General features: G+C 42.6%; 2 protein-coding genes and 1 pseudogene across 2 annotated transcripts in view; 2 read left to right on the top strand and 1 right to left on the bottom strand.

Moving 5' to 3' along the window:
* The first annotated feature begins 24,611 nt into the window (after positions 1-24,611).
* On the top strand, positions 24,612-134,352 carry ROCK2 (Rho associated coiled-coil containing protein kinase 2). Its single transcript, XM_090280914.1, has 35 exons — positions 24,612-25,203; positions 72,825-72,906; positions 73,722-73,822; positions 88,869-89,006; positions 97,052-97,312; positions 97,627-97,771; positions 99,344-99,482; positions 101,979-102,070; positions 102,866-103,025; positions 104,209-104,269; positions 104,826-104,837; positions 106,117-106,196; positions 106,351-106,399; positions 106,965-107,100; positions 107,192-107,283; positions 107,523-107,769; positions 108,191-108,297; positions 110,507-110,666; positions 113,240-113,400; positions 113,777-113,961; positions 115,587-115,656; positions 116,223-116,326; positions 116,486-116,672; positions 117,794-117,887; positions 117,982-118,076; positions 118,812-118,991; positions 119,168-119,336; positions 119,669-119,851; positions 121,482-121,552; positions 122,510-122,598; positions 122,857-122,935; positions 124,185-124,446; positions 124,535-124,748; positions 132,393-132,496; positions 133,741-134,352. The coding sequence occupies exons 1-34, from the start codon at positions 25,063-25,065 to the stop codon at positions 132,481-132,483; spliced, it is 4,437 nt and encodes a 1,478-aa protein (XP_090137040.1). The 5' UTR covers positions 24,612-25,062; the 3' UTR covers positions 132,484-132,496; positions 133,741-134,352.
* LOC150005619 (large ribosomal subunit protein uL30 pseudogene) lies at positions 93,390-95,703 on the bottom strand (annotated as a pseudogene).
* A 4,263-nt stretch (positions 134,353-138,615) lies between the features above and the next one.
* Positions 138,616-144,179, top strand: part of SLC66A3 (solute carrier family 66 member 3) — an 11,716-nt gene continuing 6,152 nt past the window's right edge. Inside the window, exons 1-4 of the mRNA XM_090280912.1 lie at positions 138,616-138,815; positions 141,044-141,126; positions 141,199-141,268; positions 142,612-142,669. Coding sequence (XP_090137038.1) covers positions 138,673-138,815; positions 141,044-141,126; positions 141,199-141,268; positions 142,612-142,669 — 354 coding nt within the window. The 5' untranslated portion in view covers positions 138,616-138,672. The remainder of the gene's footprint in view (positions 138,816-141,043; positions 141,127-141,198; positions 141,269-142,611; positions 142,670-144,179) is intronic.

Genomic DNA, 144,179 nt, shown 5'->3' with positions numbered 1-144,179 from the left:
AGGGCTGATCTCGGGTGGATTCCGTCTGCTTAATAGGCAAACGAATAATAAAAACTGGGGGTGGGGGGGAGCATTTCAACGCCTGCCACGTCACACGCCCCACCCCTGAGATGGCACCGCTAGGAGCCCTTTCTGGGTGGCTTTGAGCGCTGAGTGTCGTGAACTGTGTCATCAATGTTTGTCACCTGGAGGGGAACATATCGTTCCCCAGGGAAGCTGGTCACCATTCCTCCCAATCTGAAAGCAAGTGTAGTTTCTCCAGGCCAAGGATCCATTTTTTACCAAATTTTCTGATTTCTTTAAATATTTCTTTTCAAATAATTCTAAGCTCGGGCAACAATCGTTCATTCAGTAAATATTACCTGGCATCTGCCAGGGGAGAGTGGGGACAGAAGTCAACCTAGGGGGTCAGAGAATGAGGTGAGGCTTGGCCTGGGGTCTGAAAGGCCAGGCATCCCCACGATGTCCTGCCTGCTCTTGGTACCTAGGGACTCAGTGACTCGACCTTTGTTTTCTAAAGGTCTGTTTTATGATATTCTTTTAGCACAAGTATCCTACGACATCCAGCCAGCCACAGTTGGCATCGATTTATGTATTTCTCCCCAAATGGTCTGGTGTCAGAGGAAGTCATCAGAGGTTAGGGGGCAGGGCGGGCAGGGAGGGGTCTGAGAGGTAGGGGACATTTAGGATGGCTGCTGGGGGAGGCTTCTTTCAACTCCCCTGGTTTCCTCTGCAAGTCACTCCCAGCCGTGGCTCCCCCTGAGCGTCCTCACAGCTCTGTGAACAGAGACAGGAGACCCAGAACAAAAGCAGAGGCTTTCTGTGGAGAAAGCATGGGCCTCTGAGAAAAACATTGGACCTAATTTTACTGAAGTTTCTTGTTTCTCTTTCTCAGCTCATGTACCACGTTTTAAAAAATAGTTATATTGAGATATAATTCACGTGCCATAGAATGTGCTACTCTGAAGCGTGTAATCCGGGGGCTTCAGTCTCATCAAAGAGGTATGGCCGTCACCACTGTCTACTGCCAGAAGGTCTTCACGGCCCCAACAGGAAATCCCATTCCTTCCCTGGCCTGTGTGGCTCTGTGGATTGAGCACCAACTTGTGAACCAAAAGGTCGCCGGTTCGATTCCCAGTCAGGGCACAGGCCTGGGTTGTGGACCAGGTCCCTGAGTGGGGGTGTATGAGAGGCAACCACACACTGATGTTTCTCTCCCTCTCTTTCTCCCTCCCTTCCCCTCTCTCTACAAATAAGTTAAAATATATTTTTTTAAAAAAGAAAGAAATCCATTTCTATTAGCAATCAGCGCCCATCTCCCACTCCCCGGACCATCTTTGTGAAGGAAGCAGTTGATTCCTCTGCAGATCAAAATCAGGGGACCCTGTGTTTTAAAAAGAAGTAAACAGAGTCCCGACAGGGTGGGCACTTGGACTGTGGTCCTCTTCAGTCCCCAGCTCTGAACTGCAGAGACATGGGGGTTCCCGAAGGTTCCAGGAATCCTGTTGAAATGGGCAGGGGGCTCCCAGGGTGGAGGGCAGATGCTGCACCCCCTTTGAGAACAAGGGCTTTGAGCCATTTGGCAGCTGTCTCCCGGGAGGAAAGGCCTCCGGACCAAAGTCACTCCAGTTTGGCTCCCCCACCTCACCGCCCCCGTTTGTGCCGTGGACCAGGTTCTTCTGATCAGAGACAAAATCTTTGTTTAAGCAGCAAAGACGATGTTATTGGCAGGGCAGCTGGGGCTTGCCCCGCAGAGCCTGAAGCCGGTTCTCAGACGGCTCACGGGCCGGGGGCAGCCCGGTGCGTCCTCTTCTGTGTCCACAGCGGCCCGTGTGCTCGGGCAGGGACAGGGCCAGGGCCGGAAGGGCTGCGAGCGCCCAGGCTGCGGCCCTCCCTTCGGTGCCTGGGTGCTCTCAGGAGTCAGGAGGGGGCCCCGTCTTTCTCACCGATGCCGTAGCTATTTTCCAGTCTTGCTGTCCTTCTGACACCGGCTTGGGCTGGGACACCTTAGATTACCTCTGTCGCCTTCCCCATCCCGGATATTGGAAGAAGGGGCCCTTTCCTGGCCAGACTTTCCTGGGTCATTCTGCCCACTCTGCAGACCACCCCGGGGGGTCTGGCTTTGCCCAGCCAGAGCCGAGTGAGGCCACTGAGCACCGTCCTCACAGTGACCTTGGTATCTTTGTCTCTCTAGATAACAGCTGCTAGATTTTTTCCATTTACATTTAAAAAAAATTCGAACAGGTCATCGTGTTACATAAATGTAAGCCCTAACAGAACATTCTGTTACAAAAAGATACAAGGCTGTTTCAGGGAACCAAAGGGCCTCCAGAGTGGCTGCAGGCAGAAACAGGGAAGCTGTCAGAGCTGTGACACTGGGGTCCTGGGGGTCATCGCCTGACAGTTTCATCGTTAGTCCTGAGCTTCCTCGGCTCCATTTGCACGTGATCGGAGTGGCTGCCCTGGGCCTGCCGGGACGGGCCTCCCCATCCAAGGGCCTAGCAGAGGGTGAGCAGCACCAAGCTCTGAAGCCAGAATCGAAACTGCACGAGAACAGCTGGCTGGCCCTGCTTGGGTCCCTTGTCTGTCTCTGGTCCCGCTCGCTAAAGCTTATGTGAGACGAGATCACACTGCATGAGCCCGGCTGCAGGTGGGGTGTGTTCTCAAAGTAAAAGCGGGGGTGGGGGGGCAGGGCTGGAGGCAGATGCCGCAGAGGTTGTCTAGAGAAGTCTGTCATCTGACACAAAAGCGGGGTGTCGGAGCCATCGCTGTGCTATATGGGCTGGAGAGTGACACCAGCGTCTCTGAGCTTTGGGAGCAGAGAATTGGTTGTTGTTTTTTTTTGCATATGCAAGCGTGCTGTCGACGTCAGGGGCTGTCTGGAGGCTGGTGACCAGCCTTGATAGGAATGTCGCCATTGCCAGCCTGGCACCGGCCCGCAAAGCCAGCCGTGAGCTCAGTGCTCTGTGCCGGTGAGGAGGAGCAGTGGGGGGGGGGGCGGTGGGGGAGCTCAGTGGCCCTGCCAGTGGGAGCGGCCGGGGTCCCGTGCCAGGGGGTGCCAGCTCCCGTTCGTTGCCTTCGAGGGGTGCCAGGCCATTCACAGGCTGTCCCCGGAACACCAACAGTTTCAGTCCTCAGCACTGAGAGGCTCTCCTCGGGGGCCCGGCCCGTCTAAATGGGCCTCTTGATTCCTCTGCCTTCCCGCGAAGGAGCGAGAACAGCAGGACTGGGGAAGACGGACATTCCAGAAATGCCACAGGGAGACCTCAAAACTGCCCTGAGCCGCGCCGGCTAAAGGAAGTCCTTCATGAGAGACGCAGGGGCTGCTGAAAGAGGGACAGGCCAGCGCGGACGGGAGGGGGGCTCGGCCAGGCTCACAGAGGGCCCCCGAGAGCCAGGGCTGGGGCAGGCCTCCGGTCCCAGGCCAGTTTGCTCTCGGACGTCACGTTTCTCTCATTTCAAACAGAGGAGTTTTGCCCTGGTGTGTCCTGCTGAGTGGATTCCAAAGATACGTGGTGGCGCAAGGATCTCTGGGGCAAGGGGCTGGTGTTAGTCTTAAACAGAATCATTGTCAGACAAATGGGGTCTCTATCCACATACGTTTATCTAGAACAAAGCCCTGCTTCTCACTGTGGACTTAGGTCCTAGGGCGTGCATGGGGCCGCCCAGCAGTAAGGAGGAAAGAGAGGTCCCTCCTCCTAGGCCTCCCCCTTGAGTGGGCGGTGGCCAGGTCCCCCCAGCTGATTGGCATCTGGGGTGCTCTCTTTTGGTCTGGGAAAGGAAAGGTGAAGACTCTGCCAATAGACTTTTTTCTTAATATGGACAAACTACACACAGGTGCCCACGCACAGCCCACCCCCACGCTAAGTTGTAGTGAGTTGCATGTTTTCAGCCTGTTTCTCACTAAATAACTGACCTGTTCATCTGCGCCCACTGACGTAATTTGGGTACAAGGCTTAGTTGGGGACAGCTGTTCCAGTGCCACTGCTTTGCTCGTTTTCAGCCACAGAACGCAGGGCCGGAAGTTTGGGTTTCTTGTCACGAGGCGGAGGAAGGAGACCACAGCAGCTCTTGTGGGCCTGTGGGGCCCGTTTTAGGAGTGGGACTTTGGAGTCACCCTCTAAATTAGACGCGGGTGTTCTTGGCAGCCCGGAGAGCGGAGCTCCATCGCTGAGGGCCCTGTCCCTCTGGCTCTACTGTTTGACGGTCCCAGAGATGACGGGAACTCAAGACGGTCGGGACTGGGATGAGGAGCGCACAGGTGCTCTTTGAGATTGGTCACCCCCAAGGGCCCTCTTGGTAAGGACCGAGTTGTGGTCATTCTGTGCCAAGGTCTGGTTTCAAATCCTGGTCCCGGAAGCTCCTACTCTCTGATCTATAGGGTGGCTTACTTATCTCACGTTTTTAGCCTATAAAATAGCACTAACTCCCACCTCGTAAGGTCAAGATACAAACACAAGATGGTGACTATTAAGTGCCCCACACGTCGTAGGTGCTTGACGAGGGGTACCTGCCGAGAATGTCATGGATTCTTGCCTTGCCCTGTGTGTTCGCTCTGTCTTCCATCCCTCAGGCCCTCAAGCTAGGCTTTCGGAGGGCAAGTACTTGGTTTACTCATTTTTGAAAGCCTTGAAGGACAGGTAGGCATGTAGGAGGTGATCAGCAAGTCATCGTGGGTTAAGTCACCAGCACCGGGACTTCCATGGCCTCCCCAACCCCGTTGTGACATACACCCCTATGGACTGTATTTTCAGATGCCCCTCACACATCACGGTGATGACCAGCAGAGGAAGAGACAGGCAGACAGAAAGAAGCAGGCCCCTAGAAAAGCACAGCATATTTCGATTTAGGTGTCAAAGGTGACAAGCAAGGGACCAGCCTGGGGATGACAAAATTTCCAGGGAGGGGTCAGGGGAGAGCCGTGGAGGCTCTGGTGCTGAGCGGGCAGTCTCCCCATGCAAGGCCAGCGTGGGCCATGGGGCTCTGGGCGCAAGTGTGGCTGAGGGTGTGGACGGTAATATCACTCCCATTCATTCAGTACCGTGAGGACCTACTATGTGCTGAGCACTGGCTAGGTGCTGCAGGTGCGATGGAGAACGAGACAGAGTCCAGTGGGGATTTAGACAAAAAAGCATTTGTTACAAAAGTCTCTGGGGCTCTAGGAGTCAGAGAAAAACACTCTTGAGAACCACGGGACGTTAGGGAAGGGTGCTGGGGAGGCAGTAGCCCAGCTGGGATCTGAAGGTCAAGTGGGAGTCTGGCCAGAGGAGGAAGGACATTCCTAGTGAAGAGAACAGCACTTGGGAGACTGGGGGCCTTTGGCTGGAATGTGGGGGTGGATGCTTTCAGGAGCCCGGGGTTGTCAGGGATCCAGTACAAGGTGCCTGAGGGGGTCTCTGGGTGGGAGTCAGTGCGAGCAGGGAACCCTCACACGGCCAGGAGTGGAGGAGGCGACTGAGAAACGCCCCGAGAAGGAGAGCAGGGACCCCTGAAGGGACAGCTTCATCCATGACAGATTCACCGACAGCCCCGACTCTGCCTCTTCTTCTGGAACTTTGGGCTGACGAAGGAAGGAGAGCCTCTGGCTGTCCCCTTGGCACATGGAGGCCAGACACCCCGGACAGGCAGAGCAGACGACGTGTCTGAGGTTAATTGCATGAGCACAGGGCTGGCGCTCGGTTTCGATTCAGGATCAGACTCCAGCAGTGGTTGGAAAAACCCTCATTCCTCTGGGCATTTGTCTGCCATCCCGAGCCTTAAAACATCACCGATGCCTCCATGGGGCCCAGCTCAGTGCGGGCAGAAGACCACACACAGTAGGGGTTTGCACTTGAACGTGAACGGGGAGCAGAGAGTAAGCACCCACCTCTCTGCCCCTGTCCTCTCCTGGGGCCTCCTCTTGGTCAGAACACGCCGTGGGCCATGATGGAGGGAGAACCCAAGTGGGGTCAGGATTCCCAGGTCTGGACACCGACCGATTATCTGCAAGACCCTTGAGCATGTCAGTCTCTCCTACGGTCTCAGTTTCATCTCTGAAGTAGCATGGTCTGTCTCTGCCTGTCTAGCTTACAAAGTTACACGTGATGGTCAGTGGAGAGATGACAGATAGGTATGGACTTTGTAACTAGAGCCCAATAAAGGGACGATTTGCTCTGTTTAAAGACTTCCACATATCTACTTTGTTCAGGATGATGGCCATTGCCATTACTGTGACCAGGTGGGCAAGAGCAGACAGCTGTCTTCCCAAAGAGAAGCAGAGCATGTCCTGCCAGCTGACCAAGAAGCTGCCACAGGCGCCAGTGAGCATCACAGGGCAGTGCCGGTCTCGGGTCCACCAATGGCCCTGTGCTCCTCTGCCTGAGCAGGAACCAGACAGGCCACACATGGCCACTACACTGAGGGTGGGGTTCCCTGGGGTCAAAGTCAGACAGAAACCCTGGGATACTAGCGCTGGGAGGGACTTTGCATCGGATCCAGCAAACATTTGTTCACTGCCCCCAGCCTGCACTGGGCGCTAGGCCAGGTGACTTGCACACAGTAATTAATCTTCACGCCGCCCTGGGCCGGGCCACAGCGCTTCTCACCGTTTCCTGAGTGCAGGTGGCTGTGTGGCCAGCCCAGGAGCGCGGCCCGTTTGGACCCTCCCACTGCGTCGGTCCCATCCTAAGGGTCACCCCCTCGTGAAGGCCCCCCATGCTCCTCCTCCCACGTGGCCCCCCCGACACTTTACGTTATGCGGTGATCTTGCAGTCACGTGCCTCATTGTGCACACCTTATTTAACGGCTGCTTCTCCAACTAGACTGTAAACCAGAGAGCCAGAGGCCTCTCTGTTTTGTTCCCACCCTTCTCCTTGTGCATCAGCGGCATTCAGGAAAACACCTGCTGCCCAAACTACAGAAATAGATAGGGAGGACTTGAACATACATTATCTGATTAGTTTCTATTCTCCATCCTTTTTCATTGCTCTTCTTTATAGATATGAGATGAGAAATAATGTTTTGGGTGGGACTTTTCAATAAGGCCACAGAAGTTCCCAGAATCTTTCTCGTCTTGAAACTATTGAGCACCCGGCTGAGAAGCGAGACCGAGGCCCACAGCAATGGGCTGACCCACAATCCTCTCTTCCCATCACATGATGTACACAGCCCCTAAGCCTTGCAGGTACTCAAGGAATCCATCATGACTGGAGGAGGCCAGACCTGCTCCTTGCCCATTTAATACATGCAGACTGTGTCTGTACATCATCTATACAAACATCCACCTTGTTCGAGTCAGCCATAGCTCAGACTAAGCCGTCATTACTAGCACTAGTGCGCATTAATGTTAACCGAGCCATTTTCCTGCTAGAAATACCCTCTTCTCTCCTCTCCTTTAACCCCAATCCTGGGAATTACCAGAAATAACCAGCCAAAGCTCTTACACTACTGCTGGCACATAGTAGGCACTTAATGACTACTGTCCCCCTTCCTTTCCCCACCTGTTAAGGATGGGCCCTGGCCCCCAGGGATGACCCCTCTCTAGACTACATCACTTCCCCTTCCCCTTGCCATTGGCTGGTAACCCGGCAAACGTTGAACTGAGCCATTTCACCTCTGAGCATGTGGGTCTCCAAAGCCAGACTGTGAGCTCCTTGAAGATAAGGACTCAGCCTAATACTTCATGGTGTTGCCATTCTTGCCCCAGCAGCATTGATTTCAGGCCAGGACTCGCACGCAGTGGGTCTCCCATAAATAAGGACCAGGCCTTGGAGCCCGTTCAAGACCAGGGCGTAATGGATGCAGACCAGGCTGGGAAAGAAAGTGGGCGTTTAAGGGTGAATCGGCTCCTCTCTTTCCTCCTTCTCTGGGAAGAGGGCGCTTACAGCGGGAAAATGGCATAATTAACACTAACGCACATTAATGACGTTAATGACGGCATGGTGCATGCTCTGGCTGAATCTCTTCAAGTTGGATGTTCCTGCAGACAAAGTATACTTCCCGGCCACGGCCGAAACAGCCACAGGCTGCATGTATTCAACAGGTAGGGAGCAAGGTTGCTTGGTCTACTCCACAGTCCGTGGTGAAGCCCAGTTCTACCCGGGGCTCTGTGACCCCATCACTGAACGCAATCCCTCTGCCCAGGGGACAGCCCGGAGGATGCGTAGAGTTTCAGGGCCTAAGTTGGATCACAGTGGGAATTTCTACAGTATGTAAGCAAAAGCCGAAGGAGGGGGTGATAAAGGTCAAACCAGGAGGGCAGAATTCTGTCCAAGAGCTTCTCATGGAACCTCAAATGTGTTTGAAAGCCGGACAAGGTGAAATCAGGTCCTCACGGAAATGGGGGCCAGACAGAAAGTGAGGGGGCATGAGGGACAGGCAGACAGTGCCTGAGAGACTGGTGGAGCTGAAGCTTCTTTGATGGGTGTGGACCTGGCCCAGCCCGGTTCAATAACTAAGCTCCCTGGACACCACCCAGGCCTCCCCACCTGCCCTTGGCTCGCTGCTGCCCAGACAGAAAGGGAACAAAGCGGTAGATGAACAGAGGTTCCTGTTTCCCGTTTCATGAAAGCTGCGTGTGTGCCTTTGCGCTCCCAGAGTCTCTGGGACACTGTGGGCTCAGACTGTGTCCCCGGCCCAACCCCTGGCGCTCGGCCAACCTGCGAGAGTCCATTGCAGTCCGGAGTTTGAAATCTGTTGACGTTTTGGTCAACTGGCCGAGCAGCATTCGCACCTAGAACGCCCCACTTTGCACACTGCCCTCTCTTCACAAGGCGCAGCCTCCCAGGGAGAGGGCAGCTGACGACAACGAGGACCCTCACACCAGAAATCGCCTCGTGTCCCCTCACAGCCGCTGCCCTGGCAAGGGAGGCCGAAGACACAGGAACACGCTCATTAATCTCATCCAGAGGCTGCAAACTGGTTCCTTGTTCACAACAGGGAACCGTGGTAATGAGCCCTCTTTTTCTTTTTCAGATCAGATATACAAATAAGCTGAGAACAAAAAAATACAAAATACAAAACAAGAATGTCCAATTAAGGGAGCAAAGCCTTTGGCTTCTGAGTTCCTCCCTCATGGAGGAAATGGATTTGAAATGGGAAGGAGGAAGCGGGGAGGTAAACTTTCATGTCTATTTTAGTTTTCCAGTGAAGTCCTCGTTTCCTTTTGACTTTGTATAAACAAAGGAAGGACAGTTGTTAGTTTCGTGATTACACACAAACCATATCTCTAAAGCAAATGTGTTTATCCAAATGGAGATGTCATACATGACTGCACTTTTCCAAAATGTCACTCCTTAGCTAATAATCAGAATGATAGTGATATCATTTTATTGAGTAATTACTACGCACGAGGCACTACCTAAGCACTTAGCGTACATTAGAAATATTGTTGACTGGTTCTGTCTGTTCACCCAGAAATCCTGTTCCTGAAAATCTGTTCCCAAAAAAGAAAACTCTACATAACAAAGGGGTGTGTGTGTGTGTGTGTGTGTGTGTGTGTGTGTTGTAACATTGTTCACAGTGGCAAATGCCAGAGATGAAGTGAATATCCGTAAACACAGGAACAGATGAATAAAGTATGTCAGTTCTGCATCGTGATATATGCAGCCATTAAAATCAGAGCTTTACCAGATGACTGACTAGGAATGATTTCCAGAAAGTTTTGTTGAGTGAGAATAGCAGGATGTGTCCAATTGTGTGTAATATGATCTCTTTTTACAAATGACCAGAAAACCTTTTATGTGATGATGTATCTTCCCTTCCATGTATAAACTGTAGGGTTTTATTATTGTGGCATCACGGAGAAAAATATGGAAGGTACATCCTTAGTTGTCGGCCTGGTTATGTGGGATGTGCCGCCCGCCTGGGTCTGGCAAGGAGCTGTGGTATGAGCAGAGCAGATAAAGGGGGAGGGAGGTCTTTAGAAATATTTGGGGAATATCTTGGAGACAAAGTCTTTCTTCTAATCTGGATTGGAGCGGGGGGTGGTCCTGGGCCTTACGATTTGAATATTCAGGAAGGATGACTTTATTTTAAATACCAAACTGGTGAGGTAGGAAATGTCAGTTACATGGATATAGATATACATATCCAAATTACAAATTTTTCAGGCCACTGCCCTGCTTCAGCCCACCAGTGGCTTCCCTTGGGATGAAGCCCAACGTCCTTACCATAGACCCCAGGCCCTGAGCGCTCTGGCTGCGTCTCTCTTGCGTACTCTACCGCAGACACACTGACGTCTTCCAGAACCTTCCTCGGTCTCCACGTCTTCACACACACTTCTGCTTCTGGTGGGAACACTTCCCGTTCCCGTCACCTAGATGATTTCTATTCATCCTTAGACATAAAATGTCACCTCTCCTGAGGAAGTCTTGCTAGGCTGATCTTCATCCCAGGTTAGGCGAAGCATCCTGCTCAGTATTCCTGGCACCCAGGCACTTCAATGATGTGTTTTTTTGAGTAGGAGTTCTGTGCTACTTGCTACGGCATTCTCAGTATTTCACATGTAGTTAGCATGTCTCACCATCTGCATGTTCTGTAACGTTCCTGTCCACATTCAGCCATGCTATGCGTCTGTCCCGAGTGCGGCCTTCAAGTGCTTTACCATCGGATCCTCATCAGCTTGACACTATCTGTGCATAGTAAATGCTTATTAAACCACCCATGGGAAAGCTTCCTGGGTCTGGCTGTTCTTTCCCTGCTTTATGACATGCCTCCCTCCTGCCCCTGCCTGGCTGATTCCCACCGGTCTGCCCAGGTCCCACCAAAATGCATCCCTGTACGCGGTGTCTCTGTCTCCTCCAGACAGAACAGTCAGGCCTCACTCTGTCGTCCCTGCATCTCCCTCCTGTCTCCTCATGGCTCCCGGTGTATATGACAATGATGTGTTTATAACACTGGCCCTCCGACTCAACTTGGATCATCAGTGGTCCAGGCCTACTGCCTCCTTCCATCTGTTGTCCCCAGCATCTAGGACGGCCTCTGCCACGTAACTTTCTTTAGCAGGTGCTCGTGGAAGGAATGAACGAGAGAGAGAACGAATGAATGAGTGAATAAATGAATGAAGAATGTCTACATTTCACTCTTAGAGAACTACCAGGTAAGGCTGCAAAAAGGATTGGAACCCATCCCAATGTACTGTGACAGGCCTACAGACCTGTTACTTTTCATCAGAATCAGGGATACCATCCCAGCATGCTGGAATTAGGTAAAACCCTTTTGGAAACTTGATGAACTTGAGGTTCTAAAGGGGCAGGCCACACAGAAGTAACATAATTGTGAAGGTGGCTTAGATACTGAGGCAGGTTCCCATGCCATTAGTTATCAGGACCCGATGTTACCTCTGTTTCCGGTGACATGTAATACACGTTTTACTTCTCAACAAAATAATGGGGATTCCATAAAATTGTATAGCACTTTATAGTTTATGGAGCCCTGTTTAAAAAAAACAAAAACGCAGAGCGAGGTATTTGTGGTTAAGGACCCTGCCAAGCGCACTGGGCTTCCCAGCCAGGGCTCCGCACGGGTCCCCGGCTCTCCATTCGGTGCCCTTTCCAGGATGCGACGTCTGCCTCCAGACCTCAGCCGTCACAGCAAACAGTGGTTAAATATTGATTCTAGGCTCACTCGTAGAAAGCGCTAGGACTTCTAATCAATATCATCACTTCCTACTTCGAAGAATTTTCTGAAGGAGACCGAGCGCAGACTTGTCCGAGCGTGACAGAGAGAGCGGATAAGATCAAAGGCAGGCGCAGGAGGAACCAGAACGCTCTGCGTTCGCACACACCCCAGGCGTGTCAGGGAGACTCTGCGTGTGCAGGGTTTGGTGTTCTGGGCGCTTAAAGGAGCGAGGGTACCGAGGATAAGCAAATCCCTGATGCACAGTGTCTGGCCTTAATGCATATGTACCCGTGGATTCATGTGCCTTACGTTAAAAAATGCTCATATCGTGTTTCTGCATTTAGCTGATATTTCCAGAGTATGACTGTTGAAAATTTAAATATGTTTTCTAAGCAATTAAATCCATTCCTTCGTGCTTTCATTCAATAAAGAACAAATGCCGCCCTGGCCGCAGTGGCTCGGTTGGAGTGTCATTACCGGTTCGAGTCCCAGTCAGGGCTGGTACCTACATTGCTGGTTCGATCCCCAGTCTAGGTGCGGGCGAGCGGGAACCCTGGTCCGGACACGTATGATCCCCAGTCTGGTCGCTGATCCCTGGTCGGGGCACACACGGGAGGCAACCAATCCACGCTCCTCCCTCAGCTCTGTGTTCTGTATCTGCTCTCCTTGCTCCCTTTCACTGTCTCTAAAAACGATGAAAAAAAAAGCTGCAAGTGAGGATAAAAAATAACAATAAATAACAGTAAAGAATGAATGGCTACTAGGTACTAGGCACACAGTGCCCACCCTACAGCAGCGAACAGAACCAACCCCTAACCTGGTGACACTCACATCCCTATGGGTAGGAGAGAAGGGCAACGCCCAAACAACAAGTGATCTATGACATTAGGTGACAACTGCTATGAAGAAAAAGATGGTAAGAAAGGAAGCTACGGGGTGTCAGGGGTGAGGGGGGCTGCGAATCAGGGTGTTCAGGAAGCTGGTGTTTGCGCAAAGACCGGGGAACAGAGGAATGACCTGGGAGGACATCTTGGGGAAGATCTCAATCTTCTGAGCAAACCCTTATACTTCTAAGGAGAAAAATTTCCCCAATAGCTTATGCGTCTTCACTGCCTTGTAAGGGGGGTTACAGCAGGTGGTCTAACATTTCCCTGATAATTTGGGCACCTCTGTGGCTATCAGTGCTGGACAGCAGCGTCCACAGAAGCGGAGGCCGTTGACATCAGTGGGCGACTTGCCCCTCCACCCGGGGGCCCAGATCTCTTTTTCTTTTGCCCGGATTCTCTGTCACCCAGTCAGCCACGGCATCCCGCTGACTCAGGCAGCGTCTCTGCGTCACCTCCCACACCTCTCACCTGCTGCTGCCAACAGGCCATTGTTCTGTTAGGGTCACCTCTGGGAGAGAAGGGCTTGCGGGACAGCCTCACCTTCAAGGCCGGGGCTTTGGGAGGCCTGTTCTGCCCGCTCTCAATTTCCTTCCTGTTTGAAATGATCAGTCCTCCTAATCTGGGAAATAGTGCTCATTAATGCTTCATTTTCTTTTCTTTTAGGGTTCAGAGCCACGTTCTTTCTGATTTCAACAGGTGTTCTCACTACGCGGCATGTTAATGCATAAGGTCCCCCAATGTGGCTGAGACAGACTCAGATGGAGGGATGCCCGCGGAGAAGTTCCCAAGAGGTGATCCGAGGGGCTTTCGGATGTGGGGAGGGGACTGAGAAACACAGGGAACAGGGGCTGTCTTTATTGCTTTAACCAGTGTACCTCCTGTACCTGCTACCTAAGCCTGGCACAGAGGGGTGCCCGTAATGACAGCTCTTAGACAGAACTGCCAGGGGAAGCAGAATAAAAAGCACTTCAGTAGAAGTTCATGAAAAGTGTCAGGAGAACACAGAAGAATGAGTAACAAATTCTCAGGACAGGATTTGGGGACGGTCTGCAGAAGAGGGGGCATTTTGAGTAAAGCTTCAAAAGATGAATGGGCTTTTCTTGGGTAAAATAAGGGGAAGGCTTTCCAGACAGAGGGAACAGCATGAACAAAGCCCGGAGGGGGAAAATACGCAGTTTATTGGGGGGGAAAAACGGGAGAATATTTAGTATAATTTAACTTTTCAAGTGCTTCTGAACTGAAACCTAGGATCCTTAGGTAATATTTTTGCTTAAGACCCTGTTTTCCTTTTCTTTCTCCTAGTTTATATTTTTGCAACATTCACACACACGAATCATCAACTGCCGACTAATACGCAATGGCCCTGGACTTCAGGGTGCGCGGAGGAGTAGTGGAAAGTGGGGCCGAGCGTATCAGAGGCCAGGCTGAGGCGGACGCACCTAAATACTAGGATGGGGGATTTCATCCCAGCAAGCGGTGCTCCTCTTCCCCAAAGCATATGGCTGGGGGTTGCAGTCCCTTGCCCTTGGGTGAAATGTCAGTATATATTTTTTGAAATACACTGGGTCCGATGGGCCTGAATGAGTCCCTTGCCTCTAGGACTCTGCAGCGCAGAAGGGGACCGAGCAAGCTGCATTCTCCAAACCCAAGTGACATGGTCTGGTTTCTGAGGAGCGTCTCCCAGGACAGGTGTCCCTGGGGGACCCTGCTGTGGCTCAACAAGGGGGTGTCGCCAACATTTCTGAGCTGGAGAATAAACACCACCAAAAACAGAGGAGCACTTTAGAATGAGTGCTCTTCAAGCTGCGTGGAGTGTGGCTCAGTGGTCAGGGGGCCACCCTGATGAACACCCCCCAGAGGTGACGAGTCCTGACTCCGGTGGCGGCAGTGAGGCTGGCTTGTGTCTGACGGCCCCTTCACAGAGGCCTAGTCTGACGGCAGGCTGCTGGCGCCGACTCCTCTTCGTCTCTGGCCGAAGCCACACAGAGTGCCTGAGCTGAGCAGCGAGGGGCCACGCAGGCGCCAGAGGGCAAGCCAGCCCAACTCAAAGGTGCGCACATTCTCCTGTCCCCTTCCAGGACTGTTGTGTCCGACAGAGGACAGAGGGCAGCGGAATGGGAGCTGCAGGCTCTGCCCGGGCAGGAGAGGCTTCTAGAGCCCCACCTTGCATCTAACTCCTCTATTTGACATATGGGGAAACTGAGGCCCGGGAATACAGGGATGTGCCTAAGCTCACACAGCTCATCGCATTTTCAAATAATTCCATGCACCTTACAGTAGCTTTGCATTATTATTCTTACTGATAGTTTTTATAATTTTTCCAAGTGTTTGGACTCAATACCTAGGATCCTTCTTGCTTAAGGCCCAGTAATTTTTTTTTTCTGTATTTACATTATTGCAATGATTTTTTTTAAAAATCACTTTCTTTTGATTATCTTGCCTTTGACTTTCATGCAAACTGACAAATTTTTAAATGGAAGTAAGATAACGACAGGAACAAGTACTTTTGCCAAGATTTGAACAGTGCCAAAAATATCTCTTTCCAAATGGTTTCCTCACCCAATAAATTTTCCCTCGTCCCTAATTCGACAAGTGACCTTCAAAGAAAGGAATCACAAGAGGGGCAGGGCAGCTGCCATCAGGAGATGAAGGCAGGGACCCTGGTGGCGATTCAGAGGGTGGAGCGGGTGGAGCCTTGGGAGCTATCATTGTAGTTCTCGGGTGGCTTCCGGGGCCCTGAGGATGTCAGATGTCTTCCTCTTACAGTGCTGCTTCCTCACCCTGACGTTCAAGACCCGTCAGTCCCCACAGGCGACTTCTGTTCCAAGAAGATGTTTATTCTTATCCACCAGAATTGACTGACCTCCCGCCTCCTTATTCCCTCTGGTCTCTGCTCCCTGGAATGTCCTTCTGTGGCTCCAGCTCTGACCACGGTGTTCACATCCCGCCTCTGCCCTGGGCGCTTCCCTAAGTCCTCCGGCTCCAACTGCTGTTTCTCTGGAACGCTTGGTGCCCGTCCAGGCTGGATGGCTGCTTAGAGATTATTAACGCCAACTCTTTTGTCTTCTAGGAGAAAAAATAGAGGCACAGAATGGGAAGAGAAATAGCCTGAGATCACACAAATAACAAGTGGAAAAACTGGGGCTCAGTTTTCCTGATTCTTGACCCATGGTCATTTTATGATGTCAGGACAGTTAATTCTATCTATCACATTCAATTACCACTTAATAAAAATGATAATAACCAACATTTTTGGGCCTAATACATTACTATCTTGTCATTAATTCTCACAGGTATCCATCCACCCATCCATCTACTCATTTATTCAAGCAGCCAGCATTTATTGAGAGCCCATGTTCAAGGACAGTGTTGGATACTAACTATTGCTATTTACACTTCATAGTGGAACAGCCGGATACTCTGAGAAGTCCCGTGACCTTGAAGTCCCATTTGGTGAATAAGTTAGGTCTCCAAAGGAAGCAGCATTGACGCAGGTGGTTTCCATGAAGGAGCTCTTCGCAGAGAAGTAGACAGGACTAAGGAAGACAAGGTGGGCTGAGGCACCCAGCCATCAGCAACAGTCCAAGCCCGGGCCACAGAGGCAAAGGAAGGACCCCGTGTGAATGGAATGCAGTGGGGTGGGGGTGGGATGGGGTGGTGGGAGCAGGATGTTCTGGGTGCAGGGCTGCTGCTAGGGGACTAGCGCACGAGCCAGGAGGAGGGGGAGAAGCCCCACCTCAACCCCCAGTCCCTCTCCAGGGAGTCCCTTTGGCTGAGCCCAATCAGAAGACAGAGGGCAAGGGGGCCCAGGAAGGCTGGCAGTAGAGCTTAACCCCTGGGGCACAGAGCAGGGTGGACAACGAATCCAGAACGAGCCTGACACCCAGCTGCCAAGTGGGTGAGCCGAACAAGGATGCCAACTCTCCCTTCAGACTTCCGGTCCTAAGCTTTCTTCTGGTCCACGCCGCTTGCTTGCACTGAGCACTTACCCCTGGCCAGGCCCTATGGGTATGTCTCATTTCCATCACCAAAGCGTAAGGCCAATGAACTTGACTTCCCTCTCTCTGAGTGCCCCAGTCATCATCGGAGATGCGTCGGAGGTCTTCCTCCCATTCCACTGGTGCGTGCAGAGCACCGCTTATTCACCAAATTAGCTCAAGTCACAGACTCAGAGCGTCAGGCTCCTCCACTGTGAAACGTAAATAGTTAGCAACCAGCACTCAGCAGCACTGGGAGTCTCACTGAAGGACGCTGCCCGGAGTGAGCCCTCACAGCCGCTCCCCTTCTCTGGGACCGGGAGGGGGTGTTGGTGCGCTCCTGCCTAGCTCACCTTCACGCTGTCTTGGGACGAGTGTGAGGGTTATATCTGAGCCCCGATGCCCTGACGCTCTGGGAATTCCACCATTTCCAACAACAGGAAGTTACGATACTGGTGTTGGTCTTCTAGAGCATTTCCACTCTGCTGGGCTCCTCCTGGCTCTGAGCTCTGAGCGCTCAGCTCTGCTGCCAAGCCTCAGCAGCAGCTCTGTTCGGGTTGCGGTGGAGCCGATGAAGGAAGAGCTGGCCCCTGTCCTTCAGACTCGTGGCTCATGTCATCTCGGCACTGGTGACAGAGCGATAGCTGTCAAGGTCTAAGTGGCTTTTTCTTACGCATCCTGCTGGGCTACTGCAAACAATGACTGTGTGTAAACAGCCGGCCCTGTTTAAACACTGTCAGGGAGAATGTCAACAAGAAATGGACAAGAAATGGAAAGACTTGAAGAATACGGTCATTGGCATTCAGCTGCTTTTGCTGGTGGTTGCCGTGATAGATGTGTATATATTTTCAGGAAAAGTGCAAAAGAATCACAAAGGACTATCCTACCACTTGCTTCTGTTTATTTTTTTTAACTTGTCCATTTTTATCTGCCTTAAAATACATGGACAGCATTTAGATGCAACAGTCGGCCTTTGCGATGTGACTGTGAAGCCTAACCAAACCTGGAGGCCATCTTTGGCATTCCCTTTTCTCTCCTCTTCCACGCCTGGAACACAGGCAGGACCTAAAAGAAAAGACTCTGGCTGTGTGCTGAGAGTCAGTGTGCATGGCGCTTCACATGAATTTTGTTGCTATAACAAGAACCAGCCCTGTGGATTAGCCCTTCTGCAGGATGGACTGGCGTTCGGCAAGGCAGTGGCCTTCCCAAGGTGACATGACCCAGCAATGGTGGCGCCAAAGCCTGAGCTTAGGTCTCACGTGCCCAACTTCCGTATTTTCCATTGGGATCTGCTCCTTCAGATAAAGGGGAAATGCTGATGTCTTCGGTGGTGAGCAGAACAAGAACCTATTTGACCAGTGCTTTCAGATTCACCTGCGTCGAGGAATGATTACCAAAAGCACTTAGAAGAAATGGCCACACAAGGCCCTGCAAATACAAGTGTTTTGGAAGGATAGAATAAAACTTTTGAAACCTGCTGAGGCTAAATCGCAGTGCTCTGGAAAACAGGCGTTTCCCGCCTGCCAGCGGCGGGACTGTACCTTTCCCGGGTGGCATCACTCCTGTCAAGCCACACAGCACCTGTCTGGTAGGAAATGCCCTTATTTGTCCTGTTCCCTGACCTCAGCCTAGGCAACCCTGTTCTCCCCGAGCCCCGGTTTTTCCCAGCTCTATTCATCCTGTTAGGCGTCACCAGAATTATCACTTTCTTAGCACCCTTCCCTGATCCCCAGCTGGACTAAGCCCCATTGTGATTCTCTCAGCACCTTCTCGATAGCTTCAGAGCACGTGCCACCTTTGTAGTTACTTACCTGCATGGTTGTTGGTGTCATATCTGTCCCTTCTGTTAGACCATAAGCCTAATAAGGGCCCGCAGGGTTTATTTCTCTGCCGTTCACTGCTGCTACCAGCACACAAATACCTTTGTTGGATGAATAACAGAAGTGAAAGAAACAGCGTCCGGAATCTTGCCAGCTTCTGACAGGGGAGAGTGACCCACCCGTCCAATATGCCTAATGCTGTTTAAGCCTTCTCTTATTTGTTCCCCACAAAAACCCTAGGAGAGAACGTGAAGCTCAGAGAGGAGAGTTCATCTTCCTGAGGCCACACAGCCAGAAAGGCACAGAGCTAGGCTTGGAACGAGGTTTCCGGGACGTTCCTGAAAGTGCCCCTCATCACAACCCTTCGCTGCCTGTCCAAAGGTGGGGACCACCCCGCCCAGCCTCTGCCTGGATGCACAGCGGGCCCGCCTCCTCTGTGTTCACTTCACTCAGGGGTCAACGTGATCAGGGTAACTCTAGCCATTGAAGTGCCACTCTGAGGGCCAAGAAGTTTAAAGTGGCCTCTCGTTTCCCAATAAGTCGGGGGGTTATGGAAATGAAGTGTCATCCCTGTATTCTAGGGACCCACCACTTTAACTACAGCTTTCTTCTTTGAGTGCTTCGTAAGTTTTTAATTACTCATGATCATAAACCCCCTCCTCACAAATGATGGCCTGCGGATGATGAAAATGTCTCCTGAACGGGTCTCCTTCAACTTCGCTTCACCATACTGCTACGAAGTCCCCAGTCCCACTCCCACTGTGCCCCTACGTGCTGAGAGGTGCCCACCACACAGGACAACAGAATCAGAGCGACCAGTGAAGGTTTGTGAGCAGAAAAATCACATAAAGGGTCCCAGGGCCATTTCCATCTCACGAATGGGGAAAACGAGCCTGCCAGGTATGACACCCCCTGCCAAACCAGCAGGACCAGAATCAAAGCTGTGCTTTCTAGGATCCCAGACATTTCCTGGGACCACTCTTCTCAAATGTATGTATGAAGGGGAATCCTCCCCCCTAAAAAAAAACTAGAATTGTCCTCTGGAGGGTAGTCCTCTTGTAGTATAGGCTCCCCCCCAAGTGAGTGTTCTAGGAGCCCGTCTATATCAGAGTACCAGCTGGCGCTGTTGTGAGAGGCTGCATTTGGCTTTAGTGAAATTTTTTTAAAGACTCTTTCAGCACATTTGCCGATTTCCTGACGGGTGATGTATGAGTGCACCTGCCCACACTGGGCTGAGTGTTCAGCAGTTTTTGGCCAAAAATGGGAAGATCCCCATTCCCCACCCTTCCTATTCACCTGATGTTGCCCAGAGCGACATTTTTTTTGCTTGTTTCCCCGGATGAAAAGGGTTCTCAAAGGGAAACATTATGCCCATGCGGAAGAGGTGAAACAAAAAACAGCAGAAGCACTAAAAGACATCAAAATCGAAGAGTTCCAACACTGTTTTGAGCTGCTGAACAAAACATCTTGATGGGTGTGTTGCATCAAATGGAGAGTACTTTGAAGGTGATTGAAATTTAAACATGTAAGTAAATACAGTTTTTTGTACACAAATTCCATTTTTTTTGGTCCCCCCTCTTATGTATATATTTTTGGAGTGACATATATCACTTACTTCCAAGTATGCTTTTGAGTTGTGACCAGTTCTCTCTCCTCTGAGACTCTCTCATAGTATACTGGTGAATAATTTGCCTTGGATGCATCTGGTATCTTTTCATCTGGAGATCTTAAGGAGCCTTAATGACAACCAAGCTTCATTATTTCTGTTTTGCGTATGAGGAAACTGACTCACAGAGGGATATAGCCATTTTCTCATTCATGCTGAGAGTTATTATCAGGGCCATGAATGAAACTTAGGATAAAACTCTATTTCATAAACTATTAAACCCTGTCTCCTTCATAATAGTGGAGTTTACAAAACTAATGACACCTTTGAGTTGAGAGCTCGTGCCTTTATTCTGTTATTAAATCTTGGCTTACGTGGGACAGAAGCATCTTGCTACATTACAACACCAGCTTGCAATGCGAAGCAAGATGGGAAAGGCTGTTCTGTGTTTTGGTGATGCCCAGACCATTCAGAGTTCATTGTTTTCATTCATTAATTCATGTATTCATTCCATTATCACAGAGCCAAGTCCCTATTACATCACTGGAAAATGGGCATAGTGATATTACCATTAGCAGAAGGCTGTTTTGAGAAGTTAGGTAGTTTCTACAAAGCACATTGCCTAACACATAGTAAACCCTTATGCCTAATAATAATTATTATCATTAAGCAAGTAATTGCAAGTACCACATAGAAAGACAAAAAAAGTCCATAAAGCCCTACTTATGGGTGGAGAGGGTAAGGTTGCATCTGAAGGGTGGATTCATTCCTGGGGAGGAGGTGGGCCCCTCGGGTTAAAAACTGGGACAGGGCAGATGGGTCTCAGGTGGCCCAGAGGGGCCCTGTTCTTTCCGTTTGGGCTGTGATGTGTCTGGAGAGCTAGGAAGGCATCGCTGGGCAGTGGCTGTGAAATTGACACCAACCACTTAGCCATGGGCTGGGAATGAAGAGACAGAGAAAAGAAACATAGACGAAAATTCATATAAAAGGGGGTGGAGCTCCTATGTCCTGCGGAGCAAGCTAGTCACCGTAGAAGCAAAGCCTTCTACACAGACAGGCCAGTCTATTTAAATGTCCTCTGTTCTCTGTGTTTACTTCCCCATTCCTCTTCCTCAGGATTGGACAAAGGTTTTCATCCAAGTCCCACCTGTCGCACCTGTGTGCAGGGCACTGAAGGGACAGTGTTACAAGGAAAACCTCCACCCTGGGCCAGAATCACAGAGCTGTGGCAGGAATCGCTCTCAGAAGAGCAGGTGCAGGGAGACCCTCTTTCTGTGGCTCAATGTAGGATGGGATGAGTTGGATATTGTCAGGAAACTGCCATTTCCTTACAGCCTATTGCCATTTCAGGCCTGGGTTTAAAATCCCTGCTGACCCAGACATAAAACCCAGAAGATGTAAAGGAAAATACTGGTAGATGTGAATCCATAAAAGGTAACAATGTTGGCGTGACAGAGGATGCTGAAAGCAAAACTAAGTGACAAACAACAGACTGGAAGAAAAAACCCTGCAAATTATAACACATATTCTGACCTTATGTTATAACAAGAAAGACTATCCATAATAAATAAAGAGCTCCTATAAATTAGTAAGAAAAAGGAAATCCAACAAACGGAAGATAGACATACACAGGTAACTTCAGAAGAAACACAAACATGAAATGCTCGTCTCCAGTAGTAATTAAGGGAATGCAAATTAAAGCAAGATGGCATGTTGGTTGCCCATCAGATTGGCAAAAATTAAAAAGATTTATAACATTTAATATTGGCAAAGGTAAAGGGAAATTGGCAGTTTCTTCTCCTGAGGGTGGGAGTGTAAACTGTTAGAGTCTGTTTAAGGGCAGTTTGGCAGTCTCTGTAAATTTAAAGCAATACAACAATTTCACTTTTAGGAGTCGATACAATTTAAGTATGTCTACATGAAGGCAGAAATACAAGACTGTCAGCTGCACCAATGCTCATGACAGTGAGAAAATACTAATGATAATTAATATTTATGGAGGGCCAGAATTCATTTAAGCACTTTATAACGAACATTATGAGAAAACTGAGCTGCACAGAGCTAGTGATTGGTGGTGGCGGGATTTTAATCCAGACCCTTTGTCTCCAGAGTCTGTTCTTAACTACTGTGCTCTCTAATCAAGAGTAAATAAAAGTATGCCACGTCTGTACTATGAGATATCATATAGCAGTTAAAAAGAATGAGGTAGGTTTCTGTGTACAGTCATGGAGACACCTCTAAGACATATTAAGCAAGGGAAAAAAATCAAGTTGCAAAACATATGTGGTATAATGCCATGTATGTGGGGAAAAAGATACATATGTGTACATACAAATACATACGTATGAGAATGAATAAAGGCCGTGAACAATAAGAGAATGTGTGTGTGTGGGGGGAGATATGGGAGAGTAATTTTTCAAGGTATGTTCTATATATTGCTGGTTTGTTTGACCTTTTACAGGAATGCATTGTGCATTACTTTGGTAAAACAAGAATTGTTTTACTAACCAAGGATGAAATAAAATAAAATAAAAAAGGTTTAACTCATACCAAGAGATTAGCTTTCTTTTCTTCCACGCAGACAACGATGAGGTCTCGGATAAGAATCATCTACACTCTGGTCTTTTGTAGCCTATGAAAATGACCGCAGTAAAAGGTGCCCGTTGGCTGTATCTTGTGGCTTACTGCTGTTTTCTTTTTACCTAAAAATTTCATGTCCTGTATTTGTGTCCATGGTCCCATAAACACATAAAGGTCGTCACTGGAAAAATGACTTTGGAACCTGAGAACCACATGGTGTTCCTTTTGCTTTACATATCATATTGTTCTTAGGAAAAAGGATCTGTAATCGTGGATTATCTCATTATTTTGCCCCCCTGCATAAGCAGGCGTATATGCTTACTCTGTCCTCTTGGTTTGGTCTGTGGAGGTATGAGTGAGTCACTTTGCCACACAGACCTCAAGGACTTACCTTATGACTAGAAGTCAGTGTTATTATCTGAAAGGAAAAAGCTGAATTGGGTCGTGCAGGGTCTCTTCCAGCCTAAGTCCAAGAAAGGGTGGCTTTAACACGGCACCAAAGATAGGGTTCCTGGAACACTTACTGATTAAGATGTTACTAATACAAGGTCAGGGCTTTAGAACTAAGTTGCCAAGTGTGGGCTTATCTCTGACATGCCAGCGAGAATGGTTCTGAAGACTCATTACTCAATGGTTATCAGATCAGATTGTAGCTTTTTTGGAGTGGCCCATCTGACAGTAGCTTTCAATGATCGAACCTTTAATGATCTCTTAAGTATCTTTACAGCAAAAACATCCCACTTAAAAACAACTATATGCTCCTTCCTTCTTACAGCTGCTCGCTTTACCTAGTTTTAAATAGTGATACAAACTATTTCGTATTTGCTGTGCCACTTAATCTTATTTCTGATACATTTTTCGTGTGCTTGCCAAAACTCTCCTGGGCTTGACATGCATCTGGCATACATGCCAGGATTCTCTCTGTTAATGTGACAGAGCTTGTTTGGATTCTTCCCCGATGGCTGGACAATTGGGTCTAGTCCAGGTTTGGGCCATTATGAACATTGTGAATAGCCCTGCTATAAACATCTTTATACAAGTTCACCCCCCCTCCTTCTTTCCCCCTTTGGATCATTTCCTTAGAAATGTTACTTCCTTAAATGGGTTTACTGGGTCAAAGGGGTTCAATGAACAGTTTTATAGCTCTTGGCACATATTTTTCAGATTGCGCCCTGGCTGGGTCTGGCCAATGGCAAGGGCCAGGAATGTGGAGGAGCGGCCTCTGTAACTGCCCCTCTTCCGTCCCCCCAAAGTCAAGGACCGCGCGAAGGTCTGCGGATGGACAGCGTTTTTCTATCGCTCTCTGGCTGTCCTGTGCTTAGGGTTTCAGCCCAGGCTGGGAGAGGACGGGGAGGCAGGCGCAGGAAGGTTTTCGGAGCTCCAGGACTTGTGCCCTGGGGCCGGAAGGAACTCTGCCAGGCCCTCCTGCCCCGGGACTAGGGTTCCGACCGCCTGTCCTGGTCGGGTCTCCCACTCCCACTGCACACCCTCCCAGCCTTCCCAGTAAGATCTCCGCGGCGCAGGCAGGCCCCCTGCAAGCGCAGAGCTCTGCAGGCGAGAGCAGCGACTGGCGGTCGCTATTATTTGGGCGCGGGTGATGCAAGACCCGCATAGCTGCGCGCTGAGTCAGCCCGGGCCGGGCGGGGGTGGGGGTGCGGACCCATCCATCCCCCCCACCAGCCCCCCACTCCCGCCTGGGCACAGAGGCTTCGGGACCGGGCGGTGGGGGCGGTCGGGTCGGCCTCGGGGTCCCCGGGTCTGGCGGGAGTGGAGCCGCGGGCCCGTCCCGGCCGCGGGCGCGCTCTCCCCTCCCCCTGGGGGAGCGCGGCGGGTCAAGTCAAGCGGCGACCGCGCACCCGACCGTTTACCCTCTGAGAACTCAGAAGGGGGAGGAGGCGGGGGAAGGAGGGAGGCTCGAAATGTACCAGCGCGCGGCGAAGCAGACAGGAGGAAACAGAAAAAAAAAGGAGGAAAAGGGGCGAGGGAAGGCGGGGGCGAGGCGCGCAGGGGGGCCGCGCGGGGGCGCGCACGGGGCGGGGCGGGGCTCACGGGGCCGCGCGCGGGGCGGGGCGGGGCTCGCGGGGGCGCGCCGGCGGCCGCGGCCGAGGGGCTTGTGGGTAGCGGCTGCGCGCGGCGGAGACGGCGCGGCGCGGGAGTGTGTGAGGGCAGCGCGCCTGCGGGAGCGGAGCGGCCGGCGGAGACCATGGGAGCGGGCTGGCGGCGGCCGTAGCTGTCTGCGCCTGGGCCTCAGCCTCCCGAGCCCCGCAGGGCGGGGCGGTCCGGGCCCCACGGCGGCGGCGCCGCTCCCGCGCTCGGAGTCCTGAGGGAGCGAGCTCACGGCGGACGAGCGGACCCGGCGGCGCGAATCTGACTGAGGGGCGGGGACGCCGCCGCCTGCCCCTGGCCTCTCGGGCCGGGCCGGCCCCTTGGACAGCCCCAGGCCCCGCACCGGCGCTGCGCCCCGCAGCCGGAGCCAGAGGCGGGCGGTGGGCCCGGGCGGAACCCCGCCCGGAGCTGGCGGCTCGGGGGCGGCGCTAGGCCCCGAGGCGTCCGGGCCGGAGCGCGGGGAGCGGGAGTGCGGGCCCGGCGGCGGCATGAGCCGGCCCCCGCCGACGGGGAAAATGCCCGGCGCCCCCGAGGACGAGCCGGGGGACGCGGCGGGCGCGAGCCGCCAGAGGAAGCTGGAGGCGCTGATCCGGGACCCTCGCTCGCCCATCAACGTGGAGAGCTTGCTGGTAGGTGGCCGGCGCCCCGAGCCCTCCCCGCGGGGGCTCCGACCCCCAGCCTCCGCCTCGGCCCGCCGCTCCGTGCCCACCCGCGCGTGGGGGAGGTCTCGCCCCACCCCGCCCCGCTTCCGGCACCCCGGCCCGCGTCGGCGACCGAGGTCCCGGCGTGGAGCGCCACCTCTGATCGCCCCCGGGGCCGGTGTCAAACCCGGCTGCCCCTTCCTGGGAGCCCGGGGAGGAGACACCCCTTTTCCCCTCCCCGGCTGCCCTCTGGGCTTGGGGGAGCAGGGCGGAGGCGTTGCCGTCCCTCGTGCCCTCCGAGCAGCCGGGTAGAGAGGGTGTCTTGCTGCGAGGGGTCCCCGCGCGGAGCGCGCCCCGACCCGGCTGCGTGCCCCGAGCCTGAGGTTTGCCCGCTCTCCGCCGTGCGTGCACGGTCACGGTGGCAGCTCGGGGCGCTGTAATTTCCGTCCACGAAACGTCCCGCGACGACGGCGCCGGGCCGGGGGAGCAGCCGGAGTTCGGGCGCGGAATGCGCGCTGGGAGCAGCGTGCGGGCCGCGGCGGGGCTCGCGGGGAGGGAGGACCGCGTTCCGCCACCGGCGCGCGCCGCGGGGCATCTGCGCGGGTCTGTGTCCGCCCCGACGGGCGGTCGGGGGGCGGGCGGCGGGGACGCGCGGACGGGGCAAGGGGGTGTGGATCTGTCCCCGGGGGGCGGGGGGGCGAAGCAGACGCTCCGGATGTCAGTGAACCCCGGAGGGCTGAGTCCGGGGCGGGACGGGGGCGATCGTGGGCTTTTCTTATTTCTTATAAACTGTCAGAGCTGTTCAGCCCGCTCCGTGCTGGGAGAAGCCCGGGCACCGTGCGCCGGGGAGGGCCGTGCCGCCTCCTCTGCAGCCACGGCTGCCGTCTGCGGTCCCCGGACGCGCCGGCCGAGTGACCCAGGGCTGCGGGGCCGCGGGCGGCGCGTTCTTGCCCGACGTCCCCGCGCTGCGGGGCCGCCCCGCTTGCCGCGGGCGCCTGGGAGGGTTCGCGCGGGTGGGGCCGGTGGCGCGGAGAGCGCCGCTCTGCTGGGCCGGGCAGGGCTCCGGGCTCCCCCCCCCCCGCCCCGCCCCGGCGTTTTCACGGTGGCATTTTGCTACCAAGTCTTTGACCTCCGGCCAGAAAGTTCAGTTAAAAATAGTACAGCTGACCTCAAGTGCTCATCAGCTTCATATTCAGTCCCAGGTCGCGATTTTTAGACTTTCACCGCTTGGGTCGTGGCTGATGTTCATCATAATTATTAGGATTACTTCTGAGCTTGAACCTCAGCTGTTTGTGTGTGTAATATACATTCTGTTTTTTTCCTTTAAACTTTAATTTATTGATTTTAGAGAGAGACAGAAACATCGATTTGTTGTTCCACTTTATGGTTTCTTCAATGTGCCCTGGCCAGGGATCAAACCTTGGCACGTGGGACGATGCTCTAAGCAACTGAGCCACCTGGCCAGAGCCTTACATTCTATTAAAGTGCCTTCTGAGTTATTAAAATGAAGGCTGCTTTCAAAAATGAAACATTGTACCTGCTCAGTAAACAGTTCAGCCCATTCATTTGTTGACCAGTAATCAATGTGTAGTCAACACACTTTCCACTTTTGTTAAGGTGACATATTACTGGCATGACCGTTGACATCAGACTTTGTCGTTGTTTTTAGTTGTTTACACAGAGGTTGGAGTAAAAGTAGGTTTACAGTGATTTGTATGGAAAATAATATAATAAATAAATAATAATGCAGGAATAAACTGCCTACTTTTGCCCCACCCTGTATATAGTGTCGTCACATAAGAGATAACCACTGTTTAAATTAACACTTTGGTATAAATATATGTCTGAAAAAATTACAGTATTAAAAAAATACCAAATCACACTAAAATGTGCTTTGTCATTTTTTATACTTAGCAAATAGTAGGAACTACTTTGTAGTCAAATTGACCAGTCTTCTCATTGTAGAGTGATTCCTGGTTTAGATGTCATGCCTAGGACGTTTTCCATGACCGAGATTATGATATCATATACCTGAATTTTCTTTTAGTACTATAATGGTTTTACTTATTTTTAAAGCATTTTTATTAATTGAGAGAGAGAGAAACGTGGGTTTGTTGTTCCACTGATTGACGCAGTCATTGGTTGATAGTTGTCTGCGCTCTGACCGCGATCAAACCCACAACCTTGGTGTGTCGGAACCGTGCGCTAACCAACTGGCCTACCTGGCCAGGGCTTATAATGGTTTTATTTTTTTATTTTTTAAAAACATTTTATTTATTTATTTTTAGAGAGTGGGGAAGGGAGGGAGAAAGCGAGGGAGAGAAACATCACTATGTGGTTGCCTCTCACACACCCCCAACTGGGGACCTGGTGTGCAACCTAGTCATGTGTCCTGACTGGGAATCGAACCAGCGACACTGGGCTCGCAGGCCGATGCTCAATCCACTGAGCCACACCAGCCAGGGCTTGGTTTTATTTTTAATGTTATTTTTATGCCATTTTGGAATTCTGATGGAAAGTATGAAGCAGGAGTACAAAAATTTTATCAGAAGATTTGATTAAGTATTAAGAGTTTCCAAAACATTAATTGGGAGCCTCTCTTTACAGCTCTGTATTCCTGTCCTGAAACTTCCTATTTGGATAGTGGTGCTTGAGGGGAAAGGGTAATGATTATGGGTTTGGTCTCCATTTGGGCCTTCTGAGTTTTTTCATGGAAATGTCACTCTATAACTATACTTAAAATGCTCTTCTGTGTTGCCATTAAAAAAATATATGAGCTGTCAGCGATAAGTTTTACTGGTGAAGAGAATGTGCAGTGACTCAGAGCAAGTTTATTATAGCTTTTGGGAAAAAACACAGTAACATTTTCTGCTGTTATCTTTCATGAAGTTTAATATTTAAATTGATATGAAATGATGGTGGCATTTGAGATTCTACTAAAACTATCTCTTCGTTTATCCTTGATTGGAGTCATTCTCTCTGTACATTTTTTTTTCTCTCTTTAAAGTATGATTAAATTATGCAGTTGTCGCAAATGACCCTCACGCATCTTTTGGAAAACATTTGAGTCACGTGGTTAGCATTTCTCTTCATGCATGTGTTTGTGTGACAAAAAGAAATATTGAGATTCGTTTTGGTTCGTCATTGGTATTTGGGGAATGTTTCTAAGTCCAAGAATGATTATGTAGTTTATTGGTTCGTTTTGGTAAGGCATGGGTTGCTTGCTCAGATACCTAAAGTGCATTTCAGTTTTTTTTGTTATAGTCAATTGAGCACTTAGCATTCACTGTCTAATTTCCTTTATTATTTTAAAGTGATTATGGACTTGGAACTGACTTCTAATGATTTATTATTGGGGTTGTTTTTTATGTCATAGAAATGAATAGCAGAGCCTCCTTCAGCAGTGCTTTATTTGGACAGAAGCAGAGCAGAGCATGGTTGGCTTTATCTTAATTACCTGCCTGATTGTGATGAGGAATCTTAATATAGGAAGAGTTGTCTTCTTATGTACATACTTCTTGGATTTTTAGTTTATTTAATTGGCTGAATACAGGCTGTTTTGCGAGGTGGGTCTTTTTTGTCTTCCTGTTGTTGTGTTCTGTAAATATTTGTTGAATGAACCATTCTTTTTGAAGTACAAGGAGTCACCTGTAGAAATATATCCCTGCTTGAAGAGACATTGAAGTACTTTCCAAGTGAACATTTTGATCTATGTTCCTGACACTTATTTCTTACCTGTCTGTAGGAAGGAAGATAAGCAAACACATGTATTTGCAGACAGGGTAGGTTTGGGTGGTAGAATAAATTGGAGGTCAAGCAGGAAAAACTAATTGCAGTTTGGGTATTTTCTGGGTTCTGCTGAAACAGTTTGTCTTGGAAAGGATTTAAGCTAATTTTACCCAGTATTTTAGGTGAAGTTCAGACACCTCGTGTGGGGCACTGAGCAGCGTTATCATTTGTCATGTGTCATCTGCTCCCCTACCTCTAACGTTTCTCCTGGTTAAACACTCAGTTCCTTCTTACATACCTCAATAATGCCGGTGTTGAAAAGGCACTTTGTGAATAAGGGCCGATGAAATGGTGTGTTCACAGGAAAATGTTTTTTTTTTTTTTATCATCACCGGAGGACATGCTTATCAATTTTAGAGAGAGGGAAGGGGAAGGAGAAAGGGAGAGAGACATCAGTCAGTTGCCTTTCCCTGTGCCCCAAGCAGGGGCTGACCCTGGTACCCAGGCACCTACCCTGGGCCGGGAACCTACCCAAGACCTTCAGGTCTGCAGCACAGCACCAGCCAGCTGAACCACATGGGCCAGGGCGCAGGGTGAAATTCTTTAAAGTGGTACATTGGCCGTTATTAATAATAAGGCAATATTTGTAAACAAAAGTAAAACCAAAACCGAAGGGCGTGAGAGGTTTGGATCAGAAACCAAGAGTGTTACTACAAGTCACTATGAATGACTGTTATGAAAAGTTTTTCAGATGTTACCAAATATACTGATTGCTAGCAGGGTGGGGAAAAAGATTCACAGTGGTGAGTTTTTGAAACAGTTTATTCTTGTATTGTTATTTATTAATTATTGTATTATTAATATGATATGACTGTAAACCTCCTTTTGCCTATCCCTGTTTATTGTATGTAATAATCTCTTCTCTTTCTAATAAACCCAAATGCTTCATTTTTCTTGTTCCCTTTGCATCTTATTTAAAACAGTTATATTAAGGAAATTTAGAGTTAGGATAGTTTTTCTTTTACATCTGCTAACGGTGTTTAGTAGCAGACAGAAGAGAGCGATACATAATATCTTGCCTACAGTAATTCCTTGATAATTGTTATTTTAAGTATATTTTATTAATTATGTTGTTACAATTGTCCCAGTTTTTTCCCCTTTGCCCCACCCCTTCCACCCAGTACCCCTATTCCCTCCAGCAATCCCCTGCCCTTAGTTAATGTCCATGGGTTTTTGGCTTCACCCTTTCCTACACTATTCTTAACATCCCCTGTCTATTTTATACCAGCCAATTATGCTTCTTAGTCCCTGCACCATTTCCCCATTTCTCCCCCTCCCCACTCCCAGCTGATAACCTTTCAAATGACCCCCTTACCTATGATTTTGTTCCTATTCTGGTTTGCTCAGTTTGTTTTAGTTTTAATTTTTTAGATTCAGTTGTTGATAATTGTGAGTTTGTTGTCATTTTAATGTTCATAGTTTTGACCTTTTCTTAAATAAGTCCCTTTGACATTTCATGTAATAATGGCTTGGTGATGATGAACTCCTTTAGCTTTACCTTGTCTGGGAAGCACTTTATCTGCCCTTGCATTCTAAATGATAGCTTTGCTGGACAGAGTAATTTTGGTTGTAGGTCCTTGTTTTTCATCACCTTGAATACTTCTTGCCAGTCCCTTCCTGCCTGCAAAGTTTCTTTTGAGAAATCAGCTGACAGTCTTATGAGCACCCCTTTGTAGGTGACTCTCTGCTTTTCTCTTGCTGCTTTTAAGAGTCTCTCTTTATCTTGAACCTTTGACATTTTAATTATGATGTGTCTTGGTGTGGTCCTCCTTGGATCCAACTTGTTTGGGACTCTCTGTGCTTCCTGGACTTGTATGTTTATTTCCTTCACCAAATCTGGGAAGTTTGTTTTTATTACTTTTTCAAATAAGTTTTCGATTTGTTCTCTTCCTCTTCTCCTTCTGGCACCCCTATGATTCGGATGTTGGTATGTTAACAGTTGTCCCAGAGGTTCCTAAGCCTGTCTTCATTTTTTTCAATTCTTTTTTCTTTTTTCTGTTCCAGGTTAATGTTTATTTCTTCCTTATTTTCCAAATTGTTGATTTGAATCTGGCTTCCTTCCCATCACTGTTGGTTCCCTTTGTATTTTTCTTTATTTTACTTTGTATAACCTTCCCTCCTTCCTTTATTTTGTGGCCGTACTCAATAATTTCTCAGAGCATCCTGATCACCAGTGTTTTGAACTCTTCATCTGATAGGTTGGCTATTTCCGTTTCATTTAGTTCTCTTTCTGGGGTTTTGATCTGTTTTTTCATCTGGGCCATATTTCTTTGCCTCCTCCATTAGGCAGCCTCCCTGTGTTTGTTTCTGTGTATTGCATAGAGTTGCTTTGACTCTCTGCCTTGCTAGTGTGGCCTAATGTAGTAGGTGTCCTGTAGGGTCCAATGGCACAGCCTCCCCTATCACCCAAGCTGGGTACTCAAGGTGCGCCCTTCATGTGGGCTGAGTACACCCTCCTCTTGTAGTTGAGCCTTGGTTGCTGTTGGCAGGTCAACGGGAGGGATTTACCCAGGCCAGCTGGCTGCAAGGACTGGCTGTGACCACTGACCACCAACCTCCGCCCTCCGTGGAGGATCAGCTGTGCAGGGGCAGGGTGGTCGTGCTTGGACGTGGTCTGTAGCTGTCCACTGGCTTGCTGGCCCTGAGGTTTCCCAGGTGGTGCAGGCCAAGGTCACCCCCAACCTGTGTTTTGCCCGGGGCACCCTGCCTGAGCTGTAAAGCAATCTGAGATGGCTGCCACCTGTGCTGGGCTTGGAGCTGCCCAGGTGAAGCCACGCCGTGAATCTAGGCTGGCTGCTGCCAGTGCCAGGCCTGGGGCTCATTGAGGCCGGCTGTTGCCTGTTCGAGAGGATTTAGGAAGCTGTGCAGCAGGAGCCAAGACCAGCCACTCATATAGAAAAGCAGCTTGGGTGGGCCCGTAAGTTGGGTGGGGCCGGGTCTCTGGGATCTCCTAGGCGGGTGAAACAGTGTCAGCCAGGTTGATGGAGTCTCAGCTACGGCACCAGCTTGCTGGCTCTGTCGGGGGAGGATTTAGAAAAGAGATAATGGCCTCTGCTGGCCTTGATGCCAGGCACTTCAGTTCCTCCCTGTAAACCACTGGGGCCTTTCAAGCTGCTGCCCCGGTGCTGGAGCTCCGAGGGAGTGAGTCTGAGCAGGTGAGTCGTGTGCGGGTGCTTTGAGAGGAACTGCCTGGGGCTCCAGCAGTTTCTTCCCCCGACTGAATCCCTGCTGGTTTTTGTAGCCAGAGTTGTGGGGACTCATCTTCCTGGCCCTTGGACCCTGGGCTGGGGGCTGGTGTGGGGCTGGGACTCCTCGCTCCTGAGATCTCCTTCCTGAATTTTATCCGCCACTCGTGAGTGGGGGACCAGCCCGTTCCACGTCTGCGCCCCTCCTGTCTGTCTGTCTGTCTGTCTGGATGGAAGTGGTTTCTGTAATTCCGTAGTTGTCAGACTTCAACTAGATTTCTGACGGTTCTGGCTGATGGTGGTTCTGTATTTTAGAGGCGAGCCATGTCTGCCTCTCCAACATCTTGACCGAATCTCCTTCATAATTGTTGGTTGAATAAATAAATGTAGCCCGTGGATGTAGTACAGTTGACAAGGCATGTTTCACTCTTATTTGTGCTTCCAATTAACTCTGAAATAAAAGTTGAGTATTTGAGAGTAGTCAGCAGGGGTTTTAATACAGGTATCATTGTTTACTCGCTTTGCTAGTTCTTTTTACTGAGGTGTAATATATGTACTATAAAGTCTACCCATTGTGAGTGATGGACTGATGTTCAGTAACTAGAGAGTTGTGCGACAGTCATCACAACCCACTTTCATTAATCCCCCGAAATTCAGTCAGTCCTCGGTCCCAGCCCCAGCTGACCACAGATCTGTTTTCTGTCTCTAAATTTTTCTTTTCTGGAAATTCTGTACAAGTGACTCACACCATACAAAGTTATTTGCTCTGGCTTCTTTCACCTAGCACAGTTTTTTGAGGTTCATCTATGTTGGATCCTATATCAATATTTTGATTTTAACTGCTGAGCAATATCCCATTGTATAGATATACCACATTTTGTTTATGAATTCACCGTATGTGTGGACATGTTTTCCTCTCTCTCGACTAGATATCAGGGAGTGGGACTGCGGGGTCATGTGGTCAGCTGACACTGACTTTTAAGAAACTGGCAAACTGCGCTGTTTTATGAGGCTTCCAGTTTCTCCACACCCCGAGGGAACCCTGTTGTCTGTCTTTGTGGTTGTACTCATTGTGGTGTATCTTACTAAAGACCAATGATGCCGAGTACTATTTCATGTGCGTGTGAATTTTGCTTGTTCTTTGAATTTACTCATGTAGCATGAATGTGGTCTAGTAGTAGGAGTTTCATTTTGTGTACCACAGGCCAGTTCTGATGTTTAGAAAAATAGAATACAAATAAATACAGATGGGACTCCGTTGTAGGTGGAATTATCCTCCTGGCAGGAGTCTCCACTTGAAAGGCCTAATTAATATGAAGCCTCCTTCTGCGCCCCAAACCTTGCTCTATACTTTCTGCTTCCAAGTAATGAGTGAGCCTCGCTTAGCTGTGTAGACCCTGAAAATGGCAGTCTTTCCCAGTTGGGTTGTTTCTGAGCTACAGAGAAGTTGGGGTACCTCTGACTTCAGTGGATGTCCTTTGAGTGTTCCTCCATTCCCGTCTCATCCTGCCTTCCTGAGCACGTGGAGTGAGTGGGCTCCTGAACTTATCCCCGTCGTCCTGACCCAGCACTTGCCTTGATATTTTCCTGTTGTACGTAAAGATCAGGAAACAATTGTTAGTGTTAATTTTTTAACTTGGTTCCTATGAGGGTGGGTTCCAGAGGGTGTTTTAAACACTATGGACTACGGCTGGCTTTTGGCTTATACTTTGAGTACCCATCTGAAGTTCACCTCCAGATACAGGTGTTGCCTCCTCTTGTTCGTTGTTGGCATTGGATACTGATTTTTGGGATTACATTCCGTGTAAAGTTTTGGAATTTAACCAAATGTAAAAGTGCCTGCTTTATTTGTGCGTTGTGTATCAGATATGACCTTATTGTTTTGCCTTGTATTTCAGTATGATTCTTTTTTAAAACTAAAAAAAGTTTTTTTCTTGGCTTTAAAAAATTTTTGTTTGTTCTATTACAGTTGTCCCAGTTTTTCCTCCTCTGACTGTCACCCTGCCCCCCGCTGCTCCCACAGTCCGTCCCTACTCCTTTGTCCGTGTCCATGGGTCATTCATACATGTTCTTTGACTACACCCTACCCCTTCTTTCCACCACTCCCCCCACCTTCCTTTCCTCTGGCAGCTGTCAGTCTGTTCCCTGTTTTCATGTCTGTTCTGTTTGCTCGTTGGTTTGTTTTTTCATTAGATTTTTCTTATGTGACATCATATGGTACTTGTCTTTCACGGAGTGGCTTATTTCACTTAGCATAATAGTGTCCAGTTCCATCCATGCTGTCACAAAAGGTAGGAATTCCTTCTTTCTTTCTGCTGCGCAGTATTCCATTGTGTAAATGTACCACAGTTTTTAATCCACTCATCCACTGATGGGCACTTAGGCTGTTTCCAGCACCTGGCTGTTGTAAATAACGCTGTTATGAACATCGGGGTGTATTAAGGGCTTTTGAATTGGTGCTTCAGTATTCTCAGGGTGTACTCCCAGCAGTGGAATTGCTATCGAAAGCATGTTCATTGCAATTGAAGTTTTCCCTTTAGTTTTAGATGATTGTAATTTATTGAGTTTTTATTAAAGATAATCACATGGGATATTCGGGCAATGAGGGAAATTTTAAGAGATAATTTCTTTACAATTTAAGATGTCTGTATTAAAGAAGAATTAAAAACATTTTTTGTTGTAATAATATTTATTTTTCTAAAAGGAAAGTGCATTAAAGCAGTTGTCATGAACTTTGAGGCCTGCAAGATTTAGTGAAATGTGTTTTTGTATGTGAAACCCTTAAAGAAATATTTAAAGTATTACATGTCTAAATATTAGGAAGATTTTGAAGATGTTTCAGCATTTTGGAATAACATTACTATAGAGTTAGCTTTGTGGTCCTTTTGGACTTTGATACATTTGAATATACGTGGCCATAGTTTATTGTGTTACATAGTGAATTATGTTCAAGTTGAAGTTGAATGGTTAAAAATGGTGTTGTGTTATGGTTGACTAATTTGCCTCTGTTGAAAGAGTCAGGATTTAAAAATTTTTTCTTAGTAAATCGTTAGATTTTATCAGGTGCTAACAGGTCATACAGTCAGAATCTATGGAAATTAGTAAAGATTTGAGGAAAAGATACAAAAATTACAATATTCTTCCAAGGAAAGGAGATACCAGGTCAGAAACTCGGAAAAGAGATAATGCAAAATATAAAGTTAGTGTTAATAATATTGCAGTTATTCTAAATTTAGAAACATTTATTTCAATATTCAGAGTTGCCTTTAAATATCTAAAACAGGAACTTTGAATTTTGGCTTCTCAATGATTATATTTCTCAAAATAGAATCACAAATTAATGTGCAAATCAGGTAATAATGAACTTTTCTCTGAACTTCAGGTGCATGCTGTGATCCTATATTGCATTCAATAGAAAGCAATTTTTTTGTCTTAAATTCAAAAAAAGTAATCTTAAAAGAGCTTTAATCTAATAAACGCATTAAAAAAAAGTTCCCTACTGGATTGAAATAAAAAGAATCCTCTGTGTGTGTGTGAGTGCGTGTATCTGGAGTTTAAAATTTTAGCTTAATACCGATATAGTTTACACACTGTCTCTTTTTAAGTTATGATTTTTGTAATCTGTATCTTCCCAATTCCCTCATTTAGGTAGTGATTTCCAAACCCTAGTATACATAGGTTTCAACTGGAGTTCTGCAGAAATACTCCAGACTGGCTTTCACCATAGGCATTCTAATGTAATTGCTGTGTGGGACGACCTGGGGATCAGGAATTTTAAAAGTTCCATGGTGATCCTCAAGGGCAGGAAAATGTGGGAACCACTGAGCTGAGGGGTGCAATATTGTAATTCAAAGATGGCAGAGGGGCTTATTGGGTCCCAAATGTATCTGAGAAAAGGTGAACACCTAGGTGTTTTTTTTTTCCTTCCTTTATTTTCGTGGCTCACTGAGGCTTGGATGAAGCCAGAAAGTCAGAATTATCTGATGGAAGCCAGAATCACAACTAGGATGCTTGATGGAAATGGTGTCAGATCTTCTGATTTAGATGGTCTGTGGGGGCCTGGAATTTGCATTTAAACAAGCATCTCAGGTGATTCTGATGCAGGTAATCTACAGGTCAAAGGTAGAGAAACAGAGTAGGTGTTGTTTCTTGTACCGACAGATTGAGAAAACCTAAAACAAATACTAGTTGAGATCTCTTTGGCACACAGAATTGTGTGTGTGGAAGAGGCTGGCATATGGAGAGCCGCGAGACTTTCTGAAATACCAAGGGTCATTACATTTTCTGTCTTCTTTTAGAGCTCCATAGGAATCAGACCAAGGCTCTTTCTTATTTTCGAAGGAAATTTAATTTGCCAAGCTTTTCTGAAGGGAGAGAATCAGACAAGATACACAAAATAGAAACGAAGAAGCTTTTTATTGTGATTAAATATAATGTAGAGATGTTATTACATCTTATCCTTTTGTGAGAAATATAGTCTACAGTGAGTTATTGGCCTAGAAATACATAATTTTGAAGTTTTGTATTTAATAAGGGGTTATGGGAAAAATAGTGACTGTTTAATCATTGACAGTTGATTTAATTTAGAAATGTATTGTCTTTCAGAGCATAGCAACTACAGCAGGATTGTATATGTATATTTGTTATTACCTGCATTAAAAAAATGATTAAATTATTCAAAAATTATTTTGTAGTCTCTTCAAAAACAAGCAAAAAAAACAAAAAAGTAAAATATTTAAAACCCCTATAGTAAGCTGTTTTGAAATATTCTTTTCTTTCAGTCCAGGGCTAGAATTTTGTTTTCAAAACAGTCTTTAAGTTATTGTCTACATTAAGGAGTCATCTTATTAACATGTTACTGTTTAAACTTTTTAACATGCACCTTCTTTGCAATTATCATTTCTTTTCACATCATGTAAAATTAGGAGATAATCAGACCTGGCCGGTGGCTCAGTTTGTTGGTGCATCATTCTGTAACCCAAGGGTTGTGGGTTTGATTCCCTCTGCTGGGCATGTGCAGGAGACAATCAATCAATGTTTCTCTCTGTCACTCCCTTCCCCTCTCTAAAAGCAGTGAAAAAAATGCTTTGGGTGAGACAGACAGACAATAGATAAGATATCCATATTTCTCATCTAAAGTATTTGTATATCAGATTTCCTGCTGTTTGGCCATTTTAATCTTGTTTTTTAAGGGCTGTATACATATTTCAGAAATTTGAAAATTAAAATTTACATTTATTGATTCTTATAATAGTTATAGCAGTTGTAATTTTTGTCTCTTTTTAGTATTTGAAATACCAACTCACTTTTTGTAGATTTTATTTTATCTTGTGGCTAATAAAATTGCATATACTTGTGGCCAAGGCACAATTAATTAATATTTCTTACATATAGGAACAGCATCATTAAAGCCTTAAAGATTTGTGACAGTGTATCTATTTAAATATATCCATCCTTTCAAAATTTTTACTGACTAGGAAAGTAATTACGAATGTGAAACATTTGAAACTGGTGCCCCTTCTTTCTTGACGTAGTAAACGTCTGCACTTACCTTGAGAAGCCTGTTACATGTCCTGACATTTCACTGGAAGAGCTTTTCTGATTTAGAGACATCTTACAGTCTGGTGATTAGAACCCCTGTTCCATGTCACCTCGGTATACACGATGCACCAGCATTTCTAAATATCTGACAAAAACTTTGATACTTCATGATTTGTTATGGCACATCCAGGCTAAAAATTCTAAAACATTATGTCTGACTGTAGCTTAAAAGGAATATATAATTCATGATTGCAATATTTAAAATTAGAGTATGAATATGTTTTGTTAATGTTATATTTAGGCTAAAGAAAATTTAGTCACAAAAGAAAGATGACACTATAGAAGAATGAGAAAACTCACTGAAAGAAATTTGTTGGTAGTTCTAAAGAACAATTTCTTCTGCAACCTTGTATTTTTGTAAAAAGGGAGAAGCTGAAATGTTACAAATTGAAGGCATTGCTGAAAACAGATTTGTTTCCCATATTTGAGACATTGACATAATAGGAGAACAATGGATGATGCAAATAAAACTAAATTTGGAACTAATAAAAGGAAACTCTAGTACAAAATTGGCTTATGAAATTGAAATTTCCTTTAGAGGAAAATTATAACGTAAAACACTGAATAAATTTTTAAGAAGTTAATTACTGATTTTTTTTTTGGAGGTAGTTGGGAAGAGGAGACTTGTAAGTCAGAATGGCCCTGGCCAGGTTGCTTAGTTTGTTAGATCATTGCCCCTGTATGACAAGGTTCTATCCCCTGTCAGAGCACGACAACAGCCAACCAATGAATGCATCAATCTGTGGAACAGCAAAAATCGGTGTTTCTTTGTCTGTCTGTCTCTCCCCCTTTCTCTCTCTAAAAGCAATGGGGGAAAAAAATAGTCAAAATGGATCCTGTTTAACCTGCATTAATTAATATGAAAATATAAGTTAATTTTTTTAAAAGAATTTTTTGGGTCTAGGGTACTAAAGATAGATAAAAATGAAGGGAAATGACTTGATTATTTTCAAGTGTATTTTTATAAGAGAGGCAGAGTAGTATAATGGATAGGACACTGGCTTTGAAGTTAGAAGACCTAAGACTGGTATTAATTAGGTGTTTTATTATCTTCTTGACTGCAAGTGATATTTTATAAGACTATATCTATCTGCCTCAACATGTGGATTTAAGTCCAGTGAGAAACTAACTATATGTGCTAGTGTTCTGTAAACTGCACAGAACTTCAGCTTTTTTACCCACTGGAGAACTGTTTGTAAAACGGCGTATGTTGTATGTGCCTGAAAGCGTCTATGAAAAGGTGTCTGCGCATACAGAATCAGTTTCCTGGTATCAACCTGTGGTCACCCCGTCCCCACCGCCCGGAGCGGTAGCACATTGCTGGGCACATGCTAGGTTCTCTAAAGTATAAAATAATTGGCATTTGTATTTTTAAATTCACTGAGGGTAATTAGTTGTATTGGGTAAGTATTTGTTTATATTCATCTTCTAGATTATTCTGTTACATTCCAGATGTCACTTTTTCCCAGCTAAAGTTTTATTTTATTTTTTTGAGTAGTTACGATTTTGAACTATCAAAAACAGACTGGTGTTTGTGTGTAATATAAAATTTAAGCAATCCTGATATATAAATATAAGGAAAGGTCATGATAGAAATTTTAAATCTTTGCACTGTTCACTTGCGAAAATGTTAATAATGCTTCATGTAAAGTTTGAAGGAGCATTTGGATTGTACCAACAATTCTTATCTGTGGCTGAATTAAGCAACTTTCATCCTACATTCAGTAAGAAACGTCAGTTTTGGAACAGCTATGAAGAATAGTTAGGAATATGCAAACTGCATATGTTATGCAGTTTTACCTCTGATACAGATTTTGCTCCTTAGGCATACCAGTATAATTACAATATATCATGTAGAAAAAAATATGTAAGTAGTATAATAGTATACAGTATGATCATTTTACATTGCTGGCCATTGTAGTAGTCAGTAACTGTTCTGTTTTCTTGGATCGTGTAATTTCAAAGCTGATTTTAAAGTTTAGGGTTTGGTAACGGAGTTGGGTCTTATGTCTACTGCTAGCCATTTAATAACCTCATGGGATTAGAATGTGTGCTTTGATAGGCTAGGAAACTGGGTTTGTACCCAGGCATAATTAAGATGAACATGGGGAGAAGCCTATTGGGAGCCACCATTACGGTGATAAATTATATATTTTCCCTGTCATGGCATATATGAATTAGGAAATGAATTTTATCTACTGCTTTAAAAAAACATTTCAGTGGTTTTTCTTAGAATAGAAACTTCAACACGGACTTTCTCTCTTGTGGTTTGTCAAGGCTTAGGTGCCTGTCTCTCTTGTCTCTTTCAATAAAAGGAGCAGGGAGAGGTTTTGGAAGGTGCTTAGTATCAGGAGAGAATATCAGGGCACAGTCTTGGTGGGCTTTATGGCTTGCAGATGAGGGATTTGGGGGTAGAGGAGGCTTCTTCAGAGATGTTAAAGTGAGCAGGACCAGGGATAGAGGCAGACATTCCCTTACTGGTAATTGAATAGACCATGTGTTTTTATATTCTTTGTCTCCACCTGGAATGATCCCTCTCTTCTTCCCTGGCAGCTTACAAAAAATAAACAAAGCAAATATCATTTTTTTTGAATTACAAAAGTAATATATGCTATTTTTTAAAAATTAAAAATTACAGAAGTGTATATAACATAAAAGTTCTCTTAGCTCTGTCCCGCTGATCTCAGTATTCAGAGACAGCCGCTCTGTAACATGCTGTGCATCACGCATTCCCTTTTTCTGTGTGTCAACAGCATAGTGGCACATCCGTTTCCATTGCATATAGAAGAACACACTAATACTCGTAGGATTTTTTAAATACCACAATGCAACTACACCATATCTATTGTTTTGTACTTGCTTTTTAAATTTCTTTTTGGAGGTTGTCCAGTCAGAATTTATAATTCGTCTAATTGTCGTTAAGGGCTGTGGAGTGTACCATTACCTGGGTTTCCCACGATTTATTTTACTATAACAATATTGACAGACATTCAGGTTGTTTTCTTCTGTTACAAATATTGCTGCAGCAAACATCATTGTAAATATTTTTGTGTGAATATTTTTGTAGATTTCTAGAAATGGAATTGTTAAAGTGTGTGCAAATTTAAAATTCCATAATCTCAGTTTGCCTTTTTAAAAGACTGTAGCAACTTGAACTCTCCTAATAGCTTTTTACGTTATTTGCTAATCTGTTAGGTGGAAAAAAGCCCCTATATCCCTTTGTTTTTATGTATGTTTTAATATTTGATTACTAATGAGATTGACACCTGTTATTAATCATTCCTGGGTTTCAATTCTCCTTTAAGGTCAACCTTAAATTTATCTTCTCTTTGAAGTCTTCTCTAATTTCTATTTCTCTCAATCCTAGGCAGTGACTTTCTTCCTCTTCTTTGCTCACATACCACTTCATGTCTCTTATAAGCAATTCTTTTTTCATTTAAAGATTTTTTTTTTTATTTTTAGAGAGTGGGGGAGGGAGAAGGAGAGGGAAAGCAACATTTTTCGGTTACCTCCTGCAGGCACCCTGATGGAGAACCGAACTGGTGACCCTTCGCTCTGCGGGCCATGCAAAGCCACACCAGTCAGGGCTCTTATAAGCAGTTATAATCACATTGTGTTATAATTTGTATACTAGATTAGGTGGTCCTCTAGGGATGTGAATGTGTATTCACTTTTTTTTTAACGTTTCTATCATAGTTTATTAGCAATATGGGGACTAAAACCTCTTAGTTTTTAGGATAATGGGGTATTTTAAATATACTTTCTTTTTCTTTCTGTTTTATTGAGGTATATAACGGACATACAGCATTGTATCATCGGCAGCCGTCCGTCTCGAGAGACGATGGTGTAGCTTCCTAAGTGTCTATCTGCACCGCCGAGAATGGCTATGCAGTCCGACTCGGGAGTGACACGGTATCTGTCTCCTCCCGTGTTGAATTGACATCTTGCGATGACGCTGGAGTGTCCTCTCCAGTGGAGCTGAAGCTACAGAGCCTGGGCAGGGTGATATGGAGGGTCTGCTGTTGCCCATGCAGCAGACCCCCCCTCTCTTCGCAGCTGAAGGGCCCAAGGGAAAGACGGAGTCAATACAGCTTGGCTTCAGGTGCGCCGCAGGAGTTGCCGGTGTTGACTACAACGTCAAACCGCCTTAGGGACTCCGGCTCCGGATTTTCTGTCAGGGTTTACTCCCTTAGCCTTTCCCCTGAAGAGGTATGCCGCAAGGCAGCGGAGGTTTTTTGGAGTCAGAGTTTTCCTTCTCTGATGTACCCTGACTGGAAGTTTAGGCTATACAGCAATGACTTGATTTATATATATAGTCTTCCCTCACTTATCGCAGGTATTACGTTCTAGACCCCCCCACAATAGGAGAAAACCCGCGAAGTAGGAACCTTACATTTATTTTAGTATTTATATATTTTTTAAGGCTGTATAAACCCTTCCCACACACTTATAAACCACTCTCAGTGCCTTATTTACCTTTTCTACACTTTTATAAACACTACCTATGTTCTTAAACATATTCTACCCTCTTAAACCTACGTAACTTTAACAACATATGTATACTGTACCGCAAAATCCTGTGATACAGTGAAAAATCCGCGATAATTAATTAAATATAATATTTTTTAAAAATCCCGCGATACAGTGAGGCCGCGATAAGTGACCCGCGATATAGGGGGGACCGCCGTGCTGTAAAATGATTCCACAACGAGTTGAGTGAATCTCCATCATCGCACGTGGGTCTGCGGTCGTCCTCTCTGTGTCTCTCACCGGCCTCTAGCACAGAACCCGTCGCCCCTAGTGTGGGCTTAGGAAGCTCCGTCAGCTGCCCAGTCTGATTCCCAGCTGCGCGTCTGCATGTGCGGTTTGTCGCCGCCTCCTTTTTGGGGGAGGGGAGAGTTGGCTCTTACTGGTACTAGTTCTAGTTCAACTCTTTCCTTTTACAAATGAATCAAGTCTAAAGGAGGAATGTCTTGTGTGGTTATGAGATTTTAAAAATTTCTTTATCACACCCTACTAGGTGTTGTGAAATATAAAAAAGCTTCAAACTGTGGTCACTTACAGTCAAGCACAAACATTGATTTCTACAATTTGAGAGAGAGGGTGAGCCTTTCTTAGTTCCTACAGGCCAGACGTGCCAGATGAGGCCTGAGCATGGGAGCTTTACGCCAGTACAATTCATCCAGACTTCATTTGGCTCCTTCTGAAGAGGTGTGTCTTCTCGCTCACTAGGAATACTTTTCTGATTGCAGTTATCCAGGCCCTGGCTGACTCCTGAAGGGCTGATGTCTTTTCCAAGAACTTCTGAAATCTCTCCAGTGGCCACCTTCCCATAAAGTGACCGTGCCACATCTCATTTCACTGCTGCCTTTCCTGCCCCGAATAGAAGCCCTTCCCCCCACCTCATCTCACTCCCTTCCCTGCCTGCTCTTCCCCCCTCCTCAGAAACTGCGCCCCTGTTCTAAGGCTAACATCATCACTTGCATCTTCACATTCCCTATGGAATGTTACTCTATCTCTGCTTAAATAGCACCTGTCTTTCTCCTGAGGGAAAGCCCTCTCTAAACGGAACTCGAACCCTCTTTTACTCTCTACACATCTCAGTGTAGGAAAGGGTAGGAGAGGGTGTCCTTCTCTGCACATGGTGCCCATTAAACCTTCCTGTTAAAATCCCTCTTGAGTCTCATGTAGTTGAGCATACATCTCTCGCTCATGGAAGGCATAGGCTTCTGGGTCACAGTGTCTCTTTCCACTCAAGCTTGTGCCACCCACCATTCCAGGGGACTTCACTGTTTATGTGAACAGAGCACCCAGGACCCTGACTTCATAGTTTCCTCATCTCTAGCGGTCTTTATCTTCACTTAATTCATTTTACTCTGGAAAGCTACTCTAGACATCGCCATTTCGTGAAATCAGCTTTACCTTTGAGATCATTAATTTACACATTCTGCTCCTGACACTGTTCTTTTCTCCTTGTCCTAAATCTGTTCGTTGACGCTTCTGAGATCTGCAGGTCTCTGAGCTCTCTCCAGCAAATGCTTTCTGTGTAAGCAGGCACGACTCACTGCCCGTCACTTCTTACCTCCTGCTAGGCTTCTCGGTTTCCATGCCCTGCTGAATTTCTGTCATATGCATCTGGCAAAACCCAGGTTCGGATGAGCTTGTCTCTGTGGCCTGCATACAAGGTGTTGGTTGGGCCCTGATGGCGAGAAGCCACACAACTACCAGATCAGCGGTACTTCGAATGCATGGCCTGCAGTTCCTGCCGGAGCTGTCAGGGCTACAGAGCAATTCTCGCGTTTTCCTCTGGGACTATTTTAATACATATTTTTTTCTTTCTTTAAACTTAAGAAACAAAGTATTCTCCACAGATGGTTTTTCTACTTGCCATCAAAGGCGATCCCTTAGATTTCCTGCTGCCTGACTCACCAGTTTATCTCCTCTGTGCCGTTTGTTCTTCCTTTTCCTTCTGTTCCCGTGGGTGGCACGTCCTCATTTCTGTCTCAGGCTGATTCTCCAGATGTGCTTTGTCTCTTTGCCTTTAATCTGTCCCTTAATTCTGATCCTTTTTCATTTTGCTGAGTTTGTTCAAATGTCTCACCTAAAACAAAGCAAATGAGCAAATCACCCCCAGAATGAAATCTTAATTCTTCCTGGCTTCTGCCCCTGCCCTTAGACTTACGAGCCTCATACTTGACTCCTTAATACACTAGGACCTGTCCTCTTCCATCCCTCAGTACAGCTGCTTACATCCAGATTGCACTGACTTCCTTGCTGGTGAAACTGTCACTTTATTAAATGTTCAGAGGTATTTGACACTTCTCAATTTGCTGTCTTGTCTTGGCTTCTGTGACAGTACTTGGAGCATCTCTAACTCTCCTCAGGCCCCTTTGCTGCCTCCTCTTCCTCTGATAAATGGGAACTTTCCTTACTTATTATTTTAACCCATTCTTTATCTTCTTCTTATGCTTGTATCTATTTCTAGGGCTTTGTCACTTGCATGTTGATGACTTCCATCTTTCATTTGAAAGTTTGTCTCTGAGCTTCCAGCTCACACACCAGCTACCTACTAGGCATGCCTCCTGGATGTATCACAGGTACCGCTAGATCAGCTTCCCTGCAGCTATGTTCTTTCCTCCCATGCTCTCACATGCCCTTCGTTTTCTGTGATCTTAGACCCATGATTGTTGCCACTGTCCAGTTAGCTTGGGTCAAGCAAGAAATCTGGGTATTTTGTCATCCTTGACCTTATATTCAGTCAGTCACCAGATCCTAAAAATAATTCACTTCTTTTCTGTTTTTACTGCTACTTTTCTACTTCAGGTGACCATCATGTTTTTTCTAGATTGTTATGGTATTGTTTTCTCTGGTGTCCTTCCTTCCAATTTGTCTAGCCTTCTGTTCATTTTCTACTCTGAAGTCAAACTGCGTATTATAAGATGCATGTCTAATCATGTTATTCCCGAACTTAACGTACTTAAATGACTAATTTCCCATTCACTTGAGGAAAAGTTAAAAATGCTAATTATTTCTTACAAGGTTGTTAATAGTCTGACTTCTGACTTCCCCAGCCCTATCTATAGTCACTGACTCCTCTTTACTCCCAATTAAAAAAAATTATCTATTTATTTTAGAGAGAGGGGAAGGGAGGGAGGAAGAGAAGGAGAGAAACATCAGTGGGAAAGAGAAACATCTATTGGTTGCTTCTTTCATGCACCCCAATCAGGGACTGAGCCTGCAGCCCAGGCGTGTGCCCTGACCAGGAATCAAACCAGCCGGATAATACCCAGCCAACTGAGCCACGCCAGTCAGGGTTCCTCCCAAATTCTACCCATTTTCAACAAGTTCATTTGAAGCTGCTAACTTCCCAAATATTACTGATATGCAGTATGCCTCGCTGTACGTAGTTTGATTTGAATTCAGATTCTGAAGGAAGAAGACACATAAACAGTTGATCCTTGAACGACACGGTTTAGAACAACTTTGATTAGAACTGCAGGGGTCCATTTATGTGGATTAAAAAATATATATTGAAGTATTTTCCTGAAGATTTTCTTAATTATATTTTCTTTTCTGTTAGCTTACTTTATTGTAAGAATAAAGCATATAACATGTAGAAAAATATGTGTTAATCAACTTTTTATGCTATTGGTAAGGCCTTTTGGTCAACAGTAGGCTATTAAATTTTGGGGCAGTCAAAAGCTTTTTGTGGATTTGGGGGGTTAGTGCCCCTTACTCCCCCCACCAACATTGGTCAAGGGCCGATTGTATTTACAGTGATAACTTTTCAGAAACTGACCTACTTACGCATTTAATTATGATGGACAGTTGGTTTATAGAAATCAAAGGAGGGTTTCCTTAGAGGAGTGTTCCAAGTAGAGGTTGCTAACGTGAAATCATGCTTCTTGTGAGGGTCTCTGTTGTGAGGAGTGTGTACGAGTATGAAGCGTGGATAATGGGGCCCGGGCCGGTGTTTCAGCTGGCTGGCACGGCACCCAGAGCTCCGGAAGGCGGGGCTCAGTTCTGGGCAGGGCTCAGACGCGCCTCGGTGGCAGGCTCAGTTCCTGTTCAGGGCACGGACGGGGGGCAACAGACCGGTGTCTCTCTCACCTCGATGTTTCTCCTTCTGGCGCTTTCCCTCTCTCTTCTTCCCTCTCCCCCTCTTTCTCTAAGGTCAGTGAACATATCCTTGGGTGAATATTTTAAAAATATGGTTAATGGAAAATGGTAATATAAATAAATAAATGCTGGGCCTAAAATGTCCTTTAAACTATATAAAAAATAGATATTTTATATGAGTTCTTAATGTTAAGTACTTGAAACTTACCATATTGAGTAGAGGTTTTTTAATGATATTATTAAAGTTATTGTTGATAGCAATAGCATTAGTAAGATGTGTAGATCTTACCAAATGCTAGACATGGTTCATTTGCTAGATTTCTATTTTATTTTTTCAATAGCATCAAAATGACATGCTCTTTAAAAATAACTGTCTTTAGAAATATTTGTAAATTCAAATATGGTTTTAAACATTTCTAAGAAAAATAACCCCCTTCTAGGTAGATCAGAGTTCGTTGCCCAGCTTTTGCAAACATAATGAAAAATTAGCTGTTCGTCTTTAAAGTCAGAAAGTCTTAAGTAGCGTGTATCTGTTAGCAGAATCTCAACAGTTCTTTCAGTAAAGGTTTTACTTATTCTGTAGTTAAAAGATCTAGGTTTTTGGTATTTTTTTTTTTTTTTAGATTTAGTATCTTACTGAGCATTTCTGCGTGTTGTCTCATTTGCTAGAACAATCTGTTTAACATGCAGGGCAGAAGTTACTATTCATATCTTCCTGAATGAGGAGGAAGCAGATTAGCAGAGGTTAAGTAATTTGTTCAAAGAAATGCAGCTAATGAATGGCAGAATTGGAAAAGAATCTGTCTTTAGAGTTCTAAGATAGTGTTCTTTGCTTGTTGTTATGCTTATTTCCTAAAGTAAAACTTTAAGCTCTGTATAAGAAATTGATAGCTGTTAGTTTTGGGAAACCTGGATGGATATCTTAGAAAGGTAATTAATATCAAGTGTTTTAACATTAAAAGGATTTCAGATATGAGAATATGGGCATTTTAAAAATAAGTGATTATTTTAACTTATTCTAAAATTCCCCTTAGGTTCAGGTTGATCTCCAAAAGAGAGTAGTGTTTTTTGTTAGTTAGTTTGTTTTTTTAATGTCTGCAGTGAAGAGAGTATTTAAGCTGTGTGGTCTGCACTTACTGGAGGTCCTCAGTATGATTGACAATTCAATGATCTAATGATCACTTTTTATGTCTTTTAAGGCTTTTTGTGGAATTTTTGAATATGGATATGTGTGGAGTTCTGCACATTAATACACCTTAATATAATGAAGCACCTCTCACCCGCCCGTTGCCCTTTCCCTTGTCCCGCTGGCGGTGAGCGGCGTCAGCCCCCCAGTACCGCAAAGGCTCGTTACAGGGGGAGCTGCGGGCGCGCCTTCTCGCGGCCCGGCCTGCTGTCAGGTGGCTGGGTCCCCGCGGTGGCTGAGTTCAGCATTTAAGTGAAAGTATCTTCACACCTTTTCTTACAGATTTGGCCGTGATACAAATGAAAATGGTAATGATGTCTTTTAAAATAAAGGAAATGATGGGAACGTCTGTCTTTTATGTTTGAGTAGCAGCATTAGGGAGAAGCTGAGATGATGATGATGATAAAGAAATTACAGTATCTTTAAACCCTCTGGTGTTAGTGTATGTCGTTCACCCACCATGTGACTAAGCTAGGTAGGAGATGGGACGGGCAGTGCAGGGAAGGGGAAAGGCCCTGAGCACAGCTGCAGTGTCCCGGAATGATGCCCTTCGCAGTTTTTGAAAACTTTCTACCACCTGTAAGACAATGTCTGAGACGTAACCCAGATACTTTTAAGAAGTTGGAGTTTATTTAGGAAGATACAGCTTACTGTCCAGTGGAAAGTTGAGTGACGAATTGAAGAGCAGTAAATTCAATAACATAAACTAGTGCCTTGCCAGTTGTATGTGCTGTGGCGCGAGCACCTTGCCTTCCCGTTTGCGCAGCAGACAGTGAGAGCATCATGAGTTGGGAAAAGGAGCGGCCACGGGCCTTTGGAAATAGGAGAAAAGCATTAGGAAGGAAGAGAGGCTTGGTGTGCTGGTGATGATGGTAAAGACGACAGTGATAACAGCAGCAGCAAGCACGTGCCTCCTGTCTCTGCCAGCTTCATGTGTATTAAGTCGTTTGGTTCTTCCTGCAGCGTATGAAATAGGCACTGTTGTTTTCTCGATCCTGCAGATAAGGAGACTGAGGGAAGGGGGGTTGAATAACTGGTTTAAGGTCACACCGCTTCTGAGAGGCAGCGCTGGGATTCTGCAGTGTGGCTTCAGATTCTTTGGTCGGGCCACTCTGCGTCTCACACAGTGGGGCTGCGCCAGGCGGAGGAGCGGGGAGGGTGTCTTCCTGTGCCCTGCTCAGCAGTGTGTGGCCTGCGCAGGCCTTTGGGAGGTGAGCTCTTACCCGGGCCGCAGGCTTCTGTCCTGCGTCGTCGTGGTCAAAGTCTGTCTTCCAAGGTAATGCGTGTGTTCAGTAAGGAAAACTGAAAAACCCACGTAGCAGGGGTTTTTTGGGGGGGGGGGGGGATAAATAAAAGAGAATATATTTTAACTTTTTTGAATGGAGTTTTTTATTACTAATGTCATTTTCATCATATTGTGTTACTATGTTTGAATAAAACTCTCAATTGGGAACAAATGTGTAACTGGCTGTTTTGCATTTAAAAATAGTAGGTACTGTGTAATTATTTAAAAAATTAAAAATGTAAAGAAAGGATCATTGAAAGTTTTAAAAATTAGTGACATTGGATTAAAACAAATCAAAAGACACAGCCATACCCTTGTATATGTGTACAAGTGTAAAATTCTATAAAACCACCAAAAAGAGTGCTCTTTATATAGACGATTAAAAAATATTAGTAGTATGTATTATAGAGGTATTGTTGCATAACAGTCAACATATAGTGAAATACTTAACTGTTTGGAATGTAAACATGGAATTGTTCCATCGTATATAGAATCTTAAATTTAGTAGTATCATGCTCTATAATTAAAACACATAAACTGCTTTAACCAGGAAACCTCCCTACATTTATTATGACCATTTTAGGAATAATACTTCCTCGCCCTGGCTGGTGTGGTTCAGCGGATTGGGTGCTGGCCTGCGAACCGAAAGGTCACCAGTTCAGTTCTTCGTCAGGGCACGTTCCTGGGTTTCAGGCCAGGTCCCCAGTTGGGGGCATGCAAAAGGCAACCAGTTGATGTATGTCTCCCCCATCATGTTTCTCTCCCTTTCTCCCTCCCTGCCCTCCTCTCTAAAAATAAAATAAATAATCCTTCCTTCATAAAAGTAATTACCATTTAACAAAGGCAGTATAACAGTCCTTAAGAACTTGGGATCTGGAATAATATTTGGCTTTCTTCCTTATCTTGTGTCACTTTATGAGTTATTCAACCTTTGAACCTGTCAGTTACTGCTCAGTAGAATGGGGGTTAATAATAACACTTCCTTTATAAAGTTGTTAAGTTTAAATGAAGAAATCTAAAGCACATAAGTGAAGACATGTTGTAAGCCTTTAACAAATGCCAGGTTTGTTAGTTTGTTTATTATTGTGGTAAAAACTGCATAACACAATTTACCATCTTAACCACATGTATAGTCCAGAAGTGTTTAGCACCCAAGATCCAGAACTCCTTTCATCTTGTAAAACTGAAACTCTAAACCCATTGAAAACAGCTCCCTATTCCTTCCTCCCCTTGGCTACCGCCCTTCTCCTTTCTGTGTCTGACTGACTTTGACCTCTATAGGTCCTTATATAAGCAGAATCTAAAGTGTTTATCTTTGGGTGACTGACTTATTTCACTTAGCCTAGTGCCCTAAAGTTTCATCCATGTTGTAGGATTTGTTAGAATTTCCCTTTTCAAGGCTGAATAATATTCCATTGCCTGTACATGCTACATTTATCCATTTATTTGTGGGTGGACATGTGGGTTGCTTCTAGCTTTTCGCTATTATAAATAGTGCTGCTATGAACATAGCATTACAGTTATCTCTTGGAGACCCTGTTTTCAATTATTATCAGTGTATCCAGAATGGAATTGCTGGATTTTATGATAATTTTTTGAGGAACCACCATACTGCTTTCCACAGTGGCTGCACCATTTTACATTTCCATCAACAGTGCATGGGGTTCCAGTTTCCCTACATCTTTGCCAACGCTTGTTATTTTATGGGCTTTTTAAAAATTTTTTTTATAGTAGCCATTCTAACGAGTACTAGGTTCTTCTCTAATTTTTATTTATTTTCTTTTGCTTGTAGACTTAAATGACTATTTTTTTCTTCTACTTTTCCTAAGGAAGCTTAAATTATTGAATTTAGATTTTTCTTTTCCTAAATTTGCATTTATAGGCATAAATTTTTCTTTAAAAGTTTTTTCTTAATTTTTATTTTAGAGAGTGGGGAAGGGAGGAAAAAAGAGGGAGAAAAACATCGATGTGAGAGAGAAACATCCGTGGTTGCCTTCTGTATGGCCCACCGACTGGAGACTGAACCTGCCACCCAAGCCATGTGCCTTGACTGGGAATTGAACCCAGACCTTTTGGTTTGCGGGAGGCACACTGGATGGGGCTACATTTGTCTTTTAGTACTGCTTTAGCTGTCACCTAAAAAATTTCAGTAAGTTGTACTTCCCTTTTCATGTCATGACACCTTAATTTTTGAAAGGCATTTTTGCTGTATATCACATTCTAGGTTAATAGTGTCTCTTTCTCTTCTGGTTCTTTAAAAGTGTTGCTCCATTGTCTTTTGACTTCACATCATTTCTCTGTTCATAATGTATTTTGGTTTTTGTTTTCTCTGAAAAGAGGTTTTGTTTTTGTTTTTGTTTTTGACTGGTTTTAATCAATTTGATTATGGTATGCCTTGCTGAAGGTTTTTTTGTTTATGACTTTGGTTGAGCTTCTTCTACCTTTGATTTTGTTTTGTTTTGTTTCAGATTTTATTTGCTTATTTTTAGAGAGAGGGAGAGGGAGGGAGAAAGACGGTAGAGAAACACCAGTGTGTGAGAGATACATCAGTTGGTTGCCTCTCACGCGCCCCCAGCTAGGGACCTGGCCTGCAACCCAGGCACGTGCCCTGACTGGGAGTCGAACCGGCGACCTTCTGGTTCACAAGCCGGAGCTCATTCCAGAGCCACACCCACTAGGGCTGGTTGAGTTCTTGGTCTGTACAGTTTTTATTTCCATCAAATATAGAAAATCTTGAGCCCTTCTTATTTTTTTCTCTCTCTGGTGACCATGTGCATGTATATTAGTTTGCTACACGTTGGCTCAAACTTAGATTTTTGGTTTTTGGGTTTTTTTTGTCTTATTTTTCTTTCTCTTTTTGTATTAATTTTGGATCATTTTTCTATTGCTGTGTCTTCAAGTTCCCACGTCTTCTGCAATTTCTAGTCTCCCGTTAGCTCTATCCAATATATTTTGCATCTCACACATGGTATTTTTATCTCGATATTTTAAAACTCATTTTTGTCCTTTTTAATGTCTCCACTTAACATTTTCAGTGTTTCCTGAACCTGTTTTTTGTTTATTGTGGTAAAATACATATAATATGAAGTGTGCCATTCTAACCACTTCCAAGTGTGCAGTTCAGGGGCACTAAGTACATTCACAGTATTGCACAGCCATCACCACAGTCTTCCTCTAACACCTCTTATCACCCGAAACGGGAACTCAGTTAACCAGGAGGCAACAGTAAGCCCCCCCGGCCCCCTTACCACCAGTCCTTGGTAACCTGTTATATTTTCTGTCCTTGGATACCTCATATAAGTGGAATCACGCAACGTGTGCCCTTTTGTGTATGGCCTATTTCACTTACAGTGCTTTAGAGTTCATCCATGTTGGAGAACCTATCAGAATTCATTCCTTTTTATATCCTGTAGCTTTTTGAACATAACAAGTACAGTTATAACTGTTGTGATGCTCTTATTATTTATATTTGTGTCGTTTCTGATCAGTTTCAATTGATTTTTTCTACTTATGTGTTGAATTTTTGTGTTCCTTGGCTTATGTGATAATTTCTTATTGGTTGTCAGATATTACTTCATTTACCTTTTCAGGTGCTAAATATTTCTGTATTACAGTCTTGACATTTCATGTGGTTGTGTAACAGTCCCTGTTACTCCATCCTTTCTGAAATTGGAGGTCATAGGTATTTTAACCTAATTCCCTAAACATGAAATAAAAATCCATTATCACACCGGAGTAAGACCCATGTAAAATAACTTTATTATATGCCATAGTTTATATAGTGTTTACCTCAGCACTGGCACATGGCAGAACTTTGCTTTTGTTATTCTTACGATCTCATCAAGGGAACTGTTGCTGATGTCTTTCTTAAATTCAGATGTTAGATTACAGCTGCATAATGAAGCGCTACTGAAGGAACTTGGTGTAGCGGTAAAGAACATTGGAAAAATAGCTATATTATGGCAGAATCCCACTGGCCCAGATGTCCGTATTACACTACTTCTCACTGGAGAACCCTTGCGATTTAGTTTATCTGGACTGAATAGAATAAATAAATACACAGTTTTTTTAAAACGGTTTTTGATTCTGTGTGTGATAGGCCACATGAGTAAGTTGTGGCTTATGGAATGTCAACTTTGAGTAGCATCTAGGGAGACTCCTTATAGGAAACGTATGAACCCTTTTTTTGTTCCTTTTGTGCTAGCTGCTCATGAGGTGAAAGCGTACGCAGGGTGACGGTGACGGCTGTGGAGTCTGGGCCCCTGGTCGTTGGAGTTACTGTATCCTCATACCTTAACTGCTGTGGGGCAGACACACCAGGGACATTTTGTCTCTTGTAGCTGAACATAGTTCAAACTAAGATATTTAAAAATTACCATCATTTCTTTAATATTGCAAAGGAAATAAGATGTTTAGAAATGTATAGCAAAGAGCAATTTGTTTGGATTTCAAAATACTTTAAAAACTTAATAGTTATCCTTTATTAGAGTTCCTTTTATATATATGACTTGTGTTTTACATTTTAATTCCTTCATGTCTTTTTTACAACAATGCTGCAGTGTTTTTTATTTTCTCTATTTACTGATGCTATGAGGTTAAGTTGGTAGAAGGGTTGGAGTTCATATTTCATTTCAAGTCTTTTTGACTCCAGATCACATACTTTTCCCACTAAGTCATGACTTTTCTAAGGCCTTTGTTTTTAATCTTTATTCTTCAGACACCTTCTGGTTGGTAAATTAACCTCTTTACTTGGGTGGTGCTTATTAAAGAAGAATGTGAAGTTAAACTTTTCTGAATCTACAGAGTTGAAAACCACTATAAACTGGTGGTTGTCCAGCCTTCAGATTTATCCCATAGATGACGGTTAATTTGAAGGCCTTGACCGAGCCTTTGCTTCAGTTTTTCAAATATGCTAGTGCCCTTCACCAACTGAAGGTTTAGTTTTTTAGGTATGTTTAGTTTTAAATTATTGTACGTAGGATCTGAGAAAAACAGCTTGTCTCTTCTAGTCAATTCTACATCTCTTAATTCATTGAGAAATTTTTATGTATTTTTGGTTGTCATTTTCTTGCTAGTTTGTTTTAGCCTACGCTTATTGTTCTGTAATGACATGAATAGGAGTCACAGGACAAGCATCACATCCTAGATATAAGAGTGCCGAGAATTACTTAAAGTACATGATCATTTAAAATATTTACTTCTTAAATAAATTTAATTTTTACTGTCTGTTATGGCAAAATAATTTTAAAGCCTGGGTGCTTTAGAACCTGTATTACCTGTTATCTCTTAAGTGAAATGAAGACTAACTAATTGCATACCTGATAGAGAAATTCACTGGCAGAAGAGACGGATGCCAGAGCTATTGAGAATAGGTCCTTGTTTGTGTAACCTTTAGTTTGTTGAGTTTCCTTTTTTTGGAGTACAGGAAATGAAATGCTATGGAAGAATTTGCCATTCCCAGCTGGTCACATGTTTCCTGTGCTATAGAATTTCTCAATGAAACTTTTATTATTTTATAAATCTGGTATGATTTTTCTCTTTAATAATGGACAATGTATGGATGTAAATTTAACAAGGAATGTCATTTAAAACTGGTAATATTGTATATACAAATGTATAAATTCTGAATTTTCTTGAGCTTTAAAACCTATTCATTGCCTCCCTTTTCATCAACCTTTGATAGTTGACATATGTCATATATTTTTTTTCTCTTCTTTTATAGAACTTACTACTTTTCCAGTTTTTTAAGTTTGACTGCTACCGGTTGAGGGTAGTAGTATTCAACAGTTTTTTTTTTTTTTAAAGAGAGATAAATGTCTTAGAATATATTGAAATATGCCATTGCCCACTATGGTAGCTGTTAGTTACACGTGGCTAAATTGATTAAACTAAATATGATCAAATAAGTTCAGTTCTTATTTCAGGTGCTCAATAGTCACATGTGGCTAGTAGCTACCATATTAGACAGCACAGATATAGAACATCTGTTGAGTCTCTGAAATGTGGCTAATCAGATGTGACCTGATGAAGATCCCAGGTGCTGCTCTTACTATTTTAGGTATGCCATTTAATACTCTAATATTGGTTTTAAGTTCTAGTAGAGGTTGTTTAGAAAAGTGAGGTCTTTCCTCTCTATCCAGCTTTCCTTACCAGGCTACATTTGGGTGAAAGTTTATTACTATATTCTGAGGAAATTTTCAAAGGTCGTTTTATAGAGTATTGCCCAGTTAACTGACAAATGGGACTTGGCTCTTTGTTAAATGGTGTGCCAGAAAAAATCATGGCTATCTTCTTTGACGTTTGATGTATCCTGATTATAGGAGTAATATATGGTTATTATAGCAAAGTGGGAAATGTAAAGAGTAGGAAATAAAAACTTATAACCACCCAGAGCTAGTCTTACTGTTTTGAGTTTTTATTTTTTGCTGTATTTTAAATTTAATTTTTTTTAGACCATTGGGAATGTGTTTCATACTCAGTTTTATCCCTAACATGGTAGAAGGATTTCCCTATGATATTGTCAGTTTTTTTCTTAAACCTTTTAAACAAATGCACCCCAATATTGAGTTCAGTGGCTTATACCGTAGTTTGCGTTACCATTCCTCTGTTGCTGGACATTGTGCTCTGGAACACTGATTCCTGGGTTATGTCTGTAACTTACCTGTAATCCTTTTAACAAAAGTGTTACCTTTTATGCTAATTATTTGGTTTAAATTTATGTCTTCTACTAGTACATAAGCCACTTGAGTTTAAGGACCATGACTTAATTACCTTAATCTTACCTTAGACAATCGGAGTGTCCCTTTTTATAGGTTATGCTTGTAGATGGGAATATGCATGAAATTTTAATAGAAGAATAATTGGGGGGGGGTTGGAACATATTTATTGCCTTGAAGAACTATAGTCTCTCTCTCTCTCTCCTTTTTTTATTCTTACCCAAGGACATGATTATTGATTTTAGAGAGAGGGGGAGCATCGTCTCAGGCTCCCAACTGGGGACTGAATCCACAGCTTAGGCCTGTGCTCTGACCAGGAATTGGACCTGTCGGTTTATGGGGCAGTGCTCCAACCAACCAGGCTACACATTTTTAATGTACGTTTTTCCCTTTTTTGCGTCTTTTTATGGGAGAAAGTTTCAGATGTGCCATTTAAGGAGATGAATAATTTCTCAAGAACATTCATATTTGGACGTCCTATTTGCCTGGTTTTATCCAGTGCTACAATATGGTTTAGCTGTGTTAGAAGAACGTCTTTGGTGGCAAACAAAACAGTTGTGGGTGCTGGGATACTAGCCAAATTTAATTATGATATGGCTTTGTAACTTACAGGTTGATTTCAGCACTTACTTAATAGACGGAATCATGAAAAGCAAAATTAATATATTGTTTAATTATTTGTATATATTATATATAGATCAATATTTTGTCTTTTAAACATAACCAAATTTGATGGCATGTAAAATGGAGGGATAAGACCATATTTTATTCATGAACTATATAGCATACTTATGTTGAAATTTATGTTGGTGCCAGCAAATGTACTCCTAAACCATTCTTATGTTTTAAATGTATATAACTGAACTTTTTTTTTCAGTCCATAATAGTAACTAAAAGGCCAGTATATGTAAAGTCTGAATTAATCCCTTTATATAACATGTAGACAAAGCACATGTCAGTTAGAATTGGTGTTAGAGCAGAAAATAAAAAAAAATATATGTGCTAATGTTTTTAATTGCTACATTGGATTATGAGGGAGAGCATTAATGTTATTCTGAAATGCAAGTTATTGACTATGAATAATTGTTCCTGTTCATGGTTTTACATCATAATGTTTTATTTATTCACCAATATTTCTGTATTACCCTTTTCATATTTCTATATTAATACACTTAAATCTGTTTCATTCTTCATAGTGCCATAGTATTCTATTGGATGTTATTATAAATTATGTATCCATTACCTCTACTGAAGGACTTTTGCGTCATTTTAGTTACATCTAGGTATCAAAGGCTATTCTTACACAGGTGTATTTATATCTTTATGTGAGTTCTAGGAAAAGGTTAGAGTTTATTTCCTCTTATTTCCCATATTTCAATTGGTGTTATGTATTTTTACAATAAGAAGGAAGTGTAAGTTCACGATGATAATGAAAAACTATTTAAAATGTTCATTAAAGATTTGAGGGGAAAAATGAGGTTATTTTCTCATTTTATAGACATGCACCAAAATAAAACTGTCAGGCTAAAAGCAAAATGAAAAGCCATAACAAAATGAAGTTATGCACATGTCCACCTGATATAAACATAGTTGCTATGGCAGCAATCATAAAGAAAAAAATGGCAGGTTTTATTTGCTGAAAACAAACAAGACTAAAAGAGAAAGTTAAAAGATAAACCGAGAAAAACCATATACCCAAAAGGCAGATGATAATTTTTAAGATAAGTAAATATTTGCCTGGCTTTATCACATGCCACAATATTCAGTGATACATAAATTCACCATAATAACCTCAAATATCAGTAGAAAAATGTTTTTTTTTAATATCAGTAGAAAAATGTTTTTTTTTAAGGATTTAGAAAATTCACTTAAGAGCATAGTTGTTTGTGTCTAATCTAATTGAGTTCTTACTTTTACTTATTTTGTTTTTAAGTTTCAGAATTTCATTTGATTATTTGATAAAGTTTTAGGCTTTCCACTGAAATTCTCCATCTTATTATCTTGAACATATTAATAGTAGTGATCTTGAAGTTTGTGTTAAATTTCTGGGTGTCTTGTAGGTCTGACTTAAACATTTTCGTTTTATCTTGGTTTTGTGGTATTTTAATTTTTATCTTCTGGTGTGACTGCAGATGTCTGACTGCTAGACCTCGTACATGAAAAAGCTGCGTAGACGATTGGGTGATACTGTCTTTCAGAGCTGGTTTGTTTCCTTCTGTCAGCCATTCAGCACTGAGGCAGACACCGCAGTCTGTCCAGTGATTGACAAGCTGTGGGGCAGATTTTTAATTTTTTGAGAGTTGGTCTATTTTTTTTTTTCTTACTTATTCCTACATTATAACTCTGTAGTGAACTTAGTTAAAAACCTGGGCTTTTCCTTCTTCGTGAGCTCAAAACTAGTAATTTCTATGTTCCCGACCCCATGCGAGTTCTGGGAAACAGAGCTGCTCAGCGTCTCAGCCGCCGCTCTCTAGGGCACTGGAGGCCCCCGCCTGTGCTCCTGCGCGCGCGCCCCCCCCCCCCCCCCCCCCGTTTTAGTCTCAGTGACAGGACTGGCTTACGACAAACTGAGTCTGTCATTGGCGGAGGTAGAAATCTCCCTGCCAGGCGTCCACAAGTTACCTGTGTAGTTTTGAGTCCCAGTTCAGTATACCAGATACTGGAAATTTAAGGGCTTAATGCATAACGGTTCTCATCTCGAGTTCAGAGCCAGCTGAGAAGTGGAGGAGTAAGTTAGAGAGAATCTAAATCTCTCTGTACTGGTAAAGTCTAGGGTACAGCCCAGATACAGGACAAAATAGGCTCACTGTTCTGAATTGACTTAGACTCTTCCAGTAGCGAGTTTCCTCTCACAGAGGTGGGCTCTTCCTTGCTGTGTTTATCACACAACTGAAAGTAAATGAGAATTAGTGTGTATCTTTTATATGGATCAAGATTCTAGAGAATCACGTAACTTAGCATAGTTTAAAATAATTGCAAATAGTGGTCGTAATCAGTTATATACAACCTGTGATTCTTCCTTCTGCAGAACTTAACATTTTTATAAACTTTATCCATAGAGGATGGATTTATAATAAGTTGTAATGTTGATCATGCTAGCTATATAAAACGTTTTGTATTCTCAAGAACAATTACAAAATGTAATATTTTGTGGTGACCATGGTTACAATTTGATGACAATTATATAATTTGGTTATTTGCCCTTTAAATTCAGAATTTTTATATGGCATTGGCCAAAAAATGTGTTTAGTTTTTTCCATATGATGGCTCCAACAGTGCTTACCTGTCTTTAATGTCATTTGAAACAATTTTGTTAGATTGTATTGTGACAGCTGTAATATAAGTACATTTAAAAAAAATCAAAATTGGTGAATTTTTGTGCAGCTATTTTAATATTGAAGATGGGAGAAGAAATGCAACATTTTCAGCATATTATGCTTTATTATTTCAAGAAAGGTAAAAATGCAGCTGAAACACAACAAAAGATTTGTGCAGTATATGGGGAAGGTGCTGTGACTGATGGAACGTGTCAAAAGTGGTTTGTGACCGTTTCTTGGTATGTTGACATTTTGTCCAAATAATTCTCTGCTGTGGGGCTGCCTTACGCATTGGAAGATGTTTAGCAGCCCCCTGGCCTCTGTCCACTAGAAGCCAATAGCGGGAGACAGCTGACGTACTCAAAATATCCAGATCAATAAAGATATTGGTAAAAATGTGTCTTTTATTTTACGGAAAAACTAAACAGACTTTTTGGCCAGCCCAATATGAGTCAGTGACTGTTGTGCCCTCCGAATTCTCTCAGCGTTGCATGGATCACAGTGATGTTGGCAGTATCTTTATGAAGCCTGACCCATATGACTAAACCCAGGAAGTAGAGGAATCTCCCACTTATATCTACTTGGCTTGTGATCCCCTACTCCAGCTTTAACCTTTCATTTATTTTTTAATTGTAAGTAAGATTCTTCATTAATGGCCAAACTCATGTTTAGGATTTCCTGAGGGTTGCAATCAGTCTTAACATCAGGCAACACAAATACAGTCAAGCACTTTCCTTAAAAAAATTCACCTAGAACTTCTGGCCAAGATGGAGGTGTAGACAGACAGGCTGCGTCTCCCTCCACAACAAAGAAGGAATACAGCTACCTTAAAACTAGAGACAACCAGAAGTTGCAGAAAATCAAAGTGCATCGAAGCCCAACAAACAAAGATATAAAGAAGAAATACTCATCCAGACAGGCAGGAGGGGCGGAGCTGGGGCGGAGAGGACGTGCTGTGGTGGCAGCAGCAGCTGCAGCAGGCCAGCAGAAAGCACAGTCAGGAGGGACCCCTGGGGAGCGTTCCCAGCTCCTCACCAGACCTCGCAGCTCATGGTCCCAGCGCCGGAGAAAATCAAGCCTCATTGCTTCTGACTGTGCAGACCAGTGGGGTTGGGGCGGAGGCAGAAACTGCCGGTCTCGCAGCAGAGTTCGCTTGTTTAAAGGGCCACCATGGTCCTGGAACATCCACAGACGCACCCACTCTGGGAACGACGGCCAGGGCAGCAGCTAGAGAGGCGCCAGTCCAGTGCGGAAGTGGGAGAGGTGCTGGAAAAGGGGCAAGTGCTGAGCAAGCGGCATTGTTCCCTCTCAGACCCCTCCCCCACACAGCGCCACAACGTGGGGAAACGGGTCGCCCGTTACTGACGAATCCCTAAGGCTCCGCCCCTTAAGCGTAGTAGGAGCGACAGCTCTGCCTGGGACACGGAAGCAAACACACAGGAGACTTCCGGCCAAGATGGAGGCCTAGACAGACACGCTCCGTCTCCCTCCACAACTAAGAAGGAATACAACTACTGCAAAACCAGAAACAACCAGAAGTTCCAGACAATAAATGGAAGTCCAGCGTATGAAGTTATAAAGAAGTGGTGCTCGTCCGGATGGGTAGGAGGGGCAAAGCCGGGGAGGAGAGGTCAAGCTGTGCCGTCGGCGGCAGTGGCAGTGATGGCAGCAGGACGGCGGTGAGCACAGACCCCCATATTTAAGGGGAGACGAGAAGCGCCTGGGGAGCACCCCCGGCTGCAGACCAGACCCATCAGCTTGCGATTCCAAAGCCGGGGAAGGCAGACCTCCGTTGCCTCGGACTGTGAGGCCCGAAAGGGGTGGGGACGGAGGAGGAGGCTCCCCGTCTCTCAGCGGAGAGTGAACGGCAGGACTCCATCTTGGACCCCTGGCCCCTCAGAAAACGCCACAGTGTGGTGAGACGGGTCACCCGGTTGTGACGAGTGCATGGGCTTCCGCCCCCTATAGCGCAGGAGGTGTGACAGCCCTGCCCAGGAAGCAAAGGTAAACACAAAACGGTCAGGATGGCACAGATCATGATAGAGATCCCTGTGATGCAGCTGACCAGGCACCAAATATCTAATCTAACGAAGCAGCAGATGGAAAATCTTTCTGAGGCACAGTCAGAGCTTTGGTTATACGAATGTTTACAGACCTGACAGCAGATTTTAAACAAGAAGGGGAAGGAATGAAGGCTAGTCCTGCTGAAATGAACAAAAACACATATGAAACTAGTGGTGAGGGAAAGAAAACCAGGGATCAAATCAAGAAATCGGAACATAGGGAAGGAACAGTCAACCAGTGCAGAAAGAGGAAACGAGAAGTGAGGAGAATGAGGAGAGGCTCAGAAACTTATCAGACAGCTGTAAGTGGGCCAACATCCGAATCCTAGGGTTGCCAGAAGGTGAAGAGAAAGAACTAGAAATTGAAAAATTATGTGAAAAAAGAATGAAGCATAACTTCCCTAACTTGGGGAAGGAAATACACTTACAGGTCCAGGAAGCACAGGGAGTTCCAAATAAACTGGACCCAGCGAGAACCACACCAAGGCACATTATAATCAAATGTCAAAAATTAAGGATAAAGAGAGAATCTTAAAAGCAGCAGAGAGAAGAAGAGAATTACATACAAAGGGTCCCAATAAGACTCTCAGCTGACTTCTCAAAAGAAACTCTGCAGGCAAGAAGGGACTGGCAAGAAATATTCAAAGTAATGAAAAGCAAAAACCTACAACCACGATTACTCTATCCAGTGAAGCTGTCACACAGAATAGAAGGGCAGAGAAAGTGCTTCCAGGACAAAGTAAAACTGAAGGAGTTCATCAGATCCAAATCACTGTTATATGAGATGTTAAAGGGACTTGTTTAGGAGAAGGAGGATCAAAAGTATGAACATTAAAATGAAAACTGTGTCACAACAACCAACAACAGAAGCTAGGGAATCGAAACAAAGGCAGACTAAGTAGGCAACGAGAGTGGGAAAAGAATTATAGGTATGGGGAACATTTTGGGGGAGGTCAGCGGGGAGGGGGAAGGGGGGAAAGGGAGGGAGATGGTGCAGTAATTAAGAAGCATAGTAGGAGGGAGTGGAGTAGACAGGAAGACGCTGAGAAGAACTATATGCACAACCAATGGGCATGGACTAAGGGGGGGACAGCTGGAGGGAGGGGGGTCACTGGGTGGAGGGGAGCAGGGGGAAAAGAAATTGGGACAACTGTAAGCGTAATCAAAAAGCATATTAAAAAAATTTTTTTAAAGAAAAAAATTTTACATAGTTTTGGGATCAGATTATCATAATGTGGGCTAAATTCAAAGAAGAAATTAAACATGCCAGTACTTGTTACAGGGATATTTACCAGGAAAAGAAAGTATCTTTAGGCCATACTCATTTGGCTTTTATTTTGCATAATTAGTTCAGCTCATTCATAAAATCCCTTAAAAAACTTTGACATAGCTTTTATATTAAATGATTGGTTTAATACTTAGGAATGTTAAGCTACATTTTTGTGTTTTATATTCTCTAATTTTGTGATTTTTAAGGGATGTGGTTGGTGAGGAGGGTGACTGAGATAGGTTTTCAGGTATGGGATCCCATTTTTATTGGAAATTAGAATTTGATTTATAAATTTGGATTTCATTCACTATCAAGCAACCACTTAGGTTGCAAGTGGATGACGGGTCATGCGTGTAGCTCAATTAATGATAATTCAACTGTGTTTATGGGTAAGTATATATAATACACTCACATGCAGAGGCATGTGTGTATGTTTCATTTTCAGAAACATTGGGTTATATTCAGATATGTTTATAGGAATTTTTAAAAAGATAATATCTGTCATTTTGTTCACAGTTATACCAGATAGAAAGGTCACTTGTACTATCTGGTAGCATAGGAGAAAAAAGCATTTATAAAATGAGATGCCACCACTGTGGCCACTTCATGTGTAGGTATTGTAAGATTACTTTGCATATTTTTGGATTATGCTTTTTTCTTAAATATAACCTGTTTAGTATGTGGTTGCTTTTCACACGCCCCAACTGGGGACCTGGCCCTGCCACCCAGGCACACGCCCCAACTGGGAATCGAACCGGCGAGCATTTGGTTTGAAGGCTGGTGTTCAATCCACTGAGGCACACCAGCCAGGGCTGTTTAGTATGTTTTTAATACTGCAAACTAGGTGAGATAATTGTGATTAGCTTTAATTATAGTCTTGGTAGTCTTTTAAGGAAATGTGGTAGTAAAACATGAGACCTCAGTTATGTTTCTTGGTTTGTACCACTGACTTTATTTGAATATGAGTTTACTGTCATTCTGTTTTCCTGGAGAAGATTTGCTTCCTCTATTAGTAATTTTCAATCAAGTCTGATGCAGTTAATTCTTGTTTATCAGCATTTGGATGGTTTCTTCTGTGCCTCTCACATGATGTTGACAGATTTTCTAGCTGTTGAGCTGGCTGCAGTGTTACAGCTTTGCTTTCGGATGGAAATAGGTCTGCTCACTAAGCTCCTTAGAACAGGGACATTAGCTCATTCATTTATGTCAGAGACATGTTTGTTGGCCTGATGTCCCATAGCTACCAGATTAACAGTGGAGTCTTTTTACCTGCTTCGGTGTTCCCTTGCTGTGATTGGGAGGTGTGCTTATTTTGTAATTGTATCTTAATACCTTTGTGTTCCAAGGACTTCGTGTACATTGTCATTTAATAAATATTTGTTTAGCAACTAGCAGGTGCCAAGCCCTGGTTTTGGCCCTGGATTGGGCCCTGGGAATGCAGCAGTGAACAAAACCAATAAAAATTCCCTGCCATCAGTTTACATTTTAATGGGGAGCTGGATAATAATAAATAATTAGGTTAATTGTATGTAAGGGAATGATTTGTGCTAAGGAGAAAAAAGGGAAAACAAAGAGGAAGATATGACTCTGTAAGGGATTCACAGTTAAGATATTAAGGTTTTCCTGAAAATGTGACTTTTAAGTAAAGACCTGGTAGAAGGAGGAGCGCTAGCCATATAGATACGTGGATATGAGCATTGGAAATAGCAAATCCAAAGGCCCTGAGTCATTGGGGTGATTTTAAAAACAAAAAAAAAGTTTTATTTGGATACAATTTCAGATTTACGGAAAAGTTTTAAAAACGTCTACATATACTTTGCTTAGGGATCTCATTCAAGTTTTGTTAATTGCCCAATAGTGATCTTTAGATCAAAGGGATCTAATCCAGGATTACGCATTTCATCCGGCTCTCACGTTTCTTCAATCCCTTTCAGTTTGGAACAGTTCCTCAGTCTCACCTGATTTCCATGCTGTTCACAATTTGAAATTACAGGCCACACGTTTGTGAATATCCTTCAGTTTGTGTTTGTCTCATGTTGCCTGAATATTAGACGGTATTTTTGGCTACGATTTCACAGAAGTGATGTGTTCTTAATGAATCCTTTTAGGTAGCATACAGTTTATTTCATTAGGTAGTATTAACTTTGGTTACTTGATTAAGGATGATGTCTACCAAGTTTCTGTTACTCCCCCTCTTCCTTTATAATCAATAAGTATTTTGTGAGGGGTCACTTTGAGACTATGTCAAATCATGTTTCTGTTCCCACTTTGAACTCACTTAGTTTTAGCATCCATTGATGTTTTTCAACTAAATTGATTTTTACCGTGATGGTTACCAGATGGTGATATTCTGACTCAAGTATTTCTTCTAAATTTATTAGTTGGCATTTAACTGTAAGAAAGAAAATTAACTGATTTATTCATGTCAGGGATTCTTGTTTTATTCAATGGGTTATACTACATTACTGTCATTATTGATTTTAATCCTCACATTGTTCCAGATTTGCCACTGGGAGCCCTTTCAAGCTGGCTTGTATGTTCTTCTGACATGTTGCCATCAATCTCTGTGTGCCCCTTTACTTTTTACAAAACTTTTATCTTGAAATAATTATAAGTTAATAGGAAGCTGCAGAAATAGTACAGAATGGTCCTGTGTACCCTTCATCTGGTTTCCCCCATAGTCTTCCATGACCATAGGACATTACCAAAAGCAGGATATTGGCGTTGGTGCAAGTGCATATAGGGAGTCGTATGTCATTTTATCCCGTGCGCCTCCTGACTCTGTAGCATCTACAGTCACAATTTTCCTGTTCTAGTCCTGGATCAGCCATTTCTCCAAGGAGCCTGAATTTTGGTGGAGAGTAGTATTTCAAAATCACGACCTGGGTGCTGCATGGGTTCACTGCAGACCCTTTCAGAGGACAGATTGCAGAAGCATGGTGTGTGTGTGTACATCCACACAGACATCTACATCTGTATTTCTATGTCTTTATACATTGAAGATCGTAAATTCACACTGATACCTCCAATTGCAGGCCAACCCCATGTGTTCATTCTAGCTGCCCCATCCCCCCTGTTTGTACTGCTCCCAGTAGTAAGGGCTGGTATCTGTTATCACGTCGTTCCTGATTTGCTTAGTTCCTCCATGTGTGGCCATCTCCGTGCCCACAGGCCCGGTGCTCTCAGGCGTCCCTTCTTGGGAAGACCGCTGCTGAGTTACCTTCCTGCTCCATTCCCACCTGCCCTCTGGGTGGGCACCGGTTGTGAGTCTAAAACATTTGGAAAGCCAGTGTGGCTGGAGCAGAATGAACAAGAAAAAAAGTAATGGGGTGGGGTTTGATTGAGTTAATTATTTGGGTGAGGGCTGATTATAAAAAGCCTCATCAGTCATAGATGGGAATTTGTGCTTGACTTGCAGAGACATGGGAGCCCATGGAAGTTTTGAGCAGAGGGGTGATGGGATCATTTCTGTTGCGTTGGAAATAATTGGAGAGTAAAGGGGGGAGGGCAAAGCTGCAAGCGCGGAAGATGATGGCAGGCTTTTGCGATAATTCGAGTAAGATGATAGTGTCCTGAAGTAGGGTGGTGGTAGTGGGAGTCGTGACAACTGGTGGCATTCTGAATTCCTTTTGAAGGTAATGCTGGCAGGGCTTGTAGGTGTTTGGATCTAGGTTCCTGAGAGAAAAAAAAGTCAAGGTTGATACCAAAAATGTTGACGTGAGTTTTTGAAAGGATGAAATTGCCATTAACTGGGATGTGGAAGACTGAAGACTACTGAGTGGTTGCAATGAAAATGAGCAGGGCTCAGTTTTGGATATTGTCATTTGCAGTCTATTAGACATCTAGATAAGCTGGATGTCACATAGGCAAGTGGAGAGAGGGGTCTAGAATTTAGGATTTTAGGTATCTGAGAGAGAGAGAGAATGCATTTGGAAGCCATCAGCACTTAGAGGCGAGATAAGATCTCTTACGGAGCGCGCAGATTTAAGAGAGAAGAGGCCCAAGGACTGAAGAGAAAACCAGCAAAGAACCCCGAGAAAGGGCAGCCAGAGACATACATGGAGAACCATGTGAATGCGTTTTCATCAAAATCAAATTAAGAAAGATTTTGAAATAGATAGAGAAGGATAGTTCAGAGATGTTTATAGGTCTAGTGAGATGTGGACGGCAGAACGGTCCACAGCTTAGCAACTGATGGTTTGAGGAGGACAGATTAGCTGGTTTCGTGGTGGAGGGAGTGGGGGGAAAACTTGAGTGGGGTGAGGTCTGAAGAGAGTAGGAGGAGAAGAGCTAAAAACAGATATTGTAGATAATGAAGGAATTTCCCTATAAAGGAAAAGGGGAAATGAGGTAGTAGCTATACAGGAAATGGAGTCAAGGGATTTTATTTTTTTAAAAAATTTTTAAAGGTGGGAGAAATAACTTGCCAATGGCAGTGATCACGTAGAGAGAGACTAGCGGTGGGGAGACGATGGGATGGCCGTGGTTGGGGGGACAGAGGAGAGTCGCTGTAGTGTTGGCTCTTAGTAGGCAAGGGGGCGGGGGATCCGTGCGTAAGGGGCTAGGACTGTCACACAATAACAGGAAAGAAAGTAGAATTTGTGGGCACAGGTGCAGGAATGCATGCGAATTTGGTGATGAGGGCTTGTGCAAGTTCTTAATGAGTTAAGAAGCAAGGATTAGCTGAGAATGAGATTGGGAGAGCTGATTTTTGAGGTTTGAGAAGAGAGGAGAAAAATTGAAATCATCCAGGAGGAGAGAGGAAAAAATTTGTAATCTTCCAGGAGGAAAATGGGAGAGCAAATGGATCAGGGAAGGAGTTTAGGTTTGCCAGTCAGCAAAGGGCCACTTGGGCATGGTGGTGTGCTCTTAAGTTTACCTCTAGGGGGTGCAGGTACTGGGTAGGAAAATGGGGTTCAGTCAGTGACACGGCTTTTCCAGGAGAGTGTGATTGAGAGAACAGGAGGGTAAGCGCAGGGCAGTGATGGTTATGATCGACGGGAATTTCAGTAAATAAGGAGTAAACATAGCAGTGGGGAGGGTAAAAGACAGTGGGAAGTGATAGGATCTGGACTGACGGTCCCTAGTGAGTTAACAGATTTTTGGAGTTGAGGTATTGGCTGGAAAAATAAGAGGGCAGTGGTCGGTGAGCAGGATGCTGAACACTGAGGTGGTAGTGGGTAGAAACCTTATGGGAAGACTTCGGGTTATAAAAGAGGAGGTTCTCTTGGTTTAATTACTTGAACAATTGCCTGGAACCAGGTTTTAGAGGACTTTTTTTTTGGTCATTGAGTGGAAATGTAACCAAGTTGTTTCGCCTTCTGTAAACAAAGCACTAGTAAGCAAGGCTTTGTTTATCTGTTCGTTTTACTTTCAAAATTTAAAAAATTCGAAAATAGCTTTATTGTCAAAGTGGCTTCTTCCCCCACCTCCCGCTTGCCAAAAGATAATAAACAACGTTGCTTTGTGTTGTTGGTCCTCATCATCTCTAACACCCTTAGTTACTATATAGACTTTGCAGTAAAAGCCGTTCCTTTTTTTTTTCACTCCCTTCAGCTCCAAAATGCCCATAAAGCGTAGGTTATTGTGCTTTATTTAAGGTGCCTTTATTTTCCTTTTATGTAATCCAGTCTCTCCTGGAGTGCCTCTCTTATGGAGCACACAATATAAACGGACCTTGCCACCGTTGTACTTGGACTAATGCTATTGAACCACTTGGCTTAAGGAAAGGATGCTAAGCCGTGGCTGCTGTGGCTCGTGGGTTGAGTGTCAGCCTGCGAGCCAAGTGTCGCTGGTTCGATTCCCAGTCAGGGCACAGGCCTGGGTTCCATGCCAGGTCCCCGGTTGGGGGTGTGTGAGAGGCAACCACATATTGATGTTTCCCTCTCTTTCTCCCTCCCTTCCCCTCACTCAAAAAAGAAATAAATAAAATCTAAAAAATAATAATAAAAGCTAACAATTAGAAGATATTAAAAAAGAAAGAAAAGGATGCTAGTGAACTACATTATTAATGTAATGTCAAAATACTGAGGCCATGTAATTTTATTAATTTGCTTTTTATATGTACTATTAGTCCAAAACAGGAAAACTAATAAAATTAGCACTTCTCCTGCTTTTTTATATATTTGTTATATCCTGAATGAGAAGTGGATTTTGTTTGTCCCCAAAGTTTATGTATGATATTTAAGTTTGTGAGTTACAAATATGGAAAACATTTCTTAAAAGTCTGATTTGTTTGTAATTGGTATTAGAATATCTGCAGTGTTTTTTCAATTGAATACCAGTGTTAAATCAAGAATAAGATTCAGACAGGTGATGGTTAATTTTTCTGATAGTTTATGATGGGGAGGTGTTCAAGCTATTGATTTTCTGTTTTCTGTAGAGAGTAATAAAATATACATCTTTTGGGGAGGAAAATTTTGTTTTTAAATATTATTTATTTATTTTTAGAAGGAAGGGAGGGAGGAAGAGAGGGAGAGAAACAGCAATGTGTGGTTGCCTCTTGCACACCCCCAACTGGGAACCTGGCTTGCAACCCAGGCATGTGCCCTGACTGGGAATCGAACCGGTGACCCTTTGGTTTGCAGACTGGAACTCAGTCATTTGAGCCACACCAGCCAGGGCAGGAAAACTTTATTTTTAGAGGAAAAGATACAATTATTGATTTATAAACCAAAGTCCAGTAATACAAGTATAACTTGATCTTAATTTGGCTCATGTGTTTATGAACAATAAACTTTGATTCATCTCTTCCCATTGACTTAATATTTTTAGAAAAAATTTAGAACCTACTTAAAATATTAAAAATACTAAAAAGTAGTTGAAGCAACATTGGACTGAATTCCAGCCATACTACTTCCTAGCTATGCAATTCTGGAAAATTAAGTTCTCCAGCCATAAGTTTTTCAATTGAAAAATGATGATAGCAACATCTTTTCCGCAATCTACTTGGAGAATTAAATGATTAATTTAACTTTAACTTAATGAAATTAAATGTTATATGAAGTGTGTGGCATAGTTTCTGGTATCCAAGCCCTCTGAATAGCAGCTGTTTCATTAGTACAGCCACAGCAGCACTATCACCATTAGTACTGTTACTAACTTCACACTTAATCCTTAACTGATTCTCCTTCTAAAACATTAATCAAATTAATAATGTGATGCTTTGCACATTCCTATAAAATACACCAGAGAGCATTTTTAAAACATGCAATATCTGTTTAGTCAGGCACGCCGACATCTTTTCTCTTAGATTGTCAACTAAAAAATGGCAAAATTATACCAATTTTTTTTCTTTTTTGCCAGGCTGGCACTTACCCTGGGCACAGAACCTAAGGGGTGCCACAAAAAAATCATCATCATTACGATTAATTTTATCAAAATGCGAAAATACATGAACAAAATATAAAAACAAGATTTTAAATAAAGGCAGGAGCTAGAAGAGTGCGTGCGGAGCCCTGCTGGTGAGTGAGGCGAAAGGGAAAGTAAGTAAGTAAGACTGATCTTGCCCATGCTGAGCCATGTGGGAACCAAGGCAAGAGTCAGAATACCACTCCTGGTGCCTCGCTTTGCTTGACTATATGTAGTCAGTTTTATAAGAGCGAACAGCTCACCAGAAGGATTTTATAGGCTATTATATCTGTTTTACAAATTAGGGCTCTAGAAATCAGGAGCCTGTTCAAATACACTGAGTCTTTAGAAAGGCTTACAATCAGTGTGAATGGTATTTCTTGTTTAAGGAGTCTCCTTCCCCAACAATTCAGAGTTCAGGTTTTAAGCAGTTTTTTTATATTATTACCCCTTTATGTGTTAGTCTGAAATATGTACATTTTTCTATTGGATACCTGTTACTTCATTAATATATCATCTATTATTGTTTTGATACAGCAGGAAGTTTTAGCCGCTGATTTTACTATAGCTATAGGTAGCTAAAGATTTATATAAGCAAACAGGAAAACGGTTCTTATTCTTCATTAAGTTAGGTACTCAGGCTTACCGTGAAGTTAATCTATATTACACAAAACACGTGCAAGACACTTTCATCCAGTCATTTAATTTGGCTGACATTTTGGATTAATGTAATTACAAGGTTACATTGTAAAATAAGCATCAGGATTTTTGCAACTGGTATTGATAAGTGCTCGATCAATTAATATGATTTCCCTATTTCTAGGTGGAATAGTGTACTATAAAAAAATAAAATGGAATATACTTAAGAAGCTATTCCATGTACATATAGGATGGCTTAAAAATTTGTATTTTATTTGCTAGTGATGCATTTGTTTGGTCCCACTATTTTAGTTTTGTATTTGTATTTATAGTTGTAATAGTAGGAAATGTATTACAAATTCATTTAAATAACATTTCCTGGTCACTGATCTGTACTGCAGATGTTTAGTATTAGAGGAGTAACTTCAAAGTACAAACATCTCATAAAATTATTATTCTCTCACAAGTTGGTTGGTTTGGGCAAGTGTTTTAACCTCCATTTCTGTTCCTACTGATGTGGGTATAATTATATGGGCACCTAGCTGGTACATAATCATGAGGATTAAATTAATTTTTTAAGTATATTTTATTGATTATGCTGTTAACAGTTGTCCCAGTTTTTCCCCCTTTGCTCTTTCCGCCTGGTACTCCCTGTTCCTCGGAACAATCCCCCCATCCCCCGACCTTAGTTCATGTCCATGGATCATGCATACAACTTATTTGGTTTCTCCATTTCTTATACTGTTTTATCCCCCTGTCTATTTTGTTCCTACCAATTATGCTTCTTATCCCTGCACCATTTCCCCATTTCTCCTCCCTCCCCCTCCCAGCTGATAACCCTACAAATGCTCTCCTTACCTATGATTCTCTTCCTGTTCTGGTTGTTTCCTTATTAGTTTGCTTTTGTTTTAATTTTTTTGATTCAGTTGTTGATAGTTGTGTTTGCTGTCATTTTAATGTTCATGTTTTGACCTTTTTTTAAAAAAATAAGTCCCTTTAACATTTCATATAACAACGGCTTGGTGATGATGAACTCCCTTAGCTTTACCTTGTCTGGGAAGCACTTTATCTGCCCTTCCATTCCAAATGATAGCTTTGCTGGATAGAGTAATCTTGGTTGTAAGTCCTTGCTTTTCATCACACTGAATACTTCTTGCCAGTCCCTTCCTACCTGCAAAGTTTCTTTTGAGAAATCAGCTGATTGTCTTACAGGCACCCCTTTGTACGTTACTCTCTGCTTTATTCTTGCTGCTTTTAAGATTCTTTATCTTGAACCTTTGACATTTTAATTATGATGTGTCTTGGTGTGGTCCTCCTTGGGTCCAACTTGTTTGAGACTTTCTGTGCTTCTTGGACTTGTATGTCTATTTCTTCCAACAAATTTGGGAAGTTTTCTTTCATTATTCTTTCAAATAAGTTTTTAGTCTCTTGCTCTTCCTCTTCTCCTTCTGGCACCCCTATGATTTGGATGTTGGTACGTTTAAAGTCCCAGAGGTTCCTAAGCCTCTCTTCCTGTTTTGTTTTGTTTTTGCATTCTTTTTTCTTTCTGTTCCGATTGAATGTTTATTTCTTCCGTTGTCCCAAATCGTTGATTTGAATTCTGGTTTCCTTCCCTTCACTGTTGGGTCCCTGTATATTTTTTCTTTTTTCTTTATTTCACTTTGTGCAACTTTCATGTCTTCCTTTTTTTTTTTTTTTCCCAGCACTCAGTGAGTTCTTTTGAGGGGGATGTCTGATGGGCCTCAAAGGTTTAGGGTAATAGCCGCTAGTCCATTCCTGATATCATGACCTTGGGCAAGCCTGAGTCACTTAAGCTGAGCCCTAGTTTGTGTATTTTTAAAATGAGCATGTTTTATCCTGCTTTCCTCAGAGTTACTTGGGGATGAGACAATATATAAGATAGTGTTTTAGAAATCGGGTTTCCTGCACACGCGTATCCACCAAGTGATTTGAGACTTGTTTGTTCCTTAGTTTTTTTCACTCCCACCAAGTTATATGTACATACCTTTTCCTGTTTTGATTATAAATTTAATGCATTCTTGTAGAAAATCTGGGAAATACAGAACACTTAAAGAAGAAAATAGAAATGAAAACAATGTATCATCCTGTTTTCATATTTTTAGGGAAATGAAATTTTGAGGCTAAGTTCCCCGGAGGTAAGGATAGTTAGCGTCTTATCTATCTTTGGATTTTCTATTCTTTGCCCTAGGCACAAAACTAATGATTGCTGAGTGAATGGCAACTCCCTTAGCTTGGGTGTATTTTTTTAAATTAGAAGCTTGGTGAAATTTTACTGGGCATTTGAGGAGAGAAAAGACATCTAACCAACAAAAATAATAGTGGATGCATATTTTAAAAGGACTTTTTCTGTTGGCTAGAAGAACAAAGGAAAACATGATAGATCTAATCCTGATATTCTCTGACAGATAGGAAATCAGTTAAAGGTGTTGGATGTGGAGCTGCTGGGCAATTTGATATTAAAGTGGATTGGCATTCAGTGAGAACAATATGTGATAAAATGTAAAGACATTTTTTTTAATGCTTGGAAATTAAAACAACTTTTTTCTCTTTATATTTTTTATTAAATAGGATGGCTTAAATTCCTTGGTCCTTGATTTGGATTTTCCTGCTTTGAGGAAAAACAAGAATATAGATAATTTCTTAAATAGATGTAAGTATGTTAACTATACTTTGATGAGAGATTTATGTTTGTTAATATTACTAAAGTCATAAACTTATAACTTAAGTAATTTTTATCTTGCCACTTGATATTTTTTATTTTCAAAGCAAAACTGCAGAATCGTATATAAAGTAGGTGAAGTTTAAGGTTTTGTTTAAATTATTAAGACTACTAGTTTAAGGACAGATTATTTATGGCAGTTTCAAGAGAAGTTTTAAAGTAATATTAACTCTTAAGACTTACCTTTAATTAGCTGTAAGAATTAATTATGTTTGTATAAATGGAGATACTTCAGTCTAGTTAATGAAAGATAATGTAATAACAATTATTGCCATATATGTGGTAACTCTTAATATTTGCCGGTATGGTTACCATAGCTACAATATGTGATTACTAAAGAAACAGGCTACCAAAATTCCTTACTAAGTTAGCCCTGCAAGTAACTTTATAGCAGCTTTCTCCCATGATTTAGAGTGCACTCAGGATTGGTTAAGGCATCCCTGTTTCAGCTGTCACCTAACTTGCCAAGCAACTGGAGTCAGAAACAAGAGTTTAACTGCTACTTTCTGGTAGTCAGTAGTCTTTGTTTATATGTGTTAATGAATCATACCGTTTTGATTCTTTGACATAAAGTTAATGTGTAGCTTAGATTTTTAAATAGCAACCTTTAAAAAATGACAGATTTAACTGAAAACTAAGCCCACTTTCTTGGGATAAAAATTTGTTTACAAATATGGTAATTATTTAAAATATTGTGTGTTATAATTATGATTAATATTATAAGTATGGTGATCTTTTTATTGTAGATGAGAAAATTGTGAAAAAAATCAGAGGCCTACAGATGAAGGCAGAAGACTACGATGTTGTCAAAGTTATTGGGAGAGGCGCTTTTGGCGAAGTCCAGCTGGTGAGAGCATACTTGTGTCATACTTACTGTTACTATTCTGACCACATAGTTCTCTGAGCCATTGTCAGCAGCCTGGAGTAGTAGATCTCGTATCTGTGCCAGCCACGCCCAGTTAGCTTTCTGAGTTGGGTCAAGTGGTTACGTCTCCCGGAGCCTCAGCGTGTTTACCTATAAAAGGGAGCAGTTGCGCTGTAAACACCAGGCTCCTACCAGCCCTGAAACCGTGAGATGGAGAAGAAGGCCAGTTTGGCTTCACATGTGATCTGCCTGGTTAATATTTTACTAGAACTACTGTGTTTTCCTTAGTATGTTCAGATTAATGACATCTCTGCCTAATTAACTGAGATTTATTTAGATATATGAGAAACCCAACAAAGACACTTTGATAACTGAAAGTAAATATGAAATTTATCTTTACAGGTCAAAGTGGTGCCACCTAGAAATATTATAAATGTTTGCAATAAATATTTCACTTATAGTATTAAATGAGGAACTACAATAAGAATCCTGTTTCCACCACCTGAGTATGAAACTCCCGTTTGTGTCCTTAGAGTTGAATTACGGAGTCAGATCCTGCTTTTCAGTCACCAGCGTTTTACTCATCTTGACTGAGCACCGAGAACAGCGGCGATTGCCACATACCACCAGCCCAGGGTTCTCTAGGAGCGAGTAGGGACAAGCCATGGCAGACTTACGTTTGTCTTTTTCTTCCCTTTCATTCCTTTCTTTGATAGGTTTATTGAACTGTGGGCCAGGGTAGTGCAGTAAGTGTAATACGTATCCACAATAGATTTGCAAAAGCCTGGCACACATGAGGATAATATGGAGAAATGTCGATGAATAAGCCTATGGGTAGGCAGCTTTTATCATTGATTTAATAGCGGTGTTCTAATGAGGCTGATGAAGGTATGAATGGTACCTTGGACAGAGATCCCCAGGGCTAGGTTCTAGGGTTCTCTCCTCTCTTACTAAACATTTTATTAATAAATTTTATGGAGATAGTGGTGGACTGTTGAATAATTTTTCAAATGAGTTAAAACTGAAGTATGAGGGTAATTTTAAATGATGAGGCCAAATCCAGAAATCATCAGTTGGGAAGATGATTGCCAAGATAGAAGTGAAATATAAACAGAATAATGACCTATATTTGGATGTGAAGAACTCAAGGAATAGATTGCTTAATAGTAATTATGGATGAAAGAATAATTTTTCTTGAATGTAAACAAAGTAGGAATTATTGGTGATGTGGTAAATAAAGTTTGGACTGCCTTAGTATAGTTCCTAAGCTTCTCTTACACGGACACCAGCCACATTGGATTAGGGCCCGCCTTATCAGCCTCATTTTAACTTACCTGTTTAAAGGCCCTATTTCCAGATACAGTCACATTCCTCAGTCCTTCTGGAGGGTAGGACTTCAAAATAGGACTTCGGAGGTGGTGGGGAAAGAATAACACACAGTTCCGCCAATAACAATATATATGTATGTTGGGGTGAACTTCAGTGACATCACCCTTTTGGCCACAGTTTGCAGGCCTGCTTCTTTTTGTTTGTTCGTGTACTAACTTCTCTTGGATCTAACCCTCTTTACTTTGAAAAAGACAGTTACAAATTGTAGCCTTGCAAATGTTTTCTTAAGGTAAATACATAGTTTTCATCTGTTAATACGTTGTTCTTCAAATATCCCTTTGATTAATTGATTAACAGATGTTTATTGAATGCCAGACACCTTTATAAGCTTTGGCAGTACGTTATACAGGTACTCACATAAGGCAGCTGGCATTCATGGGGCTGGTATTTAGAGCTGGCCAGTATTAGAGCTTCAAAAAGCAACTGTGGTCTAAGAATAAGCGATAAATCAACCTTTTAAAAACATAATGCATATATGTTAGGAATTACTTATATGATTCTTTATTGGGAGGAGGTATAAAAACAAGTTTTCATGGTTAACTGAAAATACTTTTTGGATTTTAATTTTTGAAGTTATATCTCAGTTATTTTGGCATTTAGGGACCTTATCTTTAGTTGGTTTTATGATATTGTCTACTCCACATGTTCTTCAGAAAAGTGTTAAATGTCATTAAATTTTTCCAGGTGGTGGTTTTATTTAAAACTGCACAAATGAGCATGTAAATGTGCTCTCACTCTCAGAGCCCTTAATTGTTTAGGGTTATGTGGCATGCATCGGTAATTGGAGACATTTGGGGGCCGTTGGAAAAGCACTGTCAGATTATTTTCAGTGGATATTTATATTTTATCCTAATTATTTTTATTCTAGGAAGGTTGAAACCTTTCCCTTCCCCACTGAGTTATAAAAATTGCATCAATTCTAATTCCCCCTTGAAATTAAAATTTTATTTATACAATGAATACAGTCATTGTAATAAGAAAATAAGCCAACATTATACTTTTAAAAATCACCTGTGGTTCTGCTACTGAGAGAGAACTTTTGTTGCTTTGATGTATAACTTTCCAACTTTTCTGTTTCTAATATTATGTGTAACATATGTATGTGTTAATATATTGAAGGATCATATTATGTACATGGTTTTGTAACTTGCGTGTTTTTATACAACAATAAAGAGTAGCATACACTTTTATAACAATTACAACATGCCAGGCAGGCTTCTAAGCAATTTAGTAACTAAACTTCACAACAGTCCTTTTAGGTAGGTATTATTACTATTATTCCCATTTTTTAAATAGAGAGATTCGAGTGGATAGGATAAATAACCTGCCAACATTCACATAGTGACTAAGTCATTGCACTGAGGTGTGAACCTCGGCACGGGACTCCAGAGTCCGTTTTCTTTGCTGTGTGGTCACAACCATTTCTATTTTTTTTTTTTTTTTTTTTTTGTGCCAACGATATAGACTCGAGTGTGTGTAATTTTATTGGCTGCATGGTGTTTCACTTTCGTCTCACTCAGGCTCCTATGAGTATTCAGTTCTTCTTTATTCTTGAAACACTACTTTTTCCCATGTTCCTGGCTTGTTCTTCTTAGTTTTCTTAGTGGTTCATTCTTCACCTGACGTCTGAATGTTATACAGTGAGTTATACCCTTAACATCATCAATAGGTTCTTAGAAGCTATGACTTAAAGCAAATGCCATACTTTAAAGAAACCAATTTTACCAAAGGCTAATTGATACAAAACAAGAGTTAAGTTCCATATATGTGGCCACAAAAACATTACCGAACTTCTAAATAAAAACCCAAAACGCTTCTAATTTAACATTGAAATAAACGTAAACTATACATACATTTAAGAAAGCTTAACCAAAACAAGTAAGATAATTTATTTTTCAACCTGCTTATTCCAGTTCAGGGTTGAGGGTGGCCAGAGTCTATCCCAGTAGCTCAGGGCACAACCCTGGATAGGACACCATGCCATTGTTGGGTGCACTCACATACAATACACTCCCACCCTCACTTGCCACAGTAAGGAACCTCATGTGCACATCTTTCTGATTGGGAGGAAACCGGAGAACCCAGAAGAAATGTATGGAGGCACGGGGAGAACGTGCAGACTCCATACAGACAGTAGCCCTGGCCGGGAACCGATTTTTTCCCTCGTTAACACTATGAGAAACCAGTGTCGAACAGTACGTTATTCGAGGGCCTGATGTAGTTCCCAAAGGCTTGACTCTAGTTTCTTTTATCTGTGTAGTCTCAGCAAGGTGAGCTCATGCATTCCTACGACTTTAAATGCAATCCTTATAAGGTCAAGGCTCGAATTTATAGCTACTGCTCAGACTTTCGACTTCGCTCTTCAGCTCATATCAGCGATGGCTTATTTGACATCTCTGTTAAGATGTGTCATAGACATTTAGCTGTGCGTTAGACCATGTCAAATTAGAACGCTAGGTCCCTCAGCTTCGCTCTCTCTTAATGAATCTGTTCCTCTTTATTTTCCCCATCTTAATAAATGACTCCAGTATCAACCTAGTTGCTCACGTCAAAATTAGGAATCATGCCCTGACTAGTGTGGCTCAGTGGGTTGGGCATCGTCCCACAAAACTTAAGGTCACTGGTTCAATTCCCAGTCAGGGTACATGCCTGGGTTGCAGGCCTGGTCCCTATTTGGGGCGCATGACAGAGGTAACAGATTGGTGTTTCTCTCACATCGCTGTTTCTCTCTCCGCTCTCTCTCCCTCCCTTCCCCTCTAAATAAATAAATAAATAAATAAAATCTTTAAAAAATTAGGAATTGTTTTATTGATTTCTCTTCTTCTCATTTCTTATATTTAATTTTTCAGTAAGTCCTGCTTCTAATATTTCTTCAGTCTCTCTACTTTTTTGGTCTTGTCATCACCTTTATCCAACGTACCCTTTCATTCCTAGTCAGGTATGAGTATATACATCGTGTTCTGCTTTGTCTTCCACTTCTGCTAACGGTGTTTCACCATGGTGTTATTAATTTTAGATTAGGAAGTACTGATGGAGAAAATATCAAGACCATGCGTATTAAGTTATCTGCAGAGTCGGGCTGTCCAAGCTCAGCCGGACCCCCCGTTGTGCGGCAGTCTTTCCCCCGTACTCCTTGTCCTGTGTCCTTCTGATCGTGTGCCACTCCTGCCTCCATTGCCTGGGTAATAGAATCAGCTAGGGGGCTTTTCAGACATGTATGTTTTCTCTTTTTCTGTTTTCTTTATTTCTTCTCCTCTATACTGAGATTTATAAAGAACGGGAAGAAGAGATCTGATCTGCCTAATGCAAACTGCTGCCAAATTGATCCTTCTGAAATATACTCATTGTATCTCTCCGTTGCCTTCATGGTTCCCTTGCCCACGAAATGAAGCGAGAGGTCTTCATCCTGGCCTGCGAGGCAATATTAAGAAGTCACCAGTTCTCTCTTTTTACCCTTTATTTTCCATTATACTATTCATTCTGGGCAGGCTACTAATTTCGGAGCATACTCTTTGTTTACCTGTTCCTTCAGTCATGTTATTTCACTTTCTGTCTTTCAGTGCTCATTTTAAAAAATAAGAAAAATTTCCTGATTCCTTTTCCTCTCCTTCCTGCCCTTTACCTGAGTATGATCTCTCCTCTGTTCTTTTAATTTTATACAGTTGACCCTCAAACAATGCAGGTTTGAACTGTGTAGGTCCACTTAGAGTTTTCATTTGATCCGTGTGTGTGTGTGTGTACAGCTAGGTCATATCTGTCGTTGGGTTTTCCTTGCCTTTTTACATTCTATACAGCACAGAACCTGAACACAGAAAGTTGTCATTGAGGTGAATGGACTGTTACCCCTCCTGACTCCTGGGCTTGGGTGCTTCCTGAGGACCGTGTGCTGAAGAGGTGCAGGCTCTCAGTGACGGGACACAAGATGAGAGATGAGGGTCTTGTTCTTTTTTCCCCTCGTACTCCTTTGCTTTTAATTTAATTGGTTTTAAACTAAGCTTTTAAAGTGGAATCATCCCGTAGGCAAGAGTGTAGGGGAAATTATTTTCTAACACTTGTCATGTAAACTCAAATTTTTTATTCCTTTTTTGGAATAAGACAGGCTCTTTGCTGGTTACACGGCTGTTTCTGAGTTGTGAAGATTATCTTGTCCCATTCCCGTTTTTGCAATTCTTGTGTCCCCCCTTCAGTCTTGGCTGCCGCACCGGACCGGACAGCAAGTGCAGGGATAATTTTCTTGCTTCTTTACTGGAAACCTTAGCAGCACACAATAACTGCTCCAGATGTGTCAAATAGATGCGTTGGATCTTCCTATAAAAATAATCTATTGTTTTGATATTAAAAATAAATTTGAAAGCCTCTAATGGGACATTTTATTTAGAATGATTTTCAGAAGTTTTTGTCCAAAAATGTTTCAGGAGAACTAGGTCCATTTTAGGATTTTCCAAGCATATCTCTAGCTAAATGTAAGAATGTTTCATCCACATAAAATTGTTTTAAAAAGAAGTACATATTAGCTGTGTAAATACAAATAAACAAATATAAGAATAAAAATCATCCAGAGTTCCATCAGCTGAGATGAAACCACTGTCAACTCTTTTTGACCCTTATTATTTTTTTGCTTTATTTTATATATATATATATATATATATGTACATATAGCCAATTTATCCTGGCTGGTTTGGCTCAGTGGATTGAGCGTCGGCCTGCGAGCTAAGTGTCGCTGGTTCGATCTTCCAGTCAGGGCACATCAGAGAAGGAAAACTCTGACTCCAAAAAACCTCCGCTGCCTTGCGGCATACCTCTTCAGGGGAAAGGCTAAGGGAGTAAACCCCGACAGAAAATCCGGAGCCGGAGTCCCTAAGGCGGTTTGACATTGTAGTCAACACCGGCAACTCCGGCGGCGCACCTGAAGCCAAGCTGTATTGACTCCGTCTTTCCCTTGGACCCTTCAGCTGCGAAGAGAGGGGGGGTCTGCTGCATGGGCAACAGCACACCCTCCATATCACCCTGCCCAGGCTCTGTAGCTTCAGCTTCACTGGAGAGGACACTCCAGCGTCATCGCAAGATGTCGATTCAACATGGGAGGAGACAGATACCGTGTCACTCCCGAGTCGGACTGCACAGCCATTCTCGGTGGTGCAGATAGACTCTTAAGAAGCTACACCATCGTCTCTCGAGACGGATGGCTGCCGACATATAGCCAATTATATAGTGTTTTTGCATTCATCCATGGAGGAATTTAACAATCTTTAACAAATAGAAACATTAGAATAGGAGCATCATTTAGTATATTGTATGTGCTATGTATTGATATTCTTTGTCTCATTTTATCTTTGCAACATTTCTATGAGACTCTTATGTCAGGAAGGCACTGAAATCTAGAGGGCTTAAATGGCCCCAGAGTTCATCAGTAGCTAGGACTCCTGCCCAGGTTTGCTGACGTTTAATCCGTGCTTACAGTGTGGTAACAAATAGCTACTGTATCCGACTGTGTGCCCACCCGGGTTGAATAGAAGAGAGGCGCTAAACACGAAGGGGAGTGTATGGCGCTTCTGAGGGAGACTGTAATAGAACCACTGAGAAAGAGACATCGGAGGAAGGAAGATCAATGGGAACCAGCTTTCCTAAAGTAATAGCGCTTGATTGTAGTGCTTTGTAATGCTAGTGCTAATGAATTTAAGACTGGACGTTTGGCATGAAGACAACTCTTGCCTCTTAATGTTTGCTCTGTGGATCAAGTCAAAGACTGAGCTGGTGGCTCCCGACTCTTGTGTTAGGGGCCAGTTAGGGGCCCTGTGGCAGTAGTTTACATGGAATTCAGGCCTCATTAACTAGAGCACTGACCCCAAGTAGTCTTTATTTATTAAGTATTGTTAGCTTTTATATGTAGGCATAGACATGGTTTTGCTGAACTTGCTGACTCAGACAGTTCAGCGTTAGGCCAGTCGCTAGGCATCCTCACACCTGTCCGTTTGTGTTCTCCTAAAGGACTTACGGAACAGCCACGCACACAACGGATTATAACGTTAGTTTATTCTAAGTACTATGGAAGCACAGAGAGGGAAGTCGTTTGCATAAAGAATCGCCCCAAGTAAAGTCAGTGCATTTTTTCATGTTTAGAAAATCATCTTATGCCTGTTTGTGTAACTTTTTTGTTTATTTGAGTGAATGGCCTTTTCCTTCAAGGTTTGTTTTTGTTTGTTGTTAATTCATTTATAAAAGATTAAATATGTAAATATTTAACTATTTTCTACCATTTCACAAGTATCTCTTCATTTCTGTTCATAGCTGTGCTTTACAGCAGGATTCTTAAAATTCTTTTATGGTGCGAGTCATAAATAATAATATTACAATATAAATTAATTGATTAACTCATGTTATATGGGTTGCTTTTTGTAATGAAGTTAGAAAGAATTCAGAATTGAATTTGTTCTTAGATTAAGTGAAGGTTTGAAGAGTGGCATTAATATGGAACACGGAATATCTAGGCAACCTCTTTTTAACGTTTTAAACTTTGTAAAACGTAACAGCAGCGCTAGAATGAGCATTTGCTGTGAGATAATTGGCTAATTGAACACAAGAATCAGATCAAACCTGGTCTGTCTGCTGGGGAAGGTATTCCTAGTTTTAAGAGCAGGATTCTTTATCTCTTAATCCCCTGCTCCCTACCTGTGTTTTCATACTGCTTTCCCATGGGTTTATTTTCAGCATTCTGTGAGTGCCCTAGCGCCATATAAACCAAAGGAATTGTTACTCCAGGTTAGTAAGTTAATATAGAAGATGGATGTGATTTTGACCCTCATCATAACTTATCTGGCCCTTTGCATATAGGATTCTTTTCATGTAAAGTTACAGTATATCAAAATACTTCAAATATCAAAATATTTTAAAATGAAAAGTGATGTAACCTATTGATGTAATAACCTTTATTTGTATTTGTAATTTGATTAGGCAGTTATCGTTCTGGGCTGTATTTTCTTTATAGCCAGAGCAAAGTATTGTTTACTTGTCATATCAAATACTGAGAGGGGATGTTAAAATTTCCAACTGAAATTAGGGATTTTTCTGTTTTTTCTTTAATTCTGTCAATTTTGCTTCATGAATTTTCTAGCTCATTTATTAGATGCATCCATATTTAGAATCTTTATGCCTTCCTGATGTGTTATACTCCTTTTGTCTGAATTGTCCTCTTTTTCTCTTTGCTTTGAAGTCTACTTTGTCTGTTAATAATACTGCTCTCTTGACTTTCTTATTTTTTGCTGTTTGCATGGTATATCTTCTTCCGTCCTTTCATTTTCAACCTATTTGGTCTTACATTGAAAATATATAAGGTTAGGTTTTGCTTTTAAATCAATTCTCATAATTTTGCCTATGACTTGGAGCGTTCAGTCCATTTATATTTGCACTTATTTTACGTTGTTTAAAATTGTCTCGCAAGCCCCGAGACTGTTCATTTTCATTTATTCGTTTTCGCTTCATTCTTCAGATTGATTTGTGTTCAGGTTCACTGGCTCCTTCCATCTGCATTCTCTGGCTAGCCTTGCCGATGAATTTTCCATTTCGGTTTTTTTTCCAGTTTTAGAATTTCCACTTATTTCTTTTTTGTAGTTTCCATTTGTCTGTGGATACTTCCTTTTGTTCACTCAGGACTGTTTAAAATTTTTTTTCTTTTAACATATTTTCTTTGTTAGCTAAGTCCACCATCTATCGAGGTTTTCTAGTGACTGCATTTTTGTATTGATGATGAGTCACGTTTTCCTTTTGGCCTATCAGATCATTTTTAAATTATATACTGGTCCTTGTTGATATGTGATAGAAACTCTGGATTCCATTGTTTTGCTTGGATGAATGTTTATTTTCATTGTAACAAGCTGTCCAGTTATTTGCTAATCACCCTTGCCTTGTGCAGGCCTAGTGTTTTACTTCGTAAATGTGGATATGTGAAAAGAGAAAGTTTCCCAAGTTCCTCTTACTGGCCGGACTGAACCTCCCGACCTGCTCCCGTTTGCTTTCGGGAGGCTGCTGCGGTGGCCTTGCCCTAGCGCGCGGTTCCTTCTCCGGGTCTCACCTGGAGGTCCGTAGCATCGGGACCGTTTCTCCCTCTGCTGTGGCTGGAAACCGGATGTCCCTCCGGCGCTGCTTGACCTGTGGTGTCTGTTCTGCTGCCGGCCCCCCAGCAGTCGCGCTCTGGTCACCCCGGGTCCTGAGCCGGGGGCTCACATGGCACTTCCAGGCCCGGCCTCTGCGTCGCTCTTCACTGTCCCGTCTGCTGCCCGGCGCCGCTTGCGTCCTGAGTTCTGACCTCTGCTTCCTCCGCTCAGCAGGGCCGCTGTGCTTGGCGTAGGTGACCCCGTGTGCTGGTGGGGACAGTGTGGGGACCGGGACGGCGAGACTTGATGAGCTTCTCTTCTCAGCGGCAGCGTCTGTGCTGCCTGCTGGACAAGCCTGGGGACCGCGGGCTCCCGTGGTTTGCCGTTTCGTTGCCCACCGCCCCCAGTACGATTCTTTAAGGCCTTTACTGACAGGTGCTTGCAGTTTGTTGACGTTTTGGGGGAAAATCACGTTGTAGACTTTTATTACAGATTAAAAACGAGATTCTTAAAAATCTCGACCAGATAAGAAGCAATTTTAAACCCTTTAAAGGTGTATTGAGAAAAACTAGGCTTCCTTTTTAAAAAACACGTTGGTCATTACCAAAAAGGACATCTTTAGGTAGGAACAGGAACACAGATAATGCAGATAGTTCTAGTCGCCTGGTCAAAGGGCGGAAAGCAGGCACTTGAGGTCTTCAGCTCTGATCCTCTGCCCCTTTCTCACTGCTGGAGTCCGATGCCTGTTTCTTCTTGTTGGGGGACTAGGCCGGGTGGTGGTGGGAGCGGATGGCTTCCCTGCCGCTGGGGCGGCTGCTTTGGTCTCTTTGCGTCCGTGGCTTAGGGTTTTCTGGCGTTGTCGGTAGGTAATTGACGTTGCCATGGTGCCGACCTTGAGGGGGCTCTGACTCCTTGGTCTTTATCTTCATTGCCCTCCCCTCTGGGCTGCCTTTGGCGAGGAGGCTCTGCGGGGCCGCGCTCTGTAGCCCGTGCGTGTTCTGTCTCACGGGCCTGCGCCGTTCTCCCGCGCCGGGCTGCCAGCACCTCCGGCCCTTCTCCCCAAACAGGGGCGCTGGACCCCTGTGGTTGGCGCCCACTGGGTCTCCGCATGTAGCGAGGTGGGAGCCGTCCCCTACCTGGGCCGCGCGGTGGGGCCGGGCCTTCGGGGCGCTCCCCGCCCCCTCGTTCTTTCCGCATGCTCCCTGCTCTGGTACTTCCCCTGGTAGTTGCGCCGGGGACCCCTGCGACCCGCATAGCGTCCCTAATGGTTAGCCCGCTGCGTTTTTACTGCCTCGCGGTGGAGCTGCACCGGGCCTGTGGCATTTGCGGCCCCCGCCCCCGGTCCTCCAGTGTCGCCACCCCCTGCGCTGCAAAGGGGCGTCCTGGGGTTACTCTGTGCGCATCGGCGTACAGGTACATCCTCCGTGGGATCGTCTCTGTGGGTGAGACCATACCCGTTTCTCACACTGAACCATCGTACTGCTCCGACACCGTCGCTGCGCGGACCTTGTCCGCGCTGGGAAGGCCGCCTGGGCCCCCGCTCCCTGCAGCGCTGCCCGTGTGCTGGGCTTGTGTCGGAGGCGCAGAGGGTGGGGTGGCATTGGCGTTGGCAGCTGCCGGGCCTCGGGCCCGCTGGTCGTGGTAGTGGTGATGGTGGACAGCGGCGGCAGCCGTGGCTCCCCTGGATGTGACGGTAACGAGGGTGTGGTGGCCGCGGGGCTGCTCGGGGCTGTCCGTGGTCCCCTCTCCGCTCCTGCTGTCAGCTGCACTCTGTCTCGTCATTCTGATGCTGGGTTACAGTGGGGGGCCGGCAGGTACTAGGTACGCTCTCCTAGCCGGAATTGCATGCATCTGAGTGATACTGTATTTCTTGTTTCATGATAAGCCTCGTCTGTCTTTTCTGTCGGTGATGTGTTCAACATCATTTAACATTTCTTATGTGAGTTGGTAGGGGCTCTCTTTACTAAAGAGGTACATCATTGCATGATTTTCTAAAATGTTATCATTAATTTTCAGTTCTATAAAGTATAATGGTTCTTTCATATCTTTTCTGGGGAGGACATGAGCATTCCGTTGGTTGACCTTACTTTATTTTAGTTAATTCATCAATTAATTTTATCCTCACGCAATGATATGTTTATTGATTTTAGAGAGAGAGGAAGGGAGGGGGGAAAGAGAGAAGGAGGGAGGGGGAGAGTGAGACATTAATGTGAGAATCATCGATCAGTTGCCTTTCATGTGCACCCTGACCCAGGGATTGAACCCGCAACCTAGGTATGTACCCTGACAGGGAATTGAACCTGCAACCTTTTGGTCTACGGGGATGATGCTCCAACCAACTGAGCCACCTGGCTAGGGCTGGTTGACCTTACTTTAATCAGTATAAGTATTGATTCTGTATGTGGACAGTACTTGATGAATGATACCTAGAGATATTACCTGTTGATTTTTTCTTATAACTGGAGATTTATTTGGCTAATATAAAAATTCTTTTTGCAGGCATTAATTCATTCATCAAGTATTTAGTGAGTGTCTATTTTAATTGCCAGTAATGGCATTTATACTCGGCACTGAGGGTCGTCGTCGGCAGCCGTCCGTCTCGAGAGACGATGGTGTAGCTTCTTAAGAGTCCATCTGCACCGCCGAGAATGGTTGTGCAGTCCGACTCGGGAGTGACACGGTATCTGTCTCCTCCCGTGTTGAATCGACATCTTGCGATGACACTGGAGTGCCCTCTCCAGTGAAGCTGAAGCTACAGAGCCTGGGCAGGGTGATATGGAGGGTCTGCTGTTGCCCATGCAGCAGACCCCCCCTCTCTTCACAGCTGAAGGGTCCAAGGGAAAGACGGAGTCGATACAGCTTGGGTTCAGGTGCGCCGTAGGAGTTGCCGGTGTTGACTACAACGTCAAACCGCCTTAGGGACTCCGGCTCCGGATTTTCTGTCGGGGTTTACTCCCTTAGCCTTTCCCCTGAAGAGGTATGCCGCAAGGCAGCGGAGGTTTTTTGGAGTCAGAGTTTTCCTTCTCTGGGCACTGAGGGTATAATGGAGAATAAAACAGGTACCAATAATCTTTACCTTTGTCGAGCTTACATTCTAATATGGGAGACAGACAATCAATACAAGGAAACAACATAAAAGAAATGTTAAGTATGGTATGTGCTAGGAAGAAAACCAGTAAGAGTTCTAGGGTGGAGAGCAGTGAATTCCTCCTTTGGATAGGGTGGCCACTCACTTGAGTTTGTATTTCAGTTCAGTAGAGAAGGGCTGGTCTCTGGCGGAGAGGTGAAGTCAGGGGACTGTGATGGATTTTCTGGTACCTTCCAGCTGCCAGTAAAGATCCTTAGGAGAGGTATATTAGAGGAACTGAAAGAAGGTAGGTGTGTCTGAAGTATGAGCAAGGGAAGAAAATGACAAAAGTTAAATTGGGAAGGTGGAAGTAGGCTAGAGCTGTAGGTCTCTCCCAGTCTGTGATCAGGAGCTCAGGTACCTTTCATCCTCTTTCCTGCAGCCCTCAGTTGTGTGACCATATGATCTGTTGTACAGAAGCTGGCACACTCCTGGGTGAGAGGGGAGGGAGCGCTAGTGAATGGAAGACTGTTCAACAGATATAATTTGGTCCCGTTCTGGGGAAGGCCCCCTAATTGTGGCTACGTATGCATGTGTGGAAATAGCATAGTATGGAATCTTGGATGCAGACCACCTTTATTTTAAATGTTCATTTTACTCTCTATATAGTGCTCACGCAAGTTACTTAGCGTCTCTGCCTCACACTCCTCGTTTGTAACAAGTGGAAATTATGCCTCATTAGCATTGTTATGAGGATTAAGGAAGATAGCCCTGGCTAGTGTGGCTCACTGGGTGGAGCGCCGTCCTGTGCGCTGAAAGGCTGCGGGTTTGGTTCCCAGCCGGAACGCTTGCCTGGGTTGTAGGTTCGGTCCCTGGGCAGGGTGTGTACTAGAGGCGGCCGGTCAGTGTTTCTCTCTCACATCAGTGTTTCTTCCCTCTCTCCCCGGCCTCCTTTCCCCTCTCTCTAAAATCAGTAGGCATGTCCTAGGGTCAGGATTTTTTTAAAAAGATTAAGTTAGATAGTAAATTTATGAAAACACACTGGCAATAGTGAGCATCGCTCAGTAAATTTATTCTTTCAACAAATATGTATTGACAGGTTGTTATGTGCCAGGCATTATCTCAGACACCGGTGATGAAGCAGTGAACAAAACAGAAATCCTTGTCATTAAACTGGGCTTAAATTCTAGTGCCGAGAGGTTATAAAATAAAGAAGTAAAAACTAGGATGTAAGCTGGTAATGAAAGCAGTGGAGCCAAAGTAAGGGAGAGAATGCGGTAGGAGGTGTGGGCTGCAGAGCGGGGGTGGGGGGGGTGGGGCTTTAAAGGCCCGGGTCGCTTAATCAGAGCAGACCTCATTGAGGAGGTGGCCTCTGAGCAGGGCGTGTAGAGAAGGGGGGGGGGGCTGAGTCCTGCATGAGACGCAACTCCAGGCGGTGGGTGGGACCATGCGTGGAAATGAGGTGGGGAGCTGTTAGGGCAAGTTCAAGAGAGGAGTGACAGGGAACGGTGTGTGCTTGGAGTCACCAGACCACGGGTGGGTGAGAGCGGCGGCAGGGAAGCGGGGGGGGGGGGGGGGCTGTTGCGGAAGCTGAAATGCAGCATCAGGTGAGGGTGGCTTCAGACACTGTGGAGGTAGGGCTGACGGGCCCTGCCGCTGAGTCTGATGAGCTGCCGGAGAGAAGGCAAGGGGCCAAGGGTCTGTCGCCAGGGCAGCGGGAGGGATGGAGGAGATGCCCTTCCTTGGCCTTGGGAAGGCTGGTGGTGGTGGTGGGGGGATTGGGTTGGGCGCTCAGTTTGGGACATGCTGTTAGATATCCATAGCAGTTATTACTTATTGTTAATTATCCTGTAAATATTCATTATTACTATTATTTATTAAATCCTTATCAGCTCTGAGCTTGCTCTGTCATATTCTAGGATTAAAATGGAGGTCAAAATAGACACTGCCCTTGCCCTTAATAGAATTTATAGTCTGATGAAGATAAGAATTAATCCCATAATCATGTTGTCAATAACTTCTTTCCTTTTAAAACCTCTTCAATAGGATGTCCAGAAAGAAGGAAAGAAGACAACAAAATTACAAATGTTCCTTGATATCTGCATTTGTTGGGTTCTTATGTTTAGATTGTGAGGGATACATGTACATATCTCCTAAGTTTGTCATTTAACCACATTTTATTCTTAAAATTGGTTAGCTTCATTAACATGAGGGACTGAGGCTTCAAGAATTCAGCTTTATTTAGGTGACGTGAGAGTTGTATTTTGAACTTGGCATTTAAAGGTATGGTATGTTTCATGAAATATTTAGGCTGTTGAGAATTTCCTCTTGTTTCATTAAAAATGTTAGTCTTTTTTTTTAGTTACCTAAGGATCATTCTGTTCTGTAACTGAAGTCTCTTAATAATAACATTATAGTATGATCTGTTGTTTACCTTTCATAAAACTAAAATACTAATAATTTTTGTTTTAAAAATTAACAGGTTCGTCATAAAGCATCACAGAAGGTTTATGCTATGAAACTTCTTAGTAAGTTTGAAATGATAAAAAGATCAGATTCTGCTTTTTTCTGGGAAGAAAGAGATATTATGGCCTTTGCCAACAGTCCCTGGGTGGTTCAGGTAAGCACACTAACTTTTGTAAGTGTATTTCCTCTTTTTATAAGTGCTTATCATTCATAATTATTGATTTTGTGTGCTAAATATCCCCTATCTCCTTTACATGGTGACAGTGCAGTTATTTTTAATAAAGTCTGGTCTATACACTTGTTTAATGTTCCTAAGTAGTATTCATATAAATATGACATTTAAAACTTATATTTATGTATGGAACCAAGTACTACTGGCAACTTTTTTAATCCCTTTATAAAGAATTGGGTTGGGTTGGTTAAAAGTATGCCATGATTTCCTGCCTGCTCCTTCTTGTGTTTATGCAATAAAAACAATAATAAGCCTATCTCAGAAAAAGATTTAAAAAATTCTTCTATAGTCCTTTATATATTACCTATACTGTAGACAGTCCTGGGGTTCCTAATTTAGCCTTGCATTTGACTCTTAATAAGAAATTGATGATTCTGTTTTGGCTTCTTTTAAATGACGTCTCTCACTAGCTTTGTTTTTCTAAAGATTTTTTTATACTAATATCTAATTTTACCAATATTTTTAACAAGTGTCAGGGGTAAGATTAGGTATATACCAGTGCATGTGCAGAGTACTTAAATGATCTGGGAGTTTGATACCTTGCTTGTAGAAGAAAATTTGGAGGTAAAAAAAAATTGCCAGATGATAACTGTAATTTAAAAGCATATTACTATTGCATTTTTTAAAAAAATGATTTTAAGCCTCAACTCTCCTCTTCCTTACTTGATTTTTTTATTGTAGCCAGCGAACACAAATTCTCATAATGTGCAGCTGAAACTAAAATTGTTATAGCAAATCTTATATCATGGTAATGTACCTCATTAAGGAATGCTTGTAATAAACTATTCTACTTTCAGCTTTAAATTGCTTTTATAGTAGCAGAGTCATTGCTATTTCTAGTTTATCATTTTGTAAATTGGTGTCTTTGATTTGTAATTCTGCTAAGCAGACCTTTATAAAGTGTTTGTTGGTATTGTGTGCTCATAACCATTGGGGTAGCACTGTTCCTAGGTATTCTTAGTGGAGTGAGCCTGTGTACGTATGTACATGTGTACACAAACACACACACACCCCTGTAATTTTTTCCTATGTCTGCTATAGAGTCTGAACACCCTGCGTTCACAGTGATCCTTCTTAGTCAACTCCATAGGGTTTATTTTCGTTTTATTCCTCCCTGTATTAGTGACTTTTTCCTCCAGCTGCGTGAAGTGAGGCTTCTGTTACCTTTAATACATTTAAATAGTTGATCAATCCACCTGGGTAACCTGCATAACCAGTCCCTCTCTTTGCTGCCCCTGTCTCCTCCCTCTGTGACCCTCCCCCCTTTTTCTCTACTTGAGCTTTGATTCTCCATTCCTGGATGGCTCTCCCCTGCTCATCCCTTTGGACTCTGATATCCCATGCCAGACTTACCCTTGCCTGGATGTCCTCATCTCCCTGCTTGGACCTTAATACCCTCCTTTCACTGTGGAACTCTGATCCCCTGTGTGTGGCTTGCCTGTGGACTCCTGTAATAGTATGTTTTGATGAATAGAAAGGTGTCATTCTTATGTAGTATAACTTAATCAAAACTTTTATGATTAATACCTTTCGGTGCTTTTGCTACTACCTTGATAATAGTCTACCTTAAACTTGATGAAGATAATCTGTTATGTTATGTTTTTGACTTTTTATTTTTTGCCTATAGTAAAACCAGAATTGTTTTCTGGATTTTTTTTTTTTTTCTTAAATAGAGTGTTACTTAAGGGTTACATTTTATTTGTTTCCATGTGGAGATCTAGTTGTTCCAACATGACATTGACAAAAGCCTTTCCTTCCCCCACTGGTATACCTTCCCCCTTTTGCTGTTATTGCAGTTGTCCATGTACGTATGGGCCTGTATTGGGACTTCCTGTTCTTGTCATCAGATACCACGTGTTTTGATTAGTTCTCTTTAACTTGCTTGATTGACTTTCTTAGATCTATGGGTTTATTGAGTTCATCAAATTTGGGAAAATTTTGGCCAATTTTTTTTTTTTTTTTTTCAATTTTTAAGCAGTCACTGTTTATTAACCATGTGGTGGTCACGATTAAAAAAAAAAAATTACAGCATAGGTCACATGAATCCAAGAGATACATTCATTACAAGTAAGTGCTGAAGTGCAAAAAAAATGTAAAACTCTGCATATTTGCATTTATTATATTTATATAATAAAATACATGATTTAAAATTTTTACTTACAATTTATAAATTATTAAACATATAAAAACATAAAGACTAAAAAGTTTTCTTTTCAAATAATGGAAACATGGATATTGCTAAAAAATACAACCAAAAATGTGTCTTTAACACTAATTAATCATAATCTTCAGTGGTTGGCTTTGCAAAACGTTTGTAGCAATCATCACAAACAATATTGCTATGCTCAAGGCATACTTTCACAACACTTGCAAAAATATTTTGGTACGCAACTCATTTTGGATGTATAAACTAACACATCTTTTTCCTTTTCTGTTTGTCGAGGGAGCTGTATTTATGTCATCATTAGAATTTCCTTCAATTTGTGTTTAAAATTGATGAAGTTTCAGATATAAAGGCTGATGCACACATGTACAGATTGCTGAATGCCTTTTTATTTGTTCTGACCCTGTGTTATGAGATTTCTAATAAATATTCTGCACCTTATTTTTACATTGCTGTTCAGCATATGAATAGTCTGAACATTTTCCTGCAATATTCAGAATTGTGTAGAATATAACCATAGGCCATAGGCCATCTTCCGGTTATATGTACCTATCATTTGGTCCACAGGGTCAGCCCTTGACTGCCTTTGGTTGTAGTATTCTGTTGTGTCAGGCTTCTGTGAATCTAAATGTGTGGCATCATCGAAATGCATACCTGAAACGAAAATTACATTTTTTCCCCTTCCTGAGCATATGAGATAAAAGTGTGCAATCTGTACCAAAAGAAAATAAATTGGATTATTCGGGCCTGTTTTTAGAAGACACAAATTCAGGGGTAGTTGGGGTTTATTTATATCAGCAGTGCCTACATATGAACGTTGCTTCTTTTTCAAGTCAGAGGAAAGACCAGTGAACCAGTTATCTGCTGGAATATTACATCCTGATGAGTAAGTGGGTTCTGCAAGTTTCTGGATTACATCTGTTGGTTTATTATTAAGTAAGAACCTTCTGGCTGCTTTCCAGCATATATTTCAAGATTTCCTGTATAAAATATTTTTGAATCGACCATAGCAAAAGTTTTTATACCATATTTACTGGGCTTGGGTGAAGTATATTGCCTAAACCCACATTTGCCTCTTAATCCAGGTAACATTCCATCTGTTGTTACATTCTGTCCCATAGAGGACCATAGTTACACTTTCCCACAAACCTGAGAAAATGTCTCTCAGCTCTCACAGCCGCTACTTTGTCCCACTTTCAGGCGTTCTGAGTGGGTAAGTTTGTCATCAAACCTGATACAATTATGAATAAATCTAAATCTCCATAAAGATACCATAAGGCTCAAAAGTTCAATCACACTACCATCTGTAGCCCGTAAATCCCACAAATTCAGCCAATTGCTGCTATGTAAACTAGCTAAATATTAAGAGGTCTAGAAATGCTTTCAGATCGGTTTTGTCTTATTTATTTAGCATCTCTTTCTCATGGAAACTGGCTTGAGATAGAATCGGTGTATTTATTTATATAATAAGATTAGATCTAAAATATCATTTGTGACAAAGCAATTCAAAATTTCAAGTTATGTCTTGACATTTTTGCATTTGGCTGAACTAACGGAAGTTGACAAAATAGTCTGCGGCTGTTTTTTAATCTGTTTTCTTAATTGGATTTTTCCTCCATTTTGATTCTTTGTCGTTTCCGGGAAAACAAAAAACCTCTTCATTCATGTCTAATTCATTTTCACTTTTTTCTCTAGAAATATCTTACTCAGTGTCTGGATCTTCTGAATAAACTTCCACATAACCTTCACCTTATAAATCACCTTCATTTTCACATCTGATTCTGTCATTCTCATCACTGGACTGGAGAAGCATTCGCTAAAGTTCTCCAAAATCTCTTGGATTATCAAATCAATATATTTTTCCAGCCAGTTTCAGCGGTAAATGGAAAAAGAGCACAACACTGACTTCCAAGTTTGTGAAGAAAAACAACTACACCAACACTGACTTGGGAGCTCACGGTGTCTCTCAGATACAATCCACTACCAGCCATCACACACCTTTACAAAACACGAGTTATAACTGAAGGGGCAGCTTAAACGCTATGGCTAACATCAGTCACATACAAATGCATAGTGAGTCATGAGTGTTTGTTTGCATCTCAGTTCAGCCATGACTGACCAGATTAACTATGGTAGACACCTTAGTGTGTTCTTCTAATAAGCCTGCCGATCTGGTCTTCCCTCCTGCCAGCGTCTCCACCTTCTCCAGAATGGATGTTTTTTTCCTTCATTCCACCTGTGGAGAAGATAATTTGAAGGGCCACGAGAAGTTGTGTGCTTCTTTGAAGCATTTTCCAGCAGTATAGAACTCATGAATTAGGTCCTGCGTACAGATGATGCCATATTTACCTACAGATTGAGCGATCAGTGCGTTATGTGTCAGGGCAGTTCTTTTGTTGTTGTTCATTTTGTCATAACCACGCTTGTAGATCAGTTCATTTACTGACGTCAGGTTTGGTTACCCCCGTGCAACACACAGTTTCACGTTTCTCAGCGTGTTAACGGAAGCTTTGTTGAGCTTAACAAAGGTGCCATTGAAGATCTGGTGAAGGTGAAGAGCTACAGCACCTTTCAGACCTTTGGGCTCACACTGTTGGGACCTCTGATCCTGAGGACAAATGCCAGTCTGGGTTCCGCAGGTACATAGAGGTTGCCAGCTTTTCTTGCCGTTCTAGCCATTTGACTCAGTCCTGTCCGTGGCTGTATTCCTTGTGATAGTGCTTCGCTTTTTCACAGATAAGCTTCCTCCTTGCCCTTCAAAGCCTCTTTTGTGCAGACTTCTTTCTCAGGCGCTTGGTCTTCAGCTTTTCAAAATCCCTTCATTTTTTAGGGGTTTCAGGCACAGCTGGGACTTTCTTCCCTTCTGCACCGTCGCCCACGGCTCCAGCCAGGAAAGAGCTGACCATTATTTCTTCAAGTATTTTTTCTGCTTCAGCTCCTCAGCCTCTTTCTGACTTGAGTTACACATGTGCGATCTAGTTATGTTGTCCTGTGGGTGTCTGATACTCTCTTTGTCTTTTTATTTTTTCTCAGTCTTGTTGTTCCGGTGTGCCGCATTTTATAGTTTTCAGTGCTGCGTCTTTAAGTTCACATTCTCCAGTGTCCAGTCTAACTTTAATCCCGTCCCACGTGCCTTCTTTCATTCAGCAGAACAGTTTTGAGATTTACCCATGACGCACTACTTGAATCATTCATTCTTTTTTTGTTGCTAAATAGTATTCCATTACATGGCTATATGACAGTTCATTTATTCATTCATTCATCTGTTCATGGACATTTGGGTTGTTTCCAGTTTTTGTCTCTTGTGAATAAAACATGCGTTATTAAATCACTTGCAAATAAACTTGTATAATTCAGTGACTTTTAGGACATTTACAGTTGTGTATCCATTACTTAAATCTGATTTTTAGAACATTTTTAGCATCACCAAATGATAACTTGTACCCATTTATAGTCGTTTTCCATTTTCCTCCCACCGCCAGGCAGCCACTAATGTGCTTACTGTCTATAGATTTGCCTTTTCTGGACATTTTGGATAAATGGAATCATACAATAGTTATATCATCTGGTCTCTTTCCCTTAGTATATTATTTTGAAGTTCATGCATATTGTACCATGTATTGCACTTCATTTCTTCTTAGTGCTGAATCATATTTCATTGTATGGCAGTATAACAAACAATGCATTTTCTTTGTCCCCGGTTTATAGCAGACAACTTTTAAAAGTACTTGAACTTTCAGTGATAGGGATGTCTTTGTTATGCTAATGAGGCAGCTCCCAGTAGCCTTCTGATCACTCTGAGACAGGACTGACTGGTCCCTAGAAAGACCAAGCTACCCATACTCCAGGGAGGAGAAAAGAGCTGGAGATTGAGTTTAATCACATGGCCAGTGATTTACAGCGGCTATGTAATGGGACCCTAATTAAAATTCTGAACATGGACACTCAGTGGAGCTTCCTGATTGGTTAACACATTGCTGTGCAGAGTGTGATGCACCCTGATTCCACTAGAAGACCCAGAAGCTCTGTGCTCCCTCCCCGCTGTGTGCATCCTTTGTAATAAAATTGTGATCGTAAGTATAGCTCTCTGAGTCATCCCGGTAGCCTGGCAACTTAGGAAATGTGGCTGATGTCTGAAGTGAGGGCAGTCCTGTGTAAGACTGAGCTCTTCACTCCTGGGGTCTGATGCTAACTCTAGATGCTTATCGTCAGAACTACTGCAGTTTATCTGGTTGGGTGGGAACCGTCTGTGCATAATACTCAGTTCGTTTGTTTACTGGTTGATGGACATTTGAATTTGTTTCTATTTGGGGGCTATTATAAATAGTGAACATTTGCATACAAGCCTTTCATTTCATTTCTCTCGACAGCCTAAAAACCACCAGACGAGGCACACCAGGAAAAGATTAGGGAAAAAACACAACAAAACAATACCGCTTACCTATGGGACAACATCAGGCAGATTATATGTGTGATTCCAGTCTCAGAAAGGGGTTGGAGGCTTACGGGACCGGAGCAGAGACAGAAAAAATAGTTGAAGAAATAATGGCCAAAATTTTCCCAAATTGGATGAAATCTATAAACCCATAAATCTAATACGCTCAATCGATATCAAGCAAGTTCAACAGACTAATTAAAGCACTGTGATACTTGGTGGCAAGAATATAAACAAATAAAACAACTAAATGGAACAGAAAACCCCAATATAGACCCATGCCTATATGGACAATTTTGTTGTTTCTTGAATATCTTGAATTGCTTTGTCTATATGGCATGATGTTGATTTTTCTCAAATGTTAATTTTTTGGTTTTGTTCTCTTTTACTCTTTGTTTGGGGAAACCTTTTCTATTTGCAGTTGGTCTTTTCTGGGAGGGGTGAGACATGTTTTGGGGTGGAATAGGGATAGCTTTCCTTCTGAATTTGTGATTGCTGTGTCTTTCCTGGGGGCAGCCTAGGTTGGGGCCTTATTTCTCTGGTCCCAATGCCACTCTTTCAGTATGGATGCAGGTAACACAGCCACTTGCTGCTATTGTGAGCAGGAAGGTGGGGAAGGGGAGAGAGGTCACGGGCCTATTTCATATGTGACTACCAGCTGTGCTTCCAGGGGCATGGCGCTCACTCCCTCTTCTCGTGGCCCTTGAAACGGTATCTTTCAGGGTTTTCTGAGCAGCTCCTCCCGCCCCAGCTCTCTGCTTTGTGAGTTCTGTGAAATAGTTTGCTTTTTGTTATGAATTTTTCTGTGATTCTTTCACTTTTTAAGTTCTTCATTCTTATTCTTTTTCTTCTAAAAAAGTTTTTTAACAATTATTTATTTATTTATTTTTTAGAGAGAGGGGAAAGGAGAAAGAGAGGGAGGGAAACATCACTGTGTGGTTGCCTCTCATGCGCCCCCAACTGGGGACCTGATGTGCAACCTAGTCATGTGCCCTGACTGGGACTCGAACCAGCGACACTTGGTTTGCAGGCCGACGCTCAATCCACGGAGACACAGCAGCCAGGGCTCTAAAATATTTTTATGTGAAAAGATTTTTATATTTTCCAAGAGAGAAAATGATTTATTTATATGTATTTTGTTAGTAAGTATGAAGAAGATACCCATATCAAAGTTTTGTCTAGTTTAAAGATGTCCAAATCAATCTAAAATCAAAGATTTCATAAAGTTCAACTCGGTTTTAGATATAAAATAATCTGTTTTTTTTTTTTTTTTTTTCAGTAATAATAACAGATTTTGGTTTTCTGTTTATTGTTTGGTTTTCTTTATTTCTTTAAAAAAATTTTTTTTCTTCCCATTTTGTTTTTCAGCTCTTTTGTGCCTTTCAAGATGATAAGTATCTGTACATGGTAATGGAGTACATGCCGGGCGGAGACCTTGTAAACCTCATGAGTAACTATGACGTACCTGAGAAATGGGCCAAATTTTACACGGCGGAAGTGGTTCTTGCCCTGGATGCCATCCATTCCATGGGTTTAATTCACAGGGATGTGAAGCCTGACAACATGCTTTTGGATAAACATGGACACCTAAAGTTAGCAGACTTTGGCACATGTATGAAGATGGATGAAGTAAGTACTAAGCAAGTAAAAAAATGCTGGATTTTTTTGAGAAGTAAAAATAAAAGAAACACTTTAATTCTGGACTTTATAGTTCCAAACAAAGATGAATTTAGTTTTGCTGACTTGTGACTCAAACAAGGTAATAGAATACCCAGATTTTATGCATTTCATGAGGCATTTGTTCTCCCCTCCCAAAGCCGCGCCAGCAGGGAGGTTCGGTTGGTGGCAGCTTATATCGCTTCCATGTAATAATAAGGGAATTTGGTGCATTTATGTGTGTGTTCGCACACATCTTCTTTTCTCCGTGTGTGCCATTTCCCCAGACAGGCATGGTGCATTGCGACACGGCAGTTGGAACACCTGATTACATATCCCCTGAGGTTCTGAAATCACAAGGGGGCGATGGCTGCTATGGGCGCGAGTGTGATTGGTGGTCTGTGGGTGTTTTCCTTTTTGAGATGCTGGTGGGTAAGTAAATATTTCTTTTTTCAAAACCCATCTCATGACACTTTTAGTTTTAGTTCAAGAATTTGGGATTATAAGGGAGTTAATTGCATGTGTCCTAGGGAAGAAGTAGAATTTCTGAAAACTTTGAATTAGTAGTGACTGATATAATTGATTATTAATTGGAAAATTAAAACCAAATCTCATACTGGAAAATTGATTGAGTAGAATAGGAAAGGAATTGAAAACATACTGCTAGGAAATATTCCTCCAATAGACCTTTTTGTTAAGAAAATGCAACAAGAAGCAAGTTTACAGCTACAGTGGGCTTCCATTCTAAGATTTTTTAAATTATTATTAGTATTTATTATAAATATTTTAAATATAAAGCTGTTCATTCATATTTGTTCCAATAATAATAGAGAACTGGAAATACTTTTTAGTTTGTTTATGTAATTATGTTAGTGATTTTTGTTAACTATATTTCTTGTATTTATTACTTATTTATATATTTGGTTTGAAATTCCAGTAAAATAAATCATATAGTTATTGACTATTCGACTATCAAGATAAATATATTTTGTAATATTTCATTCTCAGAAAACTCAAATTTAATACATAATGTCTTTTTCTTAAACCAACTGAAAATTTAAAAGGCTTGAGTGTTTTAAAACTTTTCTTTACATCATAGATTTCATTCTTAAGATTTCCCATTTGTAAGGACTAGGGACGCACAAACATCTCTAGCTAAGGAAGCCAGTGACTGAATCATTTGGCTTGGGGAAGAAGGGGGAGGTAGCGAGGTCTACTTTCTGAGGCAAGTGTGATAAGCTAATAATATTATATGAAATGACTTTAGAGCTAAGAATATATTTTTAGAAAATGTGAGATTTATTTTGTAGATGATGACCCTAAAAGAAATTGGAAGTAGAAAATCTATAAAATCTGTACAATAATTGAGTATAGTTATTTGTTTAAAAAAAATCAGAATATCCCTGGCTGGTGTGGCTCAGTGGATTGATTGCCGGCCTGCAAACCAAAGGGTCACTGGTTCAATTCCCAGTCAGGGCACATGCGAGGAGGGTCCCTGACCAGGCCCCAGCTGGGGGCACATGAGAGGCAACCATGCATTGATGTTTCTCCCCTTCTCTTTCTCCCTCTCTTTCTCTCTTTCTAAAAATAAATAAATAAATAAATTTAAAAAAATGCTCCAGAGAGTAATCTCAAAAGGCTGAGCCATGATTCAAATCAAACTTCAGAGGACTCTGACTGATCTGACCTCATTTAGTAACCTTTTTCTTTAATTATTCAGTAAGTTGTTTCCTTTCCTGTTATTAAAAAAAAATTTAGAGTAAGCATTGATTTTTTTTATTTTTATTTTTTGGCTCATGCGGGTTGATGGTTCATTGGTATGGTTAAAATTTAAATATATTCTTGCTGCCTTGGTATGTGTGTTTGTTTTGACTGAGATTTCTGGCTTATAACTATTTTTTCATGCGTGTGACAAATTTAAACTTAACATACTTAAGTATTAGATGAAAAGTGTTTGATTTGCTTTCTCTATTACACTCAGCATCTTCTTTCTTGGCATTTTAGGGGATACTCCGTTTTATGCAGATTCACTTGTAGGAACATATAGCAAAATTATGGATCATAAAAACTCACTGTGTTTCCCTGAAGATGCAGAAATTTCTAAACATGCGAAGAATCTCATCTGTGCCTTCCTAACAGATAGGTAATATGCATTGAATGTCTTTGTGGAGATGACTTCTTTAACTTTCAGACTTGTAGAAACGAGAGCATACCTAACTCTTATTTACATATGAAGTCAGCCTCTCCTTTTCTAAATTGCATTTAATTCTGGGGTAGCGTTTTTTACTGCTGAGCCTGGGGTTGGGTTACCTTTTCATTTTGTGTTTGCAGCCCAATTGTAATTTAACGCTGACCCTCCTGTCTAAAAAGGAAAAAAAAAGGTCTTTGTAAAATAATGTATCGGAGAGAAGTAAAGCCTTTGTATTGCTCACATGCTCTCTCTACGGCGGCGTAAGCCGTGCCCCCCGGTGCAGCTTCTGAGAGAGGACCTTGTCGTGCAGACGAAGACTCAGCAGGTCACAGTTGCAGACCTGCTTGTGTTTGGCTCACGGGTGCCTCCTTCCCAACCTGTTTGTATTTGCATTTGAATATGAGCAAGTCTGTCCTGGAAATTCTATATTTCTTAAAACAAAACAGATGAACAGCACTGTGAAAACGTGCCTCAGAGAGAGCCGCTAGACAGCTATTCAGAGACCTTCCTCGGCGCCCTTCAGGTCTAGCCTGGTTTCCGTTTGTATCTGAGACGGGGGCGCTCTGTCGGAGGGCCAGCACGCGCAGGGCGGTGCGTACTCGCTTTATGATCTCAGGGAAATGGTTTTACCTTATTTTTGGAATTAATTTTATTCACCCATAAAACAATGGGATCAGAATAGATTAAAAAGTAAGGGCATTTATAGTTCTAAAATGCTGTAATTCCTTAGCGCACCTTATAGTGATCTTTGTGTACCTTTTGTAGGATAAAATCTTACAGCTGGAATTCTGGGAATTGAATGATGTTGCAAAATTGACCTTGAGAAGTCACATCAGGGAATATTTTTAGTAACAACAGTTGTTTCCCTCCTTCTCATCAAATTGAATATTATGAATTTTTTCTTTTTCCATCTGAAGCAAGAAAACTTACATTGTTCCTCATTAGAGAGGTTAATCATTTTATGTTTATCAATCATTTGTAGGATAAGACTTTAATATTTGTTAATTATATAATTAACGTACAACCCATGCTAATAAACTCAGACCAAATCCTGTATATTGTTTTGATTTGGTAAGGATGACCATAATTTGTTCTGAAAGATAAAATATAAAATAGGGTAGAACATATGCCATTGAAAGGAGTACCATTAATGAAAGATTTGACAGAGCAATTTACTGGTAGGGAGATTGCAGTTTTGAAAAGAATTTTATGCCATCAGTGTGGCTAGGAGCACTTCCCTCTAAAGTTGACTGGTTTTTCTCTTTTATTAAATATCACTCCAGGATATATAAAAAAATCTTTATTTTCATACAGTCTTTAAAAAATTTTTTATACAGTTTTAATTGAAGACTCCAAAGGTCAAAGAATGAAATTATTAACATTTTTCTTGTATTCAGAATAATAATTTTAATATAAATATAGAGCTATTTATCAGAGTAAATATGGATAGGTTCAACTACAATATGTGATTTCTTTTTCAGAAGGGGAGAGATTTTTTTTAAATAATAATTTTATTAGAAAGGTTTTGATAACTTCTGGGCTAAAAGTTAGATCTTTGTTCATTTTACAACCTAAAGTTGGCCATGCAGTTTTGGCATGCACCGGTGAATTTTGTCATTTGAAAGTCTCATGTGTACTTTTGTTGGACACAAACTGCGGATTGAAATATATGTCACTTTCCGTTGATTTATTGGGTTGGCCAAAAAGCTTGTGTGGTGCTTTCTGTAAAAAGACACGTTTTTTATTTTCATCAATAACTATTCATTTGGATATTTTAAGTATGTTGGCTGTTTCCTGTGTGGTGTAGTGTTGATTATTCTCAGTTAATGTCTTGATTTGATCGCCATCAACTTCAACTGGTCTCCCTGACCGTGGAGCAGCGTCCAGTGAGAAATCTCCAGCCCGGAACTTCCCAACCCACCTCTGACACATTCCGTCAGTCACAGCCCCTTCTGCATACACTGCACAAAATTTTTTTTTTCATTTCAGTTGTGTTTTTACCTTTCTTGAAATAATAAAGCATAATATGCTGAAAATGTATTTTCTCCCTTCTTCAGTATTAAAATGGTTACATAAAAATTCACCAATTTTAATGTTTTATTTAAATGCACGCTGATATGACAGCTGCCACAATACAATCTAACAAAATGGTATCAAAGGAAGTTAAAGACAGCAAAGGGCTACTAGAGCCATCTTATGGAAAAAACCAGCAAACTTTTTGGCCAACCCAATACATATATTACAGTCTTTTTAATCTGTCCACAGAGATTGTATACTATAAGCCTGAGTTAGCTTTTTTTCTTTGAAAAACATTTATGCTAAAGCTTTCTAAAAGATGTCTCAAACTCATTTGTGGTCCTTATGTTGATCTTTGTGGAGATAAGAGTTTATAATATTTTTGACTTTTGCTAACCTCACTTTCATGTACTCTTTAACTGCATTGCTTAGGGAGGTGCGACTTGGGAGAAACGGGGTAGAAGAAATCAAACAACACCCTTTCTTTAAGAACGATCAATGGAATTGGGATAACATAAGAGAGAGTAAGTCAATGAATTTAAATATTTCCACTTCATCACAGTTTCAACTGCTTCCTCTTTTGAATTAACACACATGTCACACAGTTAATGCTAATTTTTAAGTTGAGAGGTGTCATTTCAAATTTGTTCAGTGGCAATATTTATAGCGAAATTAATATTACCTCAGTATTTTAGCAAAGTAAGCATACAATAAATGTGTATTTATTAATAATATTTCCCAATACTTTTATAATAAACATTATAAGTTTATTAATTTGTCAAGTTAAATTATGTGGATCTCAATAATTTGCAGAATGGAGAAATGTAAACTTTAAATTTGAATGTGTTTGAATTAATAAATTAGCAATTAATTATTATATGAAGGCCGTACTCTGGTAAATACTAGGTTAAACATAATAATTCATTTCAACTTTATATATATTTGACAATAATTTATTTTAAGAGTAAGAAATGTTTCTACCTAAAGAACGTAGAAAACCTAAGACCAAAGAATGTATTATTGCTTGTGATTTTAATACCTAGAGTGATATCATACTGCTTTTCTTGTTTAATTGATGTATGCATATTTAAAACTGATCTAATGTAGTAATAAAACACCTATAAAATTTTAATTATTTGAAATGATAAAATGGAAAATGTGTTAGTAGAATTTTCTATAGTAAATCATAAAGTATATTAATTAGTTATATATTATTAGTGTACAGTGTTAATATATATTGTTAATAATATAAAACAAAGTAGGGGTGGTTTATTTCTTTATTTTTGATTATGAATGAAATAATTCATTTCTTTTAACAGCGGCTGCTCCAGTAGTACCTGAACTCAGCAGTGACATAGACAGCAGCAACTTTGATGACATTGAAGATGATAAAGGAGATGTAGAGACCTTCCCAATTCCTAAAGCCTTTGTGGGAAATCAGCTGCCTTTTATAGGGTTTACCTACTACAGAGAAAATTTGTATGTGCTGTGTCTGAGACTTTTTGTTTGTTTGCTTCCAGAGTCTAGCTATAGAGTTGTCTTACTTTGATACTGGATTATATAAGAAAAAGTGTTAATTTGTTTTAAATTTTGAATATTTTCCAAAAGGATTATTATCAAGAGTTACTTTTCATTTAATTTCATTATTTTACTTCAAAAATGCTATAGCCAAGGTTTGGCGTGGCAGCAGGCGTGGACTGAGAGCAGTGTGGTGTAGTCCAGTGGGACTCCAACCCTGGATGGTTGTCCCTGCACTGTGACTGTCTGGGGGTCCTGATAAGACTTTGGTTTTCTTGCCTGAATCCTTCCATCTAGCGCAGAGCCTGGCACAGGCCGTTCAGTAAATATTGGTTAACCGAAGTGAGTTTGGAGGGGTGAGATTAGAAACTATATTGAAGTTGGAGTTTAGGGGAAGAATTCTGCAACAGATGTTGTGTGCTGTGCTGAGGAACCTTGGACTTTCAGGGAGTGAGGAGCCACTGAAAACTGTTCTAGTCGAGTGAAGCATTAGAGACGTCGGAGAGACGGTTAGGTACTTCCGTGTGTAATGATGGGGTGCCCAAACGTTATGGTTTGGCCAGGACTGAGGGGTTTCCTAGGAGGTGGTGCGGGACTTTCATACTGACACTGGGAAAAATCCCAGGCAAACCAGGGAGGATTGGTCAGCCTGCTACCAACAGTGTCTAAAAATGATTATAATGTGGACTAAAATGACAGTATCAGTGCAAGGAGAAACCCAGGAATGTTTATTGTCATTGAGGAAAGACCATGTTAAGAGAGAAATTGACATTTAAATAGAAGTGTTCATTTACGTCTTAAGACCTGGAGATCAAGGGATGTTATCTTTGAAAAGGAGGAGAAGAGGTCTCTTTCTAGAAAATGTCTAGAAAAGAAGAATAAAATAGTTACAGGAACTTGAGATGATGAGGAAGATTAGTGACTCTGATCTCAACAACTTTAAACAACAGCACATCTGAAAAGTTTAGCATTTCATTTTATTGAAAATGGTGTAAATGTCTGGAGGGGGAAATGTTGCTTCATTTAAAATAAGTTGGAAGTGAAGAAAAGAAATCTTTGTGATTGGAATTTAATTCCTAAACTAGGTTGGTATTAGAAAATGGATTTAAATGACACGCGGTTATTTTCTTGCCTTCCTTTCTAGGTTATTAAGTGATTCTCCGTCTTCTAGAGAAAGTGATTCAATACAGTCAAGGAAAAATGAAGTATGTGTAAATTTTTTACTATTCTATTTTAGTTACATGTTCAGATATTTTAGTAATGCTCATATATTTTAAAAATTGTATTCGATGCTCCTTTTTGAATCATTAGATGGCATCCCTTGCTGCAGTACAGTTCAGCATGACATTGAATTAATTTATTTCATTGTGTAAGATACAATGGAGTGAAACAATGAATTATACGTGGCTTTAGTCTTAGTTTTAGTAGCAAAAGTGGTAGAGTAGGTTTATGAATAGCTATAATACCAGTTAGGAAATTTTATAATCTTAATTCTATAAAAGTACAGATAATAAGTTGTAAGAGTACAGAAATAGTGGAGAGATTCAAATTTTGAATATTTAGCAATGAATTCATATGAAGGATAATTTTATCAAACTGTTATAGTATTTTTTGATGCTAACCATTTTTCTCTTCAAAACTTATAAAAACTAAAATATTAGATTGAATAATTTTGGTATGATTTGTGTTTTAGGAATTTCATAAAGCAAAGCAAGCATTTTAATGTTTTCTATGTTTTTTCTGTTTGTTTGTTTTAAATAGGAAAGTCAAGAGGTATGTTGATGTCTTATGTCTTGAAAAACTCATCACTCCTGCAGTGTTGTGATACAGCCTTGTTTCACCTAGCATTTGGGGCACTGCATCTCCCAAGAGAGAAGTTCCCAACCTTTTTTCTACCAAGTATCTCTTTTATTATTGCTCCTATGGATCTGTTATTTAAAATATATATTATATACTTTTTGTTTTTATTTATCAAAGACATATGATTGGCAGCAAGAACTTCTGATTAGCGTGTGATAACAAGTGTGATCAAATTATATCAGTTCAATAGCAATTAAATTTGACTAGTTCATTGGCCTGTATGTTCTTACTAGGGAGAGATACAGTTTTGTTTAAGGTATATGAAATATTTAAGAACCTGGAAATCCTAATCACTACAAAGAGCAGTGGAAAGAATGCTGGCTTTGGAATCTAAAAGACGGGTTGTGTTTTTGTACTGTCACTCATTAGCTATGCTGTCTTCGCCCAGGTATTTACCTTCTTTGGGTTTTAGTTTCTTTACTGAGTAGATGTAACACTGCCATCCTTGTAGGGTTTTTGTTAGGATCAGTGAGCCCACATTTGTTAAGTGCCTGCCGCTGTACCAGAGGCACAAGAGGAACACCAAAGTTAAGTTCTTTATAAGGGTAATGGTGCTCCAGAAGTGGATTACTCAGACTTTCTGTAATTACTTTCTGTAATTTTAGTTTGTTTAAAGTCTGACAGATCTGACCTTGAAGGATTTAAAGAATAAAAGGAGATGACTTATAATTAATTAGCTATCATTTATTCAGAAAAAATTTGATTACAATTCTTTACAGTACTGTGTCCAGCACTATGTAGAAAGAAGAACTTACATTCTTATTTTTAAGGATACTTATATATATTTGAGCACGTTCAATAAAATATTCTGAATATTAATTTTGGACGTAGACCTTTTATAAGCACAAATGTTAACAATATTTAAAATGGACTCTGCAGAACATTGGAGGATATCTTTTATTCATAACGAATAAGAAATTTGGTGTCATAGAAGAATTCCGCTAAGATTAGAGTTTCAATTGTATGTTCACGTAGTGTGTCCATATATACGTGTGGACTGTCAGTAGAAAGCAAGAGGTGGAGGATTTTTCCCTCTGTCAGTAAAAGTCACATTAGAAGGTACAGATACTGTACTGCTATCGAGGAGATTTTATTAAGCTGAAAGAAAAGAGAAGCTTATCATTGTTTTCTTTAAGGCTCTCATCTTTTAAGTGTGACCAAACTGTAATTATAGTTTCTTGTTTTCTAACAGATTCAGAAAAAACTATACACATTAGAAGAACACCTTAGCACTGAGATACAAGCCAAAGAGGAACTGGAGCAGAAGTGCAGGTATGTTTGTAGATAATTAAATAGTATATTATAAAGTTTAAGTTTGAACATATTACTAAAAGTGTAATTATGTGATTATTTTCAGACTTATAGTAAATGCTTTTATTGTAAATTAGGAGTTATTTTATTTACTGTTTCTTTTGAAATTCTTTAGATCTGTTAATACTCGCCTAGAGAAAGTAGTAAAGGAGCTAGAAGAAGAGGTAAAGTTGCTCTAGACTTTTATTAACATTTTTGTTCATTAAATGTTTTGTTGCCTTACTTACCTACAATTCTCTTGGTATCATATTAATACATAGCTTAGTCTATAATAAAACTTACCTTGTAACATGAGTGGGCAGGGTTAGGGTTAGGGTTCATAATAATAGGCTTCATTTTTGTTATATTTTTGCAAAACTGAGTTAATTTATAATGTGTAGATATTTCAAGTAAAAAAATTGTATTTGTATTAATGACATGGATTAAAAACAAAGTGACCATTGTTTCTTTTAAAAAAAATTTATTCATAACATTTTAGATTTGTTTTTATTATATAAAGATGGTGATGGAATAGAAAGTTTGCTTTCAATAGTAAACAAAACACAGAATTGATTATTCAGGAGTGTGCTGTTTTAAAAATATGGAACACATTATTGTAGTTTTAATAGTACAGCAGTTAGAGCTTTTATTTAGGATTTTTATCTATTTGGAATAACGGAAATAGTTTTTGTTTTCATTTGATTTTTATACATACTTTTTTTCTGATAATAACATTAAGCACCATTTCAGGTTACCTTAAGGAAAACTGTGGAATCAGCATTGAGACAATTAGAAAGAGAAAAGGCTCTTCTTCAGCACAAAAATGCAGAATATCAGCGGAAAGCTGATCATGAAGCAGACAAGAAGCGAAATTTGGAAAATGATGGTCTGTGGTGTAGAATATTAAATACTTATCAAGAAAAAAATCGTGTGTGTGTGTTGTGTTAAGTTTGGCACTGACATGCTTTTTATCATAGTTAACAGTTTAAAAGACCAACTTGAAGATCTGAAAAAAAGAAACCAGAACTCTCAAATATCCACTGAGAAAGTGAGCCAGCTCCAGAGACAAGTAAGTTGGCTCCAGTTTGTAATAAGGATATTGCATTTTATTTATGACTGCCTGGTAACAGGTTTAATTGGCAATGTACAAAAGGATTTTACCTCTATGATTTTAAAAGGAAGTCATTAGGAAATATTTTTAGGTTTTTGTTTATTTTAAATACTTTGTTGTGGGGTAAAAAGCTGGAATATTTTCATTATATACACTTGTGTTTATTTGTTGTTGTTTAATTTTGAACGGAATAACAGCTGGATGAAACCAATGCTTTGCTGCGAACAGAATCTGATACTGCAGCCCGGTTAAGAAAAAGCCAGGCAGAGAGTTCAAAGCAGATTCAGCAGCTGGAATCTAACACTAGAGATCTGCAAGATAAAAACTGTCTGTTGGAGACCGCCAAGTTAAAACTTGAAAAGGAATTTATCAATCTTCAGTCGGTTCTAGAATCTGAAAGGAGGGACCGAACCCATGGATCAGAAATCATTAATGATTTACAAGGTATTAATGTAGAGCTTGCATTTGAATTCACCTTAATGATCCATGTTTTGGAAATAAATTTAGGTGACAGATAATGTGCTGGGGTAGCACATTTCTGAATATACTACTGTTGTGTTATATAAAGGTAGGGTGTTCGAAATACATTAACATAAAGTTTTGTGAGTGAAAGGTTTACTTTAAACTAGTTTGAAGTATTTTAAGTTTCAAGACACCTCCTAAGTGGGTTGGGTTCCAGTTAAGTTAAACTGTAAAGCAGTCTCTAAACTGTATCAGCTGTACCAGCAGTTATAAAACCTCTGCTCATAAATAGCAGCTTCCAAATTTCTTACTGTTAATACATATGTAATATACATTAGTTATAATTACATATATGTACACATACTTTGTGGGTTTATTGTTTTATAAAATGTTGCGATTTTAGGTAGAATATCTGGCCTAGAAGAGGATTTGAAGAATGGCAGAATCTTGTTAGCAAAAGTAGAGATGGAGAAGAGACAGCTACAGGAGCGGCTCACTGACTTGGAAAAGGTAACATGTTTGCTTTATATTTGTGTGAGAAAATCACTGTCGAGTTTCCAATTGGAAAACTCGCTCTGAAATGTGAGAAATCATTTAGTTCTGCATATTCACAGGCTCTTTCATGTTTAGACCCGGTTGTGAGGACTAGGGATACATATATATTTTCAGGCTTGCTGTAGCACTATACAAGCAGCCCTTACTTAGTATGGTAGGTGCCTAGGAGGGAGGGGCTCTCGTGGGTGCTTCTCTCTAGGAGTCCCAGGAAAACTCAAATCTTCACTAATAACATATCATAAAAGTTACATAAAGTTTTCATGACCTTCGGCATTTAGAAGTTTTTCTTTAAAAACACTGTAAGCTAGGGATGATTTTTAGGCTTTGTGCAGTTCATATTTTATTTCATTTACTTATTCCTGTAAGTATTTAATGTATCGCCTGTGGTAGAAGTATCAGGGTGCATGCAGTCCTTGCCTTTAACAATCTCACAGTTTCGTGGGTGATTTCTGAAGTAGTAATAAATGACAGGATAATTGTAATGCAGTGCGGTAAATGGGATGGAGAGGTAGGACAGGGGATATCAAGCCTGGCAGGGCGGAGTGGCTGGCTGGGGAAAGGCACAGACTGCGCTGCGGGGGACGGCATGAGCAAAGGCGCCGAGGGTGGAGAATTTAAAAAGCCTCGTCTGTTTGCTTAATTACAGCTGTTTGGTATTTTTGGAGTATAGAGCAGGGGCAATAAATTTTAATCTTTTAAGGGAAAGATAGTAAATATTTTAGGCTTTGCAGGCCTTACAGTCTCTGTTGCAACTACCCAGTTCTGCTGCAGTACCTAAAGGAATGGGTGTGACTGTTACAATGAAATTTTACAGAAATAGCAGGCTGATCCGGTCCTCCTGTAACAGTGAGCACTCAGTGGCCCGGGTGAGGCCGCAGAGCTCGGCATGAACTAGATCATGCAAGGTTTTAAATACTCTGTGAGTAGTTTCTTTAAGTAATGGACTGGCCACTGAAGATTTTTATTCTCCACTGTGTATCATGTGGAGAATAGATTCGAGGAAGGTAAGACAAGTGGTGGAGAGACTGGTCGGGCCTCTTCAGTATTCAGATAACGGAGACGTCACTAGTACAGCGCTTAAAAGGATGGAAAATAAGGGTGAATCCGAGGAATATTTAAAGGAGGGATGTTCGGCAGCAATCAGTAATTGGTTAGATGTGGCATGTGAGTAGCAGGTAATCAAGGATGAGTTCAAGTTCCTAGTTTGTGACAAGGTGCGTACTGCTGCCATTAATTAATAAAGATTAAAGGGAAAAAAGCTCTTGTAGAGGAAATGGTGACGAATCCATTTTAGTTGTAAGTTTGAGGACCTGTGAGACAGCCAAATGAGGGGCCTTCAGAGCAGTGAGTCACGGTCACAGGGGCTGGAGGTGTTTGCCAGGCATCGGTGTAGAGGTAGCTGAAGCCATGGGGACGGAAGAGCCGTCTGGGGAGAAGTTGTTTAGAGCAGTGGGTTTTCAGGGCAGAGATTGGTGAATTATTAGTTTGGAAAATTATTTTCAGTATTAAAGATTTTACTTAAAACACAAAGGAAATACCTACATTTATGATACAAACTATAGAAAACAAAAGTTAGGAAATATTTGCGGATATATAGAAAAAAAAGATTCTCAACTTAAAACACATCTAAATGTTGAAATTAAGCGTGAATGGTAGAGGATCCTGAGATTGACATAGCAAAAGGGAACATTTGGTATGTGTTAAAGGTTCGAAAAACAGGGAGAGGAGAAGCATTGTGGCTGAAGAACACTGTCTCTGTAGAAGACCAACATTTAAGGGGTAGTTTGCGGAAACCTCCCAAGGGCCGGACAAGATGAGAGCAGGAAGGAGTGTCACGTAGGCCGAAGAAGTAGTTTCGGGGCAACAGTGAGTTCGGATGAGGCGAAGACTAAGAAGTGCCTGTTGAGTTTGATATTGAGAATATCATCGGTCACTTTATTGAGACCAGATGATCTCTGCGCGCTCTCAGGATAGCAGAGCGGAAGTGTGGGCAAGGGGTGCAGTGGGACGCGAACTGGGGAGCGCACAGCCCTCCTGAAGGAATCCGAATGAATCGGAGAGAGAGAGTTCTGGACGTTCTTAGTAAGCCTGTCAGAGCCCTTCGTTTCCTGTTGGTACCGTCAGCCAGTCTTTCTGTCACAGCCGCCGTTTCAATCTTTCGTAGGAAAAGAACAACATGGAGATAGACATGACCTACCGACTGAAGGTTACGCAGCAGAGCTTGGAGCAAGAAGAGGCTGAACATAAAGCTACGAAAGCGCGGCTGGCAGATAAAAATAAGATTTATGAATCCATTGAAGAAGCTAAATCAGAAGCCATGAAAGGTACTTGTTTTTATGAGGGTTTTCCAGCGGCATATTACTCAGACTTGATTCTGAGTTCAGTTCTTTGATTTTTGAAAATATTTGTTTATATTTTCTTACCAAATACTGGAGAGGAAACACTATTATGGAAGTTTTACATATAATACGTGTGTGTGTGTATGTGTGTGTTTTCCCCCCGTGACAGCAATCATTTCTAAGACAGGAAGGCCCAAACAAAATTATTCAACAAAATTTTTAGATCAGAGAGAAATTAATATTTTGGAGCTACCAATAGTGACAGTCATACAGAATGTAAAGTTTTAGATAGAGTATTCAGATTTGGGGGATGTGCTCTTCTTTTAATTTAGTTTGCCATTTCGTCAGCTTGTGGTTCCTGCCACTTCCTTCAATATCGGTATTTTAGCGTAACAGCTGGCTTCACTAGAGTGGAAGAGCACTGAGTGTTTTGAGCTCTGGCCTGATGAAGGCACTCGCTAGGTCTGATCAAAACCATGCACCACTAAAGAGCGGAGGGTGAGAAAACTGAGTTAACCTTCCCACAAGCCGGCCTGTGTCTTGGAATTCTCTTAGGTTAATTACTTGTTTTCCAAACTTTATAATTATGATGGATTTTAAATTCCAGAGGAAATCAGTATTCTTGTGAAAGATTCCTATAACTCTTAACAGAAACTATTTCATATTGAAATACAGCATTTGTGAGTACCTTAGCAAAAAATAGGCTTATAATTAGTGAATTTAATTGAAATTGGAAGGTTTTTTGTTAATACTAGTTTAAGGCACTAATTCAGGATGATGAAAGATGAAATGCGTTCTTTATTTGGAAAAATTGGATTAGAAGAGATGAAGTTAGTGGGCTGTATTTCCTTGTCTGCTGCCTAGAAGATAGAGTGAACGTTCTTCTGAGGTATAACTCGGTGCAATAAAGTGCAAAGATTTCTCATGTTTGTAGTGACATCTGTGACCATCACCCAAAACAAGGTGTAGAATCTATTTTTTCATCACCTCGGTAAATTCACTTATGCCTCTGTGTTTTCTGTGATTTTTTATTTTTAATTAGTACATTCATTCATAGGTTATTCTCTGAACTGGTGAAAATAAACAAATTCAGTATAATAATAACTACCAGTTTTTCAAACCCCTTTTCACAATACTAACAATCTGTTGACTTTGGTATTTTACATGAGTACATAAAACTTAAATATTATAGATGGTACTCAAATCTGGGTCTGAATCCTTTGATCTGAATCCTTGCCTCCTTTGATTAAGAATATAGCTTCACCATCAATGAATTACTATTTAGGGGAGCTTGTCTAGTTACTTAAACTTCCTGTGCCTTGTTTCCTGTAAAGGGACAATTCAGGTGTTAGATTGTTGTGAAAACCAAGTGCAATATACATGAAAAGTGCTTAGAAATGCTAGTTATCATTAACAGTGTGTGAAGGATGGTTTCATTTCTCCATAGTTTTGAAGATGATTCATTAAAAACTGAAAATCATAGGTTTAATTTTTACTTAGTATAACTTTGTAGTAAATGATAATTAGATATTGAGTATTAGGTTTGAAGGGGCAGAGGAACCTAGTTGGTCTAATTGGAATATCAAAAGGTAATCCTTTAACTGTAATAACTTATATTTAATAAGGAATCAGACATAAACTTTGCCTGCTGTACACTTTGATATGGAAGAAGGCTTTTAAAAGCCTTTTCTGATGACTAAAACAAAAGCAATTATTGCAAATCTTTAGAAAATAGAGGAAAGTATAAACTAAGTCAAGACTAACCATAACCCTAGTAATCAGGGTGGCACTTGTATAGTTTCTCAATTTTTTTTTTTATAGTTTTGCTTTTTTTTCTTTAAAAATATTATGAATATTTTCTTGGGTCATTAAAAATTCTTTTCTAATAGTGAGCACTTACTGTTTGCCATGTGCCAGGCCACGTTCGAGTGCTGTACATTATTAACTCACAGTCTGTATTTCATGCCTGTGGGGGTGGGCACTGCTGTCGCTGCTCCAGAGATGTGGACACTGAACCTCAGAAAGATCGATTAACTGGACCAGTCAGATGATTAGGAAGTGTCAGAGCCCGGGTTTACACTCCAGAAGTTTGGCTCTAGAGCCCTGTTCTCTACCACCTCCCTAAAACATAGTTTTCGTCTTTACCTAGTACTCTGCTCAGATGGAAAGAGCCATAGAGGTCAGAGAATCCACCTGAATGTGTTAAGGTAAGGCAGGTAACACTGAGAGGCACAGAATGTCAAGAAAATAAAAGGAATCTTTATTTAAAAGAGAGGAGTATCTTTTAGAACCAGAAGTAAAGGTAGAAATATTTTACTTCCATTAGAATGGACGTAATACTGCAGAGGCATACCTTGCAAATGAGATACCTGACGTTCAAGGATGAAATTGTTGATGTTTCCGACACATAAACAGGAGTGATGAAAATGGTAAACTGAGGATTAAAAAATATTTTTAAGGAGTATCATTTACTATAATTTCCATTAGCGCTGTGTCATATATTTGATATGCTTCTTTTGTGTGTAAATTCATGATTATGTTAATTTTTGTGGCAATAGAAATGGAAAAAAAGCTCTTGGAGGAAAGGACTTTAAAACAGAAAGTGGAGAACCTGTTGCTGGAAGCTGAGAAAAGATGCTCTATATTCGACTGTGACCTCAAACAGTCACAGCAGAAAATAAATGAACTCCTTAAACAGAAGGATGTGCTAAACGAAGATGTAAGTATTTTACTAATAAATAATAAACTATTTAATGAATTAATAGTAAACTAGGATTATTTGTAAATGTACAATGACAGTTTCATAATTGAACATTTTTTCTCAAAATAATATTCTACAACCTTTTAATTTTACTGAATGTGTGTAATGTATTAAATGAACCATAAATTTAAGAAATTTAAAGTTATTTTTACCCTAAAGACCATAATTTATTTTTAAAACATTATCAAAAATACAAAAAAATATTTTACTGTGAAATGAATTCACTGCCTAAGGACAGAAATCTGTTTTGAATCATCATATATGCTGCCAGCTTCATTGATAATAAAAATCAAAATTATTTACTTACATACCAAGTACACTATTTATTTTTTAGGTTAGAAATTTGACATTAAAAATAGAGCAGGAAACTCAGAAGCGCTGCCTCACACAAAACGACTTGAAGATGCAGACACAGCAAGTTAACACGCTGAAGATGTCAGAAAAGCAGTTAAAACAGGAGAATAATCACCTCCTGGAAATGAAAATAAACTTGGAAAAACAGAATGCTGAACTGCGGAAGTAAGTTAATTGTTTCAGACAAAGATTTACTAGTATGCACTACTGTCTGCACGAAAGTTATTTTAAATTTGGTTTATCTGGGGTTTTTTCCCATTGTATTTCCTCGACTGCGTCCCCTTCCCCTGCACCAGCGACGCGTTGTGCCGCGGTGCTTCTTAGGAAGGTGGCGCTGGCTGCCCCCGGGGCATGCTGCCGCCGCTTCACTGGGACGTGGCCGTGGGAAGCCGGCGTGTGGGACCAGAGGGGGCGCCTGCGATTTTCCCCCCGTGCTTTTAGGATCCGTGCCCGGGACTGTCTCCTCATTACGCTTGCTCTCCATGTGCTCTTTGTTCCTTTCGTGTCTGGGACTTCGGAATGTTTCAGTGTTGAGCAAATACCGTATAAATTTTTAAGTCATTTTTCAGGGATATATTCTAGTGTTCTATTTAATTTACTTAGAAAACAGTGTATTAAAATAACATTTTTGAAAAACTATAATTCTGTTTTAAAGATTTTATTTATTTTTTTTTAGAGAGAGGGGAAGGGAGGGAGAAAGAGAGAGAGAAACATCACTGTGTGGTTGCCTCTCGCGCGCCTCCAGCTGGGACCTGGTGGGCAACCCAGGCCTGCGCTCTAGCTGAGAATCGAACCAGTGACCCTTCGGTTCGCAGGCTGGTGCTCAATCCAGTGAGCCACAGCAGCCAGGGCTGTTTTTTTTAATAAGCCTAGAATTTATTTCAACCTGCCCTGTTAAATGGGGTGTTAGGCTTACTTTTATTTTTTATTTAATTTTATTTCTTAAGTGAAGATTAGCATATAGAAAAAGTACACAGTTGCCAAGTGTGGAGGTGACTGAATTTTCACAGAGCCTAACGTCTGTGCAGTTACCGCCACATTGAGATGTAAAATGCTGTGCTTGCCTCCCCTCAGGCCGTCTGCCGTCATTCACTCATGTAAGATAACCGATTCTCGGGGTGCTCTTCTCATTCTAATGCTTGGCTGGTGTAAACGGCTGATTACAGCGCATATATGAGAATATATAGTTTATACTTCTAAAAATTACTGAGGTTGACCCAGCTGATGTGGCTCGGTTGGATGGAATGTTGTCCCATAGACCGGCAGGTCAGTCACAGGTTCAATTCCTGGTCAAGGCACGTACCCAGGTTGTGGGTTCGATCCCCGGTCAAGGTGTGTACAAGAAGGCAGCTGATTGATGTTTCTCGGTCCCATACGTCTCCCCTGACCTTCCTCTTTCTAAAAGCAATGAAAAAATGTGAGGATAAAAAAAATTTTTTTTTTTAAATTATTGATGGCCAAAGAATTTTTGCTTATCTAAGATATATCTAATGATATATTTTGACTTAGAAATTAAAACAGAATTTTAAAACATAAAAGGACACATCTCATTAGCTGTTGGAGTGATGACATCATGATATATCATACGGCTTCAAGAAAAGTCCACGTACACTTGCAGGAGAGTGAGCGTTAAAGAAATGATGCTTATGTCGTATTATGGAAATGATTTGGCCGCATGGCTTGTCTGAAAGGGTCTGAGGGACTCCCAGGGGCTCCCCACACCGCATTTTAGGGGGTGCTGGTTCAATACGTGTGTAACTTATCTAACCTCTGACGCAATGCTACCACAGAGAGCGTCAGGACGCCGACGGGCAGATGAAGGAGCTGCAGGACCAGCTGGAAGCCGAGCAGTACTTCTCAGTGAGTCCCGGGCATGCTGATTTCAACATTTATGTTTGTAGGGTTAAAGAACTGCAGAACCAGGAGAGTGATTTTTGTCCTTAGAATAGATTATCATTATTAGAAAAATAGTTCTAAGCACATGCTCAAACCCTGTGAAGCTGATTAGAAGCATTGCTTTTAGAGGAAGACTGTATTTTCGTAATGAAACAAATAAAATTGTTATTTTAACATTTGTACTTTTTTGAATTGTTTTAAAATATGAAATGGTAGCTGTCATCTCTATTTCTTCAATGTAAGCCAACAGAAGTATCTTGTCTGTGTCATTTATTCAATGAGAAAGCTCAGAATGACATCCAGTTGAAAATCACACTTTAAATTATTAGCTGACCTTTATTAAAAGTTAATTGGTTGATTATAAGAAAATCAAAAAGCTCACTAAATTATTTGTTCAGGGACTCAGCATTACTCAATGTTATGAATATATTTGTATGTACTCAGCTTTCTGTCTGGGTAGATTTTGAATGTAGAAATAACATTCTTGATGGTGGTGATGATTTTTGTTTCTGTGACATTTTTCTGTTTAGACCCTCTATAAAACACAAGTTAGGGAGCTTAAAGAAGAATGTGAAGAGAAGACCAAACTTTGTAAAGAGTTACAGCAGAAGAAACAGGAGTTGCAGGATGAAAGGTAAGGGCAGGAGCCTGTCACTTTTGTTTCCCCGTGGGCCGGGCTCCCAGCAGAGGGCTTACTGTCCTCCAGGGACGAGCTGGTCGGCGAGGTGGGTTAGCCATGTGCTCTGACTTCATAGTGACAATGGACCATTAAGTGATACATTCTAAAATGTAGGGACTCCTTGGCTGCCCAGCTGGAGATCACCTTGACCAAAGCAGATTCTGAGCAGCTGGCTCGTTCAATTGCTGAAGAACAATATTCTGATTTGGAAAAAGAGAAAATCATGAAAGAGCTGGAGATCAAAGAGATGATGGCACGGCACAAACAGGAGCTCAGCGAGAAAGACGCCACGGTTGCCTCGGTAAGGGCAATTCTTTGTGGTTTTTATTACAGTTAAATTACTCCATCACAGATCTTCCTTAGAAGCACTAGAAAAATGTTGTAATGTATCTAAATGAGAGATCGTACCTGCTGGCTCTACGGTTTCGCCCACCTCACCGCCAGCTTCTCAGGGTCATTTATACTCATCGCAGTGGCAGGAATTCAGCGTCTTGCCTAATTTTAAATGCTTGAAGGATGTCTGGGAAATGGCATTTGTACTTATTACTATGAGGAGTATAGATTTAGTATTGCATAGAACAGTATGGTAATTTCCAATAAAATTTAAATATTCATATTATCCAAAGAATGCCCACCCACGTGAAGATAAATATGCTAGAGGAATCCAGGCACTATACTCATAGCAGCATAAATGTTTGTAACAGTGAAAATTCAGAGGCCTTATCAGCAGACGAGTGAGTGGATAGATGAAATGTGGTAGGATGTGAAACTACTATATCAGTTAAAATGAATTAGGTCTTTATATCAACAACTCAATATAATACGAGTGAAAGCAGTTCAGAACGGTAAATACAGCATGGTGCTATTTAGGCATAATTTAAAGTCACATAAAACCCCACTATATATTGTTTCATGTTTATGAAGTAAAAGTATGCAGTCATGAATGAAAAGGAGGAAACACAGCTCACAGTAAAGAGGAAGAGGAAGAGGATTTGGAGAGAATTACAAAAGGACCTCAACTTCCTTTAGGAAACTTTTATTTTTTGTTTTATAATAATGTTCTGAAAGAAGTACTGCAGTTTTAAATTTCGTTCATTCTGCATGATGGAATGTGGAGTGTTGTTGTAGTATTTGCTTTTTTAGTTCATTAAATGTTTTTCTCAGTAACATTACTGCTAAGGATATTTGAGAGAAGGGCGGTTGTTGGGCTTCCTGGGGTGCATGTGCAGGCTGTTACGGGGAGCAAAATTTTCTTCAAGAATGAAGTTGGGGAAGGTAGCGTAAAGACAGGACGTTTAGTGATGGATGTACTTAGGGAAACAAGTTTTAGCAACACTCTAGGATGTTTTCATTTTGAATTATTGCTTTATAACTTAAATTTGTAAATTGGGATGTAATATTGATTCCACTTTAATTTCTTAGCTTGAAGAAACTAATAGGACACTAACCAGTGATGTTGCAAACCTTGCAAATGAGAAAGAAGAATTAAATAACAAATTGAAAGATGCTCAAGAACGTATGTATTAACAAAGAATGTTTGTTTTAAATATACCTGATGGTTGTCAGTGGCTTAGTTATGGATATAATGTTGACATTTGTCCACCTTTCAGAACTGTCACGGTTGAAAGATGAAGAGATAAGTACAGCAGCTATTAAAGCACAGTTTGAGAAGCAGCTGTTAACAGAGAGAACACTCAAAACGCAGGTGTGTATAATAAACTAAATAGGGTTTTGCGTGCGTTTGAGTTCATGTCCTCTACAGATTCCTTCTCGCATTACAGATTGGCCATAGCGGTCACTGAATGTAACACTACGTACGAACAGTCTCAATTGTCTGATCTTTGCCGGCGCAGTAGAAGCTAGGTTTGATTAACGTTCAGTTCAGTGTTTATTAAAGTGTTTTGTTAATTTTTTCATATCGAGTCACATTCCCACCTAATTTATTATTGTAATCAGGTAAGTTCTTTTGCTCTTTAAGAAACTATAGAGAATGACCATTTGCCGACGGCCTGAAAAGGCCGCTGTGATTATTGACCACCTTCCGCCAGCTGCCGCGGTTGTGTGTATAGCACCAGGAACTGTGGGGCCCCGGTGCTCTGCTCGGCGGTGGGACCTGTATTTTATTAATGTGGTGCCTCTGCAAGGAAAACTCTCTTGTAACTGAAAACTTAGAGTGAGAGAAAGGACACGAGATCAAACCCATAAACATTTATGTCAGTTCTTTGAAAACATGAGTGAAAACCTGATCGAGTATAGATTGGGGAAAGATAATGAGTGATGAAAGGAGGTGTGTTACTTAATACATGAGGTGCTCCTTTGTGGCCCTGTGTATAGGGAAGAACATGATGAGTGGTTACATAATGTGCTATTGGTGAGTTACCAAGAAGCCATCAGCATGATGTCTTTTATTTATTTATATCCTTATTTTTATGTTTTTAAGGCTGTGAATAAGTTGGCTGAGATCATGAATCGAAAAGAACCTATCAAGCGTGGCAGCGACACAGACGTACGGAGGAAAGAGAAGGAGAACAGAAAGCTGCATATGGAGCTCAAATCTGAGCGTGAGAAACTAACCCAGCAGATGATCAAGTATCAGAAAGAACTGAATGAAATGCAGGCAGTAAGGAGCGTACTTTCTGAACTCTAGATTGAAGATGCTTTCTTAAGAAGTAGACTTTTATGTCTGTGTATATTGTATTGGTGATAGAATATTTATGTTAATAATTATTGAACTAAGAATAAGCAAAGTTATGAGCTAGATGGCATCCCATTAATGTGACATTTAATTTCTCATAGCAAATAGCTGAAGAGAGCCAGATTCGAATCGAGCTGCAGATGACACTGGACAGTAAGGACAGCGACATTGAGCAGCTGCGCTCCCAGCTGCAGGCCCTGCACATGGGGATGGACAGCTCCAGCACCGGCAGCGGGCCCGGGGACGCGGAGCCCGACGATGGGTTTCCAGGTACGCGTTTGTTTCAGCGCTCACGTTCATTTCCACTGAATGTAAACGTGTCGGTTGTTCTAAAGCTCTGGGACTGTCCTTGTTATTGAGGAAAATGGTTCTCGTTTCTTTAAGGGAAACCTGCTCCTGGGAGTGGGGATTCATACAACAGTTTAAACTTATTTTACTTGGCGATTTTAGACAAAATTTTTCATTAAAAAATGCAAAAGAAAATTCCTATTTAGTTACTTAAATTAGCTCATTCTGTATTTCAGGTAGCTCTCTTTTTAAGCTTTCCTTTTATTTCCTTCCAACTCCTCCCTGCATTCTCACCTTTCTGTGTCGGGGTGCAGTTCATATCACTCAGTCACACACTGTGGAAGCCTTGTCCTTCACCTACCAGCGCTCCTCCACCTCTCTCAGTGTGGCCACTAAGCCTGCCAGCTCCCACACGCTTCTTGACTCTGACTCTGACTCTGACTCAGAAGAAGATTCTTTGCCTTACTTACCTATTTCATCGGAACCTAATGACACAGGTGATACCCTGGAAACCTTTCACCTTGGGGTTTTCCGCACTGCCCTTAATTTCAGTCCTTGTGAAAAACTTTTGTAACGTTAACTAATGCTCACTAACTCTCACAAGTCGCTCTCGTCTCAGCCACTAAAAAGAGACAGCCGCATGAGCAGTTTGTTTGCAGGGTATTTGCACATGGCCTTGCTGTGACTGCACAGCTGATTTACTTTGTCCGCTTACAAGAAAGGAGGCAGCGCTTTGTCTCGTCTAAGATCATGTGGTTTCACAGCTTGTTTTATCCATTCTCAACCGAGAAGGAATTCTTTCTGAAATTTCATATCAAGCGTGACTGTACCAAAAAAGCAGAGAGGCTGTCTGAGAGGCTGTGCTTGGCTCCTCACTGAGTGCCTACCTGGGCGGCGTTTTGGCGGACCTTAGGAGACAGAACGAGACAATTTGACCTGATCCTTGTCCTTATATTTTAAATGAAGAAACTGGATAGAAAATATATAACATTATGTTTAACGCAAAATTAGTATAAGTACAAAAAACATGTAACGTACATGCCACAGGAAATTAGTGTATGAGCAGTTGAATGTAAGGTAAAATTTAGTCTCTTATTAATTGAATTCAAAGTAAGATAACAATAGTTACTGACACTGTCACCACATTTCCCAGGGGCATATCAGTACGTAATATAAACCACAGGTGATTGATTGTACTGAAGCTGTTTTAGAGCTTCGCAGTAAAATTATTGCGGTCTTGGCACATTGTTAGAGGTCGTCTGATGTAGTCCCTTACGCTGCTGTAGGGCCGTGTCGCGGCGTTGAGCACGTGGGCTGTTTTTAATGACAGGTTTCTTTTGAGACAGTTCGGGAGGTAAGAGCGCGCATAGGCCCTGGCGTCACGGCCTTGTCCCTGTGCCACCGTTCTGTGGGGCGGTGAGGGTTAAAGGAAGTGTGTGCAGAGCAACTAGTGCGGTTCAGACATGTAGTGGGTGGTGACGTGAGTTACGTTTATTGTTAGAATGATGTCGAAAAATTTATTTTGCTTAATTATTTTATTAAAAGATGTTAAATGCCAGTAGAACAAATTCTAAGTATTCAGTTTTCTTTACTAGAATTGTATTGATTTTGATGTTTTGGAATTTAGAAATCTTTTGGTTATAATACTACTCATTAATCAAACTTAATCTGTAATGTACACAATTTTATTTCATTTTATTATAGCCATTCTAAAAGTTCATTTTCCTTGAACATGTAATTACTTAAAATGTTTTCTCTTTGAAGAAAATGTGCACTCTGTCTATAGTTAGGCCTCCTTCTAAAAGAAAAACAAATATTCTAATACAGGTGTATCAGCGAGAATAGAAAGCTGCCTCTTTATTTTGCAACTTTTCTGCTGAACTTTGCAAATGCATGAATTTAATCAACAGAGCATTTGACTTTATAAACTATAGACTACGTATTTCCAATGTGATATAACTTGGATTTTGTTTTGCCTTGCGTAACTTGCTTATAGTGATCCCGCATTATTATTATATCCTAAGTAATGTGCCGTGATGGATTCTGAAGGGCATTAACATTTTATTAGATTCCTCATTTTTTAGGAGAGTTCTTATATTTACCCTCATATCTTGTGTTTGTTTATAGAATCACGACTAGAAGGATGGCTCTCATTGCCCGTGAGAAACAACACGAAGAAGTTCGGATGGGTCCGAAAGGTACCTGGCGCTTCAGCACGTGCTGCTCCTGCTTCGCCGGGGCTGGCGTGGCCGCAGCCGTTTCCCTTCGGCGGCTGTAAGATGCGCAGAGCCGACCCGGCGAGGGCGCTGAGGCTCATAAGCCCTCTTTGTCCTTTCCGACTTGGAGGGACATGATTTTATATGTCTTTGCGAAAGGCAACTTTGTCATTAATGTATTGTTAGTAATAGAAGAGGTTTTGGTGTCAGGAAAGTAAAACCCGTGCTTTTGCAGTTTCAGTGGGAAAACAACCCTGGATATAACAGGAAGGCCGGGTCTTTCTTTCCCTCCGTTACTGTGGCTGTTGACGTTACCACGTTCCTTTCTGATGTGTCTCAGTTCGTTCAGGCTGCTCTGTCAAGCACCACAGGCTGGGCAGCTTACGGAAGAGAGCAGCTTAGTTCTCGTGGTCCTGGAGGCTGGCAGGCCAGGATGCTGGCGTGGTTGGGTTCTGGTAAAGCCCCCTTCCGGGCTGCAGGCTTCCCGCTGTGTCTCCCGCTGCAAAAGGGGCGTGGGGTGTCCCTGGAACCCCTTTTCTGAGACCACTAATCCCATTTCTGAGGGCTTCGCTCTCAGGGCCTCCTCAGCTTCCAGAGGCCCGTCCCCCTGCCACTGCCCCATTAGGTGTTAGGGTTTGGCGCACGAGTTGGAGGGGACACAGGCGTTCAAACCGGGGCAGCAGGCGGCCTGTGCTGTCGGAGCTTGCAGCTCATCAGCCTAAAAAATACTCAGATTCAGTTTTAATTTGCTTATTTAAACTGCATGCAAACAAAGTTTGTTATTTTAAGGAAGACTTCTAAGGGTATGTTAAGAACTTCTTAGTTATTTAACTTAGGTATTTTATGTGATTTTGATTGCTAATAGAAAATTTATTTTCAAAGAAAATAGATACCTATCAACTTTAATCATTGTTTAATCTCTTCCCTTCTTTTTCACAGTACGTGATTGTAAGCAGTAAGAAGATTCTTTTCTATGACAGCGAGCAAGATAAAGAACAGTCTAACCCTTACATGGTTTTAGATATAGAGTAAGTGTTTTTTATTAGAATGTTTAGGAGCTTCATTTTTTTTAAAGTATAAGAGGGAAATATGGCATTTTTTGTCAAGTTAGTGCAATGTATTAGTCGTGTGGTATAAGTACTACTCACACAGGGCACCTCCTGCCGTACTGTTGTCACGCTGCCATGCGTCTGAGTAGTGGGTTTTAACTTCTCACTAGTATGGGATGACTAATGTGATTTGATCTTTTGGTAATATTTCATTCCTTTATTAAAAATCTTTTATAGCAAGTTGTTTCATGTCCGACCTGTTACTCAGACAGATGTATATAGAGCAGATGCTAAAGAAATTCCAAGGATATTTCAGGTAAACATAGTTTTATTTTTATTTTTTGGTGGTTGGTTGTTGGTATTTTTGTTTTTTCATTCTTAGAGATTTTAAGTTATGTGACATCAAATTCTCCTTTTATTCTTGGGCCATCTTGAGATTACCTTTCAATTTTAGTCCCATTTAAAGGTGGTACATTCTTTGGTGACTTTTCATGCCTGGATATGTCTTCATTCCTCCATTTTACATTTTAAAGTCTAGTGTATTTATATCATGTTTCTGGCCTTCGCCAACTTTTGTTAAAGGTTGCTTATGATTATTTTTAAGCATTGAACGTTCTCCTGGTTTTGGTTTTATGCTCCGCTCTCTAGAAAGTGAAAAGTTTCTTGTAAAGTTACAGTTTTGCACCCAGTAGCTCTTTTCTTCTGATTTAAAGTGAAGCCAAAGTCTTTTTTTTTTTTTTTTTTTTTAACTACTTTCATTTTAAAATTAATCAAACCTCCCTGACCGATGTGGCTCAGTGGATTGAGTGCCAGTCTGCAAACTGAAAGGTCACAGGTTCGATTCCCGGTCAGGGTGTATGTTTGCGTTGCTGGCCAAGTTCCCCGTTGGGGGAATGCAAGAGGCAGCCCGTCGATGTTTCTCTTCCTCCCTTCCCCCCTCTCTAAAAATAAGTAAATGAAATTAGTCAAACCAACAATTAGCCATTGCGGTCCTTCTACATAAAAGCCACTGTGCTTGGTGTGCTATGGCAGAATCGTTTTCTGGGGCTCCTCGTGCTAACTTGGGGCATATCGTACACCCTCGCCGCTCTCCTCTCCTCCTCAACTCTCCAGCCACGAGGCTTTTCAGTTAGAGCTGCGTTTGCAATTCTCAGCAGTCGTCTGGTTTCGAGAACCACAAAGCCTCAAGTCATACAATTGCCACATCTCTTCAGATGATTATTTTGAACACTTCCTTCCAGGAAAACTTTCTAACGCCCATCAAGTGAAAATTTACCTTTTGCTAGCCTAGTCTGATAAAACTGCTAAATATAGTAAGATATCATGGAGAAGAAAAGAGGGCACCATTTGAACAGGATTGATTCTTTTGAAATGAACCAAAGTGACTGTATAATGACTTTTCTCCTCCAAGCTTTTGATGAGAGAGAACTTAGTAACATTTGACTGTCAGGTCCGTTTCCTTCTTACTGAATAATTAGGTTAATTTTATTTATAATAGGAGAATGTTACTACATAAAAAATAACTCAGGTTAGAAGTCGCTCATTGTGCTTCCTGGTACTCACAGATCCTGTACGCCAATGAAGGGGAGAGTAAGAAGGAACCCGAGTTCCCAGTGGAGCCAGTGGGAGAAAAGTCAAATTACATTTGCCACAAGGGACATGAATTTATTCCTACTCTCTATCACTTCCCGACCAACTGTGAGGCCTGCATGAAGCCGCTGTGGCACATGTTCAAACCTCCGCCTGCCCTGGAGTGCCGCCGCTGCCACATTAAATGCCATAAAGACCACATGGACAGAAAGGAGGAGATCATAGCACCTTGCAAAGGTGAATAGTAAACTACTTGCTCCATCAGTATTATTTATGTTCATATCATTTTAAACACATTAAATTACTTGTTCATATATTTTTATAGTGTATTATGATATCTCAACGGCAAAGAATCTGTTGATATTAGCAAATTCTACAGAAGAACAACAGAAGTGGGTTAGTCGGCTGGTGAAAAAGATCCCTAAAAAGCCTCCAGCCCCAGACCCTTTCGCACGGTCGTCTCCTAGAACTTCAATGAAGATACAGCAGAACCAGTCCATCCGGCGGCCCAGTCGACAGCTTGCCCCAAATAAACCGAGGTAACAGCTAAAGACGTGATAAAGGTTAAAGTGTTTTTAGAAATATTTTGTTATTCATATTTAAACTACAGTTTTTTCTAGTTAGTTTTCCTTTCCCTAATATTTTAATGACCTATGGAACACCAGATGTTTAAGACTAAGTGTGCATATCTCATTCATTGATTCAGATAAATGTAATATAAATTTATTTACTAAATCACACATATATTAAACTTAACCACACATATATAAAGGGCTCATTTTTATCATGTTTTATGTATGTAATCATAACATTTTAGAATTGATTAAGCATGTTGACTAACTTAGTGATTTGGTAGGATGCACACAGACCTCTACGTGGCAGGTGCACTCACTGTTCAGTACTGCAGGCCCCTTAAACCTCTTTTATGGCGATGACTTGGGGGGTAGGACTGAAATCTTTACTCTTAATTTGAATTTCTAAGTTTAAAATAATAATTTGTCTTTGACTTAAAGAGCAATATCGGTCACCTTTTAAAATGCAGGTATTAACTCATGGGTAAAGTGGACATTCCTTGTCATTGAGGTGGAGTTGGGAATATGGAGCAAGTTCAGAGAGTATCATTAATGCACAAAAATGTTTTTGGGGAGCCATTTTATATGGCAGCATTATAGGAATTAGTTATTCATTCAGAATAAACCATTTCTGGTCTTACTAGCTACTACAGCATTTATAAATATTGCTGTTTGTTAAAATGAACATGAAGATTTGGTTAGCGAAAGTATGAAGTGTATACTTAGATCAGGTATCTAATTTCAGGTGTCCTTTTTGTTCCCTAACACAGGACCTTCAGTATATGAATAATGATGGGCATTGGCTGTATTATCAGAAAGCTTTTCATTCTAACCACAAACATCTTATATGAAACTTTTCTTGAAACTAATATCTCAAGGAAATAATTTAGAATGACAAAGGTAGAACTGATGTTTCAGCAGTGACAATGTTGAATTTTTGTGTGAGGTATGCTAAAAAATAATATAAAATTAGTGATTATATGATAGTAGTTAAGCTGAAGGAACCTCAAGAACTCAGAGACATTTGAGGTCATTTCGTGTGCCACGTGCCGACCATCTAAAATTATTAAATTTCTAGTACTAATATTGTAGAACTATTAAGGCATAAATGTTCTTTCAATACTTTACAATATATAGTGCTTTACAGCTTCTGCAGTGCTTCTATATATAATTTAACTATATATTCTCTTATTTGGTCTTTACAGTGCTCTTGTGGAATATATTTGGTATTATCTTTCCTTTTGACTCAGACCCTAGAAGGACAAATAATTTGTTTAGTTTCAGGACTGTTAAGAACTCTAGTCTTTTAGATATATTTTATTCCTTTTTTCTGTTTGACAAGTTAATGCTTTCACTACATATGATAACACATTGAATTAGTTTATGGAGCAGTTTTCAGACATAGCGAGGCATATGTTCAGTTACATGTCGGTTTCATGTTCCCTGACTTTCTTTCTTCTCCCCTCCTCCCACGATTCCACATGATGGTCTACGTGAAAGCACATTTACTTTTGATTTCTGCTACTTTTTGTTTTGTTTTAGTTCTGGCCCTGCCCTTTGAATCATTCTTCACTGATTTTTTTTAATACATTTTGTGTAGCAACAGTAAGTAATAGGGATTTCTTTCTCTCACAACTATGCATGTAGATAAAAGTAATAGCAGAACTGACTGCAAAATGTATAGGGTATTTTTGTGAAAATTTTAAATCTAATACACTTTGAAATTTTAAATGTAAAGATGGGCACATTTAAAATATAATTTTGTATTTATCATGCCTCTGTAACAGTATTTCCATTGTTCTTAACACCTCTGCCTCCATTGCTTTATTAACTCATAAAATTGTATCTATGTCTGTCTTATACGAATAACCATGCAGTTTGCACCCCTTTTGGGGTGTCACATTTTAAGAGTAGCACAAGTTGGAAGGGTGTACAGAAGAGAAAACTGAGGTAACAGTGAGTTGTTCAAAAGTCTGACACATGAAGCAAGGGGAGAAGCTAAGGGCAGTTAGTCTTCTGAAGAAATTATTTAAAAGGGTGGGAGATCATAGTAGCAATAAAGATTTAAAGCGTAAAGTCCTTCCACTTAGAAGATGTGTTAGAAAAGAACAAGCGGAGGGGCACACTTTTAACCCAGTGGGGCAAGCTGTTGGGCAGTCGGAAGTCCCGACACGGGGGGAGGGCGGACTTGCCCTGGGAGAGTGAGCACCCCATCCCCGCAGCTGTTTTAGAGGCTGCTCAGCAGCGGTGGGAGCGCAGCCTCCTCAGGCCGTGGGTGTGCGCGCCTTGTGACATCCTGCAGCACGGCTGGGGGCGGGGCTGGCGAGGTGGTCTTTAATGTTCTGCTCCTTTATAACATGAACCTGCAGAAAGGGGGGCGAGGCTGTTAGAAGATCATCCAGGAAAACTTAGGGCCAGAACTGCTGGTGTATAGCAGTAGCAGTTTAATATCTAGCTCTTTGTGTGTGTGTGTTTAGTGCTGCTCTTAGGATAGTCAGGCGCACTTCCGTTTCATTCATATGGTGTCTTTTCAAAAACGTATTTGGCTTTGTTAGATATTAAATCTATATATATGGTATGATATAAACACTGTAACAGAATACCCGTAAACACACGTCATCTTTTTTTTTTAACTCTCCCAGCGTCTGCCTCACTAACCGCCGCATCATTACATTTTTCCCTGTGGCTTCGTGTGCCATTCCTGGCTCTGACACTCCTGGTCACTCTTTGCACCACTTCTCTTTTCCTGTGCTGGGCTGTTTTAGAGAAGTTGTTAACTAAGTGCTAGCTGTCACTAGTATTAACATTTTTGAGGGCACATTATATATGACAGGCACTCTTCTTTAACTGTCCTAACTTATCCACAAAACCGTCCTGTGACTCAGCTGTGAGTTTCTCCATTTAACCGATGATGAGATGGAGACACAGACACCCTGTGTGCCCAGGGTCACACAGCGGACAAGTGCAGAGCCCCGAGGTCAGGTCCCAGTCTGGTTCCACATCCTGCGTTCTCACCTGTGATGCTCCACGCCCTCACAGTCACGTGAGAAGACACGAACTGACAGTTTATAAAATGTGTAGAAGTGCTATTCCAGAGAAATGTTTTCTTGGTAATTTTGAATTAAAATTAAAATACTGTGTTGGGAAATTAGGAAATTTGTGACTAAAGTGCTGACTTTTGATGAAGACAGTTTAGGAAGATCCTGGTTTGTTCCAGTGCCCGGCACAAAACGCTGGTCTCCACTGAGGGCCGTTTCTCTTAATTATTTTTTTTTCTTTTTATTATTTTAATATGCTTTATTGATTATGCTGTTACAATTGTCCCAATTTCTTTTCCCTTTGTCCCCTCCACCCAGTGACCCCCATCCCTCCAGTTGTCCCCCCCCCCCTTAGTCCATGCCCATGGTTGTGCGTATAGTTCTTCTCAACGTCTTCCTGTCTACTCCACTCCCTCCTACTATGCTTCTTTATTCTTGCACCATCTCCCTCCCTTTTCCCCTTCCCCCCCTCCCTGCTGACCTCCCCCCATAATGTTCCCCGTATCTATAATTCTTTTCCCACTCTCGTTGCCTACTTAATCTGCCTTTGTTTCGGTTCCCTAGCTTTTGTTACTGGTTCTTGTGTTGCAGTTTTCATTTTAATGTTCATAGTTTTGATCCTCTTTCTCCTAAACAAGTCCCTTTAACATCTCATATAACAGTGGTTTGGATCTGATGAACTCCTTCAGTTTTACTTTGTCCTGGAAGCACTTTCTCTGCCCTTCTATTCTGAATGACAGCTTCGCTGGATAGAGTAATCGTGGTTGTAGGTTTTTGCTTTTCATTACTTTGAATATTTCTTGCCAGTCCCTTCTTGCCTGCAGAGTTTCTTTTGAGAAATCAGCTAACAGTCTTATTGGGACCCCTTTGTATGTAATTCTCTTCTTCTCTCTTGCTGCTTTTAAGATTCTCTCTTTTTCCTTAATTTTTGACATTTGATTATAATGTGCCTTGGTGTGGTTCTCGCTGGGTCCAGTTGTTTTGGAACACTCTGTGCTTCCTGGACCTGTAAGTGTATTTCCTTCCCCAAGTTAGGGAAGTTCTGCTTCATTCTTTTTTCACATAATTTTTCAATTTCTAGTTCTTCTTCTTCACCTTCAGGCAACCCTAGGATTCGGATGTTGGCCCGCTTATAGCTGTCTGATAAGTTTCTGAGCCTTTCCTCATTCTCCTCACTTCTCGTTTCCTCTTTCTGCACTGGTTGACTGTTCCCTCCTTATGTTCCGATTTGTTGATTTTTGATCCCTGGTTTTCTTTCCCTCACCACTAGTTTCATATGTGTTTTTGTTCCTTTCAGCAGGACTAGCCTTCATTCCTTCCCCTTCTTGTTTAAGATCTGCTGTCAGGTCTGTAAACATTCGTATAACCAAAGCTCTGATCTGTGCCTCAGAAAGATTTTCCATCTGCTTCTTCGTTAGATTAGATATTTGGTGCCTGGTCAGCTGCATCACAGGGATCTCTATCATGATCTGTGCCATCCTGACCGTTTTGTGTTTACCTTTGCTTCCTGGGCAGGGCTGTCACACCTCCTGCGCTATAGGGGGCGGAAGCCCATGCACTCGTCACAACCGGGTGACCCGTCTCACCACACTGTGGCGTTTTCTGAGGGGCCAGGGGTCCAAGATGGATTCCTGCCGTTCACTCTCTGCTGAGAGACGGGGAGCCTCCTCCTCCGTCCCCACCCCTTCCGGGCCTCACAGTCCGAGGCAACGGAGGTCTGCCTTCCCCGGCTTTGGAATCGCAAGCTGATGGGTCTGGTCTGCAGCTGGGGGTGCTCCCCAGGCGCTTCTCGTCTCCTCTTAAATACAGGGGTCTGTGCTCACCGCCGTCCTGCTGCCATCACTGCCACTGCCGCCGACAGCACAGCTTGACCTCTCCTCCCCGGCTTTGCCCCTCCTACCCATCCGGACGAGCACCACTTCTTTATAACTTCATACGCTGGACTTCCATTTACTGTCTGGAACTTCTGGTTATTTCTCGTTTTGCGGTAGTTGTATTCCTTCTTAGTTGTGGAGGGAGACAGAGCGTGTCAGTCTAGGCCTCCGTCTTGGCCAGAAGTCTCTTTTAATTATTTTTCTTTTAAAGATCTTTTATTTTAAATGCAATATTTGAGACATATGGAAAAATATAAAGCAAACATGCGAAAGTCTCGTTTTCCAGTTTTAAGAAGTAAGGCTTTGCCAACACAGTCTAAACTGGACTGGAGGGAGCTATTATGTCATTATTATCTTATCTTTTTCCATTTCTAAATATCAGAAAATCAACAGAATAATTATTTGAGAAAAACTAATAAGGTTATATAGGACTTGAAGTATCAAAAAATTCATAAATGAAATAGAAGAAAATCTTTTATTAGAGAAAAACTTCCTAAGAATAAAAACAAAGGAAGAAAATAAAGTCAAAGGTTGACTAACCAAAAATTAAAGCCTTGTAAATTTTAAAAACACCATGTATTTGCAATATACCATCTTTATATATAGAGTTTTCAAAGAAGTCATTAAGAAAAAGGAGATTGCCTCTTCCAAATATAAAAATTAGTGAGAAATATGCAGGTACTGCCATAAATATGAAGTGATCACCCTGATTATAAAGCAAAGAAATTAAAATTAAATTAACACTATAATATTAAAATCTTTTTTACCTGCCAAACTGGTACAGGTTAAGAACCTTAATATTGGCAAGATGTAAAGAAATGGATACTCTCATGTTCTGCTAGTAGAACTCAAAATTAAATGTACCCTTTCTGAAGCAGTGTTTGGCAATAAGTTTCACAGACCTGAAGTGATTGATTAATTAAATGGAGGAGATAGACAGCTGAACAGATAATCACAGTATTGTTTAAAATGTTGTTTACAATAGATTCATGAATGTTATGCAGGACCAAAGGAAAAGTATGGAGTATTGTGCCTGAAGACATCAAGAAAGATGTCAAAAAAATGGAGTGTCAGTAATTTTCCAGGAAAAGATAACTCCAGGCCAGATGTGATGTGCAGAGGGTCTAGCTGTCAGCATGACTTACGTGTTTGCAGGGTTACATTGGAGCGGTAGAGGATGGCCCTGGAGGGAGAGCACTGAGCCAGATTGAAAGGGACCGTGGACACCATGCCATAGGAGTTCTTATTTGGTTCTTCAAGCTGCAGTCCTCCCCACGAGATCGGTGTGTTTGTCCTCAGTGAGATCCTGCTCTGAAGAACTGACTGTGGAAGAATCAGCTTAAAGAAAGATTTCTCAAGTTGCAATAACAAGAAATAGACGACTGGAGGGGGTAAAGAAGAGGCTCTAAAGGGAGTCTTGTCATGCGCTGCTCTAAGAACCTAGTGATTAGACTTTTAAAATTTGAAAGGTATGCGCTCAAAGGTTTTGGAAGGAATTTAAGTGCAGACCTTTCACCAAGGGTGCTGAAAGTGGGCCTTGGGGCCCCCGGAGGGCCCACTGACCAGTCTCCTGAGCAGGAGAGGTGAAACCACTGCTAAAAGTTGCTTTATATGTAGCCTGTAAAAATGAGTATGTACTAGGTCGTGATACATGTTAAGTGAATAAATAATTATATCTGAGTTCGTATATTTTCTCAAATATTCTGCATTGAGCACGTTTGTTTACTTTTAAATTTGGATAATCATTTAGCAACCTAGCCTGTCGGTGATTCTCAGAGTCAACCAGCCGCATCAGAATTTATTTCAAGGTTTTTATTTAAAATGCAGATCTTTGCCCTCCTTTTCTTCAGTCCGATTATATCAGAATCTCTTGGGATGTGTCCTGGGAATATACATCATAAATGGCATTAGGAAAAGCACACACACTAAAATTTCAGAACTAGTGGCAGTGATCACAGATGAGACTTCAGGGACCCCGTGAATTCCTTGGCATAAGGGGTTCATGAGCATCACAGTATAAACCATGAAAAAGTTATTTCTGTTTTTTTAATAAAAGTGATTGCGGTATTAGATTATTGGGTTGGGTTGGAAAGAAGAGTCCACTGTACATACACTGCTGCTCTTAAGCCCGTGTCATTAGCCAAGAAGTTGCGAATGCTGCCTGTACAGCTGCGGTTTTCCCCCGTCCGTGCTTTTTCATGGACTGTGTAGCTGTTGGTGATCGCTGAGCGAGGAGGGTCCTGCTGGAGCGGAGGAAGCTGTGTTCTTACCGCGTCCCTTCTGTACCTGAGCATATGGCGCTAATCTAGAGAAACGCGAGCTGACAGTCTGGGCGCCTTTGCGAAGGGAGCGTTGACAGATGTTGAGCTCATAGGTCTCGAGTCAGAGTGGGCGTTCAGGGTGGTTAGAGCTTCCTCTGGGACTGGTGGGGAGGAGGCTGTGTCTGACCCCCGGGTGTTCTCTCTGCCTTCAGTTCTCTGTTTTCTGGGAAGCGTGCCTGGCCAACAGGATTGTATGCATTTATATATAAAGAGAAAGAAGATTTTTTCGTGTGTTTCCTTCTTAATTTAATCATGTTGTTATCAGTGGAGGAAAAATTAACATGCTTACAGCACAAAGTGTGATTTTGAGATTGTAGCATATTAAACTGCCATTTCTCAAGAGTGTTAGAGTATAAATTTGCAAACCTCCTATTACAGATTGCTTGATTTGGCATTTAAAGACTGGGATTGGTCATTTGATGATGTTGATGGTGGTGATGATGATGATGACGATGTTTTTGATTTCTGAAGAAATAAATGGGGTAAATCAAGAAGTAAAAAATGAGTTATTTTAGTATTTCTGAGTAGCGCATGTGGTTTGCACTTGGGTTTCGCTATTTTTGCCTAGTTTTGAAATTTTACTAAGTTGTTTTTAATAGTATATATTTGAAAAGTGGTTTTCAGAAAAGTTTAACTGAAATTTTTATGTTAAGTGTAAAAGTGAAATGCTATGTTCATTGGCTATATATTTTTCAATACAGTTGGAATGACATACTTTTTTATCTTAAGAATGAGACATGTAGAAATAACAAAAGGAACTAATTATGGTATTTTCTGTTCATTCCAAAGAAGCCATATTCAGAGACGTAAAATTTCCAGTGTGTTCAAGTCCTACAGCTGTATTAGCTTGTGAACATAGCAGGGGCTTCCCTCCTCCCCCCACCCTTCTCTCCGTCCCTTCCTGCCTCCCTCCCCTTTGCTTCTTTCTAACTTGCAAGTATTGAAAACCATCACAACTTTGTGACGTGTAATAAGTGCTGTGGAGTAGTTGTTTCTGATCTGGTTTTCTTTGTGATGCTGTGAAATGTTTGCTTTTTGGAAATCTAATGTTTCTCTTGCTGAAGAATGCCAGTGCTATGCTGTGAAAGTTCCTGTGCTTTTAGAAAATGTACAATAATGTGGTTAATAGTGGCTGAAGTAGATTGAATGTAAATTGGACCTTATGAGTTAAACCTTTTGCATGGAATGGATTTAAAGGAGGACCAATCTTAACCTAAGTAAGCACATTGCAAAACATTCTTGAATCGTGTAATATTGGGGATCTGTTTATAACCAGGCTATACAGAGTATTTTTACTTATATTTACTTTAACAACATGTCTGTTCCCATTTCATAGATTTTAAGGGTCTAGTAGAACCTGGTCTATAAGCCTGTTGTTCTGTTAGCTACATGAGGCAGCTGGCAGTTAAACTCTAAGTCAAACTTAGGTTTACATGAGCTACTCAGTGACACAGTGTTTGACCCTGACAGTCCGTTACCTGTGTTAAAACTGTGTGCTGTGTTTGTAGCCAATATGGGAAAATATGAGAAAGAATATAATTGCATGTACCTAAAAAACAAAAAGTAACACAGTGGATATGTTTTATGCATGATTTAGGTGTTAGAAGTACAGTAGTTGGAAGACTGTATAGTTTAATGATATACATGGAATGCCTCTTCAGAGAATTTAACAATCTCTCAAATTATTTCACTGTCCCAGCTAACTTTATTTTTCCTTTCTTTCCAGCTAACTGCCTTCTGTGAATGCAGTCATTAATCAAGGTGATCATATTCTTCCAGTTAAAACAAGACTGAAATATGATGGCCCAAAATTTATTAAAAAGCTGTATTTTCCTGAGAGACTGATAAACACACACACACACACACATATATACATTTACATACATATATACATATATATTCCCTTTATTCCTGCCATGTAAATTGTAAATCTTGGAGAGATTTTTTGGGCCTGCTTCGGAGCAACAGGCTGAACCAACCGTGATTGGTTAATAGAAAAAGAACACTATATGCAACTCTTCCAAACTTGTGCATTAAGCTCTCTTGGCAGACCTTCCTTCACACTACATTGCACCAAAGGATTGAGAAGAGTTGAAGAGCTGGAGAAATCATTTTTTCAGCTTCAACAAAGAGATCTCACCAGCATATTTACCAGAAGAATCTGGGAATGGATTTCACTACAGCGATACAGACCACATCTGTAAGAAGTGACCATTATACTGTGTGTGTGTGTGTGTGTGTGTGTGTGTGTGTGTGTGTGTACACACATGTATATACACACAGAGAGAGTACTGTAATACTGCAAGAGGGTTTTTTAAACTTCCCACTTTATTTTTTTATGCACATTAATCAGATATCATTACTCCAGTTGCAACTATGCACCTGTATAAAGCCATAACGTTGGGTTTTACATCACTCACCTGTGTGTACCTGTTGGAGCCGCATGTTCATGTTACTGTATCAAAAACTTTGAACTTAATTATATCAGTTTCCTAATGCTTCGTGGTAGGCAACTTTACCCACTTTGAATGCCTTAATTTAATTTCTTTAAAAGTCTTAGCCCTGTTCTGTATTAAAAAAAGAAATAAAAGTTTACCAGCTCTTAGAATGCAAATTTGCTTTGCAGAAGAAAATAGTGCACTATTTTTTACACATAATAGTTATCAATGTCAACCTATTTTGATTGTATAACAGAATTTTTAAAGTATTGGTGATAGAAACAATAATGGATAGTATTAGAACTAATATATCTTTTATGTATATCTATTGTTCATTCAGCCCTTTTTACAGAGCTCAGTATTAGTGTGTGACTATGAGATGCTTGGAATTTGCTGACTACCGTAGATATATTTTTAGTTCTGGTAATGACATTTGTGAGTATTTTTACATTTCACACTCAATATTCAAAATTTATCTCAAATAGAAAGAAAACTAAAACATACTCTAAATGTATTTTAAATATTTAAATGTGATCCCTTAAACACACAATGTGTATGGCAATATTTCAGTATTGGCTTGTGAAAATTGGTGATTGGGAAGAGGTGGCTCCAAAAGCCACTTGCTTTTTATTTTTTAAATGCTGTTAAAGTTACAGTTTATGCAGGACCACTCCTGCTATATTTCTCATTATCCCACAAAAGTGTGTGTCTTGTACTCCGACAGTATGCATCAGCAGTAAGCATCAAGTAAAAAAGGCATGTAGCCTTTTATCAGTCTCTGTATAGATACAACACATACACAGTTTGGGGTGATACTGAAATACATCACTTAATATTTCAATGAAGGAACTAAGACATTTTTCACTGATTCCCTTTGGGATCAGTGTGGAGATACTGAAAGAGCTAGGTCCCCAGCTATAGAGACTGTTGTGGAAACCGAAGAGAGGCCTTTGGTCTGCCGATGTCCTGAGGCTGCAGGTAGACATGCGTGCCGTAGGCGGTTCCCTTGCAGTGTGCCCTGCAGTTCTGGTTTGGGGGCACAGAATTTTTTTTTAAGTAAAATTAAAAAATGAAAAATATATAAAATTTATATAGAATAAATATTTCCATTCATTAGACTTGTTAAAAGGAGACTGAATTAATATTTTATATAAAGATTTTGTTACACTATGGGAGGTTCTATCATATTATTCTGAATTGGAGAGTATATATATATATTTTTAATAAACTTTATTAAGGTGAAATAATTTGAAGTTTACACATGAGTAATTGAAATATTTGAGTAAAAATGACAAACGTTTAAATTTTGAGTGCTGTATATATTAGAGAATATGGAGAATCATGTGATGCAACTATACAAGGAATATTGATGTAACTTTTGGGGAGGGGCAAGGCATTCTAAGGGGTAAGAAAAACTCTCCCATGGAGATTCTTCACAATATATGGTTTGACATAAGGATTTATAAGGTTCTTTGTCCAACTAATGGAAATGCGCTTAATAAAGATTCTGACTTTGGGTGAGAATTTGCTTCTTCCCCCGTTGCTGGTTCCGTGTGCTTCCACGAGTGACGCGTGAGACTGACTTGGTGTACCACCCAGAGGTGGTGCCAGCCCCTCTTTCTCTTGAGGCCCCAAAGCTCCCAAGATAAAATATGACTAAAAGTTGCTAATTTCCTCACACCTGATTTCTCCTAGAGCCTTAAATACCTCCTATTGAGAACTAAGAAGTAGTGAATACTGGGATTTTCTTAGTTGGGTTTTTGTACTTTTGTGGGGATAGTCAGACAGAAGTAGAAGGAAAACTGGTGTTACTTGTTGAAAATTAGTGTATAGTGAATTTTTGAAAAGTATTTTTTTAAAAATTCTAGAAGCAAGAATTTTTACAAAATCTATCTGAACTTTTTAAATGCTGAGCTAAAGGCTAAGTATACCAATAAACCTAAACTACAGGTTAGTGTTTGGGAAACTACCCTACGCTAGAGTTACAGGAACCTGGCCCCGAAGGGTCGCCTCCGCTCCTTCCGGAGAAACGCTCTAGGTTGCCAAACCACGACGGAGGAAGTTATGCTGCTGCTGTTCGTCTATTTTTCTAGGATTCTGGTGGAAAAAAAGACACTATGTTCCCTTGTTGAAACATGCTTTAAGAAACATGTTTTTAAAAACCCGATGAGAGCAAGTCACTTCTGTGTTGACACGCACCGCTACTGACTGCCCTGCCCCCGTCCCTGGAACCGGGCTCCGGAGTCCCTCGGGGAGAAGACAGCGCGCTGGTCTGTGAAGCACTTTGAAGGTCAGCCCGTGTGACGGTGCCGACCGTTACGCTGGGGTCCTCTCCCTGAGTCCCTTCCCCGGAATGAGTTTTGTTTTAAGTTGTAATAAGTTATGAATTGCATGGTTTAGAGAATCATAAATATTTGATCAGCTGTCTCCTTTGAACAAAAATCGTAGCCCCCTGGTTTTTCTTTTTTCTTTTTAGACTGTTGCATCTTTGTAGTCATGTAATTGTATATTATGCCTGCTTTTTATATCAAAAAATAAATAAATAATGAAGACCCAAGCATTCTCATGCTTTTCCTGTGAAACACCCCTGGAATGCTGCACCCTAAACCGCACCCCCGGAGCTGGCCTTCTCTACAAGATGGGTACAAAAGGCGGGCGATACCCAAGTCCTAACTACGGTTACGGCTTGTGACTCTTCGCCCGGCCCTGTCACGTGTGCACGGAGGACGGAATCCAGAATTTGGTATTTTCGGGGGCGCGCACACCTACCACGTGGAGGGTGAAGGCCAGCGGCAGGGTGCCTGTTTGTCAGAGTCTGCGTGCGACAGGTGGTTTTCCAGAGAGCATTTCTCTAGTAGTCGGGGGGTCTTCCCTAGGACAGTCAATGGTTATCTGATCCGGGCCGGTTATTCACAGCCTGAGCGCCGGCATCTATACAGTGGAGATGGCGACCTTGCAGGGCGGTGGCGGGATTAAAGGGGGACATGGTGTGGAGTGTCTGGGGTAGCTCAGATGTCTGTTCCCTTCCCTCGCAAAGGGGACCAACGAGGACTCCTCATCTGAGACGGGATGTTCCCGCAGGAGTCGCTTTGTACAAGGATCTAGTCCCAGCTGCCCTCCCTGCGGGGCGGGGGCGCGCTCGCGTGCGCGGCCCCGGCCCGCCGGTTCCTGGCGTTCCGAGCAGCGAACAGGCAGGGGGCGATGATGTGGAGGTCGGCACCGGTACAGCATCTCCCCGCAGCCCTTCCCTTCTGGTCCCCAGGCCGCTGTCCCGTCGCCGCTGCTCCCCGTGTCCCTTCTGGCTGGCTCGGGCGCACTGACAGCCCTTGGGGCTCCGAGGGAAGGGAGGGGAACCCGGGCTGAGGCGGCGGCGGCGGCGGCACCGGAACGCCCCCTGGCCCCGCGCGGCAGCCCTGCTCCACCAGCTTTGGCAGCCGACGCAGCGGGGCGACCGCGCAGGAGACGGGACTGCCCTCCGTTTCCCCGCACTGCCTCCCAGCCGGCAGGACGTAGCAAAGCACCCCAGGCCCTGGTGGCGCTGTCCGGGGGTCAGGATGGCCGACGAGGCCACAGGTGGCAGGCACCCCGGCCGTTGGGCTTCTCAGGGGACCCAGCTGCTGCCGCGTAGCGGCTCTGGGGAGACTCAGAAGGCGAGAGGCACAACCGCAGGACCTTTCCGGGAAGCCCGGGGCACAGGGGCGGGTCCTTCCCAGCGCTTCTCAGTCCCGACTTCGGGAGCGCGGGGCAGAGGTGGCGGCAGCTTCCCGAGGGGGCGGTTTCCCGGTCACAGCCACAGTGGCGGAGGCGGTGGCAGCAGCCCCCTCGCAGAGAACTGTTCAGCGAGCAGCTGGAAGTTCCTCCTCGGAGACGCTTCCGAAAACCTGCTTCCTCATCCTTCCGGGGGGACGGGCCGGGAGGGGGCGCGGCGGGGAGGCCCAGACCAATCGGGTCCCTGGGTAGGCGGGGCCTTCGGGGAGGGGCGGGATCAGAGGGCGGGGCCCCGGGGAGGGGAGGGGCCAACCTGGGCGGGGCGGGGTCGAGGGCGCAGACCCGGGTGGGGCGGATCCCGGCGGGGCGGCCATGGGCGTCGGCGCTGGCCCGCGGCCAGGGAAGGCGGAAGGGCTGGGCGAGCCCGGCGTCCGAGTGCTGAGCGGCCGCCTCTCGCGCCGCGCCCGGTCCGCGGAGCCCCGAGCCCCACGACCCCCCGAGCCGCCGGCGCCATGGCCACGGTGCTGCTGGGGTTCTGCAACTGGAGCACGCTGGGCGTGTGCGCGGCGCTCAAGCTGCCGCAGATCTCCGCCCTGCTGGCGGCGCGCAGCGCGCGGGGCCTCAGCCTCCCGAGTTTGCTTCTGGAGCTGGTGGGGTAAGGGCCCTGGCGGCCGGGGTGCCCTTCCTCCATCGCCCCCAGCCGGCGGGAGCTATGAAATAGGGCCGGGGGGCGGGGCCGGGAACCCCCGACCGCGGGCAGGGCCCTTCCGGGGGCCACTCACGGCGCCTCGTTATTTGCTGCCCACCAACCTGGAAGGCACTGATGGCGCACACCCACTTTACAGATGCGGAAACCGACGCCCAGAGTGTCGCCGCCCCCCCCCCCCCACGTTAGTGACAAAACCAACCGCTGACTGAGCAAGGCCGCTTGCCCCTGGAGACTCCTATACAGTCACCTGTCGCATAACGACGTTTGGGTCAACAGGGGTGCGCAAATCCCGCGGTGGTTCCATAAGGTTAAAATGGAGCTGAAATATTTCCATGGCCTAGTGGCCTGTTGGCCTTGGCACTGTCACAGGCACCGCATTGCTCGCAGGTCTGCGATGATGCTGGTGTGCCCAGGCAGCCCTGTAAAAGTAGCGGACGTACAGCCACCGTGGCGGGCTGTACCAGCTGGAAGTCCGACGTGCACGCACATCAGGGTGCGCCCTGTGAGTTCGCAGGAGGATGGACTTGCCTAGGGGTGCATTGGCCCGAGGATCCCCCTCCTTAACAGGGGTTTGACAGCACATCACCCCTAAACTCACCCGCTACCTTCGCCCCCTGTCTCAGACCTCGGTTTCCTCCCCTGTAAAATGAGGGGTCGGACGTCTCCAAGGATCCTGTGGCTTTTTTAAATTCCGCGTTTGGGGGGTTGGGTGGGGCGGATTGAGGGTGGAGAGCTCTTTGGAGACAGTGCGTGGAGAAGGGGCACTTGCTTCCCTGCCTGGAGGGTGGGCGGTAGAGCAGCAGACGCTGCTGCTAGAGATGGTGCACCCACCACAAGCCCAGGGTGCGTGCCCTGACTCGGCGTTTAAAGATCTAGGTGCACACGCACAGTGGGAAATACTGGCATGTGACACCCAGCGGTCAACCCCTCGTCCCTGGCTGGGCTGGCCTCTCCCTGCTTCTCTGCTGCCAGCCCAGCCCCCCGCCCCCACATATATCCCAGAGGTTCTGAGGGCCTGCCCTCCCTGGAGGGGCAGCTGTGTGGGTGGACCCCAGGATCAGACAGGGATTGCAGGCTGGAAAGGAGGGAGGTGGAGGAGACCTGGTGGTGAGAGGAATGAGGGGCCCAGGCCCTGAGGGGACCTGCTCTGGGCTCCCACCCCAAGGAGCTTTGTCTGGAAAAGTTTGGCCAAGGGGTGGGGTTGGGGGTAGGGGGAGGAACATGTGACCTCTCACGGGTTTGTGTGTGACCCTGCCACATGGGTCCCAGCTGGATGGCTGGGATTGGAGAGTAGAGGGTCCCTGGACGATGGGGGACACTGGCTCAAAGGGGCCCTAGTGTCTGTTCAGGTGGGGGGCAGAGTGAGGAGGCAGAGGGCACGTGCTGGAGGGTGGAAGGCCAGGGAGAAGGGCCTCAGTCCCTTAGGAGGGTCCCTGAGCTGGGGAAGATGAGGGGAGACTGACGTGCCTGTACAGCCAGGAGCCTGCCCACACCCTGCCACTCCTTCCCAAGATAAAAGGGGTGAGGGCTCGACCTTCACCCTGCCTGCATGTATCTTACTTTATCCACCCCTTTACCTTAGCCAGACTCAGCCCTGAGGCAGTGGGATGCGGCTCCCCTGGACCGCTGGTTTGTCCAAAGGTCCTGGCCCGGTGGCTCGTCCAAGGGTCCTGCCCTGGTCAGCATGCACTTGGAGATTGGGGTCGAGCAGAGTGACGCTAGTGAGAGGGCTAGGCACCGAGGGGACCCTGGGAGCTGGCAGGGGTGGGGGTGGTTATGGGTTGGGGGGTCCCGGACAGACTGCCGGGGGAGCTGCCCAACAGGAGGCTGCTGTCATTTGGCTCTTCCTGGAACAGCTGTCCAGCGGAAGCTTCTAGCTTTGGGGACAGGCAGACCTGTCTGTTTTGTAATCCTGGTCAGCGGATTGCCCTCTGTAAGAATCGTTTGTAAGTGACCATCCTAAGGAACTTGACAGAGACCGTGCAGATTACGGGATGCCCCAGAAGTCGTGGAGTTGATTACATTAACGTCCCATCCTTTTCTCAGTCTCCCTCCTTGACCTCTGTGGGCTGCAGCCCCCAGCTCTAAGGTTTGGCAAACCCACCTGTGCTCTTGGGTGCAGCGGGCCTCCCCCTCCCGTCAGCCCCAGTTCAGGGGTGCCCCCCTCTCCTCAGGTTCCTGGTGTTTCTCCGGTACCAGTGTTACTACGAGTACCCGCTGCTGACCTACCTGGAGTACCCCGTTCTCATTGCCCAAGGTAAGCGAGCCCTCCGTGCCCAGCGCGGCCCTGGGGCCCCTCCTCCCTCTCACCCGGAGCCTCTCCCTCCAGATATCGTCCTCCTGCTGTGCGTGTTCCACTTCCACGGGAGCGTGTACCGGGCGGCGCCCTACCTCGCCCTGTATCCTTCTGGCACCTGAGAGTCGGAGATGGGCCCCGGGGTGCCCCCGCTAACAGTATGCACTGTTCGGCGGCCTACGTGATTTTTTGGTTAAACTCAAAAGAATCCCAAGTCCAGGACTGCATGTGAGCCCTTGTACGGTCCCTGCTCGGGGGCCTCCCCTCTGAGACCAGGGCACCTCTGGGGGCCCACGGTCCACATGGGATATGGATCAGGATCTGGAATTCGAGTTTAACTGGGTGCCCTGTGTTTTTATCTGCTAACTCTGGCCACCCTACAAAAAAGTCATCGCTAGGATCTTACGAGCTGCTAGCGGTGGTTAAGTTTTAGAAACTATCTATCAGGAATGAATGAAATGAGGCGCAGTGGTATGATATTGGACAAAAAAATACCACAAAAGTTAGTTTCAAAAATTAAATTGGAGACTTTTTAAAACCAAGTCTCATCTTCCTAGATACAGTCTGCCTTTCTGGTGTGGGCCAGGTTCCTGGTAGTGAGTTTCCCGACTTTTAGCACAGAGCACAGTCTATTTCAGTCCCTTCACTTAAATAACGCTCTTAATAAAAATCACAGCCACCTGTTGGGTCCCTCCAGGTGAGCCACAGGCACTGAGTAGGGAGACAGGGCAGGCGTGTTAAGTCCATTTAGCAGACAAGCAAACCATGGTGGAGAGAGAAGTGAGCTTGCCCACCAAGGTCACAGCGGAGTCGTGGACAGTCCCTCACTGCCTGGCACGTCCTGGCCTGGGTTTGCTTCAGCTTCTGGCTGTGCTCTCTGTCCCTCAGCATCACTGAGCCCGGTGAAAAGCAAACATCCCTCCTCCTGTCTGCCAGCTTCACAGTCCCCGCTGGATCACTTTCACCCCGGAGTTAGTGAAAAGGGGGGAAGTCAGGACAGAGTCTCACGGGACACCAGTTTTGCAGGAGATGCCTACTTCCTAAGGTGGGCCGCTCTTGTGAGCGCTGAACTTGGACATGACTCTGCATGACTGGGGATTAAGCCAGACGTTAAAATCCTCTGGGATGTTCCCAACCCCAGGAACAGCCCACAGTCCCAGGGTTCTCACTACTTTTCTTCCCTGATCTGCTTCTGTTCGTTTGGACTCCTGGCACGTGTGCACTTAAAACCGGTTTGGTCTTCTATGATTCTGACAAGTTCTAGCAGAGCTGCCAGCCCAGCCACTTCCACACTTGGCTTCTAGGTGGAACCCTACGGGCAGGGGGCGCAGGCGGGTGGAGCCCCAGGCCAGCCACTTCCACACTTGGCTTCTAGGTGGAACCCTATGGGCAGGGGGCGCAGGCGGGTGGAGCCCCAGCCCAGCCACTTCCTTAATGCTCGGTAAGATTCGTGACGTCGTGGTTCCTCCTCGCCCTGCAGAAGTGGATCATAGACCTGGCCATGGTGAGTCCCGGCCAGGAAATAGTGGCCAGTCCCTCTGTCCTCTCCCTGCCACCTGCCACCTGCCCTGCACAGAGCTCGATAGATCAAATGGTGAGCCTCATTTTCCAGCTGCGCCAGAGGACAGTGGAGAGGAGGTGCAGTGCTCTCCAGATAGTGAAAGGCATTATTCTCACTCCGGTGTATGGAGTTCGTTACTTCCTTTGTGGGCGTCTAGAGAACAAGACTGAGGGGTAGTTGGCAGCAGCATGGATGAAGGACTGAGTGTAAGTTAAAGAGCCTCCTGTCCGGTTAATAACTACACATTGGCCACATACTCATTATTTTGCTAAATTTGTTCTCCCCTCCCCCGATGTTTTGTCCTCCTTGGAAAAGGGGAAGCCCTATACTTTTTCCCCCTCCTGAGTAAGGGCCAAAAATTCCCCCGCTATGAGAATAGAATCCTGATAGGGGGTCCGGAAGCGTCGGACCAGAGATCTCTCCCAGGCGAGGGAAGCAGACGTTCCCACCCAACAGGAAGAGACGGATGAGGGCTGATGGCTGGTCACAGGCACTGCCGGCCACACCCAACTCGTGAATTTCACCCCCTTCGTTCTCCCCCAACATCTTCTCTTGACCCCTTCTCGGAAAGTGGACTTAAAACTGTGTTATGTTTCAACTTAGTGAGAGAGCAAATAAGTAGGGTTCCGTGTTAACAGTGAATAATTTTTTAGTATAATTATGTCCCAAATATAGCACAGGGCATATTTATGTTAAAAAAATTACTTGCTGTTGATCTGAAGTTCAAATTCAACTGGGTGCCTGGTATTTTTATTTGCCTAATCAGCCCACCCTCCAAAAAGTCTTCTAGGACCGCAGGAGCTGCTACTGATGGCCGAGCGGGTGTGGTTCTGGCTGTTTGGGATGATACAGACCAGGCAGGAACCAGGGCCAGAGGTCAAAGACTGCAGGGTGTTTGGTTTCTTCTGTGCCCTGAGTGCTCAGTGAATGCACCCGGTGCCCTGATAGTTCATAAAATAAGTTTCCTTCTCCGTCACCAGCCTGGGGTGCACACAGGCTCTGTGCTGTCGCGGTCCCCAGTGGTTTCATGGTGCCTACCCCGTGGCAGGCACTGGTGCGTTGGGGACAGGATGCTGGCTTGAGGGTCCTGGAGCCACAGAGAGGAGGAGAAAGAGCTCGGGCTTCAGAAAGCCCTAGATCCCATAGGGGAGGGTGCTGTCTGAATTCGTGAAAACCCAGGTTCCAGTCCTGTGGCTTTTGAAAGCAAGGACCAGTTCAGACGGAGAACCCTGTCCCCAGAAGCCCTAACCCGTGCTCTCGGGGTTAAGCTGGCAACTCACATGCTCAGTGTGTTCACCAGAGACAGGCCCCCAGTGCTGCGCAGACGTGCTCTCCTGGCAGTCCACGCCTCCTCTCCCTGCCAGGCCTGCTCCGTGTTAGACTCTGTTACAGAGGAGCCTGGCCGCCTGCCGTTGAGCAAGAATAATGCGTGTTGTCCAGGCCCCGGTTCTGT

This window comes from Furipterus horrens, unplaced genomic scaffold (assembly GCF_987537825.1).
Source record: "Furipterus horrens unplaced genomic scaffold, mFurHor1.1.pri manual_scaffold_6, whole genome shotgun sequence".
Classification (NCBI taxonomy): domain Eukaryota; kingdom Metazoa; phylum Chordata; class Mammalia; order Chiroptera; family Furipteridae; genus Furipterus; species Furipterus horrens.
The sequence above is the reverse complement of the archived record's forward strand: the minus strand, read 5'-3'. Positions and strand labels throughout refer to the sequence as shown.

Bases quoted from the DNA above. Each gene is read 5' to 3' on its own strand.
- ROCK2 (XM_090280914.1), top strand. From the start codon at position 25,063: ATGAGCCGGCCCCCGCCGACGGGGAAAATGCCCGGCGCCCCCGAGGAC. The intron at 107,284-107,522 runs GTAAGTTGGCTC...ACGGAATAACAG, and splicing joins TGAGCCAGCTCCAGAGACAA to CTGGATGAAACCAATGCTTT. The intron at 110,667-113,239 runs GTACTTGTTTTT...TTGTGGCAATAG, and splicing joins TAAATCAGAAGCCATGAAAG to AAATGGAAAAAAAGCTCTTG.